The sequence below is a fragment of the Apodemus sylvaticus genome, chromosome 6, assembly GCF_947179515.1.
Source record: "Apodemus sylvaticus chromosome 6, mApoSyl1.1, whole genome shotgun sequence".
In the NCBI taxonomy this organism is placed as follows: Eukaryota; Metazoa; Chordata; class Mammalia; order Rodentia; family Muridae; genus Apodemus; species Apodemus sylvaticus.
In genome coordinates, this window is record NC_067477.1 from 57,912,881 (window position 1) to 58,057,059 (window position 144,179).

The following is a 144,179-nucleotide window of genomic DNA, read 5'->3' on the forward strand; positions in this document are numbered from 1 at the left end:
GATGGAAATGAAGAGGAGCTTGAGGAAAAGAAAATCCAGCAACAGGCCCAAAGTGGGATCCAGCTCAAGGGGAGGTCCCAAGGCCTGACACTATTACTGAGGATATGGAGCACTCACAAAAATGGACCTATCATGGCTGCCCTTCAAAAGACCCGACAAGCAGCTGAAAGAGTCAGATGCAGATATTTGTACCCAACCAATGGACAGAAGCTGCTGACCCCTGTGATTGAATTAGCAAAAGGCGGGAAGAAGCTGAAGAAGAGGGTGACCCTGTAAGGCGGGAAGAAGCTGAAGAAGAGGGTGACCCTGTAGAAGGACCAGCAGTCTCAATTAACCTGGACCCCTGACACTGCACCACCATCCAGGCAGCACACACCAGCCGATACGAGGCCCCCAACACACATACAGCAGAGGACTGCCGGGTCTGGGTTCAGTCAGAGAAGATGCACCTCACCCTCAAGAGACTGAAGGCCCCAGGGAGCTTAGAGGTCTAGTTGGTTGGTTGTGGGTGGTGGGGACATCCTTGTGGTGACAGGGGTGTAGGGAGGAGGTATGGGATGTGGAACAGTCAGAGGGTAGATGGGGGGGGGATATAATCTGGAATGAATAAATAAATAAATAAGAAAGAAAAATGTTCCATTTACAAACTAAAATCTAAAAAAGTAAAAAGAAAAAAAGAAACATCTTATGGGGACATGGACACTAAGATATTCCTTTTCTTTATGATTAAGGGATTAAGTTTTAGTTTTCTCAAGCTGTTGCATCAAACTACCATAAGCCAGGTGCCTTATAAACATTTACTTCCTTCATTTTTAGAGGTTGAGGCATCTAAGATCAAAGGTCTCTAGTGTCTGGTGGGGGGCATCTTGTGTTTTCGCTTATTTTCATCTCACTGTGCTGATGCAGCAGTGAGCAGGGGCGTTCTCTGTTATTTTACAAGAACATTAAATCTATTTATAGGGCTCTGCCCTCATGACATAATCACATCATAAAAGCTCCATCTCCTAATACCAGTACTATGTGGATTAGTATTTCAACATAAGAATTTAAGTCTCTGCTGGATATTTGAAGTATGTGCTGTGGAAGCCTGGAAGAAGGCAACTTGATGCCAAAGAAATTCAAGGAGGTTCAACTCAGATGGGCAGATAGTTAATGAGATACAAAAAGGACTAGAAAGGCAGAGGGAAAGCTGTGGATCACTGGAGATATGTTTAGAAGCAGAGTTGGGGAAGAAGTGGGTAGCAGCTTGCTGGGCTTTGCATGCTGGGTAAAGACTTTGGATTTCACTGGTAGGGAGTGAAGTGCTCACAGAGATTTCAAGCAGCATAGTAAAATGTGTGGATTGAATTGTAATGGTTGTGACACTCATGACAAATTAAGGGTGTATAGCAGTTGTTGGTAGGAGCCCACCAGGAAGCTTTCATAGGTACCACAGAAGAGGAGGTGATCAAGATACAAATAAGACAGTGGCTTTGGGAACTATCTTGGTTTCTTTTCTTGTTGCTGTGATAAAATACCCCGGAGAAAGTAACTTCAAGGAGAAAGGGTTTATTTGGCTTACAATTTGAGATTGCAGTTGGCCATGGCAGTTGCTCCATGAAGCAGGAGCTTGAGGGGACTGTTCACACTGTATCTACAGTCAAGATGCAGAGAACAATGGATGCTTTTGCTCAGTTAACTTTCATATATAAGGTCCAGGATCCCAGGGCAGAGAATGGCGCCACCCATAGTGGACAAGTCTTCCCATCTCAGTCAACAACTCGATTGAGAGAGTCTCACTGGTGGGCACATCCAGACGCTAACCTCATCTAGATCATCCCTGAGAGATATGCCTGGGGACTCACCTTCTGTAGAGTTCTATACTCTATGAAGTTGTCAGTGTACATTAACATCACAGGAAGCATTGCTCTTGGGTTTACTTATTTGTTTATGTAAATGTGTGTTTGTACCTGAGAGTCGTGACCATGGAGTTGAGTATAAATGATGTTTCTAGCTTGGGAACTGATATAGTTATTATTTAATGAAATTAAGCCTATAGGAAGGAGGGACTGGAGAGAGGGCACGTATGGTGCTGCATGGACCTGCTGTGCTGCATGAGAACATGAGTTTGGATTCCTAACACTCATATAAAAGGTGGGAGCTTCAGCTTGCGGAGGGAAAGCGGGTAAGAAAACTCTAGAAGGTGGAGTTTTGCTAAAGAAAGTGGGTCACTGGAGGCAGGCCCTGTAGTTCAGGAGGCAGGTCTCAGTCTGGCTCTACTTTCTACAAGAGTAGCCAGTGCTCTTAACTGCTGAGCCAGCTCTCCAGCCTCTCAGCTAATCTTCTCTTAGTACTCATGTGGATTGCTTCCAACCACACACTCACAACTGCCCACTGTTTTTCTCATGCCTGTTCTGTCCCTAAAGCCTGCAGATGTCAAAGACCAAAACAACTTTCTTCATATAGAGGCTGCAGAGAAGTGCTTTTCCAGGCCCTGCGGAATTTCCATGAATAACATTTTCTCTATTCTCTCTCGGGTATTTTGGATCAAAGAGATACTGGCTGTTTATCCCTTAATATATCCTCAAGTGTAGAATGGTATTCAGGATATCAGGTACTATTCCAGTTCAAAGAACACAGTATCCTCAATGGAGAAACAGACAAACATACAGAGATAGCAAATACAAATCAGTAAGGTAGATTCTGATATGTTTTTAATTAATGTAGTTGATAAGCATTTTCAAAGAGCTTAATCCCTGTTTGCAAGAAGGGATATAAAGCAGCCACTCTCTCACATTTCTGAAAGATCATTTAACTAGGTCTTCTACATCCTACACTCAAAAGAGCACTGTAGAATTTTCCCAGTTCTGGCTGTCACCGTGGATTGGACTCATTGTCACTATGTTCAAGACAGAAAACATGTCAGTGAAGTGAGGCCAGTTTATCAACAAAGGCCACACCATGGCCACTTTATGGACACAGATCCTGACAAAACGATTCTCAAGTTGCCAAGTGGGTTAAAGGCAGTCAAAACAATGGTGACAGTCAACAGAGACAGATGTCATCATGTGCCACGAGGATGTGGGCGCTGTGGAGCAGAACCATCGAGGCATGCTTTGGAAAACAGAGCGTACTGCATGTTGCAACCAACTATTTATATTATACAGGGAGAAACATTTTTGCAACATTTTCTATTTTGGACCTTACATTTCTCCGTGATATATTTGGGTATATGGTAAGATTGTAGAAACTCAAAATTCTGCAGTGGGAAGTTTTGTTGGGTTTTTAGTCCTTATGTTAGTAGGTAATATAATTAAATGGGTAGAAACTCATAATTTTCCAGGTCACTGAAGGAGACATTTTGTTAAATGACTATTTCATTTAAAGGGTATATTATTTCTTACTAATTCATTTGCAAAGAAGTTATGTATACCTTATGGTTGTTCTCCCATTTTCTATCTGTCTTACATTCAGGTGTAATTCTAAGAATTTGCAGAATAGAGAAATTAGGTTATTTATATTCCTGTGTCTTGGATTCATTATAAGATCAATGTGATGATGACCTGGTTGGTTTCTGTCAGCTTGACACAAACCTATCATTATCTGGGAAGACAACCCTCAATTGAGAGCATACCTCCAGCTTGCCTGTGGAGTAGGGTGTTTCCTTGATAAATGACTGATGTAGGAGGGTCTAGCTTGCTGAAGGTGCTACCACCACTGGGCAGGTTGTCCTGGGTTATATAAGAAAGTGGGCTGAGCCAGCCATGAGGAGAAAGCCTGCAAGCAGCACTCTGCCATACTCTGGCCTCAGTTCCTGCTGTCAGGTGCCTGCTCTGAGTCCCTGCCCCTATTTCCCTTTTAGTTTGAATATAAACTATAAGCTGAAAATCCCTTCCCTCCACAGCTTGCTGTTGGTCAAGGTATATAATTGCAGCAATAGAAATGCAAGCTAGGACACATTATTAAGAACGTAGTGGCAGAGCCAGAGGCAGGTTAATTTCTGTGAACATGAGGCTGGCCAGATCAGCAAAACTACACAGTGCAACCCTTTCTCCAACAACAACCACAACCACAACAATAGCAACAACAACCACACAGACAACCACATACACACACACACACACACACACACACACACACACACACACACACACACCTCACACCTCAAAGCCCCAAATAAACAAAATAACATAGATTGGTGTATATAGCCACTATGACTTTATATAGGCTGAGGCTCTCTCCCACTTAGCCTTTTGCCTCAGCCCACCAACACAATATAGAAATTCCACAAAATATTCATATTCTGGTTCTGAAGAAACTTGATATATAAGAATGATTTAATTTTAGAACAATAAAAATTGTCCTAAACCTATTTCTACAATTTTCTTTAAAATGGAGTTAGAAGCCAAACTTCCCTTCATGCCTCATAGGCAAAAGGCAGGCAAACAAATTTTGTTGACCATACTATCTTTTAGTGCATATTGGCCAAGCACCCAACTGTATTTTACTTTTTGTGGGTCCTTCCTTTTCTTATTCTTTAGAAAGCATTTTCTTTTTGCTCAATACATTTGTGTTTTACATATATGATTGTAAGTAGTCCAATGTAATGAATTTAGTGACATCTCAGAAATTATATTATTTAACAATTTACAAAAATATGCATATTTTTCTGCCAGTTTACCAATGTTTCATTGTCGCATAATTTAAAAAAATATTTGCAAGTTAATTATGCATAATAATGGGTTTTATTAGGATATCTTCATGCATGTACAGAGTGTAAGCCAATCACATCCATCCTTATTACCTTATCTGATTTTTCTCCCACTCCCATCAATCCACTTTTTCTTCTCAATTACACTAGATCCCCCCCATATATATATATATATATATATATTAAACAGAAACATCTATACCTTGGCTTACAATTTTTCAGTTAGTAGAAAGTGTAAGAAATCAAAAGTATGTCTTTCAAACTGAATTTGTCTTATTTGTGTTTATAACTAAAAAAAGTCTAATTAATAAAATAATTGTTTATGTCCAATCAGAGTGGGATCCCGGGTGTCCATGGCTAACAAAATGCTCTGGTGCCGGAAATAAACGGTCCAGACTGTGGAGAGCTGAAGCCTGTTTCCTTAATGCTTCAGATAATCCCTAGAGTACTTATAATTCCTCACAGAATGCTTGAACGTAAGTTTACATGATTCACTATTAGCATTTAGCAAACTCAAAATTCACCTTTATGTATGTGGCTTTCTGGAATTTAAAGAAAAATATTTTCGATCTGTGATTGGCTGAATCTGTGAACCCACACATTGGAGGACCAACCGAGCTTAGTCATCATTTTTTCCTTTATCTTGAAGAAAACTCATAAACTCTTACCAAGCTATCTCTTAGTGATTTATTTATCAGACTATATAAATTCACTAATGTGGATATCATTAAGAACATTTTTCAAAGTGGCTTGCCTGACACGTTCTGTTCTCTTGTTCACGGAGCCTCTTCTCTGTGATTAGAGCAGCAGGTGTGCTCTGTATCCCTCCAGGCTTGGGTTTCCGCTAATTTGAGATCTAAGACTGCCGAGACCTATCCACTTGGAGATCCTAGAGTGTGCATTGCCTAGGTGGACTGTGGGCATGCTGCAAGGCCCCCAGAGGAGTCAGTGACTTAATAATCATGAGCTAATTAAGAGCCTAAATATTCACATGAGTCAAGTTGTGTCTTCCAAGGAGTATTTGATGTGGAAATCACAGCTCTGCACATTCTATAAATACTAAAATTATCAATATTCTACCCAAAGTAGAAAATTATTGTAGCAGAATACTGTGAAATTTTTATTTATTGATTTTTTAAAAAAAATCATATATGTGTACTCTATTTCCAACATTTCCTTACTGTCTCCCCTCTCCAGCTCCTCCATGCTTCCAATTCTCTATAGAAAGTATGACACCCCCCCCCCCCCGTGTGTGTGTGTGTGTGTGTGTTGTGATGTGTCATGTGTGTGGGGTGTGTGTGTGGTATGTGGTGTGTATGTATGTAAATACAACCTGCTGAATCCATTAAGTATAACCAATTACAAGGCTCATCTCTGGAGAAGACTAACTCTCCCTCTCTCAGCAGTAATTAACTGCCTGTAGCTCTTTATCTAGGGACGTGGCCCATGAGACTTTCCTCATCCACACTGGTATGTCAACTGGCATTAAGATTGCCCAGGTCTTGTTTAGGTAGCCATACGGTTGAGATTTTATGGGTATAGCTCCCTGTCATAAAATGGAAGACACAATTATATGGCAGATGGCCTGGTTCTCTGGTTCTTACAACCATTTTGTCCCCTTTTCCTTGATGTTCCATGATTCCTAAGAATAAGTAGGGCTTGTGTTGTAGACATATTAACTAGGGCGATGAACCAGCCACCCCACCATGAGTTATTTTCTGCATTTTGATAAGTTGTGGCCTCCATTTCCTGAAAAATGATGTTTCTTTGATGAGTGGTGAGAGCTACACTTATCAGGCTTGTCTGGAGCACAGGCTGTGTAGACCTGGTTGGCCTTGGAAGTTGAGTACAGTGTTGACAGGATAAGGTTGGTAGGAACAGGAGTAATGCTGTGATATTTTGAAATGTGGCCAATTTCAGCTCTTCTGGTGAATTTATATTTATGACTTCCACAGAAGCCTGAAGGTCAGATGTGTATACCCAGTCATAATATAGGGTAAGTGCTCACAAGAACAATAAGTGTTGGTAGAGAGGGCACACATGAGCTCTTATGAAGAAAGTGAGCTTTAGGAAATACAAGTTGACTAGGCATAGAAGGAGGGGTGAATACTGGCACATTCGTGAACACTTCAGCCAAGGAAATTTTCCTTTCTGATTGGACTCAGAATCTTAAATGCTACTGGTTGAAAATATGAACATCAATTCATGGTTTCAGCTTTCCTCTTTCATGTGATTAAAGTGAATTAATGCCTGGAAGTTAATTGTGCTGATAGTGGCACAATTTGTGAACAGTAGCGAAGGCCAAAGAGTTATACAGTTCATATGGGTGAATTGTACAACATACAATTACATCTTAATGAATCTGTTTTGTCTTTAAAAATAATAAAAAAAAACCCTTCCCAGAAAACCAAACAACCCTATTAAAAAATGGGGTACAGGGTTAAACAAAGAATTCTCACCTGAAGAACTTCGGATGGCGGAGAAGTTCAATGCTTAAAAAATGCTCAACTTCATTAGTCATTAGGGAAATGCAAATCAAAACAACCCTAAGATTTCATCTTACACCAGTCAGAATGGCTAAGATTAAAAATTCAGGAGACAGCAGGTGTTGGAGAGGGTGTGGAGAAAGAGGAACACTCCTCCACTGCTGGTGGGGTTGCAAATTGGTACAACCACTCTGGAAATCAGTCTGGTGGTTCCTCCGAAAACTGGGCACCTCACTTCCAGAAGATCCTGCTATACCACTCCTGGGCATATACCCAGAAGACTCCCCACCATGTAATAAGGATACATGTTCTACTATGTTCATAGCAGCCCTATTTATAATTGCCAGAAGCTGGAAAGAACCCAGGTATCCCTCAACAGAAAAGTGGATGCAAAAAAATGTGGTATATCTACACAATGGAGTACTATTCAGCCATTAGAAACAATGAATTCATGAAATTCTTAGGCAAATGGATGGAGCTAGAGAATATCATACTAAGTGAGGTAACCCAGACTCAAAAGGTGAATCATGGTATGCACTCACTAATAAGTGGATATTAACCTAGAAAACTGGAATACCCAAAACATAATCCACACATCAAATGAGGTACAAGAAGAAAGGAGGAGTGGCCCCTGGTTCTGGAAAGACTCAGTGAAACAGTATTCGGCAAAACCAGAACGGGGAAGTGGGAAGGGGTGGGTGGGAGGACAGGGGAAAAGAAGGGGGCTTACGGGACTTTCGGGGAGTGGGGGGACTAGAAAAGGGAAATCATTTGAAATGTAAATAAATTATATCGAATAAAAAAATAAAAAAAACCCTTCCATAGAAGGTACGATATTATTGTTTCAGCTGAAAAACATATGTGTAAGGAAGAAAGCTTGACTCTTGTGACTTTATCACATAAAAAATGGTAATTATATTTTAAGCCAGGTGTGGTATAACTCTATATGTTTGTAATTCTAGCACTCTAGATGTTAATACAGGAGGATTGCAAGTTTGGGTCCAACTTGAGCTATATAGTGAAAACTTGTCTCAAGTAACAACAACAACAACAACAACAACAAAAGCCTAGTATGTTTATGTATTTTAGCTTTTAAATGCTTTAGATTTTCCTTCTGCTTGGTGTCAGGCTGTACTGTGTGACTGTCATGATTCTGCCTTTAAGGAGTGCTGTGATTTTGAGTGTTCATCTTCATACCTGCTAAACAATCCCTAGAGTGCCATTTGACTTTAAATCTCCAGGCTGACTCTTGTATATAAGGTGATAATCCTCTGATTTCTGATATTTGAAAATAGTACCCCATTGGATTTAAAACACAAAATAAACATTTAAAATATTTCTATGCTCTTATTATCATCTAAATTGTGAAGCCCATTTCTTATTTATCCCATAGTCTTTGAGAAACTCAAGACTGGCTGTTAAATAGCTCTTCTAATTAGTACGAACTGTTATAGCATTTAAAATCCATGTCCTGCCTTTGATAAAAATCAAAATTAGAGTGAATAATATGCCTTGGTTGAGCATTAGCATGCAGACCATGCAGCAGCAAAGATGGGTTTAGGTGCCGAGAATAAAGCAGAAGCCAGCACGTTCTGACAGCTGTGAGAAACACAAAAAATATTAATGGCGGCAGTTAGAGAGTCAGCCGGAGAATAGCAATGCACAGGTGCATTTTCCCCAGTGCATGGAATTTTTCTTTAGTATTCATGATAAGTTTCCAATAACTTCATCTTTACACACAAATTAGAAAGCAGTTCAGATTTATTAGATTGGCTGAGCAATTGCCCAGGACAGCTAAAAGAACAATGCCCACAGGGGCATATGTATTTATAATGAAGTAGTCTTCTATGATAATGTCTTAAATATCACCACAATGCCATCTTTATTTTCTGATAAAGTCATCATCGCAAGAGGTTTAAGATTCTCTTAATTTTATTCTTAAGATCTCATCTAGGTAGAATGAAAAATTACACTGTAATTCTGCTTGCTTCAGTATATTATCCTTTAATGGAAATTTCCATTATTTATCCTTCAATATTTTGACATTAGAGGCAAAAGTATCACCTTGTTTTAGAGTAACTAAGTGGAAAACTTTTTATACCAATAGGGAGACCCACCACTCCAGAGAATACATTATGTAGAAATAGAAAGCAAGACTTTTCTCTTCAGTGCATTTGAGCACATAGTTACACTGAATCTCTGCACATGCTCCAGAAACTCAAGCAAGCTGACACTCACACACTCTCTTCTGAGTGTTATGCGAAGGCCCAAGACACTGTGTACAAATGAGGTTTTAGAGATGCCAACTATCTCTTAAGTTCATTGTCAGTAAACAATGTGACATATTTAGTTCTTGGATGTCTACAGAAAAGTCTTCCTTATTTTCAAACTTCCAACTTAAGCACTGCAAGAAAAATAATCCAAGTAGTGTCACAGTGTCACTGACACATGAAGAACAGAATCCAGTAAAATCACTAAAGACCCTTTCTATTCATAACCCAGAATGAACACTTATATGGTGGTTTCCACAAATATATACAAGTGCCTTAGGATATGTGATCTGTCTGTCTGTCTGTCTCTATCTATCTATCTATCTATCTATCTATCTATCTATCTATCTATCTATCTATCTTCTATCTATTTAATTTATGGACGTGTTTATGTGTGCCACCATATATGTATGGAGGTTAGAGAACAAGTTGAGGAAGTCAGTTCTTCCCTTACATCTTGTGAACCCTGGGTATCAGACTAAGGTCTTCAGCTTTGGTAGCAAGTTGATTATCTGCTGAGTCATTGTCCTGGCACCAGAACATGTATCCAAATGTCTCAGGCTATATATCAAAACTTTTTTTATGATTTATATTAAAATCTAAATGAACTCTAATATTTAATTTAGTTCTGTTTCTGTTGAGACTTAAATATATCTAAAAGATCCTGTTTGAAGGGGCTGGAGAGATACTCAGGCATTAAGAACACCTACTGCTCTTGCAGAGGACCTAAGTTTAGTTACTAGCACCCACCTAGTGTTCATAACTACCTATAGTTCCAGTCTAGGGGTTAGATACCCTCGTATATTCTTTTTTGACACCATGCATACATGTGATTCGTATAAACACACACACACACACACACACAATTAAGAAGTGAAGATCCTCTTTAGTGGCATTCTGACAATAGCTTGATGGTATCCTTGGTTAACTTTGGAGTCTACCAGTTCTTCTCTGAAGCTCCTAGTTTCCCACTCATGCCCCTTGTTTCCCTGTCTTTGATGCTCCTGATGATTTCTTCTGGAAATCTTTACTTTCTTGTTTAGGATGTAATGATGCTGGGTGGTACAACTTTATCACACACCTAAATGCCAGTTGTGATAGCTTATGTGAGGCTTGAGATGGCCATGAGACCAAGAATGCTAGTGTACATGCATTCATATGCTTTAAAATATAAGAAGGTTGTTTCTAATCTATTAGAGATGAGTTTTAATATCAAATTTTGAATGGGATTACATTATTTTTCAGCAAGTTCTGTTTTGCCAATCTATATTGTCATTTTAAGTTTAGTTGTAGAACAAAACATTAATTCATTGGCCAAAGAAAAACATTTCATAGATCTAAGTGTGTTTAAGCTTGTGGTCTGTGAGCTGCATGTGTCCTAGGACAGTTAGAAATGTCGACAAACGTATTTCTAGATCATGGTCTCATGTTTCAAGGTCCAAAGGTTTGACACCTAGATACTGTAAACATTTTGATCTACCTACATTCTTTTAGATGAAAGGTTTATATTTGATTTCTCCAGTAACATATTTCAATTGAATAAAAAGTTAAAGGCTTGCTTATACAGCAAAGCCAAGATCTTTTGGATGGCTCAGTCATAGAGATAAGATTTTAATTAGGCTCACAGTAGAAGCATCCTTTCTTTGGACCAAATCATGTAGTTTTCCCAGCTTGAGCTGGTCAATAACTTCTTTGATATCCTTAGATGTCAGCTCTCAAAATTATTTTTGACCACCACCATGATTCATGGTACCAATACTAGATAAAAATGTGTTAATACCAAATACTCATGGTAAAACAGAGAAAATTGATCTCTTTTATATTGTTGGCAAGGGTCTAAGACTGTATAGCCACTCTGACAAAAAAATGACAGTTCCTTTTAAGACTAAACATGTTTATAACATATGATCCAGAAATTTTGTAATGTGAATGTTTATAGCTACTTCATTTATAGTTGTAAAAATTAGAAGAAACCCAAATGCCTGTCAATGGTTGAATAGAGAAATTATAGACATGCCCATAATGAAATGTTGCTCAACAGTGAAGAAAATATTGATAGGAAATAACCTGTCATCACACATGTAGCATTCTCAGTAAAAATGTTAAGCTTTTATCTCTTATATAATTACAACTTATATAATGCCCAATAACTACAACAAAGTGAAGATAAGGAGACCAGATTAGTATTTCTGTGAAGAAAGCTGTTAAAGATGGGTTGGGTAACAATGTTGACATGAAAGGATGGTATGAAGGTGTCCTTTGTGACAATTGAGCAGATCAATGTCCTGACAGCAGTGATGGCTTAGTGAATGTATACACTAGACAATATTAGACACAATGACACATATTCATACACATACAAATAAAAATCTAGACAGAGGTAGCTGGGCTCAGGCCAGCTACCATGATTGGCTGTGAGAATCTGTATCTGTATTAGCCTGGTGCTGGCAAAACCTCTCAGAGAACAGCCATACCGGGCTCCTGTCAGCAAACACAAGTACGTCTTGGCATCAGCAATAGTGTTGGGGTTTGGTGTCTGCAGATGAGATGGATCCTGAGGTGGGGTGGCCACTAGATGGCCTTTACTTCAGTCTCTGCTCCATTTTCTGTCTGTCTTTGCTTTGGACAGGAACAATTCTGAGTTAAAAATTTTGAGATGGTTGAGGGACTCTATTCCTTAACTGGGGCCATGCCCATTTACTGGAGATGGTCTCTATAGGTTGTCTCCACTTTGTTGGGTATTTCAGCTAAAGTCATCCTTGCTGGGTCCTGGGAGTCTCTCACTACCCTGGCATCTGGGACTTTCTAGTGGCTACCCTCAGTTCCCCATCAGTTTCCTGACCCTCTCTGTACTTCTCTCCTGTCCCTTCTCATACCTCATCCTGACTCCCTTTTCTCTCCTCCTCCTCTTTCCCTCTCAGGTCCTTTCTTCCCTCTACCTCCTGTGATTATTTTGTTATCCCTTCTATGTAGGATTGAAGCTTCCACACTTGAAGATCTAGGGGTAAGGACAGAAGGAACTGAAGGGGATTGCAACCTCTTGGAATAGCAATATCAATTAACTGGACCACCAAGAGCTCCCAGGGACCAAACCACCAACTAAAGATTATTCATGGAAAGATCTGATCCATGACTATAGATACATATGTAGCAGAGGATCGCCTTCTGTGGCATCAATGGGAAGGGAGGCTCTCATCCTGTGGAGGCTTGATGTAGGGGGATGCTAGATCTGTGAGGTGGGTGAGGGTGAGTGGGTGGAGGTATACCCTCATAGAGGCAAAGGGGAGAGGGGTTGGGATGAGAGTTTTGTGGAGGAGAAACTGGGAAAGGGGATATCATTAGAAATGTAAATGAATAAAATTATTAATAAAAAATCTACATAGAAAATAGTGAAAAGAAATGAAAGTTTATAATAGTAAGTATAGCTAAGAACATTTGTAACAGCAATATCACTTTATGGGTTTTGACATTATTCTGCAATTTTATAAGATGTCACTATTTGAGGAATTTAGGTTTAGTGTGAAAAGGACAAATTTCTTTGAGTTTATAATAAAAGAAACTTTATGTATCAAATACTTGCAGTTATATCTGCAAAGTCACAATTTATTTTTTCTTTTATATTCAAATAGAATTCTGTTATATCTATTTTTCCCATTTTCATCATCCACTAATTAGTTGAAGGACACTTAAGTAGCTTCACATAGTATTCTTTCTTAAAGTTCCTGGAACTGATAATTTTCTGAGGTACATTTTTTTGTCAAGGTATTTGACAAGCTTATTTGTATTAGCTCTGTATACACATGTGTGTGATTGTGTGTGCATGTGCTCATGTTTCTGTGTGCAAATACACACGTGTGTGCATACATATTCTTATGTGTACAGGATATGCATGTGTAGTTTAGTAGGCAGTGTGTGTAAAGTCTACATACAGGACAACATCTAATGTTGCTCCTTGAGTGCCATGTGCCTTTTCATTTTGAGGCTGGGTCTCTTACAGTTCTGAAACCTTCTGAGTGAACTAGACATAATGAAAGGTAAATAGAAGCCAAATAAGAAAGCAACCCAGAAGGCATGGCTTCCATTCCATTTGTGTAGCAACAATCTTAATAAACTGGGAACCCCATCAGACAAAATGTTGTAGTCATTCATTAATGGTTTCCTAATTATTTTGGTTCTCAATACGTCTCTGCTGAGTTTTAAATTGCTAAAAATCCAGCATCCCTCCCCAGGGGTTGCACACCTGAATACCTCTACTCTGCTTCTCTTTGAGCAGTTGTGTTCCATCAGCTCTGACAGGTATTGGTGATGTATGAGGAGCTAAGGCTAATTTCTTTTTTACAAGCAAATAAATAATTTTGCAGCTCATTAGGCTGATCATTTCTCCGATTTGTTCGACCTTTGCTGTACTTTTTGATCAGCTGGTTTTCTCAGATTCATTTTCCCCTGCAAAGCTTGAGCAATCAAATGAATTGCTGGACCTGTCAATCTGATGTCATGACCTGTTAAAATAGAATTCATCAGAAGAATTTCATTATGTTTTTGTTAGAGCAGTTGTCAGAAATCTTTCACTCCTGCTCTCTGGTTCCACTGACTGACAGAGGACTGATACAGACACGAAGGAAGTGAGGCATTTATTAAGAGTTTTAAGTCGAGATGCCAGCAGAGTCTAAAGCTTCCTGAACATAATATCCTTTGGAGAAAAATTTCTCAGTACTCAGCTGTAGATGATTAAACTTGGGGATCTTCTCTTTAAGAAAGATTAGCAGAATTGGGAGAGTATGCTCAGTTTGATGCCAAGTGTATAATGGGGAGTTGCACGAATCCAGGCCAGACTTAAGTTGGAAATAGAAAACAACCTTTGCAAACGGTATTTTTAGTATAATCTCTGTTTTCACAGAGTTGTTTACTAAAGCAATTAACCTGCAGAAGGCATCATGGGCTGAACTAGGGAAAAGGGAAAAGAGAACTAGATACCTTGCATGACCTCTCTAAAGTTGGAAATTCAGCTAAGATGGCTTTAAGCTTGACCCTGATTCCTAACACTCCTACCCTGATTTTCCTGGGTGATGGATGCTGAGGTTTGGGAATCACTGCATAAATCACTTAAACACCAGTCTCAATCAAATCGGGATGGTTTATTGAATTATTGAATGCTATACCCAGAGACATGATTCAGGCTCAGGAGCTGAACTATGATCCAAGTTAAGATCCTACAGGGCCTTTTAAGCCTGAGAGCTATTAACATCTGTGCCAACATATTCTAGCAATCAGGATTTAAGGATAGGGGGATTTCCTTAGGAACATGTCTTTGTAGATTTATCCTGCTCCTATTTGTTGGGATATTCAACTGTTGCAGGGGACTTGTCTTGTTTAATTCATGCCTTAATTTGCCAACCAGGATATCAGTTACCGAAGTACATATTTCTTTCTGCCAAGTAAGATGTCAATACCCAGTGAGGTCTTGGGAACTTAAAATTTACTCAACTCCTACACAAAATGGACATATTATTTTAAAGAGTTTCTTATATTTCTTATGTTGGGGTCCATCCCAGGGGCAGCTTATAAAAGCAAATTCCATAAAAAACTTATAGAGCTGCAAGAATTGCTACTTGGTTGTTGATTTGGGTCCAAGCTTATTTTGATTAACTATACAAAGCAGTTCTTCTGACTGCTATCATGACTGGTTTCCAAGAGCATAAAACATAACAGAACATGTAATCAACTTGGTATTAGAAAGTTTCCTCTTAACAGCAGAAACACATGAGACAGTTTCTTTATAATGGCTGGTTAAACAGGTAATAGTTGTCTAGGACTTATCATTTTACCTAGGCTTTAACATTGCATCTAATTCTTAACATTTTACCTATGCCATAATAATGGACTACAAGCTAAAAGATGAAGTAAATACTTTCACCTTCAGGCTTTATCACAGCAATAGACGAATAACTAAGACAGGCTTCTTGTCATGATGGAGTTAGTCTTGGTTGTCAACCTGACTATACCCGGAATTAACTAAAACCCAAGCATCTGGGTTCATCTGTGAGGCCTTATTTCTTAATTAAATCATTTGAAGTAGGAAGATCACATTTAATAGGGGCCACATTTTCTGATGGAAATCTTTGTAAAGGATATGGAAGAAGGAAGATTGTTCTCTCTCTTTACCTGCCTGGTCTCACTTTATTGGCATTTTTTGAATGACATTAGAGCCTACTTCTTTGGGATTCTGTATATTAAAGTGCTGTAGAAAAAAATTTAAGTCAGCAACATGACTACTCTGATAACATCCAAAGACCTCCTAGGTTTGTGTGATCCTGATGGAATGTAGCCTTTAATCCCCACGGCTGGAATCCTTTAGTATACACCTTTAACCCCAAATAATGATGTCCAATTGAGACAGTGATGAATCAGAGTAAGATATGACAGAATGAGTCAGAGACAGGATTTGTCCATCTGTTACTTAAGAGCAGTACAGGGAGAGAGAGTTGAATTCACCAGTGAGTTGGGAATTGAGTTGGTTCAGAGTCAGTGCTGTTGAGTACAGTACAGTGCAGTGGAGGTTTGTCCTGAGTTCCTGAAGTTCAGTGCAGGTCTGCAGAGGCAGTTGAAGCCACATAATAAGGAGGAGTCAGAGAAGATTAGAACAAATTGCCAGAGTTAGTTTGAGGCCAAGTAGAGCAATTCAGTTAGTGGCTGATAGAAACTAGATTGAATCAGTCAGCTTGGAGGGAGTTTGAGCCAGAATAGCTGAGTTTAACCAGTCATACATTGTTCAGGAAAAACTACAAATGGTTGACATATTCAGCAGCAAGCTTCTGAGATGGCAATTACATCTGGCAGATAAATGATACTTTTCAAGGACCAGCTGAGACATCTAGCCTTGTGCACTGAGCAACTATAGAATTCCTGGACATTTTATTGGTAGATAGCCATTGTTGGATTAGCTGTACCACAGCCTGGAAGACCTTCTAAAAATTCCCTTTCTCTATATATTTATAGATTCATTCTATAAGTTCTGCTTCTGTAGAAAATCCTGACTAATATAGATTTTTGACACCAGAAGTGGTTTTAGAGCAAGATATGTATAACCATCAATCTTTTAAGTATCTGCAAAAAACCTTCCAGTTCACCAATACCTACGGTTAGCCTCTCCAGTTACTGAAGCCTCTCCTGGGAGTTCAGTAAGTACTGAAAACCCATGGTTTGAACTGTTTTATAAAGTTAAGGAGACAAATACATGTGATGATTCTTAATTCAAAAATTGTGAGAGGCAACAAATTTGGCAACTTTAGATATACAACTTTTGACCATTTGTGGAAAAAATGAGAAAAATTAGCATTTCTGGATAGATTGGCAAAGATAAAAAATGAGCTCAATGATAAAATTAACCAACTTCTAGCATCTGAGAATCCGGTGCAGAACAACAATAAACTTAGTGATAAAAATGCCCCCTTCCAGATGGGCATAAACAACCATGCCTTGGAAGAGAATCTTTTCTCAAGCAGCCCCAGAGCCCAAGTTGCAGAAAATTAAACCGATGCTCTCATTATAAGTTTACCTGAATTAATATGGGGCTAGATGTGCGTGGAGAACCTGTTAAACCTAGGAACTTTGGATCCTCAGATTTTCAATGGTTTATCTCACCGAGGAAGTAGTCTCTCTATCCTTAGCAGAAAATGTACTACCATACCACCTCCATCTCTTAAAAAATTTCCTTTGTCCACCTCTGGCAGAGGAAGTCAGTCCTTCATTGTCTGATAAATCAGCAGTGACTTTCTCTGAAGGAGATACCAGGCAAGGCAATACTGATGACCCTCAGTTAGCTAGACTTAAGACTAAGCAGGCTCCTAGAGGGGAGATAGAAAGTGCAGTTCATGACAAGGTACACTATACTACTAAAGAGGGTAATGAGTTTCCCAATTCATTCAAGCAGAAATTTGGGGAATATGTATGAGAATGGATTTTAAAGGTGCCATATAATGGCAGAGGAAACATAAAACTGGATCAAGGTGAGTTATGGATTTATGGGTCCACTGAGCAGAAATTCTAGGTTTAATATATAAGTTCACACAGTTAAAAATGTGTCAGAATTTTGTTCAAATGGTTGGTTGGAGCATTTGTCCAAAGGTGACTTATTTCAGGGTTGGAGATGCCTGATAGATATCTTTGACTTAATGTTGATGAAGGATTTTAAGACTATGGGCAATTGTAATACTAGAGTTGGTACACTGTATAAAACCTAATCTTCCACCATGGAAGGGCCAGAAGACATGCTCTTTATTAAATCTATAAGATGAAATGGTGGAAGATGCACCAGCATATTTGAAAAGGTATGCTGTCAACATTTTCCTTCTGTCAGACCTCAGGGTCAGAGATGCTGCTGCTCAGTTAGACAAATTAAATGTTTAATTGGTTGTTAAAGTAGCCCTGAATCATCAAAGGCAAGGTGATAATAGTTATTATAATAGCCAACATAGGCTAAGTGAATTTTATGGTGGCATGACTCATGGACCTTTGGTAGTGGCTAATCAATCATGGTGTTTCCAGGCATGAAATAAGTAAAAAACCCTACTGATTTTTTGTTTGATATGTATATGTAGAAATATTCTCAAATGAAAGACATGCTCTGTTGGATTGTTGCAAAAGGCAACCTTGGCCTGTGAACCAATTTTCAGACTTGAGCCAGTTTTCAGACCTAAAACCCCTTGAATGAAAGAGTTTCCAGGTTCCCCTGAGGAAGGACTTTGCTAAAGTACATCAATGTTTTAGTGTTAGCTTTTCTCCAGTCTTTCCCCAGAGGAACCTACAATCTTTTTGTAAGTGTACAAGTGGTAAAAGAAAAAAAATATTTTCTCCAGAAACACTGTGGCTTTCCAGATAAAGTACAGGCTTATGGGAGGTCAGGCGATAGAGTTTTGGCTAATGTTCAACTCACAGTAGGTCCATTGTGTCCCTCAGTTCATCTTGTAGTTATTTTTCCAGTCCCAGAATGTATAGTTGGGATAGATGTACTTAGAAGTTTGCAGAATTCTCATATTGATTCCCTAACCTGTGGAGTGAAGGCTATTTTGGTTGGAAAGACTAAATAGAAGTCTTTAGAGTTGCCTCTGCCAAGGAAAATAGTATCACATTCCTGGAGGAATTGCAAACATTAGTATTACCCTCAAGGACTTGAAAGATGCAGAGGTGGTGGTTTCCACAACATCTCTCTTTATCTCTCCTGTGTGGCCAGTGGGCAGTTCTCTGGACAGTACACTTGGTTATACATTTTGTTTGGAAGAGGAAATGGCCAGATGTGCAATTGTTCGCTGAGTCATTGGCTGTAACCAATGGGTTGGTTGATTGTTCAGAGACTTGGAAAGAACATGACTAGAAAATTGGTGAGAAAGATATCTGGGATGAAGTATGTGGATAGATCTTTCCAAGTGGGAAAGGGGCATGAAGATACTTGTGTCCCCTGTAAAGTTTATAATAGATTACTTCAGCTGAGGAGAAGTTTAGTAATCAAGTGGATAAGATGAATCTTTCTGTAGACAGTCAGCCTCTTTTCTCCAGTTATCCCTGTCATTCCCCTATAGCCCCAAGAACAAAGTGGCCATTTTGGCAGAGATGGGGGTTATGCATGGACTTGACAACATGGACTTCCACTCACCCGGGCTGATGTGGTTACAGCTACTGCCGAGCACTATGTCTGCCAACAGCAGAAACTAACTTTGAGTCCCATGGGACCACTCTTTGGGGTGATCAGTCAGTGACCTGGTGGCAGGTTGACTACATAGGATTATGTTTTTTATAGAAAGTATAATGCTTTGCTCTTACTGGAGTAGATACTTATCCTGTGTATAGATTTGCCTTTCTTGCATTTAATGCTTTTGGAAAACCTATCAAATGTTGACTTACATAATGCCTTAGCCATTGCCATTGTATTCTACACAGTATTGTTTCTGGCCAAGGAACTCACTTCATATCCAGGGAAGTGTGACAGTGATCTAACCGTCATGATGGAATCCACTGGTTTTACTGTGTTCCCCCACCATCTTGAAGTACTAACCTTCTTTTGGCTTCTGTAGTTTTGCCTCTGACTGACAGTTTTAACTGAAGTATGTCAACACAGAACTTTTATTTTTTGTGTGCTTGTGTTTTTCTCTGAACCTGAGAAAAGCTCATTGGTACACTGGCATCCTAAACACTGAGTTGTCACTGACCAGCTAATAAAGACATTCTATTGGCTTGAACCCATGTTTGAGTAGTCTTCTCTAGTGGATCCCTCACAATGGGCTGTCCTTCAGAAGGTAGTATGTGATTTGATTTAGGATCCAACATATAGTGTAGTTTCCTTGATAGCCAGGATCCATGGTCTAGGAATGAAAGGGGTGGAAAATGGAATAGTTCTACCCAGTAGGGAAATTTTACTTTCTGTTCCTTCAACTTTAAGTTCTGCTGTCCTAGAAATTTTGTTTCCTGAGTGGGGAGTTCTTTTGCCACAAGTCACAAAAAACATTCCATTGATCTGAAAGTTCAGTGTTTCTCCTGGCCATTTTGGGTTTCTAATGCCCTTAAGCCCACAGGCTAAGAAAGGAGATAGTGTTAGGAGGGGTGATTGATCCATACTATCAGGGACAAATTGCATTACTTCACAAGAGTAGGGGCAAAGATTATGTCTGGAGTCCAGAAGATCCTTTAGGGCATTTCTTGGTGCTACCATGCCTTGCCACTAAAGTCAATGGGAAACTACAACAACCTAATTTAGGCAGGATGACAAAGGCCACAGACCCTTGAGGAATGAAGGTATGGGTTATTCCTCCAGGAAAGGATCCAAATCCTGCTGAGATGCTTGCTGAGAATGGGGGAAATACAGAATGAGTAATAGAGGAAGGTAGTTATAAATACCACGAAAGCTATGTGACCTGTTGCTGAAACAAGTATTATAACTGACATGTATGTTTCTGATGTATTTTGTTTAGAATGTGTTTGTACAGATATCTGTGGTCTTTCCCTTTGATTTCTTTATCATGCAATGTATTATCAATTAAGAGAACATCAGCAGTTATCTTATTTAAGTTTGAGATACTAAAAGAATGTTCCAGAAGAGACATTGCCACATATTCTAAATTTATAGTGTGTTTGCAGTTGTACAAAGGATATTCACATCATGTTAGGTATAACTATGACCTGCTTATTGTTTTCATTTGTAAATTAAGCATGACATAATGAAATATAACTATGTCTCACATTGATAAGAGGTGGACTAGTGATGGCCACTCTTGTTAGTTAACTTATATCTGGAATTAACTAAAACCCAAATGACTGGACATACCTATCAGGGATGTTTTTCTTCTACTTCTTCCAGATTCTGGCATATACTGAAGACCAGTTGAGACATCCAGCCTTGTGCATATAGCAACTATAGAATTCTTGAATTTTCTGTTGGTAAATATGCAGCCATTATTGGACTAGCTTGGTCACAGCCTGTAAGACATTATAATAAATCTCATATATATATAATAAAATTTCTGTTCCTCTAGGAAATCCTGAATAACACACTCATCTTCTTACTAATCTTATTTGTTCTTACTAATTCTGTAAGACTAACATGAGAAAAAAATCAGCAATCAGTATTAATTTTAAGACACATTTTACCAGTTTAGAGTAAGTGTCCTTATTCTTCCTTCAGTGACAATACCATAGTGAGCATTTGTTCTATGATGAGGCTGAATGCAATAATAGAATGCACTGCACGTTTTCAATACAACAAAAGTAAAATTCATAGCCAGGGGCCATTCTCTCTTTCACCAGTGCCCATATGTGACAGGCAATGTCTTGTATGTTTGCTATACTATTGTGGTAGCAATAGAATTGCACTTTGTGCTTAAGTGATACTAAAAAAAGAAAAGGAAAAAAAGCAATTTTTTTGAGACCTAGAAATTTAATTTAGTGTCCCTATGCATGCTTTATTTCTTCAGCACTTTATGCAATTTAATAAATTTTCTCTCATAATGCATTAAAATATAAACAGGTTCACTGATGGGGAGTGAAGTGCAATTAAAAAATGAGTTTAATTTTTTCTAACAAATTCCTGAATTATATTTAAACAAGGACATTTGCCTGTTATATCCTTGTTTTTTATTATTATTATTTTTTTATTCGATATAATTTATTTACATTTCAAATGATTTCCCCTTTTCTAGTCCCCCCCACTCCCCGAAAGTCCCGTAAGCCCCCTTCTCTTTCCCTGTCCTCCCTCCCACCCCTTCCCAGTTCCCCGTTCTGGTTTTGCCAAATACTGTTTCACTGAGTCTTTCCAGAACCAGGGACCACTCCTGCTTTCTTCTTGTATCTCATTTGATGTGTGGATTATGTTTTGGGTATTCCAGTTTTCTAGGTTAATAACCACTTATTAGTGAGTGCATACCATGATTCACCTTTTGAGTCTGGGTTACCTCACTTAGTATGATGTTCTCTAGCTCCATCCATTTGCCTAAGAATTTCATGAATTCATTGTTTCTAATGGCTGAATAGTACTCCATTGTGTAGATATACCACATTTTTTGCATCCACTCTTCTGTTGAGGGATACCTGGGTTCTTTCCAGCATCTGGCAATTATAAATAGGTCTGCTATGAACATAGTAGAGCATGTATCCTTATTACATGGTGGGGAATCCTCTGGGTATATGCCCAGGAGTGGTATAGCAGGATCTTCTGGAAGTGAGGTGCCCAGTTTTCGGAGGAACCGCCAGACTGCTTTCCAGAGTGGTTGTACCAATTTGCAACCCCACCAGCAGTGGAGGAGTGTTCCTCTTTCTCCACACCCTCTCCAACACCTGCTGTCTCCTGAATTTTTAATCTTAGCCATTCTGACTGGTGTAAGATGAAATCTTAGGGTTGTTTTGATTTGCATTTCCCTAATGACTAATGAAGTTGAGCATTTTTTAAGATGCTTCTCCGCCATCCGAAGTTCTTCAGGTGAGAATTCTTTGTTTAACTCTGTACCCCATTTTTTAATAGGGTTGTTCGGTTTTCTGGAGTCTAACTTCTTGAGTTCTTTATATATATTGGATATTAGCCCTCTATCTGATGTAGGATTGGTGAAGATCTTTTCCCAATTTGTTGGTTGCCGATCTGTCCTCTTGATGGTGTCCTTTGCCTTACAGAAACTCTGTAACCTTATGAGGTCCCATTTGTCAATTCTTGCTCTTAGAGCATACACTATTGGTGTTCTGTTCAGAAACCTTCTCCCTGTACCGATGTCCTCAACAAATTCCTGAATTATATTTAAACAAGGACATTTGCCTGTTATATCCTTGTTTTAAAGGAAGTAATCTGTAGTAAATATTAAGAACTATGAAAGTGAATTAATTTTTAATTTTTGTTGATTTGGGTATTACTTGGATACTTTAAAAGGGATCAAAGAAATTGGATTAAAGAACCTAGGGTAGTTTTCTTTGATATGAAATTTAGGACTTTGATATAAAATTAAGACAGAACATGTTTCAAAGGTAGTTCTGCTATATAAGATATCCCGGGATCCTGTTACCCTCTAATTCACTGCCCCCACAATATCAGAGTTTTCTTGGGCTGTAATTTCCTTGCTGATTCAACATCAACACACATTAGTTCAAAAATCAGAAAGGGAGAAATAATGGAAGGTGAGTGGATTAAATGGCTGTTGCTTTATGTTAAGCCACGAAAACTTCTGGCTACTATAGAGATTAAGCTATATCTAGCTAGAGTGGCCAGAGTTGGGGATAAATGTCTCTAACCAGAAAACAATATACTTTGCCACACCAACTCGTGTCGTCTGTGTGACATGACAGTATGTCATTAAGGCAGATGGGAGAAAAATGCCCCTCGGGGCTAGGCTTCCTGGAGGTCCCTGGCAGTGTGCCCAACTCAGGCCTTAAGAAAGGGCCTTGATGTTATCTAAGGATATTGCACTTCCTGGGTTATGGGTTCTGCACTGTATCTTTCTTCTTCCTATTCTTAATTCTTTATACAGCACGATCCCAGCCTACAAGCTGGTTAATTGATAAAGGAGAACTTGGTATTCCAGTGGAAGGAAAAAGAGGGTGTGGCGATTACGCCTACTGCTTCCAGTCCTAAACTCAATGAACTCATGTTGAACCTTAGTGAAAGTCTTGGAATGCTTTTCAACAGGGTCAGTCTTTATCACTAGCCTTAGCAAAGGTAATGATAAATAGTTTGTAGCAGGAAGAAAAACAATATGAAAAAATATAGGACTACTGATGAGCTATTGCTTTATACAGGTACTTATGATAAGAAGGTAGTAGATGGATAAAAAACATTGAAGGTTAGAAGGTCCTATAATTTTCTTGAGATTATGGACATAGATTAGCTTGAGCTAGACCACCGTGGTGTTTGCTGTCCAAGGCAGTAGAGAAGGCTCTTGTAATGTTTATGTGTTCATTTTTAAATCATTTTGACTTTTGATGACAGAAGAAGGCTTTAAGCATACAAATTGGTCTGAAGGCCCAAGTTCTCTTGTTGATTAGTAACATAACTTTAATAAGTAACCACAAGTTAGAATCGAACACTATATGTCTGAGGTTCATGATCATAGTTTGCTTTTGATCACGGTTCATAGAGTAAGAGTTCCTGTGGGCATCATCTCATGTCTACTTGCTGTTCTAATTAAGATGGAAATGTACCTTGTTTAGCAATTGTTTGAGTGTTTCTGGAGGTGTGCCAACCTCGATCTGTTCCTCAATGTATTATAAATATGCCTGACTAAAAATTAAAGTTGCAGCAGATTCAAACCGCTCTCTGGTGTGTCTGTCTGTTATCTTGCCGCACCTGTGCCTTCCTGAATACCAAAGCCCTGATTTTCCCTTGGTCGTGACTTCCCCGGCTGGGCCAGTCCATGGCAATACTTAATTTAAATTAGGAGGACTTAACATTAATAGAAAGATTGCAATAATATACTCAGATGAAAAATCAGTAGTTTTAAAATCTCAGTTATGTAATCTCAAAGACATCAGGGCTTGAGGCTGAGGATTGTGAGCCTGCTTGTTACCTTGTAGAAATCTATCCCCAAAACCTCAGACATCAGGTTTTTGTGGTTAAATAAATTCCTAGTCTTCACTTCTTTGTAGTAAACCAATCTTTAGTTTTGAGGAAGTCAAGAAAGGATGAAAAAGAAACTAGCATTTTTTCCCATGGCAGAATGAGCAATATGAGAATATGGGAATCTTTCCTACTGTTATACATGGTATAGTTCATATATAGCTATGATGTACAGCATGGAAAAACAAAGGGGAGTGAGATGGACCAGCAGTCAGATTGGCATGTTATTTTTTGATTACACATAGAGAACCTTTTTCTTCAGAATACAGGCCTAGATTGCAGTAACAATGCCAAAAGGCATTCTTTGGCAACTACCCCCAATGCTTACAACGTAGGAAATAAAAGCTGCCTGGAAGTTTTCCTTGAAGAGAAATGGCCTGCATGCTCGGCATCACTCATTTTGTCTTGTCGTCATTTCCCAGTGAAATCTCGGGTCTGTCCTGCTTCCATCGCCGTGACTCCTTATGAAGAGAAAACAACTCCTCTAAAATGAAAAATGTCAAGTTCTTTATAAACAGACTTCTGTTGACCTAGATTCCACTGACTACAGTCAACCAGACATCTCTTTTCGTACAAATCATCCATCACAAAGCATGTTTTTAATACAGTTTAGATAATTACAAATACTGTTGGCAGCAGATGACATCAGAATAATTTACATAAAACCCCTATTGCTCCCTGACATTCATTAACATTCATTCATCCATTCACTCATTAAAGAATAGTGTTTCATTTAAAGAATTTGCAACAAAGTTTATTTTCATGCTAGTTGCAGATTATGTCTCCTGCAGGAACACTGGCCCACCCTCATAGAAGCAGGAGGACAGGAAATGGGATAGGTGAAGTCTGGGGGGGAAATTGGGAAAGGGGATAACATTTGAAATGTAAGTAAATAAAATATCCAATAAAAATGATCCCCCCCCAAAGAACAACACTGAATGAAATCTTCCAAGACATTTCAAAATAAAATAACTCTCAGTGAGAAGGTCATGTGCAATGTACATTGAGCCAGTTCCAGAAAATGTTTAAAAATGTCTTCCAAAGCTACCTTGTTTACTCATGTTTGACTTGGGGTGGCTTTTCTGTAATTATGAGTGTTAACTCAACCTGAAAGTTAAAGACTTAAGAAAAAAAAGTGTGTATAGAACAATAATTTGTCCGATTTGAATGGCTATAGTAAGGCCTTGAACTCCTTGCATTGTACCTCATATATTCGGTTTGGTATGTGTCTTTATTTGCCTTATTTAGGCCTGGTTTATGCTTGTTACTTCAGTAAAATTGTTAATAGTGACTTCTATCAAAAGCGCTTCTGGTTGGATGATCTATTATATGGTCTCCCTAACTGTAGTAAATCTTGATGATGAAGTCATTTTTCTTTTTTCAAAAGGACATTTCTTGGATAATTTCAGGAAGGACTAGGTGATCAAGCACATATTTTAAGCCATGGAAAATATCATGTTTTCCCTCCAAATCCTAGGAGCCCTTTCAATCCTGTTGTCATGAACTTGCTTTCACACATGACATTTGAAGACTTGTGAAATGTCAGAATTTACAATTTTGGTGAGACACACATGTGAATCTGACTGCTTTGAATTGTTTCCCAACCACATCTCAATGTTGTTTTTCCTCAATTCTTCTAAAGAAATGAAAACATGCTGATTTATGTTCAAAGAAACTGCCCAAATTGCTATTCCACTAATAAATTGACATGAGTAGAATTTGGGACTTGAGAGTTAAGGTAGTCTTCCCTTTATGTGTCAGATCCCAATGAATATTTGCTTCCTTGAAAGATTTAATTTTATACTGTGCTGTATCAAGAACTGTAGAGGGTTTGAGATAAACAATAGTTATAGGTTAGTAAGGTATCCTCTCATGAATTGTATGTTCTAGTGAAAACTAAAAGACTTCTGATTCAGAAGAAGGAAGTGTCAGTTATAGTACAATAGGAACCAATAAGACATAGAGACAAAGATTTATTATAAAGGATTAACTCGTGAGGTTATGGAGGATGAGAAGTTCCACAATCTTCAAGCTGCTAGCCAGGAAATCTGGTGGTTTACTTTTAGTCCAACACTCACACATTTGGGGTCCTAGGAGCCCATGATGTAAGTCTCAGTCAAGACTGAAGGCTGAAGCCAGGAACACTAGTGTTCGCCATCCCAGCATGCCGGGTGTCCTGAAAAAGATGTAATTTTTCATTACCATAGCTCCTTTTTCTACTCAGGCCCTCTGTGGATTACAAGATGCCTATACACATTGGTAAAGAATAGTTTTATTCAAATGACTGGATTAAATGTGGATCTCTTTCTAAAATATTCTCATAGAAACACCCAGAAACAATGTTTTACTAGCTACATGGCTTCTCTTGACCTAGTTATATTGACCAATAAACTCATTCCTCACAGAATATACCAAAGCTAACAAACTCTGAGCTCAGTTTTGTATTGTAAATTTTAAACAAAACTATCAGGTGCTTACTTTGAGGGGTAAACATTCTTTTTATTAGTCTGGGCAGTAAATCAACCTTTCTGTTCCAAGCAAGTATCTTTAGCTAACTTTCAAGGCCATGTATCAATCCATCTTGAAAATGTTGTACTTAATCAAAACTATATACCCTCTGTTCAAAATATCTTCGATTTTCCTTCTCTCCAACCTCTGGTAACTACCATTCTTCTCTCAACTTTTTGAGCTTGACATTTAAAATTCTGTGTATACGTGAAATCATGTGGTACTTGGCTCTCTGTGCTTAGCTTGTTTCACTTAGTATAGGAGTTTTCAGGTTCATTTATGTCACAAATATCAAGATTTCCTTATTTTTTAAAAGATGAATTAGAGTTCCATTAAATCACCTCTTGTGTATCCCATTCTTTACTCATCAAATAGTATTTAATTGTTTCTATATCTTGGCTATTGGCATGGGTGGCACTATCAGGAGGAATGGCCTTGTTAGAGTGTGTCACTGTGGGTGTAGGTTTAAGAGCCTAGTCCTAGTTTCCTAGAAGTCAGTCTTCTACTAGCAGCTTTCAGATGAAGATGTAGAACTTTCAGTTCTGCCTGCACCATGACTGCCTAGATGCTGCCATGCTCTTACCTTGATGATAATGGACTGAACCTCTGAACTTGTAAGCCAGCCCCAATTAAATGTTGTCCTTTATGAGACTTGCCTTGGTCATGGTATCTGTTCACAGCAGTAAAACCGTAATGAAGATAGCTACAGTAGAGAATATTGATGTTAGCATTGAAATGCATGGTTTAATTTCCTTTGAATACTGTCTTTTTTTGAAAAGCATGTTCTTTTATTGAAAAAGGAAGTAAAAACATTTTATGATAAAATTGAAGATTTATGTGTCTTAATCACTGTTCTATTTGACCAAGGCAACTTCTATAAAAGAATATTTTTAACTGAGGCTTGCTTATAGTTAGTCCATTTTATCACAGTGGGGAGGGGACATGATTGCTTGTTGGTAGACACTGGAGCAGTTGCTGAGAGCTTTATACTCTTTTCTGAAGGCAGAGAGGGAGAAAGAGAGAGAGAGAGAGAGAGAGAGAGAGAGAGAGAGAGAGAGAGAGAGAGAGAGAGAGAGAGAGAGACTAGTCTGGGTTTTTGAAACCTCACAGTCCCCCAGAGATACACCTCTTCCAACAAGGACAAACCTCTTTTTTTTTAAAAAGTCTTAAAGATTTGTTTGTTTGTTTATTTATTTATTTATTTATTCAATGTGAGAAGTTCGCTGTCTTTAGATACACAAGAAAAGGGCATCAGATTCTATTACAGATGGTTATGAGCCACCATGTGGTTTCTGAGAATTGAACTCAGAACCTCTGGACAAGCAGTCAGTGCTCTTAACTGCTGAGTCATCTCTTCAGCCCAAGAACCCACCTTTTTAACCTTCCCTGATAGCTCATTATCTGGGGACTAAGCATGAAAATATATGAGCCTATAAGGTCAATTCATCCAAACCTCCACAAATACAGACCCTGAAATAGGATTGTTAGGGAAGAAGAATAAATTTTGAAGACTTGTACTGCATGAACATAGTTAACAATGGTATATTGTATACTTGAAAGTTATTAAAAGAGATATTAACATCATAATTATTTTTATTTTTTAGAAACTACATACAAAAAGAAAATGCTAACTATAAAGGCAATAGATTTTTCATTTTGAGACAGGGACTCACTCTGTAGACTAGCTTGACCTAGAACTCACTATGAAGTTTAGGTTGGCCTTGAACTCGAAGCAATATTCCTGCCTCAGTCTACTGAGCATTAGAATTCAAATCAGAAGGATGCATGCCTACTGCATAAATATGTTAATTTTTTGATTATGATAATTGTTTCTCAAATGGATGCCTATATCAAAATATCAATTTGCCCTTTTTAATTACACATAATTTTTTGTAATTTACCTGAGAAAGCCCTGCATCCTTATTAGGAGAAATGTAATTAGTAACTAGTAAAAGTTGTTGTTTGTAAAAAATGTAGAAACACTAGACTCTTAGAGGCTTCTCCATTGTGTCTGTGCAATATGCACATTTTGAAGTGTGTATGTAGTTTTGTGTAAATTGTAATTGTTAAATTTTATTGTTTTGTTTATCTATAGTCATAGGTCAAGGAAAAGTTATTTGTCTTGACTGCATTTTCATTTAATTTAACCAAAACAGTACATATATAAGATCTTTTTTAGAGGAGATGATATCTGCTCTTATTTCATTGTGTTACACACTGTTTAAATACTACATAGATATATAAACATAGGCACTATATCTGGTAATAATTTACATACAATAAGTTAAAATGACACTGTTGTAAGTGCTCCTTCAGAAGGTGTGGGTGAGTTTGCTTTGCTTGTGTGATGGAGACATGATGCTTGAAGGTGATTCTGATGCTATGCATAAAAGGAGCCTCCAGTGGTACTATTTTGATTCAATGGCCAAAGTTACCAGATGCCTTTATAGTCTTTATTTCCTTATGTTTTCTACTCTGTCATATTTCTGCTTCAAAAAGATAAACTCCCATTGATTCTGAATCTAAATAATCCAAAAGCCCAGATGTTGCATCTGAGGCAAAATTGTATGTATATGTAACACAGCCCTCACAGAGGCTCAAATGATGATGTACAATATGATTTATGGTCGGTGGAGGTTTACTTCCGTTCAGTTATTCAAATGATAGGAAATACAACTGTATCTGGAAAGCGCACAATGGACTGAAGTACATTACTTGCAAGGTGGGTACTAGGAACCATTTACTGTATTTCTAACTTCCAGAATAGACTGGCAAGGGAGGCGTTATCTCCACTCCCAGATCATGAATATTAAAGTTCAGTGGTCAAGGCCACTTGCTGTGGGTAATTATCATAAGATCTTTTACAACTGTGCTCTTCTTTGGATGATCAAAGGTAGGGATCATCGTCCTTAGGGTGGATTTGAAAATTAATAAGCCTCCCCGTGCCAGATCTTACTATTTTTGTCTTCAAATTTTACAATTCATGTAAACAATTTTAGTAAGTGAATACATAAATTATGCATTTAGAAGAGCTATAATCTAGCTCTTCTATGTACACACATATGTACACATGTTTATGTATGTGCCGATTTCTCTCACTTTCATTTGTAGATATATATGAAAATATGTGTGTATATATATATATATATGAAAATATGTGTGTATATCTAATTTTAACAACTATATATGGCATAGATTTTTTTCTTCAACATTTGTTGTTCATTATTGCTTCTCTCTCTGTGATCACATAGGCTTCATCTATCTTCCTCTATAGTATATTGTACATAGTTAGTGCTTGGGTGATTTCTCTGTGTCTTGTCTCTAAGGTCCTGGAGGATAGGAACTAACTCCCATTTACCTTTATATCTGTGGAGTGTGGTCTAGTGTGTGGAATTTAGGTAAATTTTTAATGAATCAATGAAGTAATTAGTTTAATCTTTTTTGTGTTTATTTGTAGCAGTCCCAGGACCCTTCACTTTTTCACAAGTAATTTGTATAAAGGGTATTACAATGCACCAGTGCTACTTCAATTGCACCAAAAGTGTAGTAGTAGACACTTAAAATAACTGACATAGCTATAAAAATCACTGACTAGGAATTCCTATTCCTAGAATGAGAACCATATTTTTTTCTGTAACCTATTTCTTTTCATTCATGGCATTATATGAAAGGATGTAAATCCATAAGGCTTGGAGGAAATCTAGGTGGTTGCAGGAGCTATAGCCTTATCATTAGGCAAGTACAAAACTAAAATCAGCTTAGATTCCATTCTCTTCTCAGATGCTGCAGGGAAAGCAATTCTATAGATTTTTTTGGCACCACATTCTGTGCTTTTGTGTCACTGAGAAAATGTTCCTGAATACAGAATCTGTATCTTCTAATCTGAAGTCCAAACACCATACGTTAGGTTAAATGATGTAGAGAAGTACAGACACTCTTTAGTGCATTTGTATATATCAGGGTAGAATAGAACATGTTCAGCCACCACCTCCAAATCCCTATGGCTTCAAGTCAATTGAGGACACTTTTTTGCTTACTATAAGCATATCTCTGAGGGCAGCACTGAGTATTTATCATTGATATGTTTGACAGGTGCTGAGGGGAAGCACCTGTCCTCCAAAACATTGCCATAGGAGAGGATACAGAAAGGAAGTTGCAGATGTATCTTGGCTCCTGAACTATCCTTTTGTAAATGGCACATGCTCCAGAATTCCATTGTCAAGAAGGTACAGTCTTACCACATGACTGGAAGGAGAGAATGGCAGCCTTATTTTTGGCAACCCTTATGACTATCACAGATTTTCGTAGCGTTTTCTCCAGGCTACTGAGAAAATAATTTAGAGCAAAAGTTTTTGGTTACCCAGGAGCAAAGAAAAGCTTTAGGATTGAAGATATTTTTGCAGCATATTCGATGTTTGGTTTTTGATGCTATAATATTTAAGTGTTCCAAGGTGATAAACAACACAGAGCAATCTATTCACAAATTTTCTATTTCTTTTTTTTATTTGATATATTCTTTATTTACATTTCAAGTGATTTTTCCCTTTCCTGGATCCTCCCTTCCTGAAAGTCCCATAAGCCATCTTCCCTCCTCCTGTTCCCCAGTCCACCCCTTCCCACTTCCCTGTCCTGGTATTCCCTGACACTGCTGCACTGAGCTTTTCCAGGACCAGGGCCACTCCTTCCTTCTTCTTGGGCATCATTTGATATGTGCATTGTGTCTTGGGTATTCCAAGCTTCTAGGCTAATATCCACTTATCAGTGAGTGCATACCATGAGTGTTCTTTTGAGACTGGGTTACCTCACTTAGGATGATGTTCTCTAGTTTCATCCATTTGTCTAAGAATTTCATGAATTCATTGTTTCTAATGGCTGAATAGTACCACTCTGGAAGTCAGTCTGGCAGTTCGTCAGAAAACTGGGAATGATACTTCCAGAGGACCCCGCTATACCACTCCTGGGCATATACCCAGAGGATTCCCCAGCATGTAATAAGGATACATGCTCCACTATGTTCATAGCAGCCCTATTTATAAATTTTCTATTTCTAACTGTAGAGGTTTCCAAGTGTACTCTATTCAGAGTATAGCCTCTCAATAAACTTGTCTTTATTCAAAACAATATCAATACCGTGATTCAAACACAAGACTTTACCCCAGACTATGCTTCTCTGTTAGTTGCTTATCCAGCATGCTTGGAGTGTCTAACACTAGTGGTTCAGTAGTGAAGAAAGCATACTATGTTTGTGGACATGCTGGTGTTCTGGAGATTTGCCATGGTGGCTGAGAGTGTAAATACCTCTATTCAGACTGATTGGATTTCAGTGTAGATTCATGTGTTTCTCTTTCTCACTCCTCAATAATTTCTTTTAAAAATAGACTTTGTTCTGTTCTTTTCCTCCTTCCAGAACTTATTAGACTTTTATTAGACTTTCTATCTTCTAGGTCTTTAAATATCCCCTTTATTTATTTTATCTTATGTGTCTTTTGTCATTCTAATGACTTTTGAAGATCTATTTGGTCATTCCTGGGTATGTCTTCAACTTGTGTCAATTTGGTTACTAAGCTTGCCCACCAAATTCTTAATTTCTGTTAAGCTAGGTATTTTATTTGGTTCTAGAATTGGCATGGTTATATTTCCAAAGTTGAGTTTTTGCTCTTTGGGTCTAACATGTTGATAATTATCATTTGATAGGCTGTGTTCTGTTGATTCTGAAGTCTGAAATATTTTAAATTTTTTTTGAAACTTGGTATTTTGTTATTTATAGTTTCATGATACTTGAATGTAGGTGATTCAGTTTTCGTGAAATGCAGGGCCTGTGCTGGTTTTTATACCTGTGTATAATACCAGTCATTTTTCTTGAAATGCAAGGTCTCTGCTGGCTTATATATCTGTGTGCAGTACCAGTCTTGGAGCACTTTAAATATCGATTCAGTTTTATTTTCTTCATCCTAACTAGAAATTATTTCATCCTAAGAAGAAATTATTTCAAAGTTTCATGAACCTCTTCTTTTTAAAAAAATTGTAGTAACAGCTCTTTTAAGACTTAGATAATGTCATCAAAATAATTTCAGTCTTTAAAATTCCCCCCCAATACATGTAAAAACAAGAACAGTAATATTTTTCAGGCATAATTTTTAGAGCTTTATAAAAAGAAGAAAAACTATATATGCTTAAAGGATAGAGTTTCCTAGGTATAAAACTAACATATAATTATTGGCCTTACTAATATAACTTGAAATTTAAAATTACTTTTTCTCCCTCTCTTCTCTCTTTCTCATTTCCCTTCTCTCTTACTTCAGTTTTGTTTGATCTGTTTTGTGTCAGGATCTTGCTTTGTGGCTCAAGCTGGTGTGACCTTAAGAGAAGCCTAGTTGCAGCGAAAGACAGCAGAGTTTTGGAGATGCCAGTACCATGAGATGATCACCAAGAACAGCAGCAGCAATGGAGTACAGGCATCTGGAACCTAGAAGACAAGCTGTGTGCTACAAAGGGCAGAACTGGAGAAGTGACCCAAGCCCTTGGAGGAGCCTAGAAGATCGTGAGTGGTTCCCAGACATTGGATGGTTAGAGTTTGATTTTGATTTTGATCGTGACTGTGCCCTGATATTTTTCCCTCTTAAAGGAAGAGAATATTTTAGTGGATCCCATAGTTAAGAGACATTTAATTGTAAAAAGACTTTGGATTTTAAAAGAGATTGGGTGTTTTAAAGGGACTGAAATTTTAGTATGTGAGAATTTGTAAAGACTGTGGGGCTTTTAAAGTTATTTTGATCTTGGGGATGAATAAGAAAGTAAAGGTTGAGGCTTAATAGTGATGTGTTTTTTTGATTGGGGTCAAGTTGATAAGGGGTCAATTGCACTGGCTGGTTTTGTGTGTCAACTTGACATAGGCTGGAGTTATCACAGAGAAAGGAGCTTCAGGTGCCGAAATGTCTCCATGAGATCTAGCTGTAAGGCATTTTCTCAATTAGTGCTCAAGGGGGAGTGACCATTGTGGGTGGCGCCATCCCTGGGCTGGTGGTCCTGGTTCTATAAGAAAGCAAGCTGAGCAAACCAGGGGAAGCAAGCCAGTAAGTAACGCCCCTCCATGGCCTCTGCATCAGCTCCTGCTTCCTGACCTGCTTAGTTCTGAAAGTCCTGACTTCCTTTGGTGATGAACAGCAGTGTGGATGTGTAAGCTGAATAAACCCATTCCTCCCCCCACCCAAAGATCTTCCTACTACATTCTCTTGAGTGCTGCTGGTATTAGAAATGTGAGCCTATTATACCTGGAAAAAGTCAATTTCTCACTGACAATGAATGCTTGAAAACAGGGATGGTAGTAGAGATTTTTGTTTGTAGATGAGTGTTTCTGTTTCCTTGTCAGTTCATGTGTGTGTGTGTGTGTGTGCGCGCGCGTGTGCGCGTGTGTATGTGTGTGTATATGTTTATCTTTCCACTGCATGAAAACCTGTTAAACAATAAGAAAGCAGGAGGGAGAATAACAATAGGATCAAACAAGCCAGGGTTCTGTCTCTGAGTTATAATTTTTCTCTTGGGCAAGAAGTATTCAATAACAAGTTAAGAAAATGGAGAAAGAGAAGAAAATAACAGTCTCTTTTATGTACTCCTTGAATATACACTTGAAATCAAAAGTATGACCTGAGCTTTCAAGGTCAGATTCAGTGATTTGAGTTTTCATACTCTGTTTTTTAAGTGTCATTCCAAGGAGAGACGTAGAGTCTCAGCTTTTAACAATGCGTTGTTTCCGAAGCTATTTTTCCCTTAACTGATATGTCAATGTGGAGCTGTCTACATTCACCCTTATCATTTTCTGATCATTGCTTTTACTTATTGCTTTCAAGAAAAGTCTGTTCCAAGACAAGAAAACTGCCTCCCTGGGCATTCTTCACCATGGAGAAAGCCAGGCCATTGTTACAGCAACTCTGTTTTCTGCCTTCTCTTTGGTTACCAATATACTTTATATATTTCATTTTTCTGTTACTGGGAATTGAACCCAGGGCTCTCAAATGATTTGATAAGACACAACTACATTTTTTATTCGATATATTTTTTATTTACATTTTAAATGATTTCCCCTTTTCTGGCTCCCCACTCTCTGGAAGTCCCATAAGCCTTCTTCCCTTCCCCTGTTCCCCCATCCACCCCTTCCCACTTCCCTGTTCTGGGATTCCCCTATACTGCTGCACTGAGCCTTTCCAGAACCAGGAACCACAACTCCGTTCTTCTTGGACATCATTTGATGTGTGGATTATGTCTTGGGTATTCTAAGTTTCTAGGTTATTATCCACTTATCAGTGGATATCCACATACCATGATTGATCTTTTGAGACTGGGTTACCTCACTTAGTATGATGGTCTCCATCCATCCATTTGTCTAAGAATTTCATGAATTCATTGTTTCTAATGGCTGAATAGTACTCCATTGTGTATATATGCCACATTTTTTTGTATCTGTTCCTCCGTTGAGGGACACCTGGGTTCTTTCCAACTTCTGGCTACTACAAATAGGGCTGCTATGAATATAGTGGAGCATGTATCCTTATTACATGCTGGGAATCCTCTGAGTATATGCCCAGGAGTGGTATAGCAGGGTCCTCCGGAAGTGACATGCCCAGTTTTCTGAGGAACCACCAGACTGATTTCCAGAGTGGTTGTACCAATTTGCAACCCTACCAGCAGTGGAGGACTGTTCCTCTTTCTCCACATCCTCGCCAACACCTGCTCTCTCCTGAATTTTTAATCTTAGCCATTCTGACTGGTGTAAGGTGAAATCTCAGGGTTGTTTTGATTTGCATTTCCCTAATAACTAATGACGTTGAGCATTTTTTAAGATGCTTCTCAGCCATCCAAAGTTCTTCGGGTGAGAATTCTTTGTTTAGCTCTGTACCCCATTTTTTAATAGGGCTATTTGGTTTTCTGGGGTCTAACTTCTTGAGTTCTTTGAATATTTTGGATATTAGTCCTCTGTCAGATGTAGGGTTGGTGAAGATCTTTACCCAATTTGTTGGTTGCCGATTTGTCCTTTTGATGGTGTCCTTTGCCACAACTACATTTTTAAGGGTGTAGTAGTAAGTATTCGTTGTGAGCTTGACAGGATCCAGAAGTATTTAGGAGACAAGCTTCTGGGCATGGCAGTGATGGGGTTTTTAGATTATTCTAAAACTTATGGAGTAGAGGAACAACTCCATAAGTGTGGGTGACACTATTTGCTGGGCTGGGATACCAGACTGAATGAAACAGAGAAAGGAAGCTGAGTAGCACATCGTCCTGTGCGTCCTGACTGCATGTGCCATGTGAGTAGTTGCTTCATGTTCATCCACCTGTGCTTTCCTCTTCATGATAGACTGCATATCTGTGTTCTGTAAATTAGAACAACTGCTCTGTTCTTCTTTAGCATGCTTTGTGTCAGGTATTTGGTCACAATAAGAAAAATAACTAATACACTTGTGTGTGTGTGCATGTGCGCGCGTGCATGCACGTGATATGCATTTTTATGAACATGCACTTGTCAGTGTGGAAGCCAGATGTTGACATTAGCTATCTTCTATTTTCCTCCACCTTATATTTTGAAGCAGATCTCCTCATAGATTTGCTAGAGAGAGGTTCTCTTTGCCCCCACCTTCCAGCGTTGGAATGACAAGTGTGCACCACCATGTCCAGTGTTTTACGTGGCTACTGGGAATTGAAATCAATTTCTTAAGCTTGTAGAGCAAGAACTCTTGAACCCCTAAACATCACTCTTCAAGGGGTCTTTGATTGCTGTTTGGGAATGGTGTACATTTATCTGAATGTATTAAAACAAAAAGCATTTACTTATGAATTTGATATATTTCATGAGGCTCAAAAATACCACATTTTTTAATGTAAATTTTTTCTGGTTTTAAATTTATTCTTAGTTATCCAAACATACAGTTATTTATGGTAAAATTTATTTTATACTAAGAGGGTGATGCCAACTAAAATTGCTAGTAGATTCAATTACACATTTTAAATTGGAATTTTAAGTCTCAGATATTATTTTAAAAGGACCAATATTCTTAAAGATATGTGATGGCTTGATTTCTTTAAAACATCTGTCTGCTTATTTTTAAATCTTCCTGTGGCTAAAAAATGTTTACTCCTTTAGGAAACAGCTATGCTTTCCCAAGCAATTTTGAGAGATTACCTCCCAGCTGGTGGAGATTGCATAGCAACAGGGATAGTTGGCTAAAATACTAACTGGATTTTCATTATTGATACTGATGGTATATTTATGGCCATCATTTAGAGTCAATAAATAGAGTTGTTAGGGAGAGAGCCAGAGACAGACGGGCCACACAGGCCATCGCAGGGGAGAGCTGAGCTCAAGATGACCACCAGCTTGGTGCCATGAGACTTGGACAGGGAGCTAGCTTGACAGGACCACCAGTCTTGCCAGACTACTCGAGCTTGAGGAAGAGGTGGGTAGATTATGCCAGAGATGACTGTGCCATAATACACGAGTGGGACATAGTACTCCTGAGACCACTCCTGAAATGACTCCAGGCACTCCAAGACCCTGGGCACCACTAAGAGGAGCAAGTAAGTGGTAGAGAAATGGGAGATAAAGAGAAACAGAAGAATGTAGGCACAATAAAGAGAGGCAGAACCGGGGAGTTGATGGTAGTGAGGAACAGCCTGATGTGGGTAGCAATGATGCCTCCTAGGACCAGAGTGGGGTCCTGACCTATGTTGTCCCTGGCGTTATGTCTGGTCCATGGCCTGGCAGCAGCGGGGGGGGGGGGGGGTGCTGTTACCACCCAAGGCTAGGTGGACATCCCTGGTCAGGGTTGCTAGCCAGGAACATGTTATCTGAGGGCTGGCCTTACCCCTTGCCTGGTAATTGTGGGAGAACTGGCTCCGGGAGCATCAGAGTAGGAGAAGTGATCCTTGCCCTACCCATCTGTACTGTTCAGGAAAGGGGGCCCTGCACACTGCCCAGGAAGCACAATAGAGCCTTTGGTTATCGAGTTTCCAGGGAGCTGGCCCTGAGAGGATGAGTGTGGGAGAGCTGGCGCTGCCACTTGTCTCTGGTGCAGTTGCACGGATGAGGGAGAGATGCCCTCCTTGCCCCACACCCTTCACCAGCTGAGGCAGGGGGTAGACCTGGCTATGGGGTCATGAGAACAGGAGAGCCCTGCCCCTCACTAGCTGCACTCCTGGGGAGAGCAGGTCTTGCACCTCACCCTGACAGCATAGTAGAGGTGGCCCCAGACAGGGAATGTGGATAAGCTGGATTTGAGGCCGTGAGCTTGGGAGAACTGGCCATTTGTTTGCCATGTGGTGACTTGGGTGAGGGGGTGATGCTCCCCCCCCTCCCACCTTGCCATCTATGACAGGCAGGAGAACTGGTCATGATAGTGGGAGAACTGGCTATGTCTCTCACCAGCTACAACAGCCACAAGAGTGGGCCCTGCATCTTGCCTGGGCAGCAGGGTGGAGCTCACCCTGGTTGTGGGTAGACAGGAGGTGATTCAGCCCCAAGGGTGGAAGAACAGGGGAGCTCAGCTGATGCTATGGGATCAGAAGAGCTACTAGGCTGACCAGCTCAGATGCCTCTTAGGGCCAGAGCCAGGGCTTTGGATTGGCCCACTCCAACACCCACCCCATTGATGAACTGCTGGAGTACGTGAAGGGGCTACTCTATAGATCTGAAGCTGCAGGTTCTCCATGAAATAGGGCAACAACAGGATGTCTGAGAGGAATACCAGTGAGGTTCCAGTACTGATAGACTAGCAGAAACCACAGAGGACTTATACCAGTCCAATGACTCATTGAAAGGAATATTTGCAAGTAAAGATGTGTGGACAAAAGGGTATAGACTGCAGGACACACTGCGACATACAGCAGCTTCCATAATGAGATCTCATTTCCCTTTGTTGGGAGGAGATTGCAAGGGTGGGCAGGGGGTACAAGGGGAGGGGGATATGAGTGAGATTGGGGCACACGATGTGAAATTCACAAAACCCAATACAAACTGTGGGTTGGAGGAACACCATCCAGTGCCCCTGTGGCCGCCCCTTCTGTCCTTATTTTTCTCATTTCAGCCCGGGGACTTATCTTTGCCTCCCTAGCTTAGTCTATTAGCTTTCCCAGATAGACTCTGTGCTTCTCTTCTGTCTCATTTTCAGTCCTTTTTCTTTTCTTTTCTTTTCTTTTCTTTTCTTTTCTTTTCTTTTCTTTTCTTTTCTTTTTTTTCCTTGGTGGGGCTAGTGTGATCTTTGCATTATGCAGTTCTGAATGTGTCTCAGAATGAAAAGAGCCAAGAACTGAGAGCTGGGAGCTAGGAGCTAGGAGCTCGGGGCTGGGGGCTGGGGACAGGGTACTGGGGCTGGGGGCTGGGAGATATGGATTTCTTGGCTTTGCCATCCACAAGTGGCATCCTCTTGGGAAATTTGTATTTGTCTGGGCTTTTTTGTTTTTTGTTTTTGTTTTTTTTAATCAGCAGGTATTGCTAGATGACTCTCTCCTTCCTTTCTTTCCTTGTTCCTTCTCTTTTCCTTCATGATTATTTGAGACAGGCTTTTGTTTCATAGTCTGAATTGACCACAAATTGAAGGCAATCCTCCTGCCTTCAGGCATGTGTCCTAATTTTCTTTTTAGATAAAATATTATATGCCATTTTAAAAATACAAATCTTCTCTTTGTGTATTCAGTGAGATTATCTAGTTTAGCTCCTTCTAAGTTAATGTTGTCCCCCCCCACGCATTGTGTAATTGAACCAAATTAGACTGCTGCTTACTGCCTTCTGTATACCTCAGCCTAGTACAACATGCTTCCCTTTTGTCCATTGCCTGACATTTTAGATTCTTCGTGTCTGCCTCTATGAATCAGAGTTAATCGAAGACATCTCAGTTATTCTCTGTTTTAGGAAGAGTTTAATTTCTTTAGCAGTTGAACTTTCTTCCATCCCCAATTCTTACAGTTTTTGAACTTTGAGCTCTTTAATCTGCTTTGAAATATATTGCTGTGTGTGTACTGTCTATCCATTAAGCTGTAAGTGAAATTGGTTACTATTGCTTATAGGCTTATAATTCCATTAGTCCCATGGAATTATATGAATGAGTGCTAACTTTAAAATGCTTAACTGAAGAGTAAGTTTTGCTCCATTAGAGAAATACTAAAGTAAAATCCGAACCCCTAGTGCAACTAGTGGTTTTCTCTTGGATATAAAGGTATAATGTGATTAGGAGATTAGGAAAAAATTGGAACTATATTAATTAAGCTGTGAACCTATTGTAAGCTGTATTAAAACAAAATACTATTGAAACAATTAGGGATTTGGCACTCACACAATCCCTTTTGGAAAAGTTTGTAAACTATGACTTTTCTCCTCTATTTCTCCCTTGAAAATAACAAGTTACGTAAATAAAGGTCCTTCTTTTAAAAAATCTGTAGCAAACTTTACAATTGGCTATTAATTCCCTTTCAGTTTGTCTTTGTTTGAGTTCTAAGTTCTTCATTTCAAACTAATTTTTAGAAGTTCCTTAAACATTGAATTTTAAAGTCTTGCAGTGCTCAAATTAAGCCAGAATAATTATAATTCAGAGCAAGCTTCACATACTTTTTTATAATAAAAAAGGAAAAACAGACTCAAGCAGCAATTTCTTACATTTTATACACTGGTATATACATTAGAGAAATAAAATCCTGCCACTTTAAATTTTTCCTCATAGATTCAACACAATTTTTCCTTTTACCAAGAGCCTTGGAATAGCTTCTGTTAGAGGATGCTGCTGTGATTAGAGAAGGGAACAGTGTCGTGCCTGCCATTTGAATAAGGATTTAGTGAGGTCTATAATGCTGAGCTAGTCATAGAAGATGCTTGAAATATACATCAAAGGGAATTTAATCTAGGCAAAGCTAAAAATAAAAAGGCCCATTTCATAGGGACATGCTAGTAAAAAAATTGCAGAATATGAAAAGGAGACTTATCTGAAATCCATCTGAAAAGGGAAGAAACAGTGTACTGGAGACTGGTTGTATCTAAGATTTCATTTCTATCAAAGGACTAATGTTCATACTGCAGAAGCATGGGCTAGCTTAACGTTTTGTTTAGCTGTCTTAGAAACTGAGAATTTCCCAACAAATTTAACTTTTAAGTGGAAAAAAGCTTCAACTATGTGATTGGTATTCTTTGGACATATACTTAATTACTGGGAGCATCAATGACTGGGATCCTGCTATCTATTTCTGGTATGAGTACCCACAAAGTTAGAGATTTAGACTGCATGATTTACTCCCCACCCCCACCTTTTTTTGAGTTTGGTTAGTGCCATAGACCCAAGGGCTCAAATTCATATATTGAAACTTAATCTTTGACATAGTGTTTGTAGGTGTGGCCTCTGGGAGATAATGAAGGTGGATTTTTCTAGGGTAGGATTAGCGTTCTTGTTCAAGGGCCCCAGAGAACTTTCTTATACTGTTAACTATGTGATGACATACATCATTACAGTGAAAGAATGCTAGGCTATGATCCAGGAATCCAGTTCCTAAGAGAGACAGCAATTTGCCAGTCTCTTAGACTGCCCAGCCTCTAGAACTCTTTGTTGTTTGAGCTATCTAAACTTCCCAGTACAGCCATTTTCTTCTTGCTGTTGTAACTAGAATCTGAATGGTCTGAGACAGTCTATCTTTGGCTGTGGGCCAGTACCCATAGGCATTAGTTCTTTATTATGGGTGTTGATGATGCCAGAATTTCAAGTAGGTAACTTGTCACTGGTCAGAATCTAGGTGCTTAAGAGGATCTTATCTCTTTTCTGTTCTTTTCCTTTTCCATTGGAAAAGCTTCTCAAAATGCACCTCACACTGCTGGCAGTTGAGCAGTTTCATTTGCACATATAACACAACCAATGTCTTAATGTAGAAAGCAGTTTACATTATGTACAGTCAGCTAGTTGTGCATAGGGTATATAATTCAGCCCAAGAATAGATTTTTATTACAGTTATGTTTGTTAGATGTCTTCCTATCACAATAAAACTCTTAGTGATTATCTAGAAAAATATCCATTATTTCTGAAAATAAGAGATTCTTAGCAAGATAAAGAAGTTCTGTTTTGTGCCTTGGTTATGGATATGCTCACTAATTTTACATAAAAAAAATTGACCACTAGTAACTTGAACAAGTGACCCAGAGTTAGTAAACATGTATGTTTTAAAGGGTTAGCTCAGGTAGACATCTAATAAAAGCTTTATGTTTTACAACACATTATAAAAACTAAATTACAATTTGACAAAAGAAAAGCTTCATTTCAGTACCAGATAAGCTTGGGTTTGGAGTCTAAGATATTACTATATTTTTGTTTTAAAATATAGTGATTGCTTGGCTATTGGTTATAGCCAAGACCATTCCTTTTGGGATAGGCATCTTAGCATTATTCTGGCAATAAAAGTCAGTGTTAATATAGTGAATGTTCTGGACCAAGGTCAAATATCTTCACCATTATATATGCATCTCATCTATAATATAACACATGCTGATATTCATGATTATGCCCATGAAACATTGTGGGCTAAGTAGAAGATATGGAATTAGTAAAAGCTAAGTTTAACTTTATGTGACTTTGGAGTTGTGTATTTGATTGCATTCTGCTCTACAACTGATGTTCACATGTGGTACATGAAGTGACTTTCAATTTCCCTGAATAGAATCTATAAAACTTATGAACAGATTGAGTTCACAAAATATATTTGTATATCAATTTGTTTGGAACTAGATGAATATGTTTCTATGAAAACAATGTTATATTGTTTATGCAAAAAAGTTTTTTGGGTTTGTATTATGTGCCAGGCAGTTAAAATATAAAAGAAAGATGACTTCTATTTCCTCAACGACTTTACAGTCTCATGGCAGTGAGTGATATGCAGCAGTGGGCAAGGAGGGTGGAGGCCTTCGAGTTCAGACAATGGCCATGGAAGTAATTGTAGGGACCAGAAGAGGTCCTGCCCCCATAGGGCAATAGCTAGGGAATTTTTAAAGAATGAATGAGTGTTACCATACTTACTGGGATAGAGGTTAACTCCAGGTAGAGGGATTCATGGTAGCATGCAACACTAGGGTTCATTTAGATAACTGCCAGTGGTTTGTTATAGCCAAAGGATCTGTACTTGTTGGAAAGGTAGGATAGAAAATTGGATATATAATTCGATAGCTATGGTCAGGTTTCAATTTATAGAGAACGAAATATTTATGTTGCTGTGTTGGAAAGGCTACTTCTAGTAGCTCCGTGGAGAGTCAAATGAAGTAATATTATCAGACAGGGAAAAGCCTTAATAGACAAACATAGACACCCTTCAATGAAATGATGAGACCAGATTGTATAAAAAGTCTCACAATCAGGAGCCAGTGAAATGGCTCGGTGGGTAAAGGCATATGCTGACAAGGTAGATGATCCAAGTCTCATCATCTGGAACTACCAGATGAAAGGAGACAGCGAACAACCACAGAGTCCTCCTCTGACCTCACATATGTGACATGGCCTGTGTAATTGTGCATTAATTTGTGTGCATAGATGCAAAATTAATGAGTGTAAAAAAGTAATATATGATAAAAAGAATCTTATATTCATTCTCAAGACTGCACTTGTATTTCAGCCCCTGTTTGCATTTCACTTATATAGAGGTCAAACTTTCGCTTGAGGAGTGAACATCATACTGCTCTCCATTTCTATGATACTTCTCTCCTGAGTCCTAGGGCCCAAGTCTTCTCTTTTTTATTCAACCAAAACAAAAGATATCTCAATACACTTAAGAAGAATACTCTTAGGTATGTCAAGGTGAGGATGTAGGCAGAGAATGAGGACAGTTGCAGGTCATGATGCCACATTTCTGGTGGCTTCTCTGGGGACCATTCTGATCTAACAAAACTGCATGATCAATTGTTGGATTAGATATTTGGGGAATGGAAGGTAAAGGAAAGTCCAAGATAATTCTGTTTTGTAGATCAGGTGATGAAAGTGTCGTTTACCTCAGGAGACAGAAGGTGTTGGTGAGGATGTGGAGAAAGAGGAACACTCCTCCACTGCTGGTGGGACTGTAAGATGGTACAACCACTGTGGAAATCAGTCTGGAGGTTCCTCAGAAAACTGGACATGAGACTTCCAGAGGACCCTGCTATACCTCTCCTGGGCATATACCCAAAGGATTCCCCGGCATGCAATAAAGACACATGCTCCATTATGTTCATAGCAGCCTTATTTATAATAGCCAGAAGCTGGAAAGAACCCAGATGCCCCTCAAAGGAGGAATGGATTCAGAAAATGTGGTATATTTACACAATGGAATACTACTCAGCAATTATAAACAATTAATTCACAAAATGTTTAGGCAAATGGTTTGATTTGGAAAATATCATCCTAAGTGAGGTAACCCAATCACAAAAATATACACATGGAATGCAATCTCTGATAAGTGGATATTAATCAGCCCAGAAGCCCTGAATACCCAAGGCACAAATCGCATAACAAATGATTCCCATGAAGAAGTATGGAGAAGGTCCTGATCCTGGCAAGGATTGATCTAGCATTGGAAGGGAATATAAGGACAGAGAAAAAAAGGAGGGAGGTGATTGGAGAATGGATGGAGAGAAGAAGGTTTATGGGACATATGAGGAGGGGGGATCCGGGAAAGGGGAAATCATTTGGAATGTAAACAAAGAATATAGAAAATAAAAATATTAAAAATAAAATAAAATAAAATAACCTAAAGGTAAGCCACTACCAAATTTAAAAAAAAAGTGGGGTACGGAGCTAAACAAAGAATTTTCACTTGTAGAACTTCGGAGAGCTGAGAAACACCTTAAGAAATGTTCAACATCATTAATCATTAGGGAAATGCAAATCAAAACACCCCTGAGATTTCATCTTACACTATTCAGCATTGCTAAGGTCAAAAACTCAGGAGATAGCAGTTGTTGGCGAGGATGTGAAGAAAGAGGAACACTCCTCCACTGTTGGTGGGGCTGTAAGATGGTACAACCACTGTGGAAATCAGTCTGGAGGTTCCTCAGAAAACTGGACATGACACTTCCGGAGGACCCTGCTATACCTCTCCTGGGCATATACCCAAAGGATTTCCCGGCATGCAATAAAGACACATGCTCCATTATGTTCATAGCAGCCTTATTTATAATAGCCAGAAGCTGGAAAGAACCCAGATGTCCCTCAAAGGAGGAATGGATACAGAAAATGTGGTATATTTACACAATGGAATACTACTCTGTAATTAGAATCAATGAATTCACGAAATTTTTAGGCAAATGGTTTGATCTGGAAAATATCATCCTAAGTGAGATAACCCAATCACATGGAATGGAATCTCTGATAAGTGGATATTAATTAGCCCAGAAGCTCTGAATACCCAAGGCACAAATCACATAACAAATGACTCCCATTAAGAAGTATGGAGAGGGTCCTGATCCTGGAAAGGATTGATCTAGCATTGGAAGGGAATATAAGGACAGAGAAAAAGGAGGGAGGTGATTGGAGAAGGGATGGAGAGAAAAAGGTTTATGGGACATATGGGGAGGGGGGATCCGGGAAAGGGGAAATCATTTGGAATGTAAACAAAGAATATAGAAAATAAAAATATTAAAAAAAGAAGAAAATAATTTAAAAAAAGAAAATAATTAAAAAAAAGAAAGTGTCCTTTACTGATGGTAATAGGAGTATACAATACAAAGGTAAGAAGACAAGATCAATTATATATCCTTAAGATATTCAAGAAGACATTTCAGTAGGTAGCTTTATATTACTATAGCTCAGAAAAAACTGCTTTTAGTTGGGTAGACAGGGCAGTCATCTACATAGAGGATATTATCGGAAGCATGTGTCACATCAACTCAGAAGACTGATGTAAGTAAGAATAGGAGGATAAGAAAAGAGACAGGAGCAGCTGTGGAACTTAAGAGGGCAAGCCAAAGAAAAGGCTTTAGGGAGACGGGATCCCCTCACTGAGAATGAAAGATGTTATACCCAGATACTTAAAAAACGTTACCTTGAAATGAAATTCTTTCCAATACAGTCTTATCTTTCTGATTGAAGAGACTGTTTCTACAAAATATATTTCTCACTGTGGTCTCAACTATGAACCATAAGTTGAAAAGTAAAATTAAGAAATAAAAACATCCTGAATGAGATGCAGTGAATTTGTACTCCTGAAGAACTGTGTTTGTTTTGAGTGCAATTTTACCCATTATAGTCAAAACAATTTCAGCAAAACTGTAGATAAATACGGTAAGAAGAAATTGCCAAAGTTCAGAGACTAAATCTCCTCCTTGTTAAAATGTTTTGTTCTATCACTCACAGGGCTGTATGAAATATTCTGAAGTCAGCATTTCTGAAGAAGCCTTGCTGTCATGAAGGGGAGATTTCTTCCTGTCAGCTATAGCAGAATAAAGTGATACACAGTGAAAAGAAACTGCAGGTAGCAAAGATTTCCCAGAGAGAACTGCTGTGGGAATTCATCTTAGTCGTCTGTTACTTGATAAAATTCTTTCCCCTGGGTAAATAGAGTTGCATAGTTGTATTTACCAAGGAAATCTTTATGGTCTAGAAGTTGCAGTCCTGACCAAGAAGAGCTATAACTCTGCTTCGGTTAAGTTGATCGTACTAAAATGTCTCAATTTAGAGTCACCTGACTCAAGGCTAATTTTAATTGTGAAAAAAATTTAATATAAAAATTTTCACTGAACCTAATATAGTAAGGACAATACTGACTTTTGCATTTTTTAATACTTGTGCTCTAAAGTTCTCAGGTTTATTGGGTGGTCAAAGCACATTAAGTTATCCAGATGCTGGAAAGAACCCAGGTATCCCTCAACAGAAGAGTGGATGCAAAAAATGTGGTATATCTACACAATGGAGTACTATTCAGCCATTAGAAACAATGAATTCATGAAATTCTTAGGCAAATGGATGGATCTAGAGAATATCATACTAAGTGAGGTAACCCAGACTCAAAAGGTGAATCATGGTATGCACTCACTAATAAGTGGATATTAACCTAGAAAACTGGAATACCCAAAACATAATCCACACATCAAATGAGGTACAAGAAGAAAGGAGGAGTGGCCCCTGGTTCTGGAAAGACTCAGTGAAACAGTATTCAGCAAAACCAGAACGGGGAAGTGGGAAGGGGTGGGTGGGAGGACAGGGGAAGAGAAGGGGGCTTACGGGACTTTCGGGGAGTGGGGGGGCTAGAAAAGGGGAAATCATTTGAACTGTAAATAAATTATATCGAATAATAAAAAAAAATAAAAAAAAAATTAGTAGATAAACTTTGTTAAATGATAAGACTGGTAGCTTCTTTTATTTTAATTACACTTTTGCACAGTTGAATCTACACATGACTGAATCCTGTCTTATACTGTTGAATGGTAGGATTTAGTGTGTTGTATTGTTTAGCACATAATATTCTCTTTGTCAAGATGACATCCTTCCTACATAAGATACAAGCAGTTCAGGAAAACATTGCTGACATTAGGTTCTATTCTGCTGATGTTACACAAAACTGCAGAACTGGAAATGTGGCATTGCTCTGGAAGCAGACTGTTTTTCATAGATAGCACAAAGTAACACGATAAAAAGTCACATTTGTTGCTAGTTGTCATCATATTTATCAGATTATACCTCCACCAATATGCCATAAACTGTTCAGATTCTCCTGTAAACCTAAGACTCTATTAGCTAAATGAATCAAAGATTTAATATTGTGTATTCCCTCCAGTGTAAGTTTTTGCTTTATGATTTTATGTACATGGAACATATTTCCTGGTTGATTAAAAAGATTTAAATTGTAACCACATTACCTCATTTATTTAATCCACAGTATAGTTGGAGCTCTATTGTGTTAACTTTTCATGGAGAGACATGAGAAATTATCCACATGTAACCTCTACTTAACCTAGATTTCACCAAAGTACAATTTGATAATTCAATGAGTTTATTGGAGTGACATAAAGGAGCATGAATAAATCAAAGGCAGCTGTCTTACTGAAAGGTCTATCTCATGAAATAAACACCAGCTATATCCTTAGAACTTCCTGCATGGCTTGTAATATTCCTGCACCTTGTAATATTGGAGACTATCATCTTCCAGTAGTTCTTACCGTTTATATAAGCTTGGTGAGGGGCCTAGCTAATTTTGTAAGTTTCAGGAACTTTTTGAGACGTGTGGATTTCTTATTTCCTGAATCTTAATGAATAATCTTTTTCCAGGGTAAACTGTTACAGTTAAGAGGAAATTGCCAAACAAAACTCCAGTCCCACAGCGCTCCACTCCTGTGGAAGGACAATCAGCTTCTGTTATGTTAAAGTCACCTATTTGGATTCCAGCCCACACTTAAACTCAATATGACTGTGATGATTAAAGTTTAATTGTAACTTGACAGAATCTAGGAACACCAAGGGGCCATCCTTTGGTGTTGAGGTTGGATAGCCTGCCCGCTATAAATGACTTCATTTGTTTTCTGGTTCCTGAACTGTATAAACAAAGAAAGGGAATGGAATAGCAGCATGCATTCATAACGTTCTGCTTTCTGGTTGTGGATGTGATTGTGACTTGCTGCTATATGTCCATGCTTCTTTGATTTCTCTACCACAATTTGACAATAATGTGAGAAAGAGCAAGCTCTTTATCCCTTAAATTGCCTTTATTAGATATTTTATCACAATAAGAGGAAAAGAAACTAAGACAATAACCTAACAATATTGATTTCTTTCTTAGCTTGCTTACAGACTCTAAATGTTTCCCAGGCAGGACTTGAATTCTCTCTGTAAGCAAGTGACAGGTGTATATCAGCATGTAGGCCTTTGTATATGCTAGGCGAGTGCTTTGCTGCCTCAAATACCCTATATTTAATTTCCAACAAAACAAAAATTTCAATGTTTCAAAAATCCGAGTGGTAGTAGTAGCATTTCAGTAGTTACAATTGTACTACATATACAGTACTTAAATTGTGTTCTTTATGAAGTCAAAAAATTCTACTTACAGGGCATGTGTTTCTGAAAATCTGATCTACACTCTTGTTCAGTGTTATCCATAATTTCTTCATAATATTGCCACTCTTTTCCGTCCCCCTTTTATGCATTCTTTCTGGAGACTTGTCTCTACCAGCACAGCCTTATGCTTCTTTGTTCGAACTTTGGACTTGACATTTTTCTGTACCTGTTGGACAGTAGTAATATTGACACTTACATTTTGTGCTTTCAGAAGGCCATTAAAAGTCCAAATGACAGCACTATATCACTTATCATTTATCATGCTAATTGTGGAGGAGAACCAGATGGATTTTTATCTGTAAAATGAACAACTGCTGTATCGTTTTCCTGGGTACCTTGTCAACCATTCCTGTTTCTTGGCAGTTTCTAACTCCTAGCACTGTGTTAGTATTATGCTGCTACTCCTACTATTTTTTTTTACTCCTACTAATTTTTATTCTGATATTCTGGAGAGTTTTCTTTTTTTTGTAGGTTTTTCTGACTTTTCTCATTTCTGGAAGCCAATACAATTACATCCATCAAACGAAAACATTATAGAATCTGATGAACTCACTGCTATCCCTGCTCCCTTACTAATTGCCTATGCAATTTTAGCAAACTAACAATTACTTTTTCTATAAGAGTTAATTTACTCACCTATAAGATGAGGATAATAGCATCAACTTTATAGTTTGCTGTAGAATTTAGTATGTTAATCCATACTTATGGTTTAGCACAGTTCTGGCAACATAAAAAAAAAGCAATGTTAGTCTTGACCCTTCTGTTAGAGTGAATTGGTCAAGACCACACATTTAAGAGACCTAGTAAGTCTACCTTGACTCTCAAACTTGGCATCTTGAATAACTACACTGTTCAGCTGCATGTGAAATGCATGCTTTGCGTAATTCTGTTGGGGAATACCAAGCTGTCTGGAATGGTGGACTGTGGTGGTGTATGGGGTGTGGGAGGTAATTTTTTTTTGTGTGTGTGATGTGGAACTCATACTCCTGTCATTTAGGGGCATTTTCAAAGTGCCCGAATTTGGTATACCCTCCAGTTGAGCTTTATATGCTTGAGGTGGCACATGGCAGGGATATGTCTTGATCACACTTGCCTGGCAATTGGACGCTCCTGTGACTGAGAAACTGGTCTAGAAGAAGTTGTTAGAGTGTGTTGAAGTGGGATGATTTTACAAACAGAAATCTTAGGACATCAGCCAAGAGGGAAGTCAAATAAAACCAAAGAGAAATGTTCATAAGCTCAGTGTGTGCACCCCAGAAAGAGTCAGAGCAGTCACCATGCTTTTCACACTGTCAGTGAGGTGACTCATATTTTATATGCATAGACTCCAGAATGTACATCAATAGTTTTTATTCAGCTCTTACTCATTAGTGTCTGCCTTTACAAGAACTTTAGTTAACTCTTAAAGTACCAGTTCTGTATATGAGCCTCTAAGTCCTTGCTACTTTAAATAAAGGTAATTAAAGATTATCTGGCACTTCAATAAGATAAGTGCTATTTTTATCTTAAACTGAAATCTCTTCATCAAAACTATATTGATCTTTTCTGAAGGGAAATGAAGGAGCAGTGTGTCTGGGGAAGAGCAGAGGTTGGGGAGGGTTGGGAGATTGGGAGGAGGAAGTTGTGGTTACAATGAATTGGGTGAGAAAAGAATAAATTTTAAAAAATTAAAAATACACATCTTCAACAAAATTCTTATTGTAATGTATGGGGCTGAGATGCCAATAACTTAAAGCATGGTCGAAGTACAAAAATAGAATGCTTATTAAGTAACTATTCTCTTTTAAAACTTTGTATTGGGTCTTTGTGAATTTCATATCATGCACCCCAATCCCACTCATCTTCTTCTCACCTCACACCTGCCCTCTGCCATTGCAACCTTCTCCCCAACAGAGAAAATAAATCTTACTGTATAAGCTCTAGTGTGTCACAGGTGTCCCACAGTACACCTTCTTGTCCACACTTCTTTCCTTACAGATGTTCATTGAAATGAGTCATTGGTTTGGTACCAGGCAATATCAGACACAACCCCCACATCCAGGCCAGCTCTACTGTGCTGCAGCAGGTGAGGGGCAGGCCCAGCTCTCCCACTCTGATGACTTTAGGGCTAGCTTTCCAGTCTGCTGTAGTTGGCAAGGGGCAGGAGGAACATCTCATCTCCACCCATATCACTGTATGGCAGATAAATGGTGGGGCCAGCTCTCCTGTACCCTGGGCTGGCTCACCTAAGCCCCTGTTACCAGAGTCAGCTCTACTATGTTTGTGTTCCAAGGAAATGCAGGACCTGTTTTTCTGAGTACTTCAACTGGTGGGGGGTCAAGGCTAGTTCTCCTGCTCTCCTGACACCAGGGCCAGGTCTCCCACCTACCACAGGTGGTAAGGGGAAGGGGCAATGAGGGTTTCTTTCCCTCATACATGCCACCACATGGGAGATGAGTGGTAGGGCCAGCTTTTCCATGTTCATGGGTGGTTTGTCTATAACTTCTGTAATGTCCTGAGTACTGAAGCTGGCTCAGTGCAGCGACCCACTCTTTTGCTTCCCTTAGTGGCGCCACGGCTCTTTGAGTATCTGGAGTTATCTCAGGAGTGCTATACCTTGCTCATGCATTATATCATGTTGCACAGGTCATCTCAGCCTGGTCTGCCCTCCAAGGCCTGAGTACCAATGGACTGGTGGCATCTCAGGCTAGCTTCGCTCCCTGTCAAGGCTCCATGGCTCCTCAACCAGCCTGCCTAAGTGGTCCTTTGAGAGGTGTCTGTCTTGGGCTCACTCCTGCCCAGGGCCCAAGGTCCCAGGGATGGTTCTTCTAGTCTCTGGCTTGCTCCAATCCTGGGAGCCCATGCAGTCCTGCCTGGTGCTAGACTGGTGGTCATCTCAGGCTAGTTCCTTGTCCTGGACCCTGGTGCTAGATAAGTGGTAGTTTCAGGCTTGCTTGCTTTTTTTTTTCAGTGAATGTTAGGCAACTAATCATTCAGATGTTCATAGGTCATAACACTGAGTATAGTCATAGACTTTCTCCTCTCTGCCACCTACTGATGCACATCTGACACAGCAGCCACACCTGCAAATGCCTCTAGGGGCAGGAAATTAATCTTTATAGAAGATTTGCTCTCTGTCTGGGGATTAACTACTTGCACTATAAATCATATTTATATTATAAATCATCACACCTTGTTGGGAGCTGACTCTAAGAATAAGAAAGGATATTTATTTTAAGTGTCCTACAAGAGTTCCAGCTCTGGGGCAGGCTGGACTCTTGACCCTGTAACAGGGAAAAAATGAGAACAATAAACAGCTAAAGGTAGTAAAATAGAATGCCCTTCACACTAGCTAATAGTAAATCACTTCCAATGGAGGTTGTTATGGGTAAGTCAGTGGCATAAAAATGCCACCATGGGAATGAGAATCCAGAAACAGATCAATGGATAGACACTCTAATCTCTCAGAATAAATCTCAGTCAGGAACTCTAGCTGGATTTTCCCAGGCATTTCTGCTGTGGGCTGTAAATACCTGCCTTGATCTTACTTTTGTTTCCTCCTCCAATTTGGGTACTCCCAACAGTTTCTGGATGTGGTAAGTACCAATGTAATGAAGTTCACTATCTATCTGCTACTTCTATCTGCATTTTTCTATTTGTCCTTTTACAATTTCTTGCTAAGTGCTTAATAAAATCACTCATTCAAAAACATAGATCGACATCAGAACTCTGCCTCCCGCCAGTCAGTTACGAGGCCTCCATATTGGTTCTCGGTCGCCAGAGAAATCAGACTGAGGTACGCAAATATAACCCGAGACCAACATCGCGGGGGTCTAAGCCCGACGGGCGTTGGCCTGCACCCAGGCCCTGGGCTGATGGGGGGGGGCACCGGGGTGCAAACCGGCCAGGAGGTTTTTTCTCCCAGGCCGGCTTGCGCACCACCGCCATTTTGCCTAAGGGAAGCCAGAGAGACCTAGCAGGCAAAACCAAACCGGCTAACAGGCATAGCCCGAGGCGGACATAGCAGGGGTCTCAGACGGTCAGGCCCTGGACTGCCCCCAGGTCCTGGGCTGCTCGGTGGGCCATCTGTGTGCCAACCCAGCCAGGAGCTTGTTTGCCCCCGGGCTGGCGCACTCCGCCGCCATTTTGCCTACGGGAAGCCAGAGAGACCCAGCAGACAAAACCAAACCAGCAAACAGGCATAGCCTGAGGCGGACATAGCAGGGGTCTCAGATGGTCAGGCCCTGGACTGCCCCCAGGCCCTCGGCTGCTCAGTGGGTCATGTGTGTGCTGACCTGGCCAGAAGGTTGTTAGCCCAGCAGACTCTCCCAGCACTCTCAGGGAGCGTGCGCACGCCACCATCCTAGCCACCTGACAGACCCAATTAACACTCACAGCTGAGGGGAACTTTGCTCCAACATTGGCCTGCCAGGCTTTTGCCTAGACTCAGGGCATGAGCAGCTAGGCTAGCCTTGTGTGCACCAACCTGGTTGGGAGTTCTGCTGCCCAGCAGAGAGATCAGCACCCAGAAAAGGTCCCTGCAGCATACAGCCTCGGCACTCCCTGAAGGAGCAAACGTGCACCTTCTGGCTCACAGACACAATCTGGGGCAAAGAACACTAGGGCTGCAAGGGCACCCAAGAGGAGGAAAGCACATCAGAAATCTGCAACAGGGGAAACCCTGCCCTCCAGTGTTGCAGAAATAGCCCTAGAGCCTCTCAGGAGGCTGAAACACCAGCCGGAGACAAGACCAATTAGCTCCAGAGAACAAGATGGCAAAGGGCAAACGCAGGAACGCTACTAACAGAAATATAGGCAATATGGCAGCATCTGAACCAAACTCTCCAACATCAGCAAGTCCTGGTTATGCCAACACACCAGAGAAACAAGATTTGGATTTAAAATCACTGTTCATGATGCTGCTAGAAGAACACAAAAAGGACATGAATGAATCTCTTAAAGAAATACAGGGGAACATGAATAAGCTAGAAACCCATATAATGGAAACACAAAAAGCACTTAAAGAAATGCAGGAGAATAAGGCCCAAGAGATAGAACCCAATAAAGAAGAAAGGCAAAAAAAAAAAAAACTTAAAGAAATGCAGGAGAACTTGAGTCAACAGGCAGAAGTCATGAAAGAGGAAACACAAAAATCTCTTAAAGAATTACAGGAAAACACAGACAAACAAATGATGGAACTGAGCAAAACCATCCTGGACCTAAAAACAGAAGTAGAAACAACTAAGAAATCACAAAGGGAGACAACTTTGGAGATAGAAAACCTTGAGAAGAAATCAGGGGCCATAGATGCAAATATCAACAACAGAATACAAGAGATGGAAGAAAGAATCTCAGATGCCGAAGATACTATAGAAACCATTGACTCAACTGTCAAAGAAAATGCAAAATGCAAAAAGCTTGTATCCCAGAACATCCAGGAAATCCAGGATACAATGAGAAGACCAAACCTAAGGATTATAGGTATAGATGAGAGTGAAGATTTACAACAGAAAGGGCCAGCAAATATCTTCAACAAAATTATGGAAGAAAACTTTCCTAACTTAAAGAGAGAGATGCCTATGAATATACAAGAAGCCTACAGAACTCCAAACAGACTGGACCTGAGCAGAAATACCTCCCGTCACATAATAATCAAAACCCCAAATGCACTAAACAAAGAAAGAATATTAAAGGCAGTAAGAGAGAAAGGCCAAGTAACATATAAAGGAAGACCCATCAGAATCACACCAGACTTCTCACCAGAGACCATGAAAGCTAGAAGATCCTGGGCAGATCTCATGCAGACTCTAAGAGAACACAAATGTCAGCCAAGACTACTATACCCAGCAAAACTCTCATTCACCATAGATAGAGAAACCAAGATATTCCATGACAAAACCAAATTCACACAATATCTTTCCACAAACCCAGCTCTGCAAAGAATAATAGGAGGAAAACTCCAATACAAGGAGGGAAGCTACACCCTGGAAAAAGCAAGATAGTTACCTTCCTTCATCAAACCCAAAAGAAGATAACCACTCAAATATAAAAAGAACATCAAAAATGACAGGAAGTAATAATCAATATTCCCTAATATCTCTTAACATCAATGGTCTCAATTCCCCAATAAAAAGACATAGACTAACAGACTGGATAAGGAAACAGGACCCTACAATTTGCGGTATACAGGAGACACACCTCAGTGTCAAAGATAAAAACTACCTTAGAGTAAAAGGCTGGAAGACAATCTTACAAGCCAATGGTCACAGGAAACGAGCAGGAGTAGCCATTCTAATATCAGATAAAATTGACTTTCAACCTAAAGTCATCAAAAGAGACACAGAAGGACATTTCTTGCTGGTCAAAGGAAAAATCCACCAAGAAGAACTTTCAATTCTGAACATCTATGCGCCAAATGCAAGGGCACCCTCATTCGTAAAAGAAACCTTACTAAAGCTCAAAGCACACATTGCACCTAACACAATAATTGTGGGGGACTTCAACACTCCACTTTCCTCAATGGACCGATCGGGAAAACAGAAACTAAACAGGGACACAGTAAAACTAATTGAAGCTTTGGACCAATTGGATTTGACTGATATTTACAGAACATTTCACCCTAAAGCAAAAGAATATACCTTTTTCTCAGCACCTCATGGTACCTTCTCCAAAATTGACCATATAATTGGACACAAGTCAGACCTCAACAAATATAAGAAGATCGAACTAATCCCATGCCTCCTATCAGATCACTATGGAGTAAAAGTGATCTTCAATAGCAACAAAAACAACAGAAAACCCACATACACGTGGAAACTGAACAATATTCTACTCAATGATACCTTGGTCAAGGAAGAAATAAAGAAAGAAATTAAAGACTTTTTAGAACACAACGAAAATGAAAACACAACATACCCAAATCTATGGGACACAATGAAAGCGGTGCTTAGAGGAAAACTCATAGCCCTGAGTGCCTCCAAAAAGAAAATGAGAGAGCATACATTACCAGCTTAATGACACACCTGAAAGCCCTGGAACAAAAAGAAGCTATTTCACCCAGGAGGAGTAGAAGGCAGGAAATCATCAAACTCAGGGCCGAAATCAATCAAGTAGAAACAAAGAGAACCATACAAAAAATCAACAAAACCAGGAGCTGGTACTTTGAGAAAATCAACAAGATAGATAAACCCTTAGCCAGACTGACCAAAGGGCACAGAGAAAGTATCCAAATTAACAAACTTAGAACTGAAAAGGGAGATATAACAACGGAAACTGAGGAAATCCAAAAAATCATCAGATCCTACTACAAGAGCCTGTACTCAACACAACTGGAGAATCTGGAGGAAATGGACAATTTCTTTGACAGATACCAAATACCAAAATTAAATCAGGACCAACTAGACCATCTAAACAGTCCCATAAAGCCTAAAGAAATAGGAGTCATAGAAAGTCTTCCAACCAAAAAAAGCACAGGACCAGATGGTTTCAGTGCAGAATTCTATCAGACCTTCAAAGAAGAGTTAACACCAATACTCTTCAAACTATTCCACAAAATAGAAACAGAAGGAACACTACCCAATTCCTTCTACGAAGCCACAATTACGCTGATACCAAAGCCACACAAAGATCCAACAAAGAAAGAGTACTTCAGACCAATTTCCCTTATGAACATCGATGCAAAAATACTCAATAAAATTCTTGCCAACCGAATCCAAGAACACATCAAAACGATCATCCACCATGATCAAGTAGGCTTTATCCCAGGAATGCAGGGTTGGTTCAATATACGGAAATCCATCAATGCAATCCACTACATAAACAAACTCAAAGAACAAAACCACATGGTCATTTCATTGGATGCTGAAAAAGCATTTGACAAAATTCAGCATCCTTTCATGCTTAAAGTCTTAGAGAGAACAGGAATTCAAGGCCCATATGAAAACATAGTAAAAGCAATATACAGCAAACTGGTAGCCAGCATCAAACTAAATGGAGAGAAACTTGAAGCAATCCCACTGAAATCAGGGACCAGACAAGGCTGCCCCCTTTCTCCTTATCTTTTCAATATTGTACTTGAGGTACTAGCTCGGGCAATTCGACAACATAAGGAGGTCCAAGGGATACAAATTGGAAAGGAAGAAGTCAAACTTTCATTATTTGCAGACGACATGATAGTCTACCTAAGTGACCCAAAAAACTCCACTAGAGAGCTCCTACAGCTGATCAACAACTTCAGCAAAGTGGCAGGTTATAAAATCAACACAAGCAAATCAGTGGCCTTCCTATACTCAAAGGATAAGCAGGCTGAGAAAGAAATTAGGGAAATGACCCCCTTCACAATAGCCACAAACAGTATAAAGTATCTTGGGGTGACTCTTACCAAACATGTGAAAGATCTGTATGACAAGAACTTCAAGACTCTGAAGAAGGAAATGGAAGAAGACCTCAAAAAATGGGAAAACCTCCCATGCTCATGGATCGGTAGAATCAATATAGTTAAAATGGCCATTTTGCCAAAAGCAATATACAGATTCAATGCAATACCCATCAAAATCCCAACTCAATTCTTCACAGAGTTAGAAAGAGCAATTATCAAATTCATCTGAAACAACAAAAAACCCAGGATAGCTAAAACTATTTTCAGCAACAAAAGAAAATCTGGGGGAATCAGTATCCCTGACATCAAGCGATACTACAGAGCAATAGTGTTAAAAACTGCATGGTATTGGTACAGTGACAGGCAGGAGGATCAATGGAACAGGATTGAAGATCCAGAAATGAACCCACACACCTATGGCCACTTGATCCTCGACAAAGAGGCTGAAAACATCCAATGGAAAAAAGATAGCCTTTTCAACAAATGGTGCTGGTTCAACTGGAGGTCAGCATGCAGAAGAATGCGAATTGATCCATCCTTGTCTCCTTGTACTAAGCTCAAATCCAAATGGATCAAGGACCTCCACATAAAGCCAGACACTCTTTGAAGCTAATAGAAAAGAAACTGGGGAAGACCCTTGAGGACATCGGTACAGGGAGAAAGTTTCTGAACAGAACACCAATAGCGTATGCTCTAAGAGCAAGAATTGACAAATGGAACCTCATAAAATTACAAAGTTTCTGTAAGGCAAAGGACACCATCAAGAGGACAAATCGGCAACCAACAAATTGGGAAAAGATCTTCACCAATCCTACATCAGATAGAGGGCTAATATCCAATATATATAAAGAATTCAAGAAGTTAGACTCCAGAAAACCAAACAACCCTATTAAAAAATGGGGTACAGAGTTAAACAAAGAATTCTCACGTGAAGAACTTCGGATGGCGGAGAAGCATCTTAAAAAATGCTCAACTTCATTAGTCATTAGGGAAATGCAAATCAAAACAACCCTGAGATTTCATCTTATACCAGTCAGAATGGCTAAGATTAAAAATTCAGGAGACAGCAGGTGTTGGAGAGGGTGTGGAGAAAGAGGAACACTCCTCCACTGCTGGTGGGGTTGCAAATTGTTACTACTACTCTGGAAATCAGTCTGGCGGTTCCTCTGAAAACTGGGCACCTCACTTCCAGAAGATCCTGCTATACCACTCCTGGGCATATACCCAGAGGATTCCCCACCATGTAATAAGGATATATGCTCTACTATGTTCATAGCAGCCCTATTTATAATTGCCAGATGCAGGAAAGAACCCAGGTATCCCTCAACAGAAGAGTGGATGCAAAAAATGTGGTATATCTACACAATGAAGTACTATTCAGCCATTAGAAACAATGAATTCATGATATTCTTAGGCAAATGGATGGAGCTAGAGAACATCATACCAAGTGAGGTAACCCAAACTCAAAAGGTGAATCATGGTATACACTCACTAATAAGTGGATATTAACCTAGAAAACTGGAATACCCAAAACATAATCCACACATCAAATGAGGTACAAGAAGAAAGGAGGAGTGGCCCTTTGTTCTGGAAAGACTCAGTGAAACAGTATTCGACAAAACCAGAATGGGGAAGTGGGAAGGGGTGGGTGGGAGGACAGGGGAAGAGAAGGGGGCTTACGGGACTTTCAGGGAGTGGGGGGCTAGAAAAGGGGAAATCATTTGAAATGTAAATAAATTATATCGAGTAAAAAAATTAAAAAAAAGCCAGAGATCATCCTTCACGCAAAACAATGCTGTATATGAAATGATTTCAGCTCATACGATGGCCTTATAAAAGAATGCCAATGATTATATTTTCAGTTTTCTAGATGAAGGAAATTAAAAGAAATTAATACATAAGGGTTGAGGTATTGATATTTGAAACTAGATGTATCTGATTCTAGAACATATAAACTTAACATTTTTCTTCTTTCTGAACAAAAGTTGAAAGGAATGCAGAAAATGTAGTCTGTGACAAATAACTAAAAGGTACCATATGATAAATCAAATATTTTTCTTCCATTTTAAAAACTTTATAAGGGGTCATTAAAAAATCTATATTTTAGTTCTTGAAATTAAATATTCTCATATAGACAGCACAGCTCTCAACTCATCCAGGGGCATCTCTTTCTACTGACCCTTCTCTCTCCTGAGAACTACAATTCTATGCAGTTATGCATATAATTTTTAAGATAGTTGTGTCCTATTATGCTAGGCTAGTGATTCTAAATTTTGGCTTACATCAAAATCTCCTGTGAGTACTGTTACAACAGCAGAGATTCTGATGTAGTGGTCTGTAGTGGGAGCAGAGAGTTTGAGTTACCATGTTGTGGAAGAGCTGAGAACAGAATGGGGGCCCACGGGCTGGATCTGGCCTGGGACTGAGAGGGAAGGGTAGGGAGAGAGCTCTGGCTGAGGCCCTTGGGGTTGAGTGGGTCCTTGGCTTGTTCTTCAGGCTGCTTAGCTTGATGGAGTAAATGATTGGGAGGGCAGAGAGGCCTCCTGCAGGAAACTAGATGAAGCTTTTTAGAGGAAGACTTGCTCCATTGCTCTAGCATGGTCGGTCCCCATGAAAAGAGGCAGCTAATGGTTTTAAAGCATTTATTGTCTTGGCATAAAGTTGTGATGAGTGAAACTGTACCCTACTTTCTCAGGTTGGGCTTGAGGTTAAATACCTTTTGTAGGGAGGAGTATCTGGGAAGGAAAGCTTAATTGGCTAAGCCCTTTAGGCCTTTAGGTATCTCATTAAAATGGAGATCTAACTTGAGGGTATGTGGTCACATCCTTTACTTGTGGAGGGGCTTGGGGGCATTGCCCTTATATGACTGATGGCCACAGACCTGTGGAGTAGAGAGCTGCGGCCTCATGGCAGGAGCCTTATGTCTAGGAGCATGACAAAGGCCTACTGACTACCAGGGTTTTAAACCTAGCTCAGCCCTAAACCAGGCTGCTTTTAATGGCCCTCGCTGGAGAGACCTAGAACCCAGAATCTCAACATATCAGAGGGTAAAACTGTGATGTGTGGCTTAAAATAGGGTTTGACTGAAAGCCTACAAACAGCAAGAGTCTTGTTCCATTTCAGCATACCACAAAAATAAAACAAAATAAAATTCATACCAGTTTTCAGCTTAGTAATGGCTAAAGAAAATGTGTACAGATGCACAATAAAATGTTATTCAGCTACAAGTGGATGAAATCTCACCAATGCAGCAACCATAGTTAGAAGTGGAGATTTTTCCATTAAGTGAAATAAACAAGGCACACAAAGACAAGTACTGTGTGATCTTAGTCATACAAGAAATCAAAATAAAAAAGATCTTGGAGGTTAAGAGTAGACGTATGAACAGGTGGGATCAGGGAAGAAGGAAGAGAGTACAGGGAATTATGACTGGAATAGGGGGACATTTATAGGGCCTAGTGTAGTGTAAGCTTCCTGGAACCTATGAGTGTGACCCTAGCAGGGATGCCTAGTAATGGAGGAGAAAGGCCTAACCATCCATCTTCTGTAACCAGGCAAGGCTTTCAAAGTTGGGACACCAATCCAGCCATTAAACCTTTGATCCACAATCTGTCTTGTAAGATGTGCTCTGGCCATGGTGACTGAAAGCTTGTGAGAGTGTTTAGCCAATGACTGGTCTAATATGAGACCAGAGCCATGAGAGGGGGCAAATGCTTGGAACTGTTTGGATGGGCAGGTGGGTGGTCCAGAGACTTAAGGTAGAGTCAAACATGACAGACAAAAAATTTCTGATGATATTCTGCTATACTCATGGATGGTGGCTAGCCAATTGTTATCAGAGAGGTTTTCTCTGGCAGCTGATAGGAATAGATGCAAAGACATACATCCAAACATTAGGAGGAACTTGGGAAGAAGGGGGGGGGGGAAGAAGGATTGTAGGAGCCAGGGGGTAGTTTAGGATACCAGGAGACACAAAGCCAATAGAATCACCTAAACAGCACTCCTAGGGACTCACAGAAACTGGAGGGAAAATCGCAGATCTTACATGGGACTGTGCTAGGTCATCTGCACACATGCTGTGGTTGTATAGCTTAGTAGTTTTGTGAGACTCCTAACAGTGGGAATGGAGCTGTCTTCGACTCTTTTGCCTGCTCTTGGACCCCTCCTACTGAGTTGCTTTGTCCAACCTGATATGAGTGTTTGTGCCGAGGCTTATTACATCTTGTTATGCCTCGTTGAGTAGATATACCTGGGAGGTCTACTCTTGCCTGAAGAAAAATAGTGAGCAGTGCATCTGGGGGAGGGGAGGGGAGGGGAGGGGAGGGGAGGGGAGGGGAGGGGAGGGGAGGTAGAGAGCGGGGATGGGAGTAGAGTGAGAGGAGGCTGTGGTTGGTATGTACTGTATGACAGAAGAATAAATAAAAAGAGAAAAGAATTAAAAAGTATCTTGGCAGTTATCAGAGAGCAGGGAGACAAATAAATTTTGATCAGTGGGTATTGAGTTATCATTAGACATCACTGATGGATTTGTAGTTTATTACTGCACAGCATAGTGACTAAAATAGTGATAAAGTTCTGTATATTTCAATAAGTTGCAAACAGTGACTTTATTTTTACGATCGATGACAGATATTTAACATTTAACTGATCTTAAACATTACACAGCATAGCATCCATGTTTCAAAATGTCACATTGTATCCTACAAATAGGTATGATTATGTGCTTACATGAGAGCTTACAAGCAAGGGGAAGGGTTATGGTTAGTCTCAGTAGTTAAGGGTGCTTGATGCTCTTCCAGAGGACTGCAGTTTGGTCCCCACCACCCAAGTTATATGTTTTAAACCTTCCTGCAATTTCTAGCCTTAGAAGATACTTGTGCTCTTGTATACATGACCACATGCAGATATTCAGACACTCACGCACATAATAAAAAAATAATAAAAAATTTAAAACAAAGTTAAAATGGATCTTTATTTATAGGAATAAACCCACTAGGCAGAATTAAAGTAGTTAGTTATTAAGACTTGCCACCACCATACCCTTTGTTTACCTAAGGCATGCAATGAGGTTTCAATATCCCATTTGAAAATAACTATAGATTTCCAGGACCAACACAAGTTTGTGAGAAATTTATATGTAGATATATATATATATATATATCTAGTAACAAGATACTAATTTTGTCTTAAAATTAGTGTTTTTGAGGCTGTAATGAAATGCAGCCATGACCAAAAACATTTTGGAAGAGGAAATGCTTTATCTTTTTTCCAGGTAACTGTCCATCACTGAGGGGAGTCAGAGCAGGAACAACAGCAGGGCAGGAACCTGGAGGCAGGAGATGATACAGAGGCCATGGAGGAGTGCTGATTAGTGGCCTTTACTGACTGGCTCCTCATGGCTTGCTAAGTCTGTTTTCTTATTGTACCCAGGACCACCAGCCCAGTGCTGGCACAACCTACAAGGTCCTTGGACCTCTCATATCATTAAGAAAAATTACCTGTAGTTTTCCTACAGATCAGTCTTATAGAGGGAATTTCTCAACTGATGTGCCCTCTGCTCAGCTGACTATAGCTCATATGTAGTTTTATGTCAAGTTGAAATAAAACTAGGCAGTACAATTCATGCCTTGTAAACTTGACACACGAGCACATCATTATTAAGCCACAACCCTTTCTTTCTTGTTTATCACCACCATCACATATTAATAAATATCACAATATAAAACATATTACACATTAAAAGTACTGCAGTCTATACAAATTAAAACATTTTAAAATTTGCCTCTTTAAAAAATCCAGTTCCTTTATTTACTTATTTAAAATTTTAAATTAATTATTTTATTTATTTACATCCTAAATGTTGTCCCCCTCTCAGAGTTCTTCACCTCATCCCTCCTCTCATTTGCCCATGAGTTCCTTTAAAACTCCAAAATCTCCTTTAAAAGTTAAATGCCTTTCAACTGGTGGCACCTGTAAAACCAATGTAAAGAAAATACTTTCTGACTTCAAGAATAACGAACCTGGGCAAAATCACCATGTGAACAAAGGAAAACGAAACTTAAAACTGTAAATAATTTAGTGTCCAGTGGCTGGGATTTGCTGAGGATCTGGACACTTGGGCCACTTCTCCATTTCTTTTTTTTTTTATTGATATAGTTTTTATTTATATTTCAAATGATTTCCCCTTTTCTGGGTCCCCACTACCCGCAAGTCCCATAAGCCCCTCTGCAGTATACAGTCTGCAAGGCTCAGCCCGGCTCCCCTACATGGCTGCTCCTGTTTTAGCCAGTTGTCCTATGATATTGGCACCTCAAAAATCGTCTTCAACTGCAACTGCACTGAACTTTCACTGGTAGCCTCTTCAACAGTCTTTTAGCAGTGCCTTTCTTCAGGGACTCCAGTGCTTCTACACAGTGAGAAGCCCCTGCTATTACCCATGACTTCAAATCCAGTACCATTGGGGTGATTCTTACACTACAAAGTTAGATGCCAGCACAAGATACAAACTTGTCCTCTTTTAGAACAACTATTCTGTGTGCTGACTCTGAGAAAACACTTCCTAGAAGATTTCACTTTAGTGATGCTGGCCTCTTTTTAATTACCATTATTTTTAAGCTCTAGCTAACCACCATGAATTGTTCCAGTAAAACAAAGGTTTCACTCAGCGGTGCTAGTGTCTTGGTAATCACAGCTAGTTCTTCAGCCACAAATGACCACAGCCACAGTTTCTTAATGCAAGATATTACATAAATAGCCCAGGCAGTCTGTGCTTCCCTCTGAAGTTTTACAAGCCAGGCATCCATTGTCTGCAACACTCTCATCTTCTTTCTTTCTTTCAACACTCTCATCTTCTAAGCGCTCATCAATCTTTAAAGGCTCAATGGGCTTAGTAGTCTAAATTTCCAAAGTCCTTCCACAGTCCAGTAAAAAACAAAACAAAACAAAACAACAACAACAAAAAACACATGGTCATCACAGCAGCACGCAACTCTTGGAACCAATGTTGCATTTCCTCTAATATATGTAAAGGCCATTAGTGTGTTTATGGAAAGACTAACAGTAAAACTCTTACATATTTTAGCAATGTCCTTCCAGGGGGAAACTGACATTTCCTCATTACAGGGATTCTGGTCTGCAAACTGGCTCAAGTCTAGAAATAGTTCACCAGATGAGATTGCCTCTTGTCACTATTAAATGTAGCTTTTCTTTCATTTGTCTGAGACTTATTTTTGCTTATATAGATTAAAAATGCAGTAGGCTTTTTGCTTATTTCATTTCTGGAAACACCATAGGTCTATACAAGTCATGCCACCATAACATTCATTTTACCTGTGCTACCCATCACAGGTCAAACAATTATGGACATTGCTTTTCCTGTGCTTCCATTATGATAACCTCATCTTTGACAATTCACTGCTGACTCTTGGCTCCTGCTACTTTGAGCTAAATCTACCACAGTTAATTCATCTAACTGAGCAACAGTATCCCCAGTCCTAAAATATGACACAGGAAAAGGGCGAGAATAAAGCTCTTCAAATGTGCTACTGTTCCTCTCACCATTTTATGTCTTATAGTGAAGAGCATGTCTTAGGGTTAGGGTTCTCAGAGTATACTCACTCACAATGCACTCACATGCCAACTTCCCTGAACCTTAAAATCCCTTCATCAATTCCAAGCCAAGGATTTTTTTAGGAATCTCTAGCTCCATTTTAATAGGATGTCTTTTGACAAATGCTTCATCAAACCATACAAACAAACTTTTTGCATTCTACAAAGTCTGTAAACTTCTATTTTAAATTTGGAATCTCCATTCAGCAAGCCCATATCAATAAATTCAGCCTGATTCAGTTCTATGTACAACCTTAAAAATCTATTCAGATTCACCTCTATATCTATCTATCTATCTATCTATCTATCTATCTATCTATCTATCTATCTATCTATCTATCTATCTTTTTCATCTGTACTGTACCCTGTGCTGTTTCAGATAGAGTACACTATTCTCTCTAGTTTTTTTTATCTGAAACAGTACAGAAGACATCTTTAAAAATGTATATAAGCACTTATTTTTCTGAAGATTTGGAGATAAAAGCAGAAAATAGGTGCTAGATAAAAATCAACAAAAAACAAGACATTGATGTTTAAAATAATACTTGAATAATAATTGAAGTTTAAAATGAATATATAATTGTTTAAAGGATATAGAGTAGAAGAAATCTAGAAAATGAAACCTAGAAAATGTACCAAAAGACAAAGGCAATAAGGCTCAGGGTAGAATTTCATAGAATGTCTCAGGATCTGTAAGATCTTCTCCTCCATTATTTGAATTTTCCTCCAGTATCAGCTGAATAAGTCCCATTCACCTTATTTGACACCTGCCTTTCATTGGCTTGAAGTTGCCGATTAGGCTTGACTGAATGGCTAGCAAGCCTTAGGTTTTAGAGTTACCTTTTTAGAGGTGGTAATATTCAAGTTGAATAGAAGGCCAATTAAGGCAAAGTCTTTACCTTTTAGTCATAGAGTTGGAATACTACTTCTGGGTAGAGACATGTTTTTGTCATGTCCCTTAAGAGGTAATCCAGTTGGGTGAGTGAACCTCCTTGCCAAGGGACTGTCTCTCAAAAGACTTGTTCACCTTAAGATAAGGGGAATAATTAGTCCCTTAATGAGATAATCTTCTTTTCCTTCCCATAGTTTCTATCACTCAACAGTTCCTAAAAACTACCATAAAGCTATTTTGGTTTGCTCAAATTTCAGTTATGACACAGAAAGGCATAACTTTCCTCTTTTTAACTCTTCTTTCTTCTAGCTATTGACCAGAGCCTAAGTATGCTTTTTTCTGAATCTTTTGAGTTTTTTCCTTCTTTTTCTGGACAGTACCCCTTCTTGCTATATGACTGTTGAGTTTGCTTTTGCAGTATCTGTTGAAACTCAAGTGACTTAGTCACTTTTCTGTTGCTGTGGAGAGACACAAGGCAACTCTTATGAAAGAAATAATTTAACTGGGCTGGTTTACAGTTTCAGAAGCTTAGTGCATTATCATCATGGTGGAGACTGTGACAGCATGCACACAGGGCTGGAGCAGTGACTGAGAGCTCTATACCCTGCTCTGCAGATAGAGATTCTGGACTTAGCATGACCTTTTGAAATCTCAAAGCTCACCAAGAGTGATCACTTCCTCTATTAAGGCCACACCTCCTATATCCTTCTAATCCTTTAAAATAGTCTCACTCCCTTGTGATTAAGCATTCAAATATACCAGCCTATGGAAGGCATTCTTATTCAAACTACCACACTCAAATTTCTTGCGGTGATTAGTTCTTTCAAAGTAATTTAAAGACATTTTTACTCTGATGCATGGATTTGGAAGTTCTGCATGAAATTTTGGCTACTGAAAAAGTCCTAGAAGTAGCGATTTATTGGCTGTTAGGGGCTAATTATGGTGCACCATGTGAAATAAGAATAATTCTTTATTTTGGCAATGCATATCACAACAGGAACCTTACTGTGTTTATCCTTCAGAAATAAATTCCTTGGCTTCTTCTTGTTTTGAAGATGTGGTAAAGCGACAAATTAAAATTCACAGCTTATCAATGTGACAGAAGATTAAAAATAGAGGGATTTATAAACAAACCTTTACATTTCAAAAAATGCAAGAAGTGCTTTATGAATTTTTCAGTTTGTCTTTTTCTGGGAAAAACACATTTGATCTACATTTGATTGACTGCAAGATGAAAGTCAAGCTGGTCTAACTTAAAGTGACTTACTTTCATTATACAATGTCATCTCTTATTTTCAGTAAGGATAGAAGAAATTGAGTACGAAAATTGAAAAATCATTTTAATGCTCCCTAAAGAAATTGTAACATGAGCTGGAACATATGGGTAATTTGTGAGGCAAAGTTATCTATGGCATCTTATCATTTTCAATATACTTTTTGTGACCAAAATATTATAAATCAAGAAGAGTTTGTTTGTTTGTTTATTTTAAATAAAAAGACAGTAACAATGAGAAGAACAAAACCAACAAACCTTTGATCAGGCTTTTTAATCTCTTTGTTCCATTTGTAAATAAGGCATTAAGCAAGGGTGACTCATAAGACAGGATAAAAACACGACTTTACTTTTGTTACCTATTGTTTCCTTAAAATGTACTTACTGGCATAATATTCTTTTCCCCTCTGGATGAACAGCTGTTTCCATTCCTTCTTTGGCTCACATTTAGGTGGTAGACCATATTGTAGTTTTGCTGGGTAAAAAGCAGAATCTATCCAATATTAGATTTTTTACATTCTGATGCTGATCAGATTATGCCCTGGTTTGAAGTTAGTTTTGTCAGTATTACGGTAGCAATCAATTCCTGCTTGTTGACTGTCCTATTTTCTTGGAATGCTTTTTGTTCTCTTCTTTTTACTTCAATGTACTGTCTATCCTTTTAGATAAAATGTGCTTATAAATAACAACAAAAAAGATGAGTCTTATAATTTTTTCAACTGGCTTGTATGTTTTTAGTCAGTTGAAAAAATGGTTCCAATGAATTGAAGCCATTAATGTTTTTTAAGTTTATTGTTGAAAAGTATGTTTATTGGTTTGCATCTTGCTTTGTATTTTGGCCCTGCATTCAAATATGTATAAACATCACTAAATAGACTCAGTAAGCTTTATATATATATATATATATATATATATATATATATATATATATATATATATATATATATATATAGTATATTTAAATGTAACATTTATATTTGATTTATATAATGAGATTTATATTAAGTCTCAATGTAAAATTGATAGGGGATTATGGTTATATGGGAGGAGTTGGAGGAGAAGGGAAGGGTGGATATGATGAAAAACATTGTTTTCATGTATAGAATTCTAAAAATTTTGGTATTAACATTTCTCTCAAGAAAGACACTAGAAAATGGAAAGATATCCTGTGTTCATGGGTTGGCAGAATTAATATTGTGAAAATGACCATCCTACCAAAAACACTTATAGATTGAATGCAATCCCAAACACAATACACATAATATTCTTACAGAAATTGAAAAAAATTCTGTAAAAATATACATACAGTAGGAGTACCTTTATTTATTATATATGTATATATAATAGAGCTTTAGTACTAAAACTATTATAATAAATAGAGCTATAGTAATAAAAATAATATGGTACAGGTAAAAACAGATGTATAGAGCAATGGAATAAAATAGAAGACATAAAATTGAGTACTCATAGCTATAGCAATCTGAAGAGTAGGGAGTGCTCCTTTCAGAAACTACAACAAAGATTCCATTGAACTGCAAGCCCAGACTTCCTTCTGGCCACTTTGGGCTTTTGATGTCTTTGAGCCAACAGTCTAAGAAAGTAATTACAATATTAGGAAGGGTGATTGACCCAGATTACCAAGCAGAAATTTGATTGCTTCTCCACAATGGAGGTAAGAAAGATTATTCCCTCCATGAGGGTAGGAAATCACTTGGTACTATCACTTGGTGTCCTGACCCGTGGGACCTAGTTATTCAGGGAGCTGAGGGGAACCCAAACCTGAAAGAGAAATGGGCAGGAAAAAGGAGCAAGGCCAAGCAAAAGGGGCCTTGTCAAAGCCTCTTTAATGAAAAGCAAAACGCCTGGTTTTGAACACTCCATAAGAGGAAGTAGGGAGGGGCTGAGGGGAATGCTAAAAGCACAGGAGGAGGAAAGGTCATCCAGGATGGATGCTGGCTGTGGCATCCAGCAGCTTTTCTGGAATGCTGGTTCCACCTAGACAACCCCAGGTGTTCAGCCAGGATGAGAACCAGTTGATCAGCCTGTGTGAAGAAGGGGGTGGTTCAGCTGTAAACTGCAAGATCAGTGAACTCTCAAGGTGAGAGCTGTTGAAGGTCTGTTTTCCCAGAGTTTGGTCTCCAACAACTTGGTACTTAGGAGATCACTTGGTACTATCATGTTCTGTAATTAAAGTCAATGGGAAACTACAACAGCCTAATCCAAGCAGAATGACACAGGACACAGACCCTTGATGAATGAAGGTATGGTCACTCCTCCAGGAAGAGAGATAAATAGCTACTGAGGTGCTTGCTGAGGGTGGAGGAAATACAGAATGTGTAGTGGAGGAAGGTAGTTACAAATACCAACTAATACCATATGTTTAGTTGCTGAAATGAGGATTATAATTAGCATATGAATGTTTCTGTTGAATTTTGTTAAGAATGTGATTGCAGAGATATTTTTCTTTGATCAATTTCTTTGTTATGTATTGTAAAATCAATTAAGAGCATATCAGTGGTTATCACATTTAAATTTAAGATATTAAAAGAATGTCCCTCAAGATACAATGTCACTTATTCTTAATTTATAGTGTGTTTGAAATAGTACAACAGATAGTTATATCATGTTATACATAATTATGATGTGGTTATTGTTTTTATTTGGAAATTAAACATGACATGAATGCCAAATGGACAAAGGATGGACTTTTGATGATTATCCTTGGTAATCAACTTGACTACATCTATAATTAGTTTAAACCCAAATGCCTGGGTATATCTGTGAGGGATTTATTTTTCTTGATTGAATAATCTGAAGTGGAAAGACCCACTTCTAATCTGGACCTTTGAGATTGGAAGATACACCTTTACTCTAGATCTTTTGAGGTGGGAAGATCTTTAATCCGGCTTCATATTCTGCTGGAAGCTTATACAAAGGGCACGGCAGAAGGAAACTTGCTCTTTGTCTGCTAGCTCTTATCTCACCAGCAAGTATATCCCGTCATGAGCATTACAGCCTACTTCTTTAGTATTTGAGTACATATGAAGACCAGATGAGACATCCAGCCTCATGGACAGTGCGACCATTGTATTCTAGAACCTTCTACTGGTTGGACTACATTGTTGGACTAGCCAGATCATCTCCTGTAAGCCATTCCAATAATATATATATATATATATATATATATATATATATATATATATATATATATATTATAATTATTATTATGTTGCTCAGTAATGCTCATTGTTACCCAGTTCACAATAGCTAGGAAATAGAAATAAACTAAATGACTTTCAACAGATGAAAGAGAAATAAAAATGTGCAACATATACTCAATGAAATATCATACAGCTGTGAAGTTTTCTTCTTCCATGCTGTGACGTTTTCTTTTTCCATGCTCTTTACATAGGCTTACATCCAAAGCTGTGGCCCAGATTAAAGGTGGATCTTGCAACCTCAAAAGTTCTGGATTAAAGGTATATCTTCCAACCCCAAAGGTCCAGATTAGAAGTGGGTCTTTCTACTTCATATATGTATATGCATATGTGTATGTGCATCTGTATATGTACATGTTCTACAAGTTCACATATACTCCACATATGCATATATATATATATATATATATATATATATAAGTTCTACAAGTTCTGTTTCTTTCTAAAGCCCTGATTTATACAAGAGTCAAAACAACAACAGCAAAACCCCAAATAATTAAAGAAGCAAACAAAGAACCAAAGGAATCAAGGAAACAATGACCCAATTAAGAAATGTGATAGAGATCTAAAAAAAAGTTGTTAAATAAGGAAATTAAAAATAGCTAAGAAATACCTCAAACAGTGCTCATGATTTGCAGCAATTTGTGAAGTACAAATTAAAACGAGAAAAAATTTTATTTTCTCCACAGTTCCTGTAGTATAGGGATGGGAGAGCTTTTTCAGCCTTCTCACACTTACTCTGAATTTTTCTCTTCTATCTCTGGCTATACTTCAATCATTCTGTGCTTTTCTTGACCCTTTGTCTCAACGGTTGAACGTAGTCAGAACCAGGAAAACAATTTTCAAGGATAACACGAAATCAGATGCAGTGTTGCTTATTTGAAAAGCAGGGAATAATATCCTTGAAAGTGTGAAAACAGAAATCTTTAAAAAACACATTCACAGCTTGTCTCATAACTTGCCATTGTTTTTATTTTCTGCTTAATGTCAATGTTATTTTAAGAGAAAATATTAACATGATGTTATTGTTCATCAGAGCAGTTTACAAAACAAATATAAGAGTGTTTCATGATTGTATGTATGATTGCTGAAATGGGCTTTTGATGCCTGGCATTTTGAGGTTAAAAAAAAAAAAACATGTGCAGAGCCATAAAAACATGCAGACAACAGTTTTCTCTCACTTCCTCATACATGTGATTCTAGTAGCACTATCCACGTTTAGAATATCCATGGAATGTTGGACTACTTTGTCCTTTCCCAGCTCACAACACAGTACCTTCACTTTCATCACAAAATCCTCTCCCTTGCCCTGCTCTCTCAAATTTTGGATCTTCCCTGTAGTGGCAAGCTAATTTCAGACTTTGATCTGGTTTTGGAAAATCTGCATTTTTTTTTACCCTAAAGATTCACTTGGTGTGATATCAGCTCTATCTTAGTGCCTCCGCTGCAACCTCCAAATTAAGTATTCCGTTTCATGTAAATGATCATACTGAGTGCAGAGCATGCCACAGGGCACAAGGATTCAGCATGTTGAACAGTTAGGCCTTTCTGAGTTCTTTCAGGCAATGTAAAACTTGGATGACTGAGAGTCTACTTGCTGAGAACAATATGTTGTGAGCTTTCAGTTGTCTGGAGCACACAGAAATAGGGCCATTGATATAAAACATGCTGCTTTTGTGTTGGCCTGTGGAGCTCAAGCATTTTCTAGTGCATTACATAAGCCAACTTATGTAATATGTTATGTGGAGATAATATGCTGGGGATACAGGCTGTGTATGATAGAAGGCTCTTACACAGCTTTCTTCTTTCTATACTTCCTGGTGGAAATTATCTGACATTCCTAAATGATGATTCCACATCTGGATTCTATCAACTCTACAAGGCTATTTGCTCACACAATCCATGGAAAAGTCCCAGAGAGTTAGTGAAAGCTATTTATTTGTGTGTGTGTGTGTGTGTGTGTGTGTGTGATAGACAGCAATAACTCGTTGGAAGATGTCAAGTTCATTTGTGAGAGGGACTAAATTTTTATCTAAATTGCAACTGACAAAAGCCCCTCTACAAGCAATATATTTTCATTGTTTGTTTAATAAAAATCCTTACAGCTAGGTTGTTTGTTCATAGAAGTACAGATCTCAGGGATTAGCATTCATTTGAAAATTTAAGAGTAGTACTAAAGTATCTGTATAATAAATTTAAAACAGAGGTTTAGCATGAGCATGGTAGTGATGCCAATCTAACCTTGTCATACCCAATAAGACATGTCACAGCTGTTGCCTGTCCTTTCTGCTGTGGCAGAATCTTGTCGGGTCTGCCACAGTGAAGACACCATCTCCTGATACTTCCTAGAGAACCAGCCTCACTCATGGCATTTGAAAACCAGCTGCACTCAGGGCATTTGAAAACCAGCTGCACTCAGGGCATTTGGAGTGCAGAGAGGCCTGGGAGCACAGGAGAGCTAGTCTCCCAAGAGCGCCTACATACCTGTGTGCACAGAGAGAACGGAAATCCCAGGAGGACAGATACATAGGCTTGCAGGGCAGATAAGCCACAATCAGAGACAGCAAGACCAGCTAACACCAGAGATAACTATATGGAAGAAGGCAAATGAAAGATCATTACCAACAGAAACCAAGGCAACATGACACCATCAGAACCTAGTTCTCCTACAACAGCAAATCCTGGATACCCCATCACATTGGAAAAGTAAGAGTTGAATTTAAAATCACATCTCATGATGCTGATAGAGGACTTCAAGAAGGACATAAATAACTCCCTTAAAGAACTACAGGAGAACATGGGTCAATAGGCAGAAGTCCTTAAAGAAGAAACACAAAAAAGAATTTTAGGAACAGCGTACCGCCTAAAGCAAGTTCAAGCAGCAGCTAGAAACAGCTGTACTGAGTGGCAGCAGCACCTCATCCAGCGTAAAAGGCCCACCACCAGTGGAACCAAAGTGACAGGGTCCAGGCAGGCCCTGGGCCTGCTACCACTAGCCACCATCGGTCAGCTGAGCTGCAAGTGGCGGTGTAGTTACGAGAGGCTCTCCACCATCTTGGCTCCCGGACGCCAGAGAGATCTGACAGCCCCAGGTATGCAGACATAGTTCGAGGCTAACATCGCTTGGGTCTAAGCCTGACAGGCGTTGGCCTGTACCCAGGCTCTGGGCAGCTCGGTGGGCCATCTGTGTGCCAATCTGGCCAGGATGTTGTTTACCCAGCAGACTGTCCAGCACTGGCAGGGGGCGTGCACCGCCATCTTGGCTACAGGACGCCAGAGAGCTCTAACAGACAAAGCTAGTTAACAGACATAGCCGGAGGTGAACATCACTGGGGTCTAAGCCTGATAGGCATTGGCCTGTACCCAGGCCCTGGGCAGCTCGGTGGGCCATCTGTGTGCCATCCCAGCCAGGAGGTTGTCTACCTGGCAGACTGCCCAGCACTTGTAGGGGTGCGCGGCGGCACCATCTTGGTTACCTGACAGAACCAGTTAGCAGACCTAGCCTGAGATGAACATTGCTGGGGCCTAAGCCTGTCAGGCCTTTGCCTGGACTCAGGGCCTGAGCAGCTAGGCTAGCCATGTGTGTACCAACTCAGTTGGGGGATCGGCTGCCCGGCAGAGTGTTCAGCACTCGGAAAAGGTCCCCGCAGCATCCACCACCACCATTCCCTGAAGGAACAAACGGGCATTACCTGGTTCACAGAGACAATCTGGGGCAAGGCACACTAGGGCTCCAAGGGCACCCAAGAGGAGGACAGCACATCAGCAATCTGTGCCAGGGAAACCCAGCCATCCAGTGTTGCAGAAATAGCCTTACAGGCTCACGGGAGGCTCAAACACCAGCCAGTGACGGCAGGACCAACTAACGCCAGAGATAGCAAGATGGCAAAAGACAAACATAGTAACACTACTAACAGAAATCTAGGCAATATGGCAGTGTCTGAACCCAACTCTCCAACAACAGCAAGTCCTGGATATCCCAACACACCAGAAAAACAAGATTTGGATTTAAAATCACTGGTCATGATGCTGCTAGAGGAACACAAAAAGGACATAAATGAATCTCTTAAAGAAATACAGGGGAGCATGAATAAGTTAGAAACCTGTATAATGGAAACACAAAAACCACTTAAAGAAATTTAGGGGAATAAGGCTCAAGAGATAGAAGCCAATAAAGAAGAAACACACACCCACACACAAACCCCAAAAAACCAAAAAACCCCATAAAAAATGCAGGAGAAAGTGAGTCAAATGGCAGAAATTATGAAAGAGGAAACACAAAAATCTCTTAAAGAATTAAAGGAAAACACAAACAAACAAATGAAGGAACTGAGCAAAACCATCATGGACCTAAAAACGGAAGTAGAAACAACTAAGAAATCACAACGGGAGATAACTTTAGAGATAGAAAACCTTGGGAAGAAATCATGGGACATAGATGCAAATATCAACAACAGAATACAAGAGATGGAAGAAATAATCTCAGATGCTGAAGATACCATAGAAACCATTGACTCAACAGTCAAAGAAAATGCAAAAAGCTTGTAACTCAAAACATCCAGGAAATCCAGGACACAATGAGAAGATCAAATCTAAGGATTATAGGCATAGATGAGAGTGAAGATTTACAACTAAAAGTGCCAGCAACTATTTTCAACAAAATTATGGAAGAAAACTTCCCTAACCTAAAGAGTGAGATGCCCATGAATATACAAGAATCTACAGAACTCCAAACAGACTGGACCAGAGCAGAAATAACTCACATCATATAATAAAAAAACCCAAATGTACTAAACAAAGAAAGAATATTGAAGGCAGTAAGAGAAAAAGGCCAAGTAACATATAAATTAAGACCTATCAGAATTACACCAGACTTATCACCAGAGACTATGAAAGCTAGAAGATCCTGGGTGGATCTCATGCAGACTCTAAAAGAACACAAATGTCAGCCAAGACTACTATACCCAGCAAAACTCTCAATCACCATAGATGGAGAAACCAAGATATTCCATGAAAGAAACCAAATCTACACAATATCTTTCCACAAACCCAGCCTTACAAAGAATAACAGGAGGAAAACTCCAATACAAGGAGGGAAATGACACCCTGGAAAAAGCAAGATAGTAACTTTCTTTCATCAAACCCAAAAGAAGATAACCGCTGAAATATAAAAATAACATCAAAAATGACAGGAAGTAATAATCACTATTCCTTAATTTCTCTTAACATCAATGGACTCAATTCCCCAATAAAAAAGACATAGACTAACAGACTGGATAAGGAAACAGGACCCTACATTTTGCTGCATACAGGAAACATACCTCAGTGTCAAAGACAAAAACTACCTTAGAGTAAAAGGCTGGAAGACAATTTTACAAGCCAATGGTCTCAGGAACCGAGGTGGAGTAGCCATTCTAATATCAGATAAAATTGACTTTCAACCTAAAGTCATCAAAAGAGACATGGAAGGACACTTCTTGCTGGTCAAAGGAAAAATCCACCAAGAAGAACTCTCAATTCTGAAAATCTATGCACCAAATGCAAGGGCACCCTCATTCATAAAAGAAACTTTACTAAAGCTCAAAGCACACATTGCACCTAACACAACAATTGTGGGTTACTTTAACACTCCACTCTCCTCAATGGACCAACCAGGAAAACAGAAAGTAAACAGGGACACAGTAAAACTAATTGAAGCTTTGGACCAATTGGATTTAACTAATATTTATAGAACATTTCACCCTAAAGCAAAATAATACACCTTTTTCTCAGCACCTTATGGTACCTTCTCCAAAATCGACCAAATAATTGGTCACAAGACAGACCTCAACAAATATAAGATTGAACTAATCCCATGCCTCCTATCAGATCACTATGGAGTAAGAGTGGTCTTCAACAGCAACAAAAACAACAGAAAACCCACACACACATGGAGGCTGAACAATACTCTACTCAATGACACCTTGGCCAAAGAAGAAATAAAGAAAGAAATTAGAGACTTTTTAGAATTTAATGAAAATGAAGGCACAACATACCCAAATCTTTGAAATACAAAGAAAGCAGTGCTAAGAGGAAAACCAATAGCCCCGAGTGCCTCCAAAAAGAAACAGGAGAAAGTATACACTAGCAGCTTAATGGCACACATGAAAGCTCTGGAACAAAAAGAAGCTAATTCACCCAGGAGTAGAATACTGGAAATCATCAAATTCAGGACTGAAATCAATCAAGTGGAAACAAAGAGAACCATACAAAGAATCAATGAATCCAGAAGCTGGTTCTTTGAGAAAATCAACAAGATAGATAAACCCTTAGCCAGACTGACCAAAGGGCACAGAGAAAGTATACAAATTAACAACATTAGAAATGAAAAGGGGGATATAATAACAGAAACAGGAAATTCAAAAAATCATCAGATCTTACTACAAAAGCCTATACTCAACACAACTGGAGAATCTGGAGGAAATGGACAATTTCCTAGACAGAACCAAATACCAAAATTAAATCAGGACCAAATAGATCATCGAAACAGTCCTATAACTCCTAAAGAAAATGAAGAGAGCTTACAGTAGTAGCTTGACAGTGCACCTGAAAGCTCTAGAACAAAAAGAAGCAAATACACCCAAGACGGAGTAGATAGCAGGAAATAATCAAACTCAGAAATCAAACTCATGGTTGAAATCAACCAAATAGAAACAAAAAGAACTATACAAAGAATCAACAAAACCAGGAGCTGGTTCTTTGTGAAAATCAACAAGATAGATAAACCCTTAGCCAGATTAACCAGAGGGGACAGTGGCACTACCCAAATTAATAAAATCAGAAATGAAAAGGGACACATAACAACAGAAACTGTGGAAATTCAAAAAAATCATCAGATTCTACTTCAAGAGCTTATACTCAACAAAAATTGAAAAATCTGGATGAACCACTACATAAACAAACTCAAAGAAAAAAACTACACAGTCATTTCTTTAGATGCTGAAAAAGCTTTTGACAAAATTCAGCATCCCTTCATGATAACAGTTTTGGAGAGACTGGGAATTCAAAGCCCATACCTAACCACAGTGAAAGCAATATACTACAAACCAGTAGCCAATATCAAACTTGAATCACTAAATCAGGGACTAGACAAGGCTGCCCACTCTCTCCTTATCTATTCAATATAGTACTTGAACTTTTCAGCAGAGCTATTAGACAAGAAAAGGAGGTCAAAGGTATATAATTTGGAAAGGAAGAAGTCAAAATATCACTATTTGCAGATAATTTGATCGTATATTTAAGTGACCCCAAAAATTCCACCAGGGAACTCCTAGAGCTGATAAACAACTTCAGCAGAGTGGCTGGATATAAAATTAACTCAAGCAAATCAGAGGTTCTCCTCTACTCAAAAGATTAACAAACTGAGAAAGAAATTAGAGAAATGACCCTTCACAATAGTCACAAATAATACTATATACCTTGGTGTGACTCTAACCAAGCAAGTGAAAGATCTGTATAACAAGAACTTCAAGCCTCTGAAGAAAGAAATTGAAGATCTCAGAAGATGGATGGATCTCCCCACGCTCACGGATTGAAAGAATTAATATAATAAAAATGGACATATTGCCAAAAGCAATCTACAGATTCAATGCATTCCACATCAAAATTCCAAATCAATTCTTCATAGAGATAGAAAGAGCAATCTGCAAATTCATTTGGAATAACAAAAAACCCAGAATATTGAAAACTATTCTCCACAACAAAAGATCTCCTGGGGGAATCACCATCCCTGACCTCAAGTTATACTACAGAGCAATAGTCATAAAAACTTTATGGTATTGGTACTAAGACAGGCAAGAAGATCAATGGAATAGAATTGAAAACACAGAAATGAACCCACACACCTACAGTCACTTGATATTTGACAAAGGAGCTAAAAACATCCAGTGGAAAAAAGATAGCATTTTTAACAAATGGCTCTGGACCAACTGAAGGTCTGCATGCAGAAAAACGCAATCTACTCATCCTTATCTCCTTGTACAAAGCTCAAGTCCAAGTGGATCAAGGACATCCACATAAAACCAGATATACTGAAGCGTATAGAGGAGAAAGTGGGGAAGAACCTTGAACACATGGGCACGGGAAAATTTCCTGAATAGAACACTAATGGCTTTTGCTCTAAGAACAAAAATTGACAAATGGGACCTCATAAAACTGCAAAGCTTCTGTATAGCAAAGGACACTATCAATAGGACAAAACGACAAGCAACAGATTGGGAAAAGATCTTTACCAATCCTACAACAGATAGAGGGCTAATATTCAATGTATAAAAGAATTTATGAAGTTAGATTCCAGAGAGTCAAATAACCCTATTAAAAATGGGGTACAGAGCTAAACAGGGAATTCTCAACTGAGGAAACTTGAATGGCTCTGAAGCACTTAAAGAAATGTTCAGCATCCTTAGTTATCAGGGAAATGGGAATCAAAACAACCCTGAGATTCCACCTCACACCAGTCAGAATGCCTAAGATGAAAAACTCAGGACAGTAGATGCTGAAGATAATGTGGAGAAAGAGGAACACTTCTCCATAGCTGGTGGGATTGCAAGCTGGTAAAACCACTCTGGAAATCAGTTTGGTGGTTCCTCAGAAGTTAGACATAGTACTACCTGTGGACCCAAAGGGCATATACCCAGAAGATACTCCAACATGTTATAAGGACACATTCTCCCCTATGTTCATAGTAGCCTTATTGTTAATATCCAGAATCTGGAAAGAACCAAGAGGAATGGATACAGAAATTGTGGTATATTTACACAATCAAGTACTATTCAGCTATTAAAAACAATGAATTTATGAAATTCGTAGGCAAATGAATGTAACTAGAAAGTGTCATCCTGAGTGAGGTAACTCAATCACAAAAGAACACACATGGTATGCACTCACTGATAATTGGATATTAGCCCAAAAGCTCAAAATAAACAAGTTACAATTCACAGACCACAGGAAGCTCCAGAAGGAGGACTGAAGTGGGGCTGCTTTGGTTTCTCTGAGAAAGGGAACAAAGTACTCACAGGGGCAATTATGGAGACAAAGTGTGGAGCAGAAACTGAAGGAAAGGCCACCCAGAGCTTGTCCTACCTGGGGATTCATCCTACAAACAGTCACCAAACCCCAACAATATTATGTACGACAAGACGTGTGTGCCACAAGGAGCCTGTTATGGTTGTCTCTGGAGTGGCCCTGCCAGTGCCTTCAGATACAGAGGTAAATGCTCGCAGCCAATGATTGGACTGAGCACCGGATCCCCAATGGAGGAGTTGGAGGGTGGATTGGAGGAGCTGAACAGGTTTTCAGAAGAACTGGGAAGAACAATGATGTTCGTCAAGCAGTTGCCCCAGGGCTATCAGGGACTAAGCCATCAACCAAGGGGTACACATGGTCCCAGCTAAGAGTGTGGCAGAGGAATGCCTTGTCGGGCATCAGTGGGAGGAGTGGTCCTTGGTCCTATGAAGACTCAGTAGATGCCCCAGCATGGGGCAATCGAGGGATTGTAGGTGGTAGTGGATTGGGTGGAGGGGTATATTCTTGGAGGCAGGGGTGGGAGGATGGGTTATGGGTTTTTGGGGTGGAGGGAAATTGGGAAAGGGTATAATGTTTGAAATATAAATGAAGAATATATTCAATAAAACAAAGACATGTTACACATGGCAAGTGGTATAGATTCTGGTGAAGATTTTAAAAGAGAGTGTTGGGAGAATTTTATATCTTAGGAGATCAGAATTTGCTTTCAGAAACTGTGCCAGGCATAACCCCTAACTGTAGTTTTCTCTTCTCAGCCTTCAGGGTGGGATGTCTGCTTCCATATGTGACCATTTGCAAGCTTTACTTTTTCCCTTTCTCATTCTTTTCTTTATGAAAATAAACACCCCACAATATTTAGTTCACTATCTTAACAACCTTTAAGTGTTACCTTGGCAGTATTAAGTATATCCATATCACCATACAACAATATATGGGGCATTTTTTTTACCTTGCCCACTGGAATTGCACATCTACAGGACATGCCTCTCTTTCATGTCCAACACTTGGTAACCTTCGTGGTTTGGATATCTGCCCAAGAAGCTCATGTTTTCAAGGCTTGGTCTGAAGCTGGTATGGCTGAGAGGTACTGGATTACTAGTCACTAACTGAGTAGTACTAATTAGTACATTGCCTAATGCAGTGCTCAGTTAGCCCTCTGGAATATTACGAGGTGGCGACTGCCTGGAGAAATTATATCACTGAGGGCATGCCACTGAGGAGACGCTCCCCAACCCCTTCCCATCTCTTTCTCTACTCTCTGTGGACTCGGATGAGGAGTGGTAGTCTAACAGGCTTTTCAGATACAATGCACTCCCTTAATATGGTCTTACATAGAGCTAAACATGGATGAAAGCCCTGAAACAGGGAACCCGAACAAGTATTAACTCCATACCAGGTGTGTGACTTGGAAATGTTTTCTCCCATCCTGTGGGCTGTACATTCCCTATCTTGAGTGGTTGGTTTTTCTTTTTCCTTGTGTTATTTTTGCCAACTATTTTAAACTTTGATGTATCATTTGGCTACTTTTGCAGTTGTTATCTGTGTTTTTGTTGTCACATGCAAGGAACAGTCACTGAATCCAGTGTATTAAACTTTTTTCACCCACCATGCTTCCTTCTAGCTTCACAGTTTTGTATTTTATTCAAAATGTTGTCATTTTAAAAGGTTATGACAGGTATTGCTGATCCCCTGAGCTTCCTTTTATTACTAGGACAGCCTTTTCCATTTCTTAAATAGGGCCACTGGGGTTTTTAAGAGAGAATTTATTCTGTCTATGCATTACTATGAGTAGTAACAGTGTTGTTTCCAGTCCACAAACATAGGAAGTCTTATACACTTCTTTTCTAACATCATGTCAATGTTTCATAGATTCCAGCAAAAAGGAATCTATTATCTAGTTATCCATAAGTTTATCCCTATTTTTTTCCCTTTTTGAGTAGATGAGATTGTCTCCTAAATTTCTTTTTCATAGTAGTTATTCCAAGGATGTAGAAATGCAACTGATGTGAAGCCATACATTGCTGCCTTTTTCACGTTTCATTTCTAGTGGTTCTGAGCAAGGACTTTAAGAGCTATGTTGCATAGTATTGGTAATTGCTATTTGACCTTAACTTAGCTGTCCAATGTTGCTAAATTTCAGTTTCCTTTTCTTTGAAATGTAGGTGATGCTGGAGGTTTCCTTTTAAGGGCTCTTGGGGGTTTAAGGTATGATTACACTTACTGCTACAAAGGCATCAACATACACATATTACCTTTTCTCTGTGAAAGATCTCTTAAAAGATTGTGTGAAAAGAGATGAGTTCTCTTCATCCATAGCATGGAGAACCATATACGTGTACTCAAAAATGCTGGCTATTTTTGTAATTATTATTACTTGCTCTGAGCATATTAGTACTTATGATACTGCTGGCTCCTCTTTCCTAGCTGTGCTTCACGGGGATTCCATAGAGGATCTGTTGCACAATCATCTTACATCTGCGATGCTTTCTAATGGCGTGTGTTTATTAAAGTGCATTTAACATATTAGAACTTCATAAAGCACCCTGGCTAGAGAGATTGCCTTATTACATGCCATAGATATTTACAGTACAGCTTTTATTATCAATGCATTGTCCTCGTTGCAATGGCTGAGAACTTTTTTGCTGCATGGTTAGCAGAATATAGACCATGTGTGCACTCCAATATCTGTGGTTCAGTTTACACATTCTGTATCTTGTTTAGGATGTGTAAAGGTGCACTATATTTGCTTTCCAGTCTGTGTAGTACATATTTTGTAGAAAGATGTTGTATAGTTTTAGGAATTTCTCTCTCTCTCTCTCTCTCTCTCTCTCTCTCTCTCTCTCTCTCTCTCTCTCTCTCTCTCCCTCTCTCTTTCTCTCTGACACACAAATCCTTTACTAAAGATACATTTATTCTTACATGGTTTTACATTTTTAACTTAGTCTCACCTTTTTTTAAAATTAGATATTTGCTTTATGTACATTTCAAATGGTATGAAATTTACCACCCACGTTACAACTCCCCTATCCCCTCCCCCTGCTAACCCCCCCCCCCCTAATTTCGTGACTTGCATTCCCTTATTCTGGGGAATCAAGCCTTCACAGGACCAATCCTCTCATTGATGTCTGAAATGGTCATCCTCTGCTACATATATAGTTGGAGCCATGGGTCCCTCCATGTGTACTCTTTGGTTGGTGCTTTAGTTCCTGGGAACTCTGGGGTTACTGGTTGGCACATATTATTGTTCCTCCTGCAGGGCTGCAAACCTCTTCAGTTCCTTGGGTCCTCTTTCTAGCTGCTCCATTGGGGACCTTATGCTCAGTCTATTGGTTGGCTGTGAGCCATGGGTATTTTGATTCCCCTTTAAAGAAGGATCAATGTATTCACACTTTGATCTTCTTCTTGAGCTTCACATGGTCTGTGAGTTGTATCCTAGGTATCCTGAGTTTTGGGCTAATATCCACTTATCAGAAAGTGTTAGGAATTACATTCAAGGATTAGAAATTCAGCCAAAATGGCTTGAGTGTAGGCATATTTTTCTTAAACATTCAGTGAGATCTCACAGACTTACAGAGCATGACTGGAAATAACTAGGTCCTATGGGACAAGAACCTCAACATGATCTTTATCTCTCATGTGGGAACAAGGATGGCAGGCAGCTCCTAAGATGTTTACGGTGACTACTGCTCCTGATATTTGTATCTTGTACAATCATTTCCCCTTGAGTTTGGACTGAACATATTGATCTGTTTGTACAGTTGAAAGTAATTGTGTGCCACCTTCAAGTTAGGCTTAAAAAGATGACTTCAATCTTCTCTGTGTGCATTTTCTCTTTTTTGGAAGACATTTGCTGGGAGAACAGAGTTATATTTTTTTTCAGCAAGTATAGAACCTGCAGAGGGTTTAGTATAGTGCACAGTGTGGTGAAGAAATGAGGTGTCCAACAGTTTCTGAGGCACCAAGTTCTTCCATATAAAACCCCATGAGTAGCAAAAGTCTGATAATAATTTGAGCTTGTAAATTGGTGCCTTACCTACAGTTAAATTGTTGCCTCTTGAAATGGTTAAGTTCCCAGCTTGTAGCCTGATCAAAGTCTTAGAGCCAACATTTCCTAGCCAAAGCTCTCGAGACTCCTGAACTACAGAAACCAAGATAGTATGCATTTGCTGTTTGAGTTGCTTAGTTTTGTAGTTTGTTATTTGGCAATAGGTAGTAACTTTATGGTGCCAGGAAGTTGTGTGCTGCTACAATGAAAATTCAAAATATGGTTCTGGTTTTGGAAACAGACACTGTTTTTTGTAATGTGTCAGTGGAAGTCTAAGTAGTCTTAAGGAGACTGCAATAGAGGCCCCCTGCTCATATATAAGAGCCAGTTCTGGCAATTAATAAAAGGGTGAAGAAAGCCTTTTTGTCTTGGGGGAAAGACAGCCACAGTATTGCTGCAGTGCTGAGGAAAGAAGAAAATGTGCTTCATGAAGTGGATGAGGTAGTGTGAATGGATGAGAATGGGTGAGGAGGAGTGAAATATACGTAGAGATTGTTGAACACAAAGGAACCAAAATTTATTGTAAAATATTTCTTTCTAGGTAGAAAATGTGCCTAATTTTTAAGAATGTTTTTGTTTAATGATAAAACCCAAAGCACTATCAACTATCAGGAGAATAGCAGTCTAAAGATGATGTGCAGAGAATCAGTCAAAACTTCTAATAATATTTCAGAACTATCACAGGTTATGCCCAGTATACTACGTAGTCATACAAATGGCATTTAAAAGAGATGAATGGTGTGTCTTGCTGATTCTCTGAATGAGCTAACAATGCCTCCAGAAAGCTAAAGAGCATTGTCCCTCAGCTGACTCAGTCAAGGTTCGTAGGAGAGACAAATTCATGTCCACATTAGTGTTACTTTTGTTAAATGGGGTGGACTCAAGCATGGTATATAGCAAGTTTACAAGGTTCTTTAAAGAGTCAAATACTCAGAAATACCAGCAGTTTAGACTCTGGCTACAGGCAATGTGGAAGGAGGATGGTTTGGGTACTGGCAGGAGTGAGATTATGATAGCTCTTTGGCCTCAGCCCTAAGCTCTTTCTCACAGAAAGGAAGGAATGTTCCGGCTCAGAGAGTGATGACTAAGGTGGAGTTGAGTCAGGGAAATTTATTCTAAGGCCTTGAAACCTACTCAACAATGTTCCAATGTTTGCCAGCTGGAGTATGCGTGTCTACTTCTGAAAATGTCCCATTTCCTCCAAAAGGTTAATGTCTGGGTGTTTGTGACTTTTCCTGGGGAGATGCAGCACACAAGGCTGCATCCTCTACTCACCTGATAGGGATCTCATGACAGACCAAAGTAACTGATACCACCAAAGTCCATGTGGCTGAACCAGTAAGTTTTATTTGGGTTACTTACACGGAAATATGAGTGAGGGGACATTTTCAGGAACAGAAATGACTCACAGACAGCTGTATTACTAAAGCCCAACCTAGCATGGGTCACAGCCCATCCCAGCTGTGAAGCTGACTCAAGAGATTGGCAAGGATCCTTTTCCAGGTGATTCTATCTAAACCACTGGTAGGCAGCTGGAGCTGGTTTCTGTTTCTTCCAGGCAGCTGATCTGGTCTCAAGAATGTTTGTAGGTTGGTTTGTCTGAATCTTCTTTGCAGCTCCGCTTTCTTCATTCTGCAGGAGACTCTCTGCTTTTATTGTTTACTCTGGGAAGGCGGGACTTAATGATTCTGCTCAGTTTCATGGGCTTCCTGAAGCTAATTAAGGAGCTTCTTACAGGATGGAATGGTTCAATTTCACAGGAATCTTTTTACACAGTAGGTTTTGTTGTTTTGCTAATACTTATTTTAAGGTATGTGTGTATATAGGGAGTGGGACATATAATTTTTCTCATTCATTTCATGACTATCGATCAAGAGAAATTACATTTCAAGAGCTAGACTGAATGAACTCTGGTAAAGCTTCATCAATTATTTGGACTTAGTTTACAGACCAGCCTTTGAATGAGTTGAGGAAATGTTTCATGTGAATGATGTGAGCTCCTGGGGATTATCAGGCAGACTGTGGAGGCAACACATGGAATGGCTGTCACTGACCCTCTAATGGGTCTCAGTCTGTGAAGAGCTGAGCTGGGCATCACACTAGTGGGCTTGAAACTGTTTCTTTCACCCTAAACTCGGCTTGGTCTCTGAAAATCCACACAATGATTTGACTACAATCTTTTGAAAGACCTGGAACCATAATCAGCTAGTGCGGTATGAATGTTGGGGACTGGCTGTGGTTCTGTGACCTTTGTTTCCTCCTTCAGGGTGTCCAGACACCTCTGCACACCTGACTGGAAGGGTGAAGCAGAGTCCTAAATGGATGAGGTCTATGGGATTTCTGTACCACTGGGAGGGAGTGCCTGGTGGTGGTGGTGGTTCTCCAAGGAAGGCCTTCTCCAAGGATTTTAGTGTTATAACTCTTAGATGACGCTCAATGAAATAGCTGGTATACAAATACTTTCCTCAGGGTGGACAAGGGCTATATATGAGCCTTGGAGAATGAGAAGGAGTTTTTAAGGTGAATGAAATTATTGGCTGCAGTTTAGAGTACAGGGAATGCCCCATTTGTATTGAGAGGTATTCCAGGAATCCTAGGTACTTTCTGGGTGGGTTTTTATGGGGTGTGTGGGAGGGAGAAGTTGAACTTGTAGCTTAGCTAAGGATTATGTGATGTTCTTAGATAGAAGATTGGGGGTAGGGCTCACCAGATCATGCAGAGAAGAGGAACTCCCCCTAAAAAAGGGAGCCCTTTATTTTGCACTGAACTCAGAGAAGCTATCTGGACATGGTAGACTACAGCATTAGTAGTGAGGTGCAACAAGCTAGCCTAACTCCTAGCTCTCTGAAGCTTAGAGATAATAAATATTTTAAGCTTTTAGGGTTTGGAGTAATTTCTTATGCAGCAACAGGTAACTCTGACACTTTCTCAGATGACTCACCTGCTTTGGCACAATTGATTTATTGGCTCACTCTATGAGCCAATTTGCTTTCTGGGCCTAATCTCAAATTGTCAAGGTAGAAGTCTTACTGTCAGATCTTGGGTAAATGTCCCATCTTGGCTCCTTGTTGTGCACCTAAAAATGATAGGACATGAGGTATGCAGAATTCTATCTCTTAGGCTCAAAATTATGTTCTTATAATAATAAGAGAGGGAATGCAGGGCCTCCTCAGGCTTGCTGAAAAGAAGCCCCACAATGGTTTTACATGTGGTAACTGCAAATCTAGGGGTTGCAGTGTATTTGTTAGATTCAATACAAGCATTGTAGGTGGCCACAGTATTAATACTTTCAATTTTTATTTATATTTATTTATATTTATATTATTTTTATATATTATACATTTAATTTATATGTTAATATATATTTATATATTATGTTAATATGATATAAATATTATTTTAATATTTATTTATGCTTGATTATATATAATTATAAATAGAAAAATATATATGACAGAAATTAGCTCTGGCTACAATAGAACAGTGCTTCATAAAGCTATTTCTACAGCATTTTCACAGGAGTACAGCTGACCATATTACTTTTTCCGGTTTAACAAAACATAAGATAACTGACTTTGTCTGGTGAATCATTGGGCAGTCCCCCTGGAAAATGTTCTCCTTTATCACAAGTAATTCTGAAGTCTGTTAGGCAAAAATGGTCTCACACCAATGTTGTAGAGAAAGACTGTTATGTATGCCTAGGGGCAGCAAGTGGCTTAACATTTTATGTTTCATAGGTGCTTTATAGTGGCAAACTACAGTGATTTTTTTTCCTTCAAGAGTGTGTTGAGTTTAGAATTGTGCTATGGTAATAAAGGATTGCTATGTTGAAGGTCTTCTTTCTTTTTCTGTCTTATTAGGACTGTTCCACAAAGCACAGTGACATGAATTGTCAAGGCATTGTAACTTCTATCTTTAAGTCAGAAAAGATGCCCAAACACACCAATGTAAGCTTTTCAGCTTTAGAAAAGTTAGAGTGTGAGTCAAATAACATTAAACAAAGAAAATTAAACACACAACAGTCTGGGGTGGTTGTAAATGTTTGTCTATAGAATATTCACCTATAACTGATAATCTAGTTCCTATAATGTTGATACTAAAGCTTGTGGGGCATCTAAAAATATAAAGCTGACTGGAGGGCTTGGATGTAGCAATTTGTCTCTCAGACATCAGGTTTATTGCTACTTCATGAAGAAGAAAGTAACAGAGGCTGCTCATTATATTGGTGGAAGAGCCTGTGAACCAAGAAGTTATGAAGGCAGGGGAGGGTTGAAGGAATGAGTGAGAAATGGAGAGACTCTATCCTGACCCAGCTCCTGGATGCTTAGTTTTACATAGGCATGCTATTATTATAGTGTGTGTGTGTGTGTGTGTGTGTGTGTGTGTGTGTGTGTGTGTGTGTGTTTGGGCGCATGCACACACACATACACACACATGCATGCATGCTCTTGCTATGTTTTGCATCCTAGTCTCAAACTGGATGAATTCTTCCATCTCACCTTCCAAGTACTAGACTTATAGTTATGACTCATCATGCTTGGCTACCCACGTTGAGAGTTTTAGAAATGTTGAAGTGCAGCGTCTCCTTTTAGGACCAAAGGAACTCTAACTAAGTAGTTCCAACTTCATTTGTAGTTAGTTAAGAAAAAGCTCATCTCTTCTGGCCTCTCAAAGAAGAATATGCTATAAATTACTCAAAGGAAGGTATTATTGGCAGTTTTAACCCAAAGGTATCCCAGACAATAACATCTTGAAGCTTACTAGTCAATCTAAAGAGTTGGGGGTAGAGGACGAACAATGCTCAGAACTTTTAAAATATAATGGTAATGGTGGAGATAGAGGAGGAAAAGATGGTGGTGGTGGTGGTGATGGTGGTCGTGGTGGTGGTGGTGGAGGAGATGGTACTGGTGGTGATGATTGTGATAATGGTAATTTTTATGGTAATGGAAAACAAAAACAAAAAAACACTTGAGTAATGGTGAGAAGAGTGAATTGACTAAAGATGTAACTGACAGACACCCTCCTCCTTCCCAAAAGCAGGACCAAACATTCTACTATTGCAAATTCAGCTCTTTAAATTTTCCTCAATGAGATTTGCAATGGTCTGGAAAAAACATTTACTTTTTTCTGATGGAAACAATATATTTTCTAGTAAGAAATCTCAAATTGCCATCAAAACTACAAAGAGATGGTACTTCAAGTGTATCTCTATACAAATGTAAAAATTTGCAATATTTTCATGAAGCAGTAAGAGGTAATATAGTCTATTGTCTAAATATATAGTCTAACATATATTCTATGAGGAAGAGGCAGCAGCCCTTGGCTGGGGAGGCTGGCTCTTTCTATCCAGTCAGCTTATTTCGGGTTCTTTTCCACTGAAAGGCACATGGGTGTTGGGTTTTATTCCAGTGGAAGGAAACTTACACTCTATACTGCCATTGGTACAAAAGAGTTTCACTTGGAGGAAAGTCTATGAGGATGGTAAGACTGCAGTGGTTTCAGGTCAGATTAAATCGATTTTTCAGTGCTCCTTTTCCTACTCTCAGAACACCCATGACTTCTGCCTGGGTTCAAACAACCACTGTTTATGACATTTCTTGGAATCTTCAGGAGGAACTAGGAGTGGTAGAGGATTTTTATTTTCTTTCTACATTAGAAAGAAAACATCCAAGTCCTTGATATTTTTGTTGCAGGTAACTATAGTTCCCTACTTTTTAACTGGCAAAGACCCGAAATATCACTTTTTAATCTCTACTCAGTCACATATCAACTCATTCGCTCAATCAAGCAAGCAATCATTAAAAATACAAGGTGAATTTAAAGGTTCATTTGTAGTAACTGTACATATAGACACAAGGAAATGATCAGTGGTATTTCAACAGCTCTAAACTCAGAGACTACGTCATATATACTACATGCCATATTTATTTCCTGATGACAAGGACTCATTACCATTATGAGTGCTTTTATTTCATGCTAAGATTTTCCCACAGGGGCAATTGAGTTATGTATTAATTCCTTTAGATTTTAAAATAAGTTCAGATGACTCTTTTGCTTGTATTGTGTCTTCCTTACTCTGGGATGTTATTAACAATTCTTTGGTACTTTTAGCAAACATTTTTGGTTCTGTAACCCATATTTAAGTGTAAATCAGATAAAACATTCCAAATAAGCAGATTTTATATTATATAGTAAATTATAATTTAGAAGCTTTTGCCTAACAATTTGAGCTCCATCCTTCTGAAAAGACAATAAATTGAATATATTTACTTTTAAAATCTTTTAATGCTAATTACTATATTACTTAAGACAAGAAAAAATGCTTTATGTTAAAGATAAATCCTTAACTGAAAGCTGTTTAAATGTAAAAATCTGTCTTGGGAAAGCTGAAACATATTTATGAGATAAAATCCTATATTATAGAGGTCTGGTGGTGACAGAAGCAGGAAATTCCTCTTTTTTTCTGAGGCTCACATTCTAACATCTGAGGGCACATGATATACTAGGCCGCCATTAATCAATTCTCTGAAGGAGAATAAGAAGAAAAGATGGACAAGGGAAACAAGACTGACAGGATGAATGAAGAATCTTCTTCTAATACGAAGCAGCCAAGGAATCAGGAAAGGCATTTGTGATGAGGTGGTAATTAATTGAGCAAAGAGCAAAGGGAAGAGGAGGAAAGAGATAGAAGAATGGCAGAAGAAATCTCGAGAGATTCAGGAAGTGGGTCAATGAGTGCAGGGATTCTGAAATGAGGTATTTGATGTGTCAGAGGAACATCACAGTAGCCAGCTTGGCTGCTCTGGAAGAGATGGAGTGCATAGCAAGGTGTGATGTCAGAGATGGTGAGCCCCAAACTTGTCTACCTGATAAGATTGCACTCTGTGCACTGAAGTGAAAGACTGTTCCTGTGCTCTAACAGAAACCCAGTGACTGCTGTATGGAAAAGACTGTGAAAATCAAGGGGTAGAGACAAAGGCTAGTTTGAAGACTAAAAATCACCCAGAACAGAATGGATAGATGCTCAGACTAGAGTAGCATGGACCAACTTGGAGAGAAATTGACAGATTTAGTAAATCTTTGAAGGTCAATGATTTCACAGTATTTATTGATTGAATTCATAACGGAGTATGACAGAAGGAAGAGAACCTAACAGGACACCAAGGCTGTTTGTCCCATGAAAATAGAAATTGACATTGTTAAGATGAGGGGAAAAAAACTATATACAGAAGAACAGGCTAAGTGGTGAGGAAATACTTTATTTAGCATAAAATCTCATTTACTTATCTTTAAATGTTTATCTAAGTTACAGTGAGGCAGGGTTTACAGAATCAAGAAGGAGGTTAAAGGGAATCAAAGAGTTTTGTACATGCAGAATTTAGAATACATTCCATTTTAATTTGAAAGCCAACACTGGCAATTGAGTTCACAAATGTGTTCAGGAGAGAGGTGCAGACTACAGATCAGAGAAGTGGGTCTTGGAGTGAAGACATGTGGAAACAGTGTTAACTGTTGTTCATAAATTGAGCAAAGTAATGACTAAGACTTGGGTACTGATAAAATCTAAGAATGGCTGCTGGGCACATACTTTTTATTCCAGCATTCAGGAGACAGAAGCTGGGGGATCTCTGAGTTTGGTGCCAGCCTGGACTACATATGGAATTCCAGGTTAGTCAAGGCTACATAGTTTCTGTCTCAACAAAACAATCCTCCAGCACAACAAACACTACTACCACCACCATCACCACCATCACCACCACCACCACCACCATCACCACCACCACCACCACCACCATCACCACCACCACCACCACCACCATCACCCCCACCCCCACCATCACCACCTCCCCCCTTCCCCCCCCACACCACCAGCACTACCAACACTAACACACCAAAACAAAGAAAAGTTCTGAAAAGGCTAAGAATAGGAGGGCTGGATGTGCAAGTCTTAAACATTTGCATCTGTTTTGGAAGGCTGTTATGGTTGTAAAGAATCTGAAGAACGAATAATTGATTTAGTTACTTGCAACATCCAAATGATATCAATGTGATCCATTATTAGACAGCTTCAGGCATTTGTTGTCTGAATAGTTCTCCTCGGCACAGAGGCCTCAAGGCAGCATGGTTACCGTATCCCTGTGCTTCAGAGTCTAGCCTTGAAGTGCATCTCCACATCACAACACCTTTTCTTCCTATATTTGAACAAAGGAAGATAAGCAAATGCGATCATTGTCATCTCTTCATAAATAAAGAAAATGAGGCTCCACTATCAGGAGGAGGGGTTAAATCTGAATCTTTAAGTCAGTGGGTTATTACCAGAACCTGGAAAAATTTACATCTTTTTGTGTGTCTGTGCTTGTTTGTGTGTGTCTGTGCCTATATGCTTGCATGCATATATACTACCTGAGTGTATAAACAGATTTTCAGGCTCTTTTCTTTTCTTTTCTTTTGTGTAGAACATGCCTTAAAAATAATCCTCCTGACCAATTTTGCTTTCAGAGCTTCAGAAGTCTAAGTGAGAGGCAAATGTTATGGATTTTCATATAGAAGAGCTATTGTAGAACCTCTGTGTATGGATGATAACGTGGCTGACAGGTATTGTTGGCAAACTGTTTAGCGGCTGCATTTGTTCTTTCTGGCAGCAGGGGTGAGTTCCCAGCTGAGACAACCTTGCTGGTCTCGAGGTCCCTGTTTGTGAACCTTTGCTGCTTCAGTGAGGAAGTGGGTGGCTGAGAAGCATTTTCTCTGTGCAGTGTTAAGTGCTCCTTGTGGACAGGGCTGCTGGAGGGAGATGGGAACCTGGTAAATTATCCTTCCCGAGCAGCTCCTAATGCTGCACGTTCTTACTGAGGGAAAGTTGGAAAGAAAAGGAGGCTGCAACAGACAGGTACCTGCACCGTCTTCTCTTTGGTGTGTGGCCAGCTGCTGGGCTTGCTTTTGTGAGCACAGGGTCCTAGTGGGCAGCAGATCCGTGGTTGTCTGACAGCTGTTCACTTACCAGCGGAGGTGACAGGCCGGCGGAGCGCTGGAGTGTTATGCTATAAAATATTTAGAGAAAGCTGTGAATCTAGTTTCCTTTTCATTAGTTCTCCAGATCTATACCCTAGAAGCTTTGCCCGAAAGGCCAGAATCAAACCAGAGACATCCCCAGAGCCTAGTTAAGTACTTTGCTCTGTTTACTTATTATTTTCAAAGATAAGGAAAACCACTTTGGAACACCCAGCAGAGCATTACCCGTATGGACCTCGAGGGCATTTCACCTTTAAGACATCAAAGCGGCCAGGAAAACAAAGCTTTCACTTTTATAGCACTAGATGAAGGATGGGCTAGGCCAGCTCCAGTCTGTGACTCTCTGTTCTGCCTTCCCGCCGCTGGTGACGCTTGACTACCACAGAAAACGCCATTCTCCCTCATGCTTCACAACACTTTTTATTTCAAACGTCTGAACAAAGGACCACGATGAGTGTGCTTTGCCAGGATGCAGGGCATGAAGTGGAAACAGCAGATGCATAATAGATTTGCCCATGGTTCAGAACAGATTTTCCAGTTCTGGTCTGGGGTTTGGTGTTATGTGACCTCTGTGCCAGAAACAGGTAGTGATGGTCATATTGATATTGATTCTCCTTGTTCAGAAGTAGAAACTCAGGCTCTGGGAAGCTCACAAGCTCTTGGGACTCTAATTCCTAGTTATCTCTTGCCCTGCTTGTGACGTCTCTGGACAATGGTATACACACATGCATACACACATGTATATACACATGCTAACATAGATTTACATATATGTGTACACAGAAGTATATATAGTCAATCTTTTTTTTTTTTAAAGTATCTCTTATAGTTTTGGTTGTGAGCCCAGCCTTTAATGTCTGAGAACAACAATATCAACCAACCAGACATTCCAGAGCTTTCTGGGACTAGACCACCTACCAAAGAGTACACATGGAGGGACCCATGGCTCCAGCCACATATGTAGAAGAGGATGGCCTTGTTGGGCATCAATGGGAGGAGGGGCCCCTGGTCCTGTGAAGAAGGCTCATTGCCTCGGTGTAGGGGGTGTAGGGGAATGCCAGGGCAGGGAGGCAAGAGTGGATGTGTGGGTGGGGGAACATCCTCATAGAAGCAAGGGAGGGGGATGGGATGGGGGTTTCCAGGGGTTAAACCGGGAAAGGGGATAACATTTGAAATGTAAATAAAGAAAATATCCATTTTTTTTTTAAAGCATGGAGAAATAGCTTGGGGAAAATAGCTTGGGGAAATAGCTCAGCATTCTCTTGCTGATCTTCCAGAGAATTATAGATCAGCTGCTTGTATCTATGCTGGGTAGCTTACAACTACATGTAACTATATCTTCAGGGGATTTGAATTACTCTTCTGGCCACCACAGTTACCTACACACAGGTGGTGTATGCACACTCAAACACATACCCGCATACAGACACACAGACGCATGCACAAAATAAAAATGAATATTATTAAAAGAGCAAAAAGTAGAGAACAGAAAAGCTGTGAGCATATTTGCAATGTGCTTGGTACATTATTAGATGTGAAAGAAAAGAACTAAAGCTCTTGACAAAACTCTATCAAGGGGAAACAAAAGCCATTGTCAAAACCAAATGAAATGTAACAGCTCATCCAGTCCTGATTGCTCCTGGTCATCTTAAGAACATGCTAAGTATACCTTTCTTCTCAGGCAAATGTTCTGACCTTCTGCCGGGTCTTCCTGTTCACAATGTGAAAAGGATATTGTAACTAACAGGTGGACTCAGCCCCAGAGTGCCTGTTCGCAGCCCCACACAGCTTCTCCTGCCTGGGAAAGCTACAGGTGTTCCTATTGTTCCTTTATTGTAAAGTGCATATGGATTTAAAGAGTTAAATTTGAGGCAGATTCACTAATGTGTTTCTATTCAGAAAAAGGAAAATTGGCAATACTTTGTATAATACCTATCTTAAAATTTTCAATTAAAAATTTGTTTTCATACAATATATTTTGGTTATATTTTTTCTCTCCTAACTTCTTTCATACCAACTCGCTAACCAATTTCAAGTTCACTTTCTTTTTCTCAAAAAACAAAACAACAACAAGAACAAAATAACCTCTCGAAAACAACCACCACCACCATGCCAATAACTAAATGCAAAACAGAAACTAAAAGGAAGGAGAGAAAGAAAGAAGAAAGAAAGAAAGAAAATAAAAAATCAACGAGACAAAGCAAAACACAAATCATAAACACAGAGGAGTCCATTTTGTGTCCTTGACCTGGGGCCACCCTTGACTGTGATTAATTTGCTCAGTGACAACCCATTGGAACTATCTAGTCTCAGGTTCTTTCCCAGTTTCAGTTTATCACTGTTGGCTCTGGGTTCCGTCTCATGCAGTGGGATATATATATATATATACTTCTAAAACATGTGTGCCACTACTATACTACCACATTTTGCAAGTAGGTCACTGTTTTGTGTTCCATCGTTGTAGCTGAGCAATACAATGCTGTTTATTAATTTTCTCTTCTGGTAGCATGCAAAGCACTTCCAGCACCATGAATGCTAGCCAATCGTGAGAAGTTTCAGCTGGGCACATCTCACTTTCTTCATGATTTGATTAATGACAATTAGTAAGTTGTATCTTGAACAATAAGAGCCTGAATTTCCTGAATGGTAATTCAGGTTATGGGAAATAACCAGTAGCCTTAGCAATTGCCTGTTATGTTTGGGGAAGTTAATGCAATTCTTTAGGGTCCAATGACTCAGCAAGATAGACCTATTCTTAGCACTGGAGGCTTTATTTGGTAATATATGATGTTTATTTGGAACATTTGACTCGCTCATTATACAGTGACTTTATTTAAATTTCTTTAACATATGTATATATATTTAAGGAGCTTCTTATTTTCTTTTTTTTTATTCGATATATTTTTTACTTACATTTCAAATGATTTCCCCTTTTCTGGCTCCCCACTCCCTGAAAGTCCCATAAGCCCTCTTCCCTCCCCCTATTCCCCCATCCACCCCTTCCCACTTCCCTGTTCTGGTATTCTGCTATACTGCTTCACTGAGTCTTTCCAGAGACAGGGGCCACTCCTCCATTCTTCTTGGACATCATTTAATATGTGGATTATGTCCTGGGTATTCAAAGTTTCTAGGCTAATATCCACTTATCAGTGAGTGCATACCATGATTGATCTTTTGAGACTGCATTACCTCACTTAGTATGATGTTCTCCAGCTCCATCCATTTGTCTAAGAATTTCATGAATTCATTGTTTCTAAAGGCTGAATAGTACTCCATTGTGTAAATATACCACATTTTTTTGTATCCATTCCTCCACTGAGGGACACCTGTGTTCTTTCCAGCTTCTGGCTATTACAAATAGGGCTGCTATGAACATAGTGGAGCATTTGACCTTATTGCATGACAGGGAATCCTCTGGGTATATGCCCAGGAGTGGTATAGCAGGGTCCTCCAGAAGTATCATGCCCAGATACTTCTGAGAAGTATCATACTGCCAGACTGATTTCCAAAGTGGTTATACCATCTTGCAATCCCACCAGCAGTGTAGGAGTGCTCCTCTTTCTCTACATCCTCGCCAACACCTGCTGTCTCCTGATTTTTTGACCTTAGCCATTTTGACTGGTGTGAGGTAAAATCTTAGGGTTGTTTTGATTTGCATTTCCCTAATGATTAATGATGCTGAACATTTCTTAAGGTGCTTTCTCAGCCATCAGAAGTTCTTCATGTGAAAATTCTTTGTTTAGCTCTGTACCCCACTTTTTAATAGGGTTATTTGGTTCTCTGGTGTCTACCTTCTTGAGTTCTTTGTATATATTAGATATTAGCCCTCTGTCGGATATAGGGTTGGTGAAGATCCTTTCCCAATCTGTTGGTTGATGTTTTTGTCCTTTTAACAGTGTCCTTTGCCTTACAGAAACTTGGTAATTTTATGAGGTCCCATTTGCCAATTCTTGATCTTAGAGCGTAAGCTATTGGAGTTCTGTCCAGGAAGTTTTCCCCTGTGGCCATGTCCTCAAGGGTCTTTCCAGATTCTTTTCTATTAGTTTTAGTGTGTCAGGTTTTATGTGGAGGTCCTTGATCCACTTGGAGTTGAGCTTAGTACAAGGAGACAAGGATGGATCAATTCACATTTTTCTGCATGCTGACATCCAATTGAACCAGCACCATTTATTGAAAAGGCTATCTTTTTTTCCACTGGATATTTTCAGCTCCTTTGTCAAAGATCGAGTGGCCAGAGGTGTATGGGTTCATTTCTGGATCTTCAATACTACTCCATTGATTCACCTGCCTCTCACTGTACCAATACCATGCAGTTTTTAACACTATTGCTCTGTAGTATTGCTTGAGGTCAGGGATACTGATTCCCCTAGAAGTTCTTTTGCTGTTGAGAATAGTTTTAGCTATCCTGGGTTTTTGTTATTCCAGATGAATTTGAGAATTGATCTTTCTAACTCTATGAAGAACTGAGTTGGGATTTTGATGGGAATTGCATTGAATCTGTAGATTGCTTTTGGCAAGATGGCCATTTTAACTATATTAATCCTGCTAATCCATGCGCATGGAAGATTTTTCCATTTTCTGAGGTCTTCTTCAATTTCCTTCTTCAGAGATCTGACGTTTTTGTTGTAAATGTCTTTTACTTGTTTGGTTAGTCACCCCAAGATACTTTATGCTGTTTGTGGCTATTGTGAAGGGTGTCATTTACCTAATATTTTTCTCAGTCTGCTTATCCTTTGAGTATAGAAAGGCTACTGATTTGCTTGAGTTGATTTTGTAACTAGCCACTTTGCTGAAGTTGTTTATCAGCTGTAGGAGTTCTTTGGTAGAGTTTTTTGGGTCACATAAGTATACTATCGTATCATCTGCAAATAGTGATAGTTTGACTTTTTCCTTTCCAATTTGTATCCCTTTGACCTCCTTATGTTGTCTAATTGCTCTAGCTAGCACTTGAAGAACTATATTGAAAAGATATGGACAGAGGGGGCAGCCTGGTCTAGTCCCTGATTTTAGTGGGATTGCTTCAAGTTTCTCTCCATTTAGTTTGATGCTGGGTACCGGTTTGCTGTATATTGCTTTTACTATGTTTAGATATGGGCCTTGAATTCCTGTTCTTTCCAAGACTTTTAGCATGAAAGGATGCTGAATTTTGTCAAATGCTTTTTCAGCATCTAATGAAATGATCATGTGGTTTTTTTCTTTGAGTTTGTTTATGTAGTGGATAGCATTTATGGATTTGCTTATATTGAACTATCCCTGCATCCCTGGGATGAAGCCTACTTGATCATGGTGGATGATCGTTTTGATGTGTTCTTGGATTCGGTTGTCAAGAATTTTATTGAGTATTTTACATCTGTATTCATAAGGGACATTTACCTGAAATTCTCTTTCTTTTTTGGATCTTTGTGTGGTTTTGGTATCAGCATAATTGTGGATTCATAGAACGAGTTGGGTAGTGTTCCTTCTGTTTCTATTTTGTGGAATAGTTTGAAAAGTATTGGTGTTAAGTCTTCTTAGAAGGTCTGATAGAATTCCACACTAAAACCATCTGGTCCTCTGTTTTTTTTGGTTGGGGGACTTTCTATGACTCTTCCTGTTTCTTTAGGGGTTATGGGTCTGTTTAGATGATCTATTTGATCCTAATTTAATTTTGGTATTTGGTATCTGTCTAAGAAATTGTCCATTTCCTCTAGATTCTCCAGTTGTGTTGATTATAGACTTTTGTAGTAGGATATGATGATTTTTGAATTTTCTCAGTTTCTGTTGTTATATCCCCTTTTCATGTCTAATTTTGTTAATTTGGATACTGTCTCTGTGCCCTTTGGTTAGTCTTGCTAAAGGTTTATCTATCTTGTTAATTTTTTTCAAAGAACCAGCTCCTGGTTTTGTTGATTCCTTGTATGGTTCTCTTAATTTCTACTTGATTGATTTCCACCCTGAGTTTGATGATTTCCTGTCTTCTTCTCCTCCTGGGTGAATTAGCTTCTTTTTGTTCCAGGGCTTTTCAGTTGTGCCGTTAAGCTTCTAGTGTATGCTCTCTCCAATTTCTTTTTGGAGGCACTCAAAACTATGAGTTTTCCTCTCAGCACTGCTTTCATTGTGTCCCATAAATTTGGGTATGCTGTGCCTTCATTTTCGTTAAATTCTAAAAAGTCTTTGATTTCTTTCTTTATTTCTTCCTTGACCAAGGTATCATTGGATAGAATATTGTTCAGTTTCCATGTGTATATGGGCTTTCTCTTGTTTTTGTTGTTATTAAATACCATTTTTACTCCATAGTGATCTGATAGGAGGCATTGTATTATTTCGGATCTTCTTATATTTGTTGAGGTCTCTCTTGTGACCAACTATATGATCAATTTTGCAGACGGTACCATGAGGTGCTTAGAAAAAGGTATATTCTTTTGCTTTGGGATGAAAAGTTCTCTTTACATCTGTTAAATCCAATTGGTCCAAAGCTTCAATTAGTTTCACTGTCCCCCTGTTTAGTTTCTGTTTTCCTGATTGGTCCATTGAGGAGAGTGGTGTGTTGAAGTCACCCACAATTATTTTGTTAGGTGCTATGTGTGCTTTGAGCTTTAGTAAAGTTTCTTTTATGAATGAGGGTGCCCTTGCTTTCGGAGCATAGATGTTCAGGATTGAGAGTTCTTCTTGTTGGATTTTTTGTTTGACCAGCAAGAAGTGTCCTTCCATGTCTCTTTTGATGACATTAGGTTGAAAGTCAATTTTATCTGATATAAGAATGGCAACTCTGGCTTGTTTCCTGAGACCATTTGTTTGTAGAATTGTCTTCCAGCCTTTTACTCTAAGGTAGTTTTTGCATTTGACACTGAGTGTGTTTCCTGTATGCAGCAAAATGTAGGGTCCTGTTTACGTATCCAGTCTGTTAGTCTATGTCTTTTTATTGGGGAACTGAGTCCATTGATGTTAAGAGATATTAAGGATAGTGATTATTGCTTCCTACCATTTTTGATGTTAATTTTATACTTGTGTGGTAAAATTCTTTTTGGTTTCATGAAAGAAGGTTATTATCCTGCTTTTTCCCTCCTTGTATTGGTGATTTTCCCCTATTATCCTTTGTAGGGCTGGGTTTGTGGAAAAATATTGCATAAATTTGGTTTTGTCATGGAATATCTTGGTTTCTCCATCTATAGTGATTGAGACTTTCACTGGGTATAGTAGTCTTGATTGGCATTTGTGTTCTCTTAGAGTCTGCATGAGTTCTGCCCTGGATCTTCTTGATTTCATGGTCTCTGGTGAGAAGTCTGGTATAATTCTGATAGGTCTTCCTTTATATGTTACTTGCTCTTTTTCTCTTACTGCCTTTAGTATTCTTTGTTCATTACATTTGGGGTTTTGATTATTATGTGAAGGGAGGTATTTCTATTCTGGTCCATTCTGTTTGGAGTTCTGTAGGCTTCTTGTATATTCATGGGCATCTCTCTCTCTTTAGGTTAGGGAAGTTTTCTTCCATAATTTTTTTGAAGATATTTGCTGGCCCTTTAAGTTGTAAATCTTCACTCTCATCTATGCTTATAATCCTTAGGTTTGACTTTCTCATTGTGTCCTGGATTTTCTGGATGTTTTGGGTTACAAGCTTTTTGCATTTTGCATTGTCTTTGACTGTTGAGTCCATGGTTTCTATGGCATTTTTGGCATCTGAGATTCTTTCTTCTATCTCTTGTATTCTGTTGTTGATATTTGCATCTCTTCCCAAGGTTTTCTATCTCCAAAGTTGTCTCCCTTTGTGCTTTCTTAGTTGTTTCTACGTCTGTTTTTAGATCCTGGTTGGTTTTGCTCAGTTTCTTTACTTGCTTGTTTATGTTTTCCTGTAATTCTTTGAAAGATTTTTGTGTTTCCTCTTTCATGACTTCTGTCTGTTGATCAAAGTTCTCCTGTATTTTTTAAAGTGATTTTTGCATTTCCTCCTTATTGGCTACTATCTTTTGACCCATATTCTTCTGAATTTCTTTAAGTGATTTTTGTGTTTCCCTTGTAAGGGCTTCTAGCTTTTGATCCTTTTTCTCCTGAATTTCTTTAAGAGATTTATTTATGTCCTTCATGTGTTCCTTTAACAGCATCATGTCCAGTGATTTTAAATCCAATTCTTGTTTTTCTGGTGTGTTGGGGTATCTAGTATTGCTGTTGTTGGAGAATTGGGTTCAGATGCTACCATAATGCCTTGGTTTCTGTTAGCAAAGTTCCTACATTTGCCTTTAGCCATCTAGTTCTCACTGGTGTTAGGTGGTTTTATTGTCTCTGACTGGTGCTTCAACCTCCTGTGGACCTTTAAGGCTATTTCCAGGACACTGGCTGCCTGGGTTTCCTCTGGCCCAGACTGCTGATGTGCTGCATTTCTCTCTTGTGCTGTTGGAACCCTGCTGAGTCTTGCCCCAAGCAATGTTATACTTGGGTTGTCTCAGTGAACCAGGTGCTCTGGACTGCTCTGTCATGGAGTGAAGATAGGAAGAGAGTCACTCCCTCTGCTGACTCCACGTAGGACACAGCCCCATGACAGGCTGACTGGTAGACTAACCGCCTATGTGGTGCCTCCTGGATGCAGGCAGACCCCTGGCGGTTTGAGCCCCCAGAGATTTTAACCTCTGGATATCTCAGTACCTGGGGCTGCTCTTCTGCCCTGGCAGGCAGGGAAGATGGCGGCGGGGGAGAAGGAGGAGCTTCAATAGTAGTATGTTCTCATATGGATTGTCAAACGGATGGATTTAGTATTAGTTGTCACTCTCCATATTCCCTCCTTTACTATTTTTCCCTATCCCTGTGTCATTTAATCTTATTCTACTTTCCCCTTTGTTTCTTATAATACTACACTGATATTTTAAGGAAGAGGAAACAGAGTATACTATGTAACTTAATACATGTGACCTTAAATTTATGCATGTATATGTAAGAATCCTTTTTTTCTGAGCCTCATGGATAAGCATATGTTCCTTTTATCTGTTTTAAAATTATGTTTTAGTTTTTTAGCTATGCACAAACAAACCTATAAAGAAATCCAAAAGAATATGAGTGCAAAAATAGAAATTCATTTGAAATAGCATGAAATAAGCTATCAGGAGGCAGGGTGGGTTCTTCAAACCTAAGAAGAGACACTTGGCAAGTAACTACTATAAACTAGCCCATATCACAGGATGGACCTCATAGTAATTGAGCTGATGCAAGTCATTTATTAGAGACCATGTGCAATAGGTCAAATGATGATATTTCTTATATATGTATATATATGTATATAATGATGAAGTTTCTGAGTCTCACTGTTCTGGGATATGAAGGCCTAGCAGAACTTTGTTTGGGACCCCACATGAATTTTTGCATAAAACTTGTACTAATTCATAATGATTTCTGCTTTGTCACACCCTGTGTAATATGTTTGCAGACACTGCCCTTATATTTTTAAATGCCAGTAAGTGGGTGTCATATGGATGCTTATCTAGGTGCTCACAGTAACATTTTATTATCATCTAAGTAATTATTGGAGCTTTGTAAAAGTACTGACTTTCTGGAGACTCAATGGGGGCCTGATTGAACCAAATGTGAGAACCAAAGACATATTTGATGCTAAATTAAAACAAATATTATGAGTACTAAGCAGCTCTAGTGTTCACTTAGTGCCCTTTAGTTTCTGCAGTTTTCAGATTTCTGAAAGCAGGGACCTTAGTTTACTTGTCTTCTTTTTACATTCAAAGTCATTGGCCATAGGATAGACAGTGTATCAGCAGAAGAACACCCTTCCACTCCCTGCAACCACCTGGCCACAATGTTGCCCCATGTTGCTCTCTTGAGAGACTGTGTCTTTCTATTATCTGTGAATCCAAGCTAGGTTTTATGTCTCATTTTAGCCAGTGGAATAAAACTACTTTCACTCTTACTCATCTCTAGCATTGTTTCCCATGTTCCTGTGTTTCTAAGAAAGCCAGACACATCAGTTATAGGACTTTCTAAGATCGCTAGGGCAGTGGTTCTCAACCTGTGTGGGTCACAGACTCCTTTCATGGGGATCACATATCAGATATCCTGCATATCAGATATCTACATTATGATTCATAAAAGCAACACAATTACAGTTATGAAGTAGCAAGGGAAATAATTTCATGGTTGGGGTCACCACAGCATGCAGAACTGTATTAACGGGTCTTACCATTAGGAAGGTTGAGAACCACTGCTCTAAGGTAAGGGTGAAGGGACAGCTGCACACTGGAGAACAGAGTCAGGAGAATACAGGAGACATATCTCTATTTTCTTCTGTGATTTGCTATTAACAAGTTGCCAGTGGGAGCTCTAAAAGGATATTAGTTTGAGAAACTACAAACTTGGCAAAAATGATCAAGTTGTTAATATAAATTAAAAGCTGTAATGTGGAATCCAAGACCCTCTCTCCCATTTCTTTTCATAAATTATAAATTAAGGAAAAAGAAAAAACGAAATCAAGCAAACCTTAGATCTGAGGTTGGGTGATTCTGTTTCCCAATTCCCACATTATTTATTTTAAGTTTTCTTTTTTTCAGTGTTAGGATTATACCGTGCAGGATGGTAATGCAGATGCTCTTTAAGCCTCTGGAGGCTGATCTGACTATGGAATGATTTAGGGGCAACCAGACAATGCTTCATTACCCAGGAAACTGACCCTTCTCAGAGCTGCCATAAATGAGATCTGAAAACTTTCTCCATCCTATTATCTTGTCAATTCCAAGCATCACTCTCTAATAAGAGAGTTGTAATGCAAGATAGCTTTGGCTAGAACAAAAAGTACTTAGGACTTAGTGGTCTGTAACTTGGGTTCAAATCCAAATGGGTAATATTTAGCTTGTAATATGATTTTCTTCCATGCAGATCACAATGTTTACATCTTGCAAGGAAGCTCAAATCTCTCTCTGTCAGTGGTTCTCAATTGAGAAAAATTAGGGAATGGCAGACTGGTTCTAAAGGGGTCCTTCTGCATGCCCACCTCTGAACACCGACACTTTCCAAAATACAAATTAAATATATTTTCATATAGCCAGTGAAAACTCTGGCTTCTCCTATTTGTGAAATTTATTCATGCATGCAAAGAGGATTTCTCCCTCCCTTTGTTGTAGTAGAGATCGCTATATGGAATTGTTCTATTTAGAAAGAAAAAGATTGCAGTAAGATAAAGCAATATGGTTAGACTTCGAGTTCAAAGAAATTACATTGGATAAAATTAGTGTTTCGGGTGGGATGATGTATGTAATTGGAGGGAGACAAAGACAGTTCTAGTTTAGTCTCTTTTCTTCTCTGTAGCTCAGGTCTTCCCATGGTTTTCTACTTTTGAGTCTTTTCTACCAATTTCCTGTGCTTTAGTTTGTAAGCTGAACTAGTAAGAAGTCTATTGTAGCCTCACTACCTAGCAGTCTTACTGTTCAAATGGTCTCATGTTTTTGCAATTAATTACCGTGTATGCTTTTCACTTGCAAAGCCATTGGCCATCCAATAGATAGTGTGTCAGCTTGCAAAAAGAACAATTCCCCACCCTCCCTGCAACCACATGGCTACAACATTACCTCACTTTGCTCCTGTGAGAAGCTGTGAATTTCTTTTATATGTGAGGCCAGGTTGGTTTTACGACTCACTTTGGTCAGTGGACTAAAACAAAAATAGACAGTGTTGCTATGTGCTGGTTAGATACTCTGAACATTTTCCATATCACTCTTAGAAACCTGCCATATGAATATGCTTGGGATTGACTTCGGAGATCAGCACCAAGCAGAGATTAGCAGTCTCTGATGAGCCCTTCTAGACCAGCTGGATATCAGCTGCCTGGCAGCTGAATGCAAAGGCATGAATGAACTAAACTGAGTTTACCCTAGCCCAAATCTGCCCAGCCCCTTAATACAGCACAAATTACCACACTGTATAATCACGAACTCAATGGCCACTGTTCTAAAGCAACACGTTTTAAGCAACCCAACTCCTAATATGGTTTAATTAGGCATTCTAGGTGTTGTTTGAGATAATAGTACAAAACATGCTTGCCTGCCTCTTTCTTAGCAGCTGCGAGTAAGGCTGTTTTTATTTAGAAATGGATGTAGCTGTTACTTTATTCATGGAATACTTAATGAATAAAATGTTCTAGGCACTATCTTAGACTATGGAAATCAAGGGAGATAGATAACACATGTACATAGTCCCTGCTATCAAGCAGTTAATAGTGTTAAGTGGAGTTTTCACTTATATAAAAGGCAGACATCAGTTGCAAAATCACCCAGAAGTTACAAACCGAGTTTGATTCTTAATCAAGGACATACATTTTTATAAGGGCAACAACGAAGAACTAGACTGAATCTCAAAGAGGTCTTACTGAGTACTGTTTGAGCTAAGGTAAAAATATGCATGAGTAGGAGTGTTAGTGAATGCAAAGAAAATAATGGAGAATTGTGGCTAAAAGGCTCCAGTCTTGGAGGAAATGAATATGGATTGCTTGTGTGGTGTAACGTCATGTTCAGTTATAGCAGCCCAGGAACTCAACATGGCCCCACGGAGCAGAATTGGTGGGTATGCTCAATAGATGGAGGGTATGTGCAAAATGGATGTGTCAGAAGTTTTCTGGAGAGATTTGAATAGAGATGCTTTAATTGATTGTAGAAATGTCATTTCCTGTGATGGGAATGGAAGATGAAAGTGAGAGACAGATGACTTGTATTAATATTCTTAAGATAAGTGAAACAGAGTGTTATGGCTGTTATAATTAAGGATATCTCCATATTTTCTTTACTACTATTTCTTACATACGTCATTTTCTGAACTTTATGGTCTACCATAACATTTGACCTAGCTATACACAAAAATAATTTTTAAAAGGAGAAATTTCTTGTGTTCTAAACAGATATAGAGAATCTGACTCAGTAAATGTTTTTTTTTTAAATTTATTTACAGGAATCCATACATTCAATTGTCATGTACCATGCCTTAGGCTCACAGTGGTTATTTTGCATTGTGAATTAATTGAGTATAGAATGTATTTAGAATATCTTTACTGGGAAATCCCAATCAATAGATCTCTTGCAGCTTCCTACTTAGCTGTGTCTCTAGTCTTGCATGTCCCAGTTTATAGAGCTCCCTTTAATATTTATTGAGAATTTAAATATGCAAAACATTAATATGTTTCAGTGCAGGCAAGGCTAAGAAAACTGAGCCTCAGAAAGGACAGATAGCATCTGAGTTGTCATAGGTAGCAGGTGAACTGCAATGAGCTGAACTCCATTAGTGAGACCGTACCCTTAAACAGCATCACACGGCAGGCACTTTCAGAATGCACTAATGTGTAAATGATGTCCTTTCTGCATGCACTGTGATGTTTTCCCTTGGTTCACAGTGTTCATCTAATTTAGAAGATGCTAATTCTTTCCTCTTATTTACATCTTAGGTTCTAAGGACTGTCTTTCTCAAGGTATCCAACTGTCCCAGACCACAGTGATGCTTCAGTGTTGTGCCCTTGGGTTCTCAGTAGCTAATGTCCAAACCATGAATTGATATTTCATGGGAGTACAGTTATCTCTTTGGTGGTACCATGCATATTTTGAATCTCAAAGCCTGGAAAGTCTTTTGTAAAGAGTTGCTGTGGTAATGTGAACAGTGAGTACTTAATGTCATAAGAAGAGAAACTTATGTAAGCAGGATATGGAATATCTGACAAATTTTCAGATATTTCCTTTTGTTTTGGTGTATGTGAAAACCCACAGGCAGGAGCCTTCAGATCTCTGCTTCCGGATCCAAAACAGCCTGGGCCACAACACCACATCTCCAGGCCCTGCAAGAGGCCAGAGGGACACCCGAGACGCTGGCTGGGAGGAGTCAGTGTGCTCTGGTGAGTCCAGCAGGCCCCGGGCAGGAGCCTTCATGTGTCTGCTTTGAGATCTGAACAGTCTGGGCCACAGCACTCAGTCTCCAGGAAGTGCGAGAGGCCTGGTGTGCACCCGGAGGCTGACTGGGAGGACATGGCTTGCTCCAGTGGGTCAGCCTCACAGAGCTTAGGTTCCAGTCCTGAGGCCTCTGGCAGGAGCCTTCAGATCTCCGCTTTGGGATCCAGAACAGCCTGGGCTACAACACCACGTCTCCAGGCCCTGCAAGAGGCCAGAGGGGCACCCAGGAGGCCTGCTGGGAGGAGTCAGTGTGCTCTGGTGAGTCCAGCAGGCCCCGGGCAGGAGCCTTCTGGTGTCTGCTTCAGGATCTGAACAGCCTGGGCCACAGCACCCTGTCTCCAGGTAGTGCAGGAGGTCAGCTGTGCACCAGAGGCCAGCTGGGAAGAGGCAGTTTGCACTGGTGAGGCCAGCATTGACCAACTAACACCAGTGAGAACTAGATGGCAAAAGGCAAACGCAGGAACGTCACTAATAGAAATCAAGGCAATATGGCAGCATCTGAACCCAATTCTCCTTTAACAGCATGTCCTGGATACCCAATAACACTAGAAAAACAAGATTCGGATTTAAAATCACTGGTCATGATGCTGGTACAGAAACACATGAAGGACATACTTAAAGAAATTCAGGAGAAAATGGATCAAATGTTAGAAGCCCTTACAAGGGAAACACAAAAATCATTGAAAGAAATTCAGGAGAATACAAAAGCCAATAAGGAGGAAACGCAAAAATCACTTAACGAAATACAGGAGAACTTTGGTCAACAGGCTGAGGTCATTAAGGACGAAACACAAAAATCTCTTAAAGAATTACAGGAAAACACAAACAAACAAGTGAAGGAGCTAAGCAAAACCATCCAGGATCTAAAATCAGAAGTAGAAACAACTAAGAAAACTCAAAGGGAGACAACTTTGGAGATAGAAAGCCTTGGGAAGAAATCAGGGGACATAGATGCAAATATCAACAGCAGAATGCAAGAGATAAAAGAAAGAATCTCAGATGCTGAAGATACCATAGAAACCATGGACTCAACAGTCAAAGAAAATGCAAAATTCAAAAAGCTTGTAACCCAAAATATCCAGGAAATCCAGGACACAATGAGAAGACCAAACCTAAGGATTATAGGCATAGATGAGAGTGAAGATTTACAACTTAAAGGGCCAGCAAATATCTTCAATAAAATTATGGAAGAAAACTTCCCTAACCTAAAGAGAGAGAGATGTCCATGAATATACAAGAAGCCTCCAGAACTCCAAACAGACTGGACCAGAACAGAAATACCTCCCGTCACATAATAATTAAAACACCAAATGAACTAAACAAAGAAAGAATATTAAAGGCAGTAAGAGAAAAAGGCCAAGTAACATATAAAGGAAGACCTATCAGAATCACAGCAGACTTTTCACCTGAGACTATGAAGGCTAGAAGGTCCTGGGCAGATCTCATTCAGTCTCTAAGAGAACACAAATGCCAGACAAAACTACTATACCCAGCAAAACTCTCAATCACCATAGATGGAGAAACTAAGATATACCATGACAAAACTAAATTTACCCAATATCTATCCACAAACCCAGCCCTACAAAGGATAATAGGAGGAAAACAAGAATACAAGGAGGGAAACTTCACCCTGGAAAAAGCAAGATAGTAACCTTCTTTCATCAAACCCAAAAGAAGATAACCAATCAAATTTAAAAAATAACATCAAAAATGACAGGAAATAATAATCATTCTTCCTTAATATCTCTTAACATCAATGGGCTCAATGCCCCAATAAAAAGACATAGACTAATTGACTGGATGTGTAAACAGGACCCTACATTTTGCTGCATACAGGAAACACACCACAGTGTCAAAGACAAACACTACCTTAGAGTAAAAGGCTGGAAGACAATTTTACAAGCAAATGGTCTCAGGAAACAAGCTGGAGTAGCCATTCTAATATCAGATAAAATTGACTTTCAACCCAAAGTCATCGAAAGAGACTCTGAGGGACACTTCTTGCCGGTCAAAGGAAAAATACAACAAGAAGAACTCTCAATTCTGAACATCTATGCTCCAAATGCAAGGGCACCCTTACTCATAAAAGAAACTTTACTAAAGCTCAAAGCACACATTGCACCTAAAAAATAATTGTGGGTGACTTCAATACTGTACTTTCCTCAACGGACCAATCAGGAAAACTGAACAGGGACACAGTGAATCTAATTGAAGCTTTGGACCAATTAGATTTAATACATATATATAACATTTTGTCCTAAAGCAAAAGAATATACCTTTTTCTCAGCACCTACCTCATGGTACCTTCTCCAAAATCGACCATATAATTGGTCACAAGACAGATATCAACAAATATAAGAAGATCGAACTAATCCCATGCCTCCTATCAGATCACTATGGAGTAAAAGTGGTCTTCAATAGCAACAAAAACAACAGAAAACTCACATACATGTGGAAACTGAACAATATTTTACTCAATGATACCTTGGTCAAGGAAGAAATAAAGAAAGAAATTAAAGACTTTTTAGAACACAATGAAAATGAAAACACAACATACACAAATCTATGGGACACAATGAAAGCAGTGCTAAGAGGAAAACTCATAACCCTGAGTGCCTCCAAAAAGAAAATGGAGAGAGCATACACTAACAGCTTAATGACACATCTGAAAGCCCTGGAACAAAATGAAGCTATTTCACCCAGGAGGAGTAGAAGGCAGGAAATCATCAAACTCAGGGCCAAAATCAATTAAGTAGAAACAAAGAGAACCATACAAAGAATCAACAAAACCAGGAGCTGGTTCTTTGAGAAAATCAACAAGATAGATAAACCCTTAGCCAGACTAACCAAAGGGCACAGAGACAGTATCCAGATTAACAAACTTAGAAATGAAAAGGGAGATATAACAAAAGAAACTGAGGAAATTCAAAAAATCATTAGATCCTACTACAAAAGCCTATACTCAACACAACTGGAGAATCTGGAGGAAATGGACAGTTTCCTAGACAGATATCTGACACCAAAACTAAATCAGGATCAAATAGATCATCTAAATAGTCCCATAACAACTGAAGAAATAAAAAGGTTCATAGAAAGTCTCCCAACCAAAAAAAAAAAAAAAAAAAACAAACAAACATACACACAAAAAAAACCCATGGGACCAGATGGCTCCAATGTAGCATTCTATCAGACCTTCATAGAAGACCTAACACCAATACTCCTCAAACTATTCCACAAAATAGAAACAGAAGGAACTCTACCCAATTCGTTCTATGAAGCCACAATTACGCTGATACCAAAACTGCACAAAGATCCAGCAAAGAAAGAGAACTTCAGGCTAATTTGCCTCATGAATATTGATGCAAAAATACTTCATAAAATTCTTGCCAACTGAATCCAAGAACACATCAAAATGATCATCCACCATGATCAAGTAGGCTTTATCCCAGGGATGCAGGGATGGTTCAATATAAGGAAATCCATCAATGCTATCCACTACATAAACAAACTCAAAGAAAAAAACCATATGATCATCTCATTAGATTCAGAAAAATCATTTGACAAAATTCAACATGCTTTCATGCTAAAAGTCTTGGAAAGAACAGGAATTCAAGGCCCATACCTAAACATCATTAAAGCAATATACAGCAAACTGGTAGCCAACATCAAACTAAATGGAGAGAAACTTGAAGCAATCCCACTAAAATCAGGGACTAGACAGGGCTGCCCCATTTCTCCTTATCTTTTCAATATAGTACTTGAAGTTCTAGCTAGAGCAATTAGACAACATAAGGAGGTCAAGGGGATACAAATTGGAAAGGAAGAAGTCAAATTATCACTATTTGCAGATGACATGATAGTCTACTTAAGTGACCTGAAAACCTCCACCAGAGAACTCCTACAGTTGATAAACTAATTCAGTAAAGTGGCTGATTATAAAATCAACTCAAGCAAATCAGTTGCCTTCCTATACTCAAAGGATAAACAGGCTGAGAAAGAAGGTAGGGAAATGACACCCTTCACAATAGCCACAAACAAGTGGAGTGACTGTAACCAAACAAGTGAAAGATCTATATGGCAAGAACTTCAGTTCTCTGAAGAAGGAAATTCAAGAAGACCTCAGAAAATGGACAAATCTGCCAATCTCGTGGATTGGCAGGATTAATATAGTTAAAATGGCCATCTTGCCAAAAGCAATCTACAGATTCAACGCAATCCCCATCAAAATCCCAACTCAATTCTTCACAGAGTTAGAAAAAGCAATTCTAAAATTCATCTGGAATAACAAAAAACCCAGGATAGCTAAAACTATTCTCAACAACAAAAGAAATGCTGGGGGAATCAGTATCCCTGACTTCAAGCAATACTACAGAGCAATAGTGTTAAAAACTGGAAGTGGGAGGGGTAGATGGAGGAACAGGGGGGAGGGAAAGGGGCTTATGGGACTTGCAGGGAGTGGGGACCCAGAAAAGGGTAAATCATTTGAAATGTAAATAAAAAAATATATCAATAAAAAAAAAGCTCAGGTCCAGATTGGGAAACAAACAAACAAACAAACAAACAAACAAACCCTGCATTTTATTGGCACAGTGACAGACAAGTGGACCAATGGAATAGAATTGAAGATCCAGAAATGAATCCACACACCTATGGTCACTTGATTTTCAACAAAGGAGCTGAAAACATCCAGTGGAAAAAAAGATAGCCTTTTCAACAAACGGTGGTGGTTCAATTGGAGGTCAGCATTCAGAAGAATGGGAATTGATCCATTCTTATCTCCATGTACTAAACTTCACTCCAAGTGGATCAAGGACCTCCATGTAAAACCAGACACACTGAAACTAATAGAAAAGTAACTGGGGAAGACCCTTGAGGACATGGGCATAGGGGAAAAGTTCCTGGACAGAACACCAATAGCTTATGCTCTAAGATCAAGAATTGACAAATGGGACCTCATAAAATTATAAAGTTTCTGTAAGGCAAAGGACACTGTTAAAAGGACAAAACAGTAACCATTAAATTGGGAAAGGATATTCACCAACCCTACCTCTGATAGAGGGCTAATATCCAATATATACAAAGAACTCAAGAAGTTAGACCCCAGGGAAATTAATAACCCTATTAAAAATGGGGTACAGATCTAAACAAAAAAATTTCACCTGAAGAAATTCGGATGGCCAAGAGACACCTTAAGCAGTGCTCAACATCATTAGTCATTAGGGAAATGCAAATCATAACAACCCTGAGATTTCACCTTACACCAGTCAGAATGGCTGATTTCAAAAACTCAGGAGATAGCAGGTGTTGGCGAGGATGTGGAGAAAGAGGAACACTCTTCCACTGCTGGTGGGGCTGTAAGATGGTACAACCACTTTGGAAATCAGTCTGGCGGTTCCTCAGAAAACTGGACATGACACTTCCAGAGGACCCTGCTATACCTCTCCTGGGCATATACCCAAAGGATTCTCCGGCATGCAATAAAGACACATGCTCCATTATGTTCATAGCAGCCTTATTTATAATAGCCAGAAGCTGGAAAGAACCCAGATGTCCCTCAAAGGAGGAATGGATACATCAAATGTGGTATATTTACACAATGGAATACTACTCAGCAATTATAAACAATGAATTCACGAATTTTTTAGGCAAATGGTTTGATCTGGAAAATATCATCCTAAGTGAGATAACCCAATCACAAAAAAATACACATGGAATGCAATCTCTGATAAGTGGATATTAATTAGCCCAGAATCTCTGAATACCCAAGGCACAAATTGCATAACAAATGACTCCCATGAAGAAATATGGAAAGGGTCCTGATCCTGGAAAGGATTGATCTAGCGTTGGAGGGGAATATAAGGACAGAGGAAAAAGGAGGGAGGTGATTGGAGAAGGGATGGAGAGAAGAAGGTTTATGGGACATATGGGGAGGGGGCATCCGGGAAAGGGGAAATCATTTGGAATGTAAACAAAGAATATAAAAAATAAAAATATTTTAAAAAAAGAAAACCCATGTAAGCTGTATGGAACCAATAATATGGGGATCTTAAATTAGAACATATTTAGGGGGCTGTTTAGTGTTTGTGGTTACTGGTGTTAGTCTCCTGCTGTTGGATATGAAGAGTGTCAGTCCCTCGGCAGCACCACATAGAAGGCTCAGGACAGTGCTTCCTGTTCACAGTCCCAAGATGGCTTCAGCCAGTCCCAAGCACACGCTCTCAGTTGAACGACCTCTCAACACTATCAGGGTGCATCCGATTCCTCTCCCAGCACAGTGCGGTCCTCCAGCCAGTCCTCCCACTCCAGCTCTGGGACACTGAGCTCATTAGAGACAGTGTCTACTCAGGAACTCTGTTCTATTCCTGAGGACCAAGAACCTGAATCGCCTGTTCCTGCCCCTTGGCCTTGGCTGTGGGCTCTTCAGGATGGATCCTCCAATCTAGACTGTGTTAACAACAACTACTAGTTTGGGAGGGATAAAAGCTGTGAATATTGCTTTGATGACCCACTGTTGAGAAGGATGAACAGACTTACAGCAAGAAGCACGTTAGCATCTTTAGGGAAATGGGCCCTAAAAATTCATACATCGTACAAATGGAACCTTTGTAAACACAGAGCTTATCAGGAAAGGGAAACGCTGTCCTTTTGCGTAACAATTCTGAAATCGCACTTTCACTATGTAGAAATAAAGTTTTTGATCTGACTGTAGATTCCTTAGTTTATCCTAAGGAATCAAGAGACAGATACATCATATCAAAAACTCTTGGAAGTGGTGCCTGTGGGGAGGTAAAGTTGTTTTTTGAGAGGAAAACTTGTAAGAAAGTGGCCATAAAGATCATCAGCAAGCGGACGTTTGCTCTTGGCTTGAGAGAAGTAGACACAGCTCCACAGTGTGGAGACTGAGATAGAAATTTTGAAGAAACTAAATCATCCATGTATCATCAAGATTAAAGATGTTTTTGATGCGGAAGATTATTACATTGTCCTGGAACTGATGGAAGGAGGAGAACTGTTTGTCCAGGTGGTGGGAACAAACAACTTTAAGAAGCCACCTGTAAGCTCTATTTCTACCAGATGCTTTTAGCTGTACGGTACCTTCACGAAAATGGGATTATACATCGGGACTTAAAGCCGGAGAATGTTCTTTTATTGTTTCAGGAAGAGGATTGTCTTATCAAGATCACTGACTTTGGGCAGTCCAAGATCTTGGGGGAGACCTCCCTCATGAAAACTTTATATGGTACGCCTACTTAGCTGGCTCCTGAGGTCCTTGTCACCAACAGGACTCCTGAGTATAGCCATGCTGTGGACTGCTGGAGCTTAGGAGTTAGTCTTTTCATCAGCCTAAGTGGGTATCCACCTCTCTCTGAGCATAAGACCCAAGTGTCACTGAATAATCAGATCACCAGTGGAAAGTACAACTTTATTCCTGAAGCCTGGGCAGATGTCTCAGAGAAGCCTCTGGACCTTTTCAAGAAACTATTGATTGTGGATCCAAAGGTTACGTTTACCACAGAGGAAGCCTTAAATCATCCATGGCTTTAGGATGAGTACATGAAGAAAAAATTTCAGGATCTACTGGTGCAGGAAAAGAACTTGGTGACCCTCCCCCTGACTCCTGCCCAGACTTCTTGTCAAAAGAGGCACCTGGAAATGGAGGTGTAGGGTACAGAGAGCACAAATCGCCAGGCTGTGTGTGGGGCTGTGTTGTGAGCTTTGAAAGTGAAAGAAATGTGCTTCCTTCCATGCTGCAATCGTCTTCTCCACCTCGAAGTCTTTTTTTTATTTTTTAAATATATATATATACACACATATATATATATATATATATACATATATATATAAGTATAGTGGTGGCACATGCCTTTAATCCCAACACTTGGGAGGCAGAGGCAGGCAGATTTCTGATTTTGAGGCTAGCCTGGTCTACAGAGTGAGTTCTAGGACAGCCAGGGCTACACAGAGAAATCTTGTCTCGAAAACAAGTATAGTCTATATTTTAATGATGGGAACAATTGCTTTTCTATCAGTGATACACACGATTAAAAATGTTGTGGAAATTGGCCTCTGGGCTTAATGTTTCATGACCTGCACTTTAGATGAATACCTTTTGATTTTCTTCTTTTTCTTCTTTTCTTTTTTTTTTTTTTAAGAAAAAATTTTAGGGTGTTGTGTTGAGAAATGGTTAGTGATTAAGAACACTCCTGTAGAGGACTGCAGTTTAGTTCCAAGCTTCCATGTAACTACATTCTACATTTCTGAATCTGATCCCCTCCCCTGGCCTTTCTGGTCACCTACATATGTGTTCAGGTACACAGACACACATAGACTTTAAAAAGAATATTCTAAAACAAAACAAAACAACAAAACAAAAAGAACATATTTAGGGATATGCTATTATTATTTTTAGATAAATCCCTCACATTTCCATATTGTGGGCTTAGGATGTAAACAGTGGGACTAGAGAAGACCCATGTTGCTTTAATGGCAGTATCAGCACAGATCAAGTATCTATTATGTTTCAAGGAAAATGAATAAAAATGCCCTCTGATATAAGGACGGGTGGCTACTGTTTTAAAGATCAGTAACTTTGTGACCTCTGATACTGTGCTGACCAGGTGTCGGAGGGCTGTCCTGCAGATCGTCCAGCTGGCTGCAATTGCACTTACAAGCTCCTATTGATTTCCTCACACTTTTCAGTTGGCACATTTTGACATGAACCATAGATGGTATTTTGAATTCTCAATGCATTTTATTAAATCTTTAAATCAATTACTGCTAATATGATGAGAAATTTGGAGTTCTCAACCACAGGCATTATACCCAGGACTTCAGCTTGACAGCATATGAGATTGGAAAATAGATGAATTGAACTGAACCCAAGTTTTCTGACTCTTAAATCAGGTTTCTTTCCAGGGAACTGCTCTACTTAATAGATAGTAATTTACTTTGATCTTCACAAGTTAAGTGAAGATCATAACACGAACACTTTGCTTCAAATTCACATGCTTATATAACAAGGAAATTTAGTCAAGAAAGAGGGTTTGCAAGGGTAGGCTAAGTTTCTTCTAATAGGGACGTGAGCCCAGGCAGGGGGTTGAGAGGATCTGAGCTGTTCCACCTTTAGCCCTATTTTGCATGTGGGTTCTGCCCATCCTTAGTCTCCTTTCCTGGGAAGTTGTGTATTTCCTCCTCTGTTCTTCCCTTTTCATTTTACCCTTCCTCTTTATTTCATTATGTATAAAAAATAATTTATTTTTGTTCATTGAATTAATGGACAAATCATATTGCTTGAATTATAGCATACCAATTAATTCATGAGATGTTTTTTCTCTCAAAAGGGAAATATAGTCTCATGTTTAAAAAGTTTTTACTTTTTCTATAAAAGTTTTTTATATTTCGATGGGGTTTGAATATTCAGAGTTGAGTTTTATTTTATTCACTATTGATTCCAGAGCATTTTTTATTAAAAAGAATCTAATCTGATACATATCAATTTTACTTCTGCTTACATATCCCAAAGAAGAGAAGGTATAGTCTCATTTTTTTTTGTTCATCCTTCTTATAATGGCATCCGTTCAGTATAGCAACAAGGTGGAAGTAACTCTGAGTTCCATCAATGAATGAATGGATAAACAAAATGTTGCATGTATACAGTGGGATACTATTAAACTCTAAAAAGGAAAGAAGTTCTGATATGATATGGGTGATCCTTGAAAACATTATGCTAAGTAAAATAAACTAGCTACATATAGAACTAAGGGAATGTGCAATATGCGTAAGGAAACTAGGAAAGATAACTTAATAAAGGCAAAAACTGGAATGATGCCTGCTAGGGATTCAAGGATGGAGTAAGTTACAAGTTGGGAGAAAATAGGTGCAGAGGTTTTGGTTTTGCAAGATGAACGGATTCTGAAATGGATAGCAGTAATGGCTGAACAATAACATACATGAGTTCAATACTATGAGCCATATGATTAAAAATGATCAAAATGAGAGCTAGAAAAATGGCCGCTAAGTAAGATCCTCTTCCAGTCACCTCCTCATAGGCGTTCCAGATTGAACAGCTAACTCATGCACTGAGGTACTTTCTCAAGAGCCAAGGAAGCTCCAGAGAAACCCTAGTACCTTGGGCTAGAATTAAACAACTAAATGATGCTTTGAGGAAAGAAGGAAGGAAATATCATTCCTCCCCCAATTCCAAGCATGCTTCTGTGGAGAGTGGCATCCCACTCCAAGGAGACAGAGACTTAATTCAGAACAGTCTACTACAGTGACACCCAGAGACCCACATCCTGAACATCACGACAGACTGTGTCAGGCAATGTGGCTGACTGCTCCCGAACCCTCCCTTAAACTTCAGGTGATAGATCTGGGAGAAAACTCCACCTTCTGAGGACAGATATTAATTCTTGGTGCTCAGATCCAGGCCTACATTAGTGAGACCCAGCATTGGATAGAATTCACAGGCTTTGTACTTAGACCAAGAGACTTCAACTTTGCCCCTGCCTCAGAAGGAAGGCTTGTATCTAGGTGGGCTATGGTCAAGTTTGGGTGCACAGCATCATTGCCCTTATAGAAGGCCTTGACATTCCTCAGTTTCTTGAGATTATTCATACCCACTTGGCTGTAAGTTTGAAGTCCTGTCAGGGAGTTACTTTGTGGAATTCTCATGGAACCCATGAATCAGATATTAATCAGTGTCACACTGACAAACATCCCAGTGGGACAGACTTATGCTTTAGTTTGTGTCATGACTATCTGTGATATGGGCCTTGGTGCATTCCTCTGATGACACAGGTCCTTTCAGTCACAAGGGTTCATTAACCTACTCACTAGTTTTAGTTAACCTACTCATTAGTACCTCAATGAAGAGAGTATACTTTGGAGTTATGAAATCCTAGATTCAATTCTCAAATCTTTCACAAGCTTTATAGCCTTGTGCAAGATGTTTGATCCCTAAGAACTTTAGAAACATCACATATAAAGTGGTCATTTAACATGCAACTCAAAGGTTTATTATGGGTGTTTTGTGAACTAACTCATTCAAGGTATTCAGCACATTGTCTAATATTCAGATATATCATTATCTAAAAGTGTTTTACCAGTATCACATTACACACACAACTTCATAACTTCTTATTTTTGATGAATTGATTTTAAGTTTTTGATCTGTAGATGAGGTAGATGAGATAATGGTTTTCAAATGGAGAATTCAAACACAATTTTATCTGATTTTCTTCCCTCCCTCCACACTCTTCCTTCACCTCATCTCACCTTTCCACTATGACCTTTTTCCCTCTTTCATTCCCAGATGTCATACCCATGTTCCTTAAGCCTTTTAAAAAGTGTTCTGGCCTTTACCCATGTTTACAGCTATGTAGACACTCACATGTGACAGAGGCTAGAACCATTTTTAAAAAAATCACATGATTATATTTCTGAGACAATTCTTTTTTTTTTTTTTTTTTTTTGAGACAGGGTTTCTCTGTGTAGCCCTGGCTGTCCTGGAGCTCACTCTGTAGACCAGGTTGGCCTCAAACTCAGAAATCCACCTGCCTCTGCCTCCCAAGTGCTGGGATTACAGGCATGTGCCACCACCACCCAGCTGACAATTCATTTAATAAAATGTTCTTTAATTTTATCCATTTATGTACATGTTCTATAATTTTATTGTTCAAATTCCACCATTAAGCATCTGTTTGTAGTTCATTTCAACATCTACTTATCTAGTGATAGACACTATGGCAGATTCAGTGTTTCTTGCTATTGTGAAAAGAACAGTGATAAATGGAGCTGGTCGAGGCTGTAGAGATGGCTCAGTGGTTCAGAGTGCAGACGCTCTTGCAGAGGACCCAGGCTCAGTTCTGAGCCCTCATGTAGGTGCCTCACAACATGTTTAGCCTCAGAGCATTGCACACTGCCTTTCTGCCTCTTGGTTTTCTCTCTCTCTCTTTTTTAAATTTTTTTCTTTTTTTATTTCAATATATTTTTATTTACATTTCAAATGATGTGTGTACACATACATATATGTATTTATGCATGTATGAATATATTCTATTTGCTGTTGATTATATATGTTTAAGGCTGACCATTTGGTGACCACTTGGGATTGAGTAATTGATTGGGGGCTCATCCCTGGAGAGGAGTGGTTTCGACATCCCATCTTAGAGGCACTTAGTTCACTTGGCCTACAGGTGAGAAATCATGACACCTCTGCCATGTTTGAATAAATATCCACTAGATAGCATATGTTAATGTTCTAGTCCCAAAAGTAAAAATGCTATGATGTGGAAGTATTAGGTAAGTACCTAGTGGGTCTTAAGTCATTGTATGAATGCCCTCAGTGGCGATAATGGGACTCAGAAATTTCCTGTGTTGGTGTTTTCTACCTTGTGATATGAAGTTTTCTCTGCCACCTGCTTCCCTGCTGTGAACACCTGGGATTACTGTGAGAGCACCAAAGCTATGGACCCAGCTGATTGTTTTTTTTTTTCTTTCTTTCTGGAACCTCTAGTACTGAGATACATACAAATAGCTGGTATTTGGCACAATGATGAAATGCTAGCAAATTGTCTACATTTATTTCTTCACAAAAAACCCCCTCACTGTTACTCCACTTTGATAATTTTGTTGAAAATCTTTTAAGAATTATTTTGTTCTGAGAAAAAAGAGGGATAGTATTGGAAAGTATGTCATATTTTTACAAAAATTGTTATAATTTAAAAAATACTATTATTTTTTCATGCCTATGTGTTTGGCATATTCTTTTCTTTTTTTAATTGAAAAAAAAAACCTCTTTCTTGTCATACATTATACTCTGGTCATGGTTTCCCTTTCCCCAATTATTCCCAAATCCTTCCCATCTCCCAACCCATCCAAGCCCATGCCTTATTTTTCTCTTAAAAAAGGCAAATAAAACAAAACAAAACAAAAAACTAGAACTAAAAAATGATGGAAATACATACAGAGGTAGACACACGCACACACATACACAGACACACAGAAAGAGAAACACATATATGCAAAAACACACACACACCTCCAAAAATACCACTGAGTTCATTTTTGTGTTGGCTTCCTATTGCTGATCGGTCCTGCTCCTAACTCTGGATTATATATGCAATGATATTCCACTAGAGAAAACTATTTTTTCCTTTTCAATCCGGCTTGAACCTGTACAGATCCTGTGCATGCTGCCACACTCTCCATGAATTCACAGGTTCAGCAGTTATGTTGTTTCTGGAAGACACTGTTTTCCTGGGATCATCCATCCCCATTGGTTTTTCCAATCTTCTTAACAGAGTTCCCTGAGCTAGAGTGGAGGGACTTGATGGAGGCAGCCCATTTAGGACTGAGTGTTCTAAGGTTCACTCTGTTGTCCAGCTGTGAGTTTCTATATTACTTCCCATCTATTGCAGCATCTGTGCTGATGGCTGATTGAGATACTGATCTATGAATATAGCAGATGTTATGAAAACTCCATTTATTCTTATGTTCCTTTAGGGGAAAAGAATATTCAGTTTTCTTCTAGTCCCATAGCCTATCTCATCTGGTGTTCTTGGGCACCTGAGCAGTATCAGTCACAAGTTCTTTGGAATGTTATTTTCTTGACTTGATAGCTCTTCATTTTGTGTGCTGGGGTGTTTTCTGACTTTATTCTTATTCATAATTTATCAAAATAACTTGTTTAAAAAATTAAGTCTGATAGCCACTAGAATGAATCACTTCAGAACCAGGGCTTAGCCTCATTTCTCCATTTCTCCTGACTCCCACAGTATAGTGCAGGAACATTGACACATTAATGAGTATTTATTGAATAAATACATAAATGAATGAACACAGAATGCAAGGAACACTTGGTGATTTACATTCTGCTGATTACATTATGATAATACATTGTATAGGTTTAAGTGAAGTGGGGCCAAGGGCTTTTAAGCTTCAAATGACTGCTACATTTATCCTTTTGATATTTGACATGTTAATCTTATGTAAATGGATTAATTACAAGTGCTATTTCAAAGGGCTTAATTTCTTATCATAAGGTCATTTCTAAAGGATAAAGTTGATGAGATTGGGATGAATAACAATGTGCAAGCAACATTTTACTGGATGATAAGACTGTGAGCTATGATAAAAAGAATTTAATGTTAGGGGTTTGGAGGCTTGCTTTTTTTGTTGGTACCATCACTGGCAGGTAGCAACATTTCAGGATTCAAGGTTATTCATGGTAATTATTAATTTTTTTAAAAAAGGCAAATTTCAAATACATTTCAGATACTTTGCGATTACTAAAATTAAGATATTTTATTTGATATATTGAATGGTACTGTGCAGATGAGGCACATTTTATTAAAATATATATAAAATGGAATACAACATCATTTAAGTCATGGCCATGTTCACAATCATGGTATAAATAACACTAGGTAAGCTATTACAAATGGGCTATTTTATGTGAGGAATAAAACATTAAATGCTAGAACAACATGAAATTCAATATTTTTCTAACATCTGACTAGGAAAAAAAGACATTTTGGTAAATTTCAAGTAAAAACTGTCAAAGCAGAGTTTTTCTCTTGCTGATAGAACTGTCAAAAACTGTCGAAGCAAGTGTCCTCAATTTCTGTGAAATGTTTCAAGTTATTTATATTTTGATTCATACAACTTCCTCATTCTTCAGCATGAAAAGGAAAACAAAATTTGAGATAGAAAAGAGCTTCCCCAATCCCACTAAAATCAGGGACTAGACAGGACTGCCCCCTCTCTCCTTATCTTTTCAATATTGTACTTGAGGTACTAGCTCGGGCAATTTGACAACATAAGGAGGTCAAAGGGATACAAATTGGAAAGGAAGAAGTCAAACTATCAATATTTGCAGATGACATGATAGTCTACTTAAGTGACCCAAAAAACTCCACTAGAGAACTCCTACAGCTAATAAACAACTTCAGCAAAGTGGCAGGTTATAAAATCAACACAAGCAAATCAGTGGCCTTCCTATACTCAAAGGATAAGCAGGCTGAGAAAGAAATTAGGGAAATGACCCCCTTCACAATAGCCACATACAGTATAAAGTATCTTGGGGTGACTCTTACAAAACATGTGAAAGATCTGTATGACAAGAACTTCAAGACTCTGAAGAAGGAAATGGAAGAAGACCTCAAAAATGGGAAAACCTCCCATGTTCATGGATCGGCAGGATCAATATAGTTAAAATGGCCATTTTGCCAAAAGCAATATACAGATTCAATGCAATACCCATCAAAATCCCAACTCAATTATTCACAGAGTTAGAAAGAGCAATTAACAAATTCATCTGGAATAACAAAAAACCCAGGATAGCTAAAACTATTCTCAACAACAAAAGAAATTCTGGGGGAATCAGTATCCCTGACCTCAAGCAATACTACAGAGCAATAGTGTTAAAAACTGCATGGTATTGGTACAGTGGATCAATGGAACAGGATTGAAGATCCAGAAATGAACCCACACACCTATGGCCACTTGATCCTCGACAAAGGGGCTGAAAACATCCAATGGAAAAAAGATAGCCTTTTCAACAAATGGTGCTGGTTCACCTGGAGGTCAGCATGCAGAAGAATGCGAATTGATCCATCCTTGTCTCCTTGTACTAAGCTCAAATCCAAATGGATCAAGGACCTCCACATAAAGCCAGACACTCTGAAACTAATAGAAAAGAAACTGGGGAAGACCCTTGAGGACATCGGTACAGGGAGAAAGTTTCTGAACAGAACACCAATAGCATATTCTCTAAGATAAAAAATTGACAAATGGGACCTCATAAAATTACAAAGTTTCTGTACGGCAAAGGACACCATCAAAAGGACAAATCGGCAACCAACAAATTGGGAAAAGATCTTCACCAATCCTACATCAGATAGAGGGCTAATATTCAATATATATAAAGAACTCAAGAAGTTAGACTCCAGAAAACCAAACAACCCTATTAAAAAATGGGGTACAGAGTTAAACAAAGAATTCTCACCTGAAGAACTTCGGATGGCAGAGAAGCATCTTAAAAAATGCTCAACTTCATTAGTCATTAGGGAAATGCAAATCAAAACAGCCCTGAGATTTCACCTTACACCAGTCAGAATGGCTAAGATTAAAAATTCAGGAGACAGCAGGTGTTGGAGAGGATGTGGAGAAAGAGGAACACACCTTCACTGCTGGTGGGGTTGCAAATTGGTACAACCACTCTGGAAATCAGTCTGGCGGTTCCTCTGAAAACTGGGCACCTCACTTCCAGAAGATCCTGCTATACCACTCCTGGGCATATACCCAGAGGATTCCCCACCATGTAATAAGGATACATGCTCTACTATGTTCATAGCAGCCCTATTTATAATTGCCAGATGCTGGAAAGAACCCAGGTATCCCTCAACAGAAGAGTAGATGCAAAAAATGTGGTATATCTACACAATGGAGTACTATTCAGCCATTAGAAAGAATGAATTCATGAAATTCTTAGGCAAATGGATGGAGCTAGAGAACATCATACTAAGTGAGGTAACCCAGACTCAAAAGGTGAATCATGGTATGCACTCACTAATAAGTGGATATTAACCTAGAAAACTGGAATACCCAAAACATAATTCACACATCAAATGAGGTACAAGAAGAAAGGAGGAGTGGCCCCTTGTTCTGGAAAGACTTAGTGAAGCAGTATTCAGCAAAACCAGAACGGGGAAGTGGGAATGGAGGGGTGGGAGGACAGGGGGAGAGAAGGGGGCTTATGGGACTTTCGGGGAGTGGGGGGCTAGAAAAGGGGAAATCATTTGAAATGTAAATAAAAAATATATCAAATTAAAAAAAAGAAAAGGGAAATCATTTGAAATGTAAATAAAAAAATCTATCGAATGAAATAAAAAATAAAAAGAAAAAAAAGAAAAAAAGAAAAAAAAAAAGAAAAGAGCTTCCCTGGCTATCTTTGGTGATGTCTCACTAGTGATGTAATAAAAGAAACAGCTGGTCATGTAGCCCAGGGTCAGGGTACTTTTGCTTAGCATGCCTTGAACCTTAGGTTTAATCCCAATACTGAAAATAGGCCCCATTAAACGGTGTTGGCAGTTCATTAGGAGTATACAGAACAAGAGAGATGGTTCAGTGACTAAAGCATTTGCTGCTCTTCTAGAATGTCTGGGTTTAGTGCCCTGTATCAATGTAGCAACTCCAAATTCTCTGCCATTCTAGTTGGATATCTGATGACCTCCTGGGCAGCAGGCAAGCAATTTGTGAAAAAAACCTCACACATATTTATTAAACAAACACTTACACACACTTACACACACACACACACACACACACACACACACTCACACACACATACAACTCATACACATAAACTATTTACATGTGGCACTCAGTATAACTGGAGAAGTAGAAAATGCACCAATATTGTAGAAAGCACATACATCTGATGGAAAGACACAGAGGACAAATTTGTCCAGGATCCTCTCCAGAAAAAGTGTCAGTTCTTTCAGTTCAGTGAGATGCTCAGAGAGAATGGGGAGACTCTGAAGCAACCAGAGCCTTGAACCCAGAGCAAGGAATTACAGAGGAGCCTCTGAGACAGTGACTAAGAGTAAGCCACCCCAAAGACAATTTTAATGATATAGACAGACTTTTCCTGCATCAAAAAGTGGTAAGCTTCATTTTAGATCCTTTAAGAACACTGAAAAGACTTAAAAGGAGAGCAGTGTTACTTGAAAAATCCATTGCAGTGCTCATTGCAATTATGACCATGGGAGAAAACCCCTCCCTACTTTCAATCGCAATCTTTATATTTTTCCTTTCAAAAAAGGTTGAAAAAATAGCTGTACAACAAGAAAAATTATCTATGATAATACAAAGGCTTGAGCAACAAGAGACAGAGGAAGTAAGAGAATAGAAATGTTTAATTGTAAACCTATGGGACTTAATGAAATTGAAGATCAAGATAGCCCATTGGCAATGGGTAAGAGGATTTTTAAAAGGAAATAGTTATGTAAGAAAATAGAGAAAAAAATCAAGAACTCTATTATTTTATTTGCACACACACACACACACACACACACACTTCACTAGTGACATATCAAATTTTATTTCACAATGAATATTCTGAGCTGGTTTGAGCCTTCATGTTTCACCAATGGAAAAAAGAAGACATGCCTCTGGGGAAAGTTTGCTTGTAACCTGACCTTTAGTCTTTAAAAACTGTTGAACTGGTAAATTGGATGTCTCCAAATTATACAGACATTAATGCCTTTTCCTATTAATGGTATAATTTATTTTATCTAAGTGCCCCTGTTTATCAGCATCCATATCAGTTGAGTGGTAATATTAAGGAAAGGGGTTTTATTTTAAAAAAAAGAGCCATGCATCTCTTATTGCTCTGTAAATGTCAAGGATCATAGACACTTAGATTCAGCTCTGCTCTTTGACACTTTAAATAGTTTCTAATTTTCTCCATGGAAGCATTCAAATTGATTTCTATTTGAATTCTTTCATAATATCCTTTTCCCCCATATTCCAGTGAGAATTAAACATCACAAACTTCAGTGACTCTTCAAGAAAAAGGAGAGAGGAGGAGCAGTGTGTGTCGAAGGATGCCCCAAGAGCTAGGACCCTTAGATTGTGTGTTCAGTGCCTGAAGGATAGATACCTGTGTCCTCTGACTATCAGGCGTCTTGCCTCTCACAACACTAGGAACTAGAGACTGAAAGATCCGTAAGACCATCCAAAATATTAAATTATAAATTATATATTTAAAATTTTTGATTACATAAGGGTGTTTTTCCATAGCTCCTTCATTTTGGCTAACTTTCCTCAGTATACTCTTCTTTAGATTCCCCTCTTCCCTGCTTAAACCTACCTTACCTCAACATTCCTTTCCTATTCTTGCATATTACCTGTTCTACTGTCTCCCTCCCTTAAGCCACCCCCTCCCAGCGACCTCCACCTGGTTTCCCAGTTTCTGCAGGAACTCTGCAGGAATTTTGAGCACACAAAATTTGAGATGTGAATCTAGGACATGCATATCAAGGAGAACACACAGCATTTGCTTCTCTATGCTGGACTTATATTAGTCATCATATATATTTTTTCAATTCAATATATACTTTGAAATTTCAATTTTTCACTTGAATACAATTCCATTGCACGTACATACCATATTTTTTCTTATCTATTCATAAGCTGATGGGCATGTAGGCAGTCCATGTCCTAATTATTGTGAACAGAGCAAGAATGAGAACTGGTGACCAAGAGTCCTGCAAGTATTTCCACAGAAGGGTGTAGGCTCCTAGATTTATACTCCCTAAAGTGATATAGATGGGTCATAGAGAAGTTCTGTTTTAGTTTTTTGAAGACTCTCAACACCAATTTCCACAGTGGTTGCACCAGTTTTCACTCCTACCAACAGTGAACAATGGTTACTGTTTTTGACAACTCTACCAGCATATGTTGCCTTTGATTAGATTAAAAAATTATTTTTATTTTATCCATAAGGGTGTTTTGTCTGCATGTACATTTATGCACCATGTGTTTGGCTGGTGACTCTGGAGGCCAGAAGAGGGCCTCAGATCCTTTGGAATTGGAGTCACAGACAGTTGTGCGATACTATGTGGATGCTGGGAATAGAACCTGGGTCCTCTGGAAGAGAATCCAGAGCTCTTAACCACTGAGCCATCTCTCTAGCCTTGATGTCATGATAATAGCTATTCTGATTGCAATGAAGTGGAATCTCAAGATAGTTTTAATTTTTATCTTCTTGACAGGTAACATTGAGCACTTTGGAAAATACTTAGTTATTTACTCTCTTCTTTTGAAGGTTTTCTTTTCATATCTGTCTTAGTTAGGTTTTACTGCTATGAACATAAACTATGGCCAAAGCAACTCTTAAAAGGACAGCATTTAGTTGGGGCTGGCTTAAAAGTTCAGAGGTTCAATCTATTATCATCAAGGCAGGAACATAGTAGTATCCAGGCAGGAATGGTACAGGAGGAGCTGAGAGTTCTACATCTTCATCTGAAGGCCTCTAGGAGATGGTTAGGAGGGAATGACAGACTTCATCCAACAAGGCCACACCTACTCCAAGAAGGCCACACCCACTTCAACAAGGGCACACATCCTAATAGTGCTACTCACTGGGCCAAGCATAGTTAGACCACCATAGTACTTATAGCCCACTTTAATTGGGATTTTTGTTCTCTTAATGTTTTGCTGTTTTGATTGCTTTGTAGAGTCTGGATATTAATCCTCTTTAGGATTTGTAGATGATGATAATTTTCTACCATTCAGTAAATAATTTTATTTGCTTTATGGGAGCTCTTAGTTCCATGAGGGCCCATTAGTTATTTGTTGGCCTTATGTTCTGAGAAAGTGCCACTGTAGTTAGAAAGACATATATCTGCTCACATCCTGCTGGGAATCTTCGCCCCTTGCCTTCTGGCAGTTTCAGGGTACCTGAGTTTATATTCCTATCTTTGGCTTTATTTGAAGCTGACTTTTGTGGAGAGTGAGTTTAATTTCATTCTGAAGCATGTGGACAACTTATTTTTGCCAACACCGTTTGTTGAAGATGCTGTGTTTTCCCTAGGGCACAGTTTTGTTGTTTTTGTCAAAAGGTGTGTGGCTATAGATGCATGCACTTAAATCAAGGCCTTCTATTCCATTATTCCATGTGTCTATTTTTATGTGCCAGTACCACGCTGGTTTTAATACCATGTCTCTGTAAGTATAACTTGAGACTGGATATAATAATTCCTCTAGCATAATTCCCCCCCCAGGATTGCCTTTCCTATACTGAGTCTTTGGTGTTTGTGTTTCCATATGGATTTTTTGATTTTTTTTCTGTGAAGAAGGAAATTATACTATCTGCAATGGCAATGAATCTCTAAATTGTTCATGATAGGATGATCATTTTTACAATATTATTTCTACCAATCCATGGCATAGCTAGTCTTTCCACCTTCTAGTGTTTTTCTTGACTTATTTTTTCAGAGTTTTAAAATTTTCCTTGTATAAGTGCTTCACTTCCTTGGCAGAATTACTCTAATGGTGTTGTTTTATTCTTCTAGTGTGAATGGGATTGTTGTGCTGATTTTTGCACATTAGGTATATACCCTGGTGCTTTCCAGTACGTTTTTATTAGCTGAAGGGGTTTTTGGTGGAATAGTTTGGATTACTTGTCTTTTTAAATTTAGCATTAGATCATATATATTAACTTTTTTAAAAAAAGGAAATACAAGGTAAAGTAAACCCTTTGACAACGGGTACTTTAATGGGCATCCAGTTAACTTCCTTGGGCTACAATGAAGCCATGCCTTCTGACTTGTATAAATAGGCCTCTGAAGTCCTGAAAAGCAGACAAATAGTCCACAGGAAACAGGAAAGGTTTGCAAAACCTGGGAGATAGCCAGATGATTTACTGTAAGAAACTCAGTTCTGAAGCTTTTCTGAAGCCAACTACATGGAACATGCATACAGATAAACATCATTCTGCCCTCACCCCTCCAGCCCTCTAAAAGTGCAATCTGGACCACACATAAATCTCCGACACTAATGGATGACCTGCTTCCATAGCTAGTGAAAGAATCCATCCATAAATGTATGAAATTTTGCCCATGGAGACACTGATATACAAAACTGCCATTGATTGTATTTGAATAACTTCCAGTTCACTATATTTCTGTGCTCAACTCAAAACAAAGCCAACACAGTCTACTCATCTGATACCCTAGAAACATATTTTACATGGAAGTATTTTACTGTTAATGTACTGTAAAATTATAATATATACAACTGATATTTTAAATACATGGATGCCAATGAAGGAATAAAAGAAGAAAGGAAAACAAATACGCATGATACCTTCACAGAACACAATGGCTCCAAAGAACAGAAAGCTATCAAAGTGCTTGAAAAAGAGATAAAAACAATGATTATAGATAAGATTATGGACAGAAAATTCACTAAAATTAAGAAAAAATTTCATTTTGTAAAAGGCTAAACAATTTCAGCCAAGGTCATAAAAAATTTCAAGCAGAAATCTTGGAGGCAAAGTAAACTGACTCAATGAAATTATAGATGATTTATATTTAGATTTAGAGAAGCATAGAAATAGCCTGGTCCAGCAGTTCAAAAGATCCTAGATAGGTGAAAAATGGCCATTTCCAAGGTATATATTTCCAAGTATCATCAGTTGTCAAAAGTCCAAGAAAAATAAAAAAATTATAAAAACCAAGAAAAGACAACAAAGCACAAATAAATAATTTTTCTTAGAGTACAGGCACAATTTTTTTTATATTTTTTCATTTTTAGCATATTTTCTTTATTTACTTTTCAAATGTTATCCCCTTTCCCCCTTTCCCCTCCAGAAATATCCTATCCCCTCCCGCATCTCCCTGCTTCTATAATGGCGCTCCCCCACCCAACCATCCACTCCTATATCCCGGCCCTCACATTCCCCTACACTGGGGCATCAAGCCTTCTCAGGAACAAAGGCTTCTGCTCCCATTGTTGCCAGATAAGGCCATCCTCTGCTACATATGTGGCTGGAGCCATGGGTCCCTCCATGTGTACTCTTTTGTTGGTGGTTTTGTCCCTGCGAGCTTTGGGGGCAAGGAAGTGTCTGCTTGGTTGATATTGTTATTCTTTCTATAGGGTTACAAACCCCTTCAGCTCCTTCAGTTCTTTCCCTAACTTTGTGGATCCCTTGTTCAGTTCAATGGTTGGCTGCAAGCATCCGCCTCTGTACTTGTCATGCCCCGGGCAGAGCCTCTCAGAAAACAGCTATATCAGGCTCCTGTCAGCAAGCACTTCTTGGCACCCACAATAGTGTCTGGGTTTGTTGTCTGTATATGGGATGGATCCCCAGGTGGGGCAGTCTCTGAATGGCCTTCCCTTCAGTCTCTGCTCTACACTTTGTCTCTGTATTTCCTCCTGTGAGTATTTTGTTCCCCCTTCTAAGAAGGACTGGAGAATCCACACTTTGGTCTTCCTTCTTCTTGAACTTCATGTGGTCTATGAGTTGCTATCTTGGGTATTCCGAGCTTTTGGGCTAATATCCACGTATCCGTGAGTTCATACATGTGTATTCTTTTGTGATTGGGACACCTCACTTTTTTATTTAAAAAGTTATATATTGTGATTATAGTTTTCCCACCCAAAGCCCTCCCTGATCTTCTCATCCATCTAACTTAAAATACAACAATAACAAAAACCTTAAAATGAAAATTAAAACAAACAAAACACAATAAGATGAAAAATTTCCAAACAAAACAAAAGGAAACAAAAACTCATTTAAAAAGTCAGAGTTTGTTTTGGGCTGGCTAACTATTCCTGGGCATGGGGTCTGCTCTGGGGTGTGGTTGATATACTAGCAAAACTCCATTGGAGAAAACTGATTTTCTCTTTGTAAGCAGGCATCAATTGAAAATAGCTTGCCAGTTAGGGAGGAGAGCTTGCATCTACTTCCTCCTCTCAGTGGTGGGAATCCATCTGATTTGAACCTTTCCAGGTCCTGTGAGTGCTGCCACAGTCGCTTTTAGTTCATATGTGCATCATTCCTGATGTACCTGAAAGACACAGTTTCCTTGTTATCATCCACCACCTTTGTATCTTACAATCTTTTTGCCATTGCATTCAGGGTTGGCCACTCCTCCATTCTTTTTGGACATCATTTAATATGTGGATTATGTCTTGGGTACTCAAAGTTTCTAGGCTAATATCCACTTATCAGTGAGTGCATACCATGACTGATCTTTTGAGACTGGGTTACCTCACTTAGTATGATGTTCTCCAGCTCCATCCATTTGTCTAAGAATTTCATGAATTTATTGTTTCTAATGGCTGAATAGTACTCCATTGTGTAAATATACCACATTTTTTTGTATCCATTCCTCCGTTGAAGGACAACTGGGTTCTTTCCAGATTCTGGCTACTACAAATAGGGCTGCTATGAACATAGTGGAGCATGTGTCCTTATTGTGTGCTGAAGAATCCTCTGGGTATATGCCCGGGAGTGGTATAACCGGGTCCTCAGGAAGTGTCATGCCCAGTTTTCTGAGGAACCGCCAGACTGATTTCCAAAGTGGTTGCACCATCTTGCAATCCCACCAGCAGTGGAGGAGTGTTCCTCTTTCTCCACATCCTCACCAACACCTGCTGTCTCCTGAGTTTTTGACCTTAGCCATTCTGACTGGTGTGAGGTGAAATCTCAGGGTTGTTTTGATTTGCATTTCCCTAATGATTAATGATGTTGAACATTTCTTAAGGTGTTTCTCAGCCCCCCCCCCCGAAGTTCTTCATGTGAAAATTCTTTGTTTAGCTTCTTACCCCACTTTTTAATGGGGTTATTTGGTTCTCTGGGTTCTACCTTCTTGAGTTCTTTGTATATATTAGATATTAGCCCTCTGTTGGATATAGGGTTGGTGAAGATCCTTTCCCAATCTGTTGGTTTACATTTTGTCCTTTTGACAGTGTCCTTTGCCTTACAGAAACTTTGTAGTTTTATGAGGTCCCATTTGTCAATTCTTGATCTTAGAGCATAAGCTAAAAGTCTTGGAAAGGACAGGAATTCAAGGCCCATACCTAAACATAGTAAAAGCAATACACAGCAAACCGGTAGACAACATCAAACTAAATGGAGAGAAATTTGAAGCAATCCCACTAAAATCAGGGACTAGACAAAGCTGCCTCCTCTCTCCACATCTTTTCAATATAGTTCTTGAAGTCCTAGCTAGAGCAATTAGACAACATAAGGAAGTCAAAGGGATACAAATTGTAAAGGAAGAAGTCAAACTATCACTATTTGCAGATGATATGATAGTATACTTAAGTGACCCTAAAAACCCTACTAGAGAACTCCTACAGCTGATAAACAACTTCAGCAAAGTAGCTGGCTACAAAATCAGCGCAAACAAACCAGTAGCCTTCATATACTCAAAGGACAAGCAGACTGAGAAAGAAATTAGGGAAATGATTCCCTTCACAATAGCTACAAACAACATAAAGTATCTTGGGGTGACTCTAACCAAGACGTGAAAGACCTATATGATAAGAACTTCAGATCTCTGAAGAAGGAAATCGAAGAAGATCTCAGAAAATGGAAAAATCTTCCATGCTCGTGGATTGGCAGGATTAATATAATTAAAATGGCCATCTTGCCAAAGGCAATCTACAGATTCAATGCTATCCCCATAAAAATCCCAACCCAGTTCTTCATAGAGCTAGAAAGAGCAATTCTCAAATTCATCTGGAATAACAAAAAACCCAGGATAGCTAAAACTATTCTCAACAGTAAAAGAACTTCAGGTGGATTCAGTATCCCAGACTTTAAACTTTACTACAGAGCAATATTGATAAAAACTGCATGGTATTGGTACAATGTCAGGCAAGTGGATCAATGGAATAGGATTGAAGACCCAGAAATGAACCAATACACCTATGGTCACTTGATCTTCGACAAAGGAGCTGAAAGCATCCAGTGGAAAAAAGATAGTCTTTTCAACAAATGGTGCTGGTTCACTTGGAGGTCAGCATCCAGAAGAATACAAATTGATCCATTCTTATCTCCTTGTACTAAGCTCAACTCCAAATGGATCAAGGACCTCCACATAAAACCTGACACACTGAAAATAATAGAAAAGAAACTGGGGAAGACCCTTGAGGACATGGGCACAGGGGAAAAGTTCCTGAATAGTCTTTGTACATTTTAATCTGTGTTTCTCTATGTTAATTCCATAAGAAGCTTCTATAATGAGAGTCAAGCAAATCACTGATCAATGAGAATGGTAATATATCATTCTGAATCAATTTATATCTATGATCATTTAGCAGAACAATGGCAGCAATGTTTTCTCTGGATCCATGATATATCTAATCTCAAGTTCTTGGCCACTTTAGTGGTATCAGGTAAGGTTCCATTTCATGGACTTTAAATCCAATCAAAAACTAGTGAACTACCCTGGGCTAGTGAAGTCATAGATCTTGGAAGAAAAACTACAACTAGCACTTTATTAAGCCACCATAATATCTAATTACATTCTAAATATTTTTCTTATACCTATAGGTAAGTGTAGTCCTCATTAGGTCAAGGAAAATTCTCTTTGTAACAGAGGGGGCTCATTACAGAATACACACACACACACATCTAGAGCTCAATCCAATGATATATCTCTAATATAACTACCTCATCTAATACTCAGATTCATTATGGGAAAGAGAGCAGATAAATTATGTCTCCTAGGAATGTCAGAAACTACCCTCAGAAAGTCTTGCCTTCATGGCTACCTAATCATGAGCTGAATAAGGACAATGGCAGTATGCGTGCTAGCATGGACAGGAGTAAGCCTAAGAGGCTCAACCCTAGAAAATACTATAGGTAACTGAGAAATGCGGAGAAAAAGTGAAATATTCACTCTCTCGGGTAGTGCAATGACTTAACAATATGCAATCTATTCCTGTTAACCCATTTAATTCCATAAAATCACCAGAGGTTTGATTTGATAGTGTAAGATGTCTAGTTGGAACATTATCTCTTCCATTATATGGTGACTCTATTGAAATTTCTTTAATATGTGTATATGCTTTGGAAAGCTTCTATAGCAGTACTTTTCAAAGGCCTTTAGTGTTAGTTGTCCATTCTCTTTCTATATTCCCATCTTTACCCTTGTCTCCTGTCCCTCTCTATATCTAATCTTCTTATTCCTGTTTCCTTTTTATCTCAGTATAGCAGTATATTCCATTTCCCTTTCCTTGGGTGATCCTTTTCTCCCCTGGTCCTAAGTGCCTAATTTCTGTGGCTATTCTAATTGTAGCATATATATTAAAAGTTAAAAGTTGGAATCAGTGACAGGCAGGAGGATCAATGGAACAGGATTGAAGATCCAGAAATGAACCTACACACCTATGGCCACTTGATCCTCGACAAAGAGGCTGAAAACATCCAATGGAAAAAAGATAGCCTTTTCAACAAATGGTGCTGGTTCAACTGGAGGTCAGCATGCAGAAGAATGCGAATTGATCCATCCTTGTCTCCTTGTACTAAGCTCAAATCCAAATGGATCAAGGACCTCCACATAAAGCCAGACACTCTGAAGCTAATAGAAAAGAAACTGGGGAAGACCCTTGAGGACATCGGTACAGGGAGAAAGTTTCTGAACAGAACACCAATAGCATATGCTCTAAGAGCAAGAATTGACAATTGGGACCTCATAAGGTTACAGAGTTTCTGTAAGGCAAAGGACACCATCAAGAGGACAGATCGGCAACCAACAAATTGGGAAAAGATCTTCACCAATCCTACATCAGATAGAGGGCTAATATCCAATATATATAAAGAACTCAAGAAGTTAGACTCCAGAAAACCGAACAACCCTATTAAAAAATGGGGTACAGAGTTAAACAAAGAATTCTCACCTGAAGAACTTCGGATGGCGGAGAAGCATCTTAAAAAATGCTCAACTTCATTAGTCATTAGGGAAATGCAAATCAAAACAACCCTAAGATTTCATCTTACACCAGTCAGAATGGCTAAGATTAAAAATTCAGGAGACAGCAGGTGTTGGAGAGGGTGCAGAGAAAGAGGAACACTCCTCCACTGCTGGTGGGGTTGCAAATTGGTACAACCACTCTGGAAATCAGTCTGGCGGTTCCTCCAAAAACTGGGCACCTCACTTCCAGAAGATCCTGCTATACCACTCCTGGGCATATACCCAGAGGATTCCCCACCATGTAATAAGGATACATGCTCTACTATGTTCATAGCAGCCCTATTTATAATTGCCAGATGCTGGAAAGAACCCAGGTATCCCTCAACAGAAGAGTGGATGCAAAAAATGTGGTATATCTACACAATGGAGTACTATTCAGCCATTAGAAACAATGAATTCATGAAATTCTTAAGCAAATGGATGGAGCTAGAGAACATCATACTAAGTGAGGTAACCCAGACTCAAAAGGTGAATCATGGTATGCACTCACTAATAAGTGGTTATTAACCTAGAAAACTGGAATACCCAAAACATAATCCACACATCAAATGAGATACAAGAAGAAAGCAGGAGTGGTCCCTGGTTCTGGAAAGACTCAGTGAAACAGTATTTGGCAAAACCAGAACGGGGAACTGGGAAGGGGTGGAAGGGAGGACAGGGGAAGAGAAGGGGGCTTACGGGACTTTCGGGGAGTGGGGGGGCTAGAAAAGGGGAAATCATTTGAAATGTAAATAAATTATATCAAATAAAAAAAAAGAAAAAAAAAGTTAAAAGTTAACATTAATTTACAAGAAAAGAATATTAATCTTTCTTGGGTCTGAGGTTTTTTTTTTTTTTTTTTTTTTTTTTTTTTTTTTTTCCCCCCCGAGACAGGGTTTCTCTGTGTAGCCCTGGCTGTCCTGGAACTCACTCTGTAGACCAGGCTGGGCTCAAACTCAAAAATCTGCCTGCCTCTGTCTCCCAAGTGCTGGGATTAAAGGCGTGTACCACCACTGCCTGGCTAGGTCTGAGTTATTTTAATCAGGATGACTTATTTTCTAGTTTTATTTATTTGTGTGAAATGTTATAATTTTATTTTTCTTAAAATTTGAATAATATTACATTTGTAAATTTACCACATTTCCATTATTTCTTCATCAGTTGATAGACATATAGGCTGTTTTCATTTTCTTGATATTATGAATAGAGCAGTAATGAACACAGATTATCGAGTATCTTTGATGTAGGATATAGATTCTTATGTATATGAGAAAAAGTCGTACAGCTGGATCTTTAGATAGATAAATTCTCAACTTCCCGAGGAATGTCTACGATCATTTCTTTAGTTACTGTACAAGTTTAGCACGAGAATTCTTAAAAGGAATGGTATAGTCCGTGATCAAATGATATGACATTTTCAAATTACTAAAAGAAAGAAGACATGAACCAAAGATATCATATGTAGCATAAATGAAAAAAATATTTTCATGACAAAGAAAGATGGAGAAAATTAATTACCCACAAACCAGTTTGAATAACTGTCCACTATAGGCTCCTGCCTTTTTAACACTGGTCCCTAGCTGATTGTACTATCTGAGGATGTTAGAGAACATTTAGGAGTTGGGGCCATGCTGGCGAAAGTTTGTTACAAGGGGGTACAATTTGAGCCTTGGCCTACTGACTGTTCTTTCTGTTTTCTTTGTTTGGATGAAAGCATGATCTCCCTGCTTCTTCCTCCGAGTCCCCACATTTTCTGCCTCTATAGGCTCTATCTGGAACTGTGTTCCAAAATAAACACTTTCCTGCTCTGAGATATTTCTCCTCTGAGTAATTTTTAGGCCTGTTATTTTATAATAGTAACATAAACACAGATAAAATAGCAGGGTTATAAGAAATGCTTAAGTGAGTTATATACTAGACATGGGCCTTGGCACTGAGTTAATAATACAAAAGTTATAATACAAAAAAAAAGTTAATAATACAAAAAGAGTTGTTTAGACTAAGAGCAATTCCAGACTTGAGTCCTTCACTTCAACCCCTATGTCTTTCTCTGTCTTTAACAAATCTCTTTATACTATACTTATTGAACAGCATGCAACCATGCTATAGGAAAGGAATGAGAAAATATTTAATAGAATTTTACAAGGAAAGTAGTTACTTTATGGCAGCCACCTGACCCAGAATAGCTTTCAGAACTGCCAACAGATGCAGTCAACCTCTAACCCCCTGCTGCTTTACAGTGGATATATTGTTTGAGGGTTATTTAACCCTAATGCTTACTTTTAGCAAATGACACACACACACACACACACACACACACACACACACACACACACACACACACTGTTCTGCTCACTGTTCTGGGGTCAGTGGCATAGAAGAATACATAATTCATGATTAAATCTATACATGTAACTTATCTTGAAAAAGTTGATCATATGGAAATTCAAAGGCATAGTAATTTTGGTTGTGCTGTTTTCCTAAAATATAAGTTTTAAACAGGCCGAGTACACAGTAGAGCAGTGCATTGAGCACATAATAATAAATCATCTCAAAATACATTATTAACATGTTTTGAAGGTCTGGGGAAAATTTCAGTTTCTGAAGTCAGGAGGTATTTAAAAACCATTCTCTACAGAAATGCATAGATATCCATCATTATGAGAACAAAAAATATAAAACTCAGTAGTAGACTGAGGCTCAAAGAGAAAGATAAGAGAATCAAATCTTATCAATACAGAAAACAACCAGCCCACAATGATTACAAGAGAAGACATGGGTTTATATGACAATTATAGCCTTAAATGCTAACAGATTAAATTGTCCAATTAAAACACTTAAATTGGCTAAATAGGTAAAATAAAACTCAATGATAACACTACTTACAAGAAACACACTTGGGAGCTGGAGAGATTGCTCGGTAGTTAAAAGCAAACACTATATTCGCAGAGGAGTCAAGTTTGTTTCCAGTGTCCATATTGGGTGGCTTGCAAAAACCTGTATCTCTATGGATCCAGCACTCTCCTCTTCTGGATTCTATAGATATTTGTACCTGTGTGTGTGTGTGTGTGTGTGTGTGTGTATACAGAAAAAAAGGTATGGAAAAAGATATTACATACAAATTGAGATCCAGAGTAAGTTGGAACAGCTGCATTTTAATCAGTTAAAATGTCTATAAACACAGAGAGTCATTACATGCTGCTAAAGACATCAATTTATTAAGATGAAATTATACTGTAAATATATGTTACCTAATGCTTGAATATCCAATCATGCAAAAACAATTATTAAAAATGAAAGGAGGGATAGACTCCAATGTAGTATGTAGAGTTCAACATTCCATGTTCATTAAGGGACAGGATTATTCATCCATACAAAAACTTAACAAGGAAATTTGCAGATGATTTGAACTAAACATCAAATGGACATAACAGACTTTTATTGACCATTTCACTCAACAGTTGAAAAATGCTTATTGTTTTTATCAGCATATGAAGTACTCTTATGCATGGACCATTGTTAGGGTACCAAAAATCCATACATAAAAATGACATTATGCATATTACCTGCTTAGAGTGTAATAAACCTAGAAATTAGCAACAGGTAGAAGCTGATAAATTCATAAACACAGGCCATTAAACAACATAATCTTGGATGAGCAATATACCAATGAAGAAACAAAACACAAAATAAAAGAATTCTGGAACAAATTAAAATGGAAATAAGGGCTGAAGAGATGGCTCAGGGTTTAAGAGCACTGGCTGTTCCTCCAGAGGTCCTGAGTTCAATTCAAGCAACCTCATGTATTCATGTAAATGAATAAATCTTTGAAAAATGGAGACAAACCAAGCAAAGCTTATGGGATACAACACGTTTCAACAAAACAAAAGCACATAGTATAAACACTTACAGAAAAAAGAGAAGTAGTTCAAATAGAAGCCTGGTTATGCAAATGATACAAAAATAAGCAGAAACTAAGTCCAAAACTAGTGGAAGAAAATAAAGATCACAGGTGGTGGTGGTGGTGGTGGTGGCGGCGGCGGCGGCGGCGGCGGCGGCGGCGGCGGCGGCGGCGGCGGCGCACGCCTTTAATCCCAGCACTTGGGAGGCAGAGGCAGAGGCAGAGGCAGAGGCAGAGGCAGAGGCAGAGGCAGGCAGATTTCTGAGTTTGAGGCCAGCCTGATTTACAGAGCGAGTTCCATGACAGCCATGACTACACAGAGAAACCCTGTCTCAAGAAAAACACACACACACACACACACACACAGAGATCAATGCAATTGGAAACATCTTTAGGTAGATTTTCTTTATCTGGACCAAGAAAAAAGAGAAATATCCAAATAAACTCAGATAAAAGAGGAGACAATACAACTGATAGTACAGAAATACAAAGAGTCATTATGAATTAATAGGCAGTAATAAATGTCAATACATTGGATAATATAAAAGAAGGGGTTACATTTCTGAACACATTTAATCCCCAAATCTGAGCTAGTCTCAGACTAATAATGAGTAATGAGAGTAAACTGCTAATAAAATCTTTCTTCAGGGAAATCTCATAGCTAGAAGTTCTTCTGTTCATCCAACTTTCAAAGTAGAGTTAACCCTAATTCCCTTCAAACTATTGAAAGTTTAAAATGAGAGAATTCTTCCAAACCTAATGAGATAGCTCTATTCTAATATCAAATAAGATATGAACAAATCAAAAAGGAAAAGTAGATCCATATCTCCAAAGAACATAGTTGTAAAATTTGCAACAAAATACTAGTGGGAAAATTAAAAAATATAACAAGAAGATTGTTTACCATGATCCATTGGGTTTTATTTCAGGAACACTAAGTTAATGTCCAAAGAACAAAAATCATATGGTTATCTCAACAGATGCAGAAAAAAAGGACTTGAACAGTTTGTAAAGTACTGTTCCTTCATTATAAACTCTATGAGCAAGGTATGTATTGAAGGAATGTCCTTAAAATAAGAAGGGTAGACACAATGAGCCCACAGCCAACATAATGAACGAGGGAAAACTAAAGCCACTTTCTAAGAGACCAAGAATAAGACAAGGATGTCCATTTTTTTTGAGTGTTTTCAGTCTAGTATTGGGTAACTAAGCAATGTGATTAATTACTCAAGAGAAAGAAATGGAGCACATCCATACTGTAAAGAGAATGTCAAAGTAAGCCGGATGACAGACATTTGATTTCACATAGAAAGAGTAGCAATTCATTAAAATCTGTTAGAACTAGCAAAAAATGCTATTAAAGTTGAGGATTTCAAGCCTCCTTCCAAAAACTAGTGGCATATAAAAGAATATCTATTAATAACTATCTATTTGTGAAATAAATCAAGACAGCAGCTCCATGATAGCTCTAGTAAGATGACATAAAATACCTAGGAATAAACTCAAGCAGGTAAGTCAGTTGCTAATCATTGCAATAAAAGTTGCAAAAGACTACAAGAGAATCTTTACATATTCTAGGTGAGAATATAAATTAGTACAGAAACAGAAATAAAGTTCTTAAAACATAAAAATACAGCTACCGCATAATCCAGAAACACAACTACCATTCACATATCCAAAGGAAATGAATATGTTAAAGAGCCATTTCATGCCATCATCCATTGTAGCACTATTCAAAGTGACCAAGAAATTGAAACACTTCACACCCATCAACTGATAAAAAATGAAAAGAATGTGGTATGTATACACAGGCTAGTACTATGCTTTATAAAGAGGGAAATCTTGTCACATATGACAACCACAAAACTGAAAAACAGTTACATGAAATAAATAGTATATGATAAAACAAATGCTGGATCTCATTTGTATGTCAAAGAGAATAGACTAGTAGTCACTGGAGACTAGGAGAGCAATGGGGTCAGGGTTATGTGGTGTTTGGATAACATCAAAATAGTTACATGTGAGAAAGAACTTTCAATATTCTATAGTATAGTAGGGTAACTGTGGCTTATAGCAATTTACTATTTCTTTTATAAATAAGTAAAAGGAAAATAGTAAATAAGACAGAAATGCTAATAATTTCCATGATTTCACCATTGCATGTTGTATATTGTACTATTACATTGTATTCCATAAATATGTATGATTATAATCCTTCAGTTAAAAAACAGATAAATATATGATGTGGTAAATGCATGAATTAGCTTGATAATCATTTCACAATGTCTACATATGCCAATACATCATACCATACTCCACAAATAGCTATAATTATCCATTATAAATCAAAATTAAGAAAACAACCACAGAAATCCCAGGCAGAACTTCCATGCAGGCTCAAGACTCATGGTCACAGGTCATCCTATATATTGGTAGAAGAGTTTCCTTCCAGCCACTGACAGTAATTAGTCTAGTCAACACTTATAAACATTAAGAGACTTCAAGACCATTTCCAACATGGCCATCAAGCCCGGAGTCTAAAGGAAGCAGATAACACCCAGGGTAAGTCAGGAAAGATCATATTTTACAATTACAGTTTGGTCCTGTTGATTTGACTAATAACTGAGAATGCTGCTGTGGAAAAGGAATAATTAGAGAAGAGTCATTAAAAACTCTAAAATATATTTGCGGAAATAAAAATAGTTGTCATGGCTCTAGCTGCATACGTAGCAGAGGACTGCATTGTCAGACATCAATAGGAGGAGAGGTTCTTAGTCCTATGAAGGCTTGATAGATGCCCCAATATAGGGGAATCGAGGGTGGGGAGGTGGGAGTGGGGTGGATGGAGGAACTACCTCATAGAATTAGGAGGAGGGAGGATTGGATAGGGGCTATTCCGGGAAGGAGGAAACTGGGAAAGGGGATAACATTGAAATGTAAATAAAGAATACAGCCAATTTAAAAAAAAAGTAGTTGTTGAGAGAAAAGGCTGGAGGAAATTAATAACAAGAGTACCTGAATATGTAAACAAAAAGCCAAAAAAGTAAAATCTCAGATATAAAGTTAAAGGAACATAGAAACCAAACATGAATGTTTCATTATGTCTGCCTAATGAAATTTGCAGAAAGAATAGAAAAATGAAATAAAATCAAGTCTTGAGGATCCTGAAAAATGGCATGAATATTTTATTCAGGGAACTGATGAGCCATTTTATGTTGAAATTATAAGACACAGTACAATAATAAGTGTCTAAGAGAGGTCAAAGCATTGACAAAGGAAAACCAATCCAAGGGGCATTGCACAGCTCATCAAAGACACTGGGTGCTGGGTTCTGGATAGCTAGGCATGGTCAAGAGTAGGGGCTGAAAGCTTCAATGGCACATGAAGCATTGCCGAGGTGATCGATACTTACATCTAAGTACACTAGAGATATATAATTAAATCTGCCATGTGTGGCATTTATTGAAATTATCAATTTAGCTCTTAAACACACACGCAAATCTTTTCAAGCACACACACACACACACACACACACACCATAAACATATATAAAGTATTTTTGAACATCTACGGACTATGTCTGGTTAAACATTCAGAACCTTTCCATGTAGCTCCTTAAACTACATCAAATGTTAGAGTTATCTATTTTGCATGCTACGATTTCTGAGTCCCAGCTAAGCATAACTCAGTGCTTGTTGATAAGCGTTTTCCAGTTTTTGTCTTCTTATTTTTCCTATGGCTTTTAACCAGTATTCTGCTTTCAAATTTCATGATAGCAGCACTTTTATCTTCCATGCGAGAGTGAACGTGCGGCAGTTGTCTTTCTATTGATCATGTAGCATTCAAATGCATTTTAGATTAAAATATATGGAAAGAAAATGTCAAATCTAAGAAAAAGTAAATCTAATCCAGGATATTATATGACAGAAATCTGAGGGAGCCTGTAATTCAGGATGTTTGGAATGTACTCATTATAAATTGGAATTGGTTATTGGAATAGGAATTTGTCTTCCTAGAGGAGACCGATGCATTTTAAAACAGTTTATTACAAAATAATTGATATGCAGCTGTAATGCCCTGCCAACGATCAAAACTTTTTCAGCCTGCAAATCTACAATCTCTTTTTAAACATTTTTATTTTAAAAATTACATTAAAAACATGACACAAGATTTTTACACACATTTCATTTTGGTTGACTGTCCACTCCCCTTATCTTCTTGCTCCTCTCTCCTCTGTACCCTTTATCTCGAGTGTCCTCCCCAGAACAAAGTCTGAACCTCTTGGTGATGGTCACTTCTCTATAATTTATACCATATTATATTTGTGCTATTTCTTGCTATTCTTTTACCTTTGGACTAAATGGCAAATGAAACTTTGCTCATTACATTTCTTATGTAGTAGGGCACACTTGTAATAGTTGAAGAACAATTGCTTTAACATTTCTTTAGTTATATCGTAAAATTTATTCATCTGAGAAATGAAGTTTTTCCCAGATTATTTGTTATAGAAAGCAATTAACTTTTGGGTAGACCCTTTTAGCCGTTATGGGCAATGTCTGTATATCTCCTCTAAACCAGAAAAGTAAAATCATTCTATTCATGTTGTTCAGATGATTGGGTTTGTGACTATTCCATTAAATGCAGGGGACTTTTCATTGATGAGCATGACTAACCAAACCTGATATGGCTCAGACTATGAAAGTTAAATATAAGGCTCACCTTTCAGGTCCAGGAAAGAATCACAGCTAATTCTGACACAAAGTAAGTTTAGGAATCAGCCTTAAAACTCAACATTGTTTATTGTTGTTTGTTTGTTCTGTCCAGAGTATTAACATCTCTGTATGTGAAGTATTCCACAAGTCAAAACAATTAAATAAACCTACAATAGATTGTGAGGTTGGACATAATTAATAGCTAACATTCTTCTGGTCCAGGATTTGTCTCATCCTAAATTTGACTTTTTCCTAAGCTTTTATTAGTGGTATGGGAAATGGTTAGAGTTGATTATTTCAATCTGTGATTTTAGCCAAGATTTCTATGTCAAACTGAATAAGGAAGGCTTTAGAAGGGAATATGCTATAAAAGTTGCTGTATATGACCCTTTGTTCTTGTGAAAAGTGACTGCAGAACATTATCACTCGGGAGCTATTCTTATTTCTCACATACAAAAGTGAATGGATATTTACAGAGTTTAAATTGGTATTTGTTAAGACTATAATTAAATGTTTCTAACAATTTTATTGAGGCATAATTTATATGGCATTAAATTTTGTTGCATCAAGTATATAATTTAACTTTTTTAAAAAGTAAATTTAGAGTTACAAAACCATTGTCACAATATAATTTTGGAAGAAACATCCCTCATATTTGCCATCACTCTGTAGTATTCCCACCCCAGCCATAGGCAAGGCTTCTGTCTTTTTAGATTTTCTGTATTTTCATATTTGTTTTCCTTAGGATTTTATACACAGAAAATTGCAAGGTATGAGGTATTTTGTCTCTAGATCCCTTCTGAGCATACCATCTCTTAGAGTCATCTGTATTGTATGAGGACTGCCATTTTGTTCTGCAAGCAGAAGTCACAACTAGTTGGTTTACTTTTTCATTTATTAACTCATTTGTTTGCTTTTTTTTGACTCAGGGTCTCACTATACAGCCTGTCTGTCCTGATACTCACGATGTGGACCACCAAATTCACAGATAACTGCCTGCCTCTGTTGGGACTAAAGACCTGTGCCACTATGTCCAGCCAATTTTCATTTTTATATGCATTAGACTTCACACTATATGAAAAGAAACAATTGTACAGATAATATAAACATTTCCTCAAAAACTGTATAAAAATTAATCTGAATGAGTTTTGGAATTTTGCTTTTCTTATGAAGTACTCTATCATTTTTCCAATTTGTTCTTTTAGTATGTAGACACACTATGACAGATATCTGCAGAAAATGATTCTCTCATCAAAGACATCTCTCTTTAAAGTAAATGGAGACTGCCTCAGAAAACCACAATTAGACACAATGCAGAGATTGTCAGATCATGGAGAACCCAGCCCCAGTGGACACACATAGAACATAGTTACTACATCTATGGCTCAGGAAACACTAAAGAAGAGGAAATAGAAAGATCATAAAAGCCATAATACCATTAAGTATGCTTCTAGAAGCAGCTGTATAAACAAGACCAGAACAATGGAAACATCAATGGACATGCTAATGTAGAAGGGGGAAAAGTCATAATGTCCCATCCATAGATAAAGACCAATGACTGCTGGGAGAAGGGACAGCTCATGCTGGTGACAATGTGGAGCAAGGGGAACACTCCTTCATTGCTAGTGGGAGTCCTCAGAAAATGGGAACCCACCTCAAGACCCAACTATACCACT

General features: G+C 38.7%; 1 non-coding gene and 1 pseudogene across 1 annotated transcript; one reads left to right on the forward strand and one right to left on the reverse strand.

Moving 5' to 3' along the window:
- The first annotated feature begins 3,058 nt into the window (after positions 1-3,058).
- LOC127687919 (serine/threonine-protein kinase Chk2-like) lies at positions 3,059-114,076 on the forward strand (annotated as a pseudogene).
- LOC127688224 (small nucleolar RNA SNORA17) lies at positions 52,008-52,140 on the reverse strand. Its single transcript, XR_007978632.1, has one exon. It is a non-coding gene; the product is annotated as a small nucleolar RNA SNORA17 (small nucleolar RNA).
- Positions 114,077-144,179: the final 30,103 nt, after the last annotated feature.